The 144,179-nt window shown below is 41.7% G+C and overlaps 6 protein-coding genes, 1 long non-coding RNA gene and 1 pseudogene across 12 annotated transcripts; 7 read left to right on the top strand and 1 right to left on the bottom strand.

Moving 5' to 3' along the window:
- The first annotated feature begins 23,165 nt into the window (after positions 1-23,165).
- Positions 23,166-32,079, top strand: LOC127757911 (DNA-(apurinic or apyrimidinic site) endonuclease). The gene is made up of 9 exons (XM_052283503.1): positions 23,166-23,540; positions 24,576-24,668; positions 25,032-25,176; positions 26,079-26,277; positions 27,158-27,236; positions 28,139-28,200; positions 29,800-29,886; positions 30,388-30,491; positions 31,767-32,079. Exons 1-9 carry the CDS (start codon positions 23,250-23,252, stop codon positions 31,847-31,849), a joined length of 1,143 nt encoding a protein of 380 aa, XP_052139463.1. The 5' UTR covers positions 23,166-23,249; the 3' UTR covers positions 31,850-32,079.
- A 13,628-nt stretch (positions 32,080-45,707) lies between these two features.
- On the top strand, positions 45,708-57,087 carry LOC127757163 (lysine-specific demethylase JMJ705-like). Its single transcript, XM_052282604.1, has 7 exons — positions 45,708-46,741; positions 49,282-49,360; positions 49,459-49,526; positions 51,630-51,780; positions 52,025-52,716; positions 53,338-53,988; positions 54,380-57,087. The coding sequence occupies exons 1-7, from the start codon at positions 45,904-45,906 to the stop codon at positions 56,008-56,010; spliced, it is 4,110 nt and encodes a 1,369-aa protein (XP_052138564.1). The 5' UTR covers positions 45,708-45,903; the 3' UTR covers positions 56,011-57,087.
- A 758-nt stretch (positions 57,088-57,845) lies between these two features.
- LOC127757482 (DExH-box ATP-dependent RNA helicase DExH9) lies at positions 57,846-66,152 on the bottom strand. The gene is made up of 14 exons (XM_052282999.1): positions 65,657-66,152; positions 64,804-65,004; positions 64,505-64,723; positions 64,071-64,409; positions 63,856-63,960; positions 63,250-63,360; positions 61,600-61,850; positions 61,141-61,264; positions 60,574-60,850; positions 59,938-60,083; positions 59,697-59,846; positions 59,383-59,615; positions 58,778-59,042; positions 57,846-58,652 (listed from the first exon to the last, which is right to left on the bottom strand). The coding sequence occupies exons 1-14, from the start codon at positions 65,951-65,953 to the stop codon at positions 58,374-58,376; spliced, it is 2,997 nt and encodes a 998-aa protein (XP_052138959.1). The 5' UTR covers positions 65,954-66,152; the 3' UTR covers positions 57,846-58,373.
- A 27-nt stretch (positions 66,153-66,179) lies between these two features.
- Positions 66,180-70,209, top strand: LOC127757483 (uncharacterized). Its single transcript, XR_008013460.1, has 3 exons — positions 66,180-66,398; positions 69,222-69,281; positions 69,787-70,209. It is a non-coding gene; the product is annotated as an uncharacterized LOC127757483 (long non-coding RNA).
- Positions 70,210-80,272: 10,063 nt separating this feature from the next.
- Positions 80,273-88,082, top strand: LOC127757256 (zinc finger CCCH domain-containing protein 65). 4 transcript variants are annotated; one of them, XM_052282742.1, is made up of 10 exons: positions 80,274-80,788; positions 81,018-81,098; positions 81,694-81,753; positions 82,501-82,560; positions 82,790-82,834; positions 83,393-83,452; positions 85,219-85,344; positions 86,151-86,456; positions 87,058-87,327; positions 87,712-88,082. In XM_052282742.1, exons 1-10 carry the CDS (start codon positions 80,369-80,371, stop codon positions 87,865-87,867), a joined length of 1,584 nt encoding a protein of 527 aa, XP_052138702.1. In that variant the 5' UTR covers positions 80,274-80,368; the 3' UTR covers positions 87,868-88,082. The 4 variants fall into 4 exon arrangements, with proteins under 4 accessions (XP_052138703.1, XP_052138702.1, XP_052138701.1 ...); XM_052282741.1 differs by having other exon boundaries at positions 81,691-81,753; XM_052282743.1 differs by lacking the exon at positions 82,501-82,560 and having other exon boundaries at positions 80,273-80,788; positions 81,691-81,753.
- A 10,601-nt stretch (positions 88,083-98,683) lies between these two features.
- On the top strand, positions 98,684-106,749 carry LOC127757995 (cystinosin homolog). 3 transcript variants are annotated; one of them, XM_052283590.1, is made up of 9 exons: positions 98,684-99,084; positions 100,460-100,592; positions 102,507-102,596; positions 102,674-102,798; positions 102,932-102,974; positions 103,534-103,651; positions 103,739-103,788; positions 103,943-104,015; positions 106,476-106,749. In XM_052283590.1, the coding sequence occupies exons 1-9, from the start codon at positions 98,966-98,968 to the stop codon at positions 106,526-106,528; spliced, it is 804 nt and encodes a 267-aa protein (XP_052139550.1). In that variant the 5' UTR covers positions 98,684-98,965; the 3' UTR covers positions 106,529-106,749. The 3 variants fall into 3 exon arrangements, with proteins under 3 accessions (XP_052139550.1, XP_052139549.1, XP_052139548.1); XM_052283589.1 differs by having other exon boundaries at positions 106,473-106,749; XM_052283588.1 differs by lacking the exon at positions 106,476-106,749 and having other exon boundaries at positions 98,698-99,084; positions 103,943-104,348.
- Positions 106,750-118,713: 11,964 nt separating this feature from the next.
- On the top strand, positions 118,714-120,912 carry LOC127756255 (uncharacterized). Its single transcript, XM_052281645.1, has 6 exons — positions 118,714-119,109; positions 119,376-119,696; positions 119,793-120,008; positions 120,140-120,232; positions 120,311-120,391; positions 120,478-120,912. The coding sequence occupies exons 1-6, from the start codon at positions 118,714-118,716 to the stop codon at positions 120,910-120,912; spliced, it is 1,542 nt and encodes a 513-aa protein (XP_052137605.1).
- Positions 120,913-135,633: 14,721 nt separating this feature from the next.
- On the top strand, positions 135,634-138,910 carry LOC127756865 (uncharacterized; annotated as a pseudogene).
- Positions 138,911-144,179: the final 5,269 nt, after the last annotated feature.

Raw genomic sequence — 144,179 nt, 5'->3', positions numbered from 1 at the left:
TTACCACTTGACGCGCTGTGCAGCAGAAGAAGACACTGAGAAGTCAAAGGAACTCTCGCGAAGTAGCGCGCGTCGATGTAGAGGAAGTAATCGATCGCACTGGCTCGACCTTCTCCTCCTCGTGCGTTCTCCTCACCGTACTCCCACGCCGATCAGCACCGCAAATCAGCGGCGCCTCTACCAGTATCCACACATACAGGGACGGAACGCCACGCGCAGATGTGCTAGCACCCGCGCGCGGCTAGGGTTTTGCTCGGGGAGGGAAGTGACGGCTAGGGTTTCTCACGTGATGCAATGCCTCCGCCGGTCACACCCCTCATGAATATATAAGATCCATCACTCGGGCCTCCAAGGCCCGTAGGACTCCTATTCGGATCCCTATCCGAATTAAGCTCATATTGGATCTCTATCCAATCCCCTTATTCCGGCTCATTAAGCGTGCGACCCTATTGGTTCATATATACTCGGCTGTAACCCGAAAACTCCTTTACGGTCCACGCGTCAACAGCGACCCCTAGCAGAACGTATTGACCCACCAGGCATACATAAAGATCATATCGGCTGAACCTCTAGTGTATACTTGTATGAACCCCTTTGCCTCACGATATCGATTAAGCTCAAGGCTAGATATGTGCCATCCTCTAATAGCTCAATCATTCACTCGAACCTGTTGATAGATTATATAACTTGTGATTGACTCCTCAATACCCTTTGGCATGGCCATGCACTTCCATAATCTACAACATCGAGGGGCCCAGAGATATCTCTCTATAGGAGGGGCAAATCCCATCTTGATTATTCATATCCCACTACATGTTTCATAGCATACCCGAAAACTACTTTTATAACTACCCAATTACGGAGTAGCATTTAGTAGTACCTAAGTAAGCTACTACACATGTTGAGAACCATGATAATCTCAGGTCTAAGGATTCAACACCAACACTCAATGAGATCACTGATGACACAACACATATGGCTCTTGCAGTGTCTCATGTTGGGTCTATCCAACAACATGTTCACCAACATGTGTCCACATTATTAATTTGGTATCTCTATACCATGATCCATGAGACATGATCATCAATTAATATATGTGCTGATCATCTAAACATATTTGTTCCACATATGATATTTGATCAGGGATCCTTTAGAAATAGCAACACACAACATAAAGAGTCTCATGAAAGAATCACATATTCATTAACCAATAATGAGTTATCTATTTCAAAGAACAATGTCGGATAAATATGTAAACATAGTATGTGATACAATCATCTCTATGATTGCCTCTAGGGCATATCACTAACATATACTGCTGCCCCTGAATGGTCCACTTCACAAAATCAATTCCCTTCTTGGTGGTGACGAAGAAAGCGGTGGAGTAGAACTGACTAATAACTTCCTCATTCCAGGAATACTGCAAGGCCAATAGATCAGCCACGTGATTGTGCTCACACACCTTGCGCACCTCATTGAAAACCAAGTTGTTCTTTGAGGCTATGTACTGCCAGTCTAGCCACTTCATCTCTACCACTGGATGAGATCTTCCCATGATCACAGAGTTGTACCTATCAACCTGCACCAAGGTCCTGAATCTGTCATCCTGAGAGTCAGCAGTCATTGTACCAGGACTCACCATTCTATCCTTTGCACACCTTAGCAAATTCTTCAAATAGTTCACCCTTGGACGCTTAGGATCAGGATCAACAGCCCTCTTCTTGTAAAGTCTCAAGGGATTGCTCTCAGAACCAGGCTCATCCTCATTGCCACCATCGTCCGACTCAGATGCAACTGGAGAGAGAGAGCGGGGAGCATCACCAATGACAATGCTACCAGCCCTCCTAGAATGGATCGGAATCTAACTCCCACTGTAAAAATCTCCAACCTTTTCTTTTCCCAATATCCCCCTAGGACCACCAACCAGGGGGCTCAAGTCAGTGGGAACATCCTGTGACAACTTCTGTCTTTTCTCACGAGGCATACTGACCACTGCAACAAGAATCAACAAGGTTGGAGTGCAATGGTTAAGAGAAAAAATGGATGAATCAAAGATTGCAGGCTGGCTGGACAGAGACAGGAAGTTCCGGACCAAGAACACCGGAACTTCCGGCCTCCAAACAGGATGAACAGAGGTCCAATGAAAGGCCAGTACATGTGATAAAATCCTATAGATCGGCAATCTACAAGGTAGCAGGAACAATTCTATCCAAAAAGTTTTCTCCCTAGGTTCACATATTTAGATATCGGGGCAAAAACATGATGAACCAAAAGAGAAGATCCAAAGTGCTACCTTGTGAGAGGAAATCACAAATCGATCGTGGGATGAACCTCCTAGCCACTAATGTGGTTGATTCCACGGAGAGGAATCAAATTTCCACGGTTGGAAGTGGAAATCGCCGAGAGGAGCACTGTAGCGGCGGCTAGGGTTTGAGAATCGGGGAGGAGAAGAAGTGAGGAGAGAGATGACAGGCTCAGGCTCCCCTGGGTATTTATACCCCCGACCCCCGGAAGTTCCGGACTGGGGTGACCGGAACTTCCGGCCTGACAGAACAGAGGGCAGTCAGGCCCAAGTTCAAAGGAATAGATGAGAAAACAACGAATGGAACTAGAGAATTAAGGACATGCAGAGACTTATGATGCATATGACCAGCCAACAATCAACATTTCATAACAATGGTTAAAATACATCATAAGAAAGGAATAAAAACCAAATTTTCGCAATAAAAACACACACAAAAATTTTCAGAAATTTTCACAAAAGAGTTTTTGGACAAGAGGGGAAATGTTTGAGCTTTATTCCTGGTATCAAGACCATCTTCTACACAAGAAGTGATATCAAGACACAAAAGCTCTTTTTTTTTAATTTACATTTTTGTGATATATGTTTGGCTATGAATTAGCCAACCACCCATCACCAAATGTTACGAGAGTCTAAGATATTGAGCACACTCCTAAGCTCGCAAAATCTTTTCTCATCTAAAGGGTTGGTGAAAATGTCGGCTAATTGGCTCTCGGTTCTTACGTGGGTAAGGCATATATCTCCTTTAGTTTCATGATCTCTCAAGAAGTGGTGGCGAATATCTATGTGCTTTGGTTCTTGAGAGTTGAATAGGATTGTTGGCTATTTTGATGGCACTCTCATTGTCACATAAGAGTGGAATCTTGGAGAAGTTGTAGCCAAAATCTTTTAGGGTTTGTTTCATCCAAAGGAGTTCGGCACTACAAGAACCGGCGGCAACATATTCGGCTTCGGTGGTGGATAATGCAATGGAATTTTGCTTCTTGGAGGACCAAGAAACAAGGGACCGCCCAAGGAATTGACAAGTCCCGGTTGTGCTTTTTCTATCAACCTTACACCCGGCATAATCCGAATCGGAATAGCCCAAAAGCTCAAAGTCACAACCCTTAGGATACCACAAGCCAAGATTAGGAGTATGAACTAAATATCTTAGAATTCTCTTGACGGCAATCAAAAGGCACTCCTTAGGCTCCGCTTGAAAACGGGCACACATGCAAACACTAAGCATGATGTCAGGACGAGATGCACATAAGTAAAGCAAAGATCCAATTATGGAGCGATATACCTTTTGGTCCACACATTTACCATTATCGTCGAGGTCTAGGTAGCCATTAGTAGGCATGGGTGTCTTGATAGGTTTGGCATCCTCCATCCGAAACTTCTTGAGTATGTCTTTCACGTACTTGGTTTGAGAGATGAAGGTGCCCTCTTGTGCTTGCTTCACTTGTAGCCCGAGGAAGAAGGTCAACTCGCCCATCATAGACATCTCGAACCTTTTAGTCATCATACTACTAAATTCTTCACAAAAAGGGGCATTAGTAGAACCAAATATTATGTCATCGACATAAATTTGGCATATAAATAAATCAATCTTAAATTTTTTTAGTGAAGAGAGTAGTATCCGCCTTTCCAATTTCAAAACCATTTTTAAAAAGAAAATCTCGGAGACATTCATACCAAGCTCTAGGAGCTTGTTTGAGCCCGTAGAGCGCCTTGTGGAGCTTGTACACATGATTTGGCAACCTTGGATCCTCAAACCCTGGTGGTTGCTCCACATAGACCAACTCCGAGATAGGTCCATTGAGAAAGGCACTCTTGACATCCATTTGGAATAACCTGAAATCATGGTGAGCGGCATAGGCTAAAAGAATTCTAATTGACTCAAGGCGAGCGACAGGTGCGAAGGTTTCACCAAAATCGAGACCCTCGACTTGGGTGAACCCTTGCGCAACTAACCGGGCTTTGTTCCTTACAACCACCCCATGTTCATCTTGCTTGTTGCGAAAGATCCACTTGGTGCCGATGACATTTTGCTTGGGTCTCTCCACCAGAGTCCAAACTTGGTTGCGAGTGAAGTTATTCAACTCCTCTTGCATAGCCATCACCCAATCCGGATCACCAAGCGCATCTTCCACCCTGGTTGGTTCCAAAGAAGAGACAAACGAGAAGTGTTGACAAAAACTTGCGACACGAGAGCGAGTAGTTACCCCTTTTCTTATGTCACCAAGTATGTTGTCGACGGGATGATATCTTTGGACAGTGTGATGTATCCTCGGATGGTGCACTGGGGGGACCTGAGCCTGATCAGTATGCTCTAAAGTGCCCGCAGCATCGATCCCATCCACTTGTGCCGTTGGCACATCTTCACTGCCACTGGTCCGGAGGTTCCGGACTGGGGAACCCAGAACGTCCGGGCCTGGAGATGTCCGGAGGTTCCGGTCAATAGGACCCGGAACTTCTGGCTCAGCAGACACAGCACTTGTAGGGCTATTGGATGTCGATGACGGAGGTTGATCCCTATCTTCTTGGTCATCCTGCGTCTCGACTGGTCGTATCTCTCGAATAGCCTTAGCACCTATAGCTTGACTTGGATCCACATTTCCTACAACATGTACAACAACTTGCTCTTCTTGGGAGCCATTAGATTCATCAAATGTCACATCCCTAGTGACTTCAACAATACCGGAGGTTTTGTTGAAGACACGATAGGCATGTGCATTTGATTCATAGCCAAGTAAGAATCCCTCATCCACCTTAGGTGAGAACTTAGATGAGCGAGGCCTCTTACTCAAAATAAAGCATTTGCTCCCAGAGACACGAAAATATGAAACATTAGGCTTCTTACTACTCAAGAGCTCATATGAAGTTTTCTTTAGGATCTTGTGGAGGTACAAGCGGTTAATGGCATGATATGCGGTACTCACGGCCTCTGCCCAAAAGACATCCAAAGTCTTGTACTCATCAAGCATTGCCCTTGCGGCTTCAATGAGGGTTCGGTTCTTCCTTTCAACAATGCCATTTTGGGGAGGATCATAGGGGGCGGAGAACTCGTGCTTGATTCCTTCTTCATCAAGAAATTCCTCCACTTGAGTGTTCTTGAATTCTCCTACATTGTCACTTTGCACCCTCTTGATAGTGAGATCATAGAGGTTTTGGGCTTGCTTTTGCGAAACGCTTGAAGACATCTTGAGCTTTGCTTTTGTCATGGAGAAAGTACACCCAAGTGAAGCGAGAAAAATCATCAACAATGACAAAACCATACTTGTTACCTCCAATACTTATGTAGACCACGGGCCCAAATAAGTCCATATGAAGAAGCTCGAATGGTCTTGTTGTAGTCATGATGTTTTTGATAGGATGCGGACTCCCAACTTGCTTCCCGGCTTGGCAAGCACTACACACACGATCCTTCTCAAAAGAAACATTAGATAGACCAAGAATGTGTTCCCCTTTTAGAAGAATGTGCTAGCCTACGGTACCATAGCCAACCCATAGAGGATTTAGCAATCAAGCATGCCTCCGGATTCACTCTATCCACGTCGAAATCAACGAGATAGAGATCACCCTTTAACACACCCTTGAATGCTATGGATGAGTCATCTCGCCTAAAAACAGTCACATCCACATCGGTAAACAAGCAATTAAATCCTAACTTACACAATTGAGATACGGATAATAAATTGTAGCTTAATGAATTGACAAGGAGGACATTAGATAGAGATTGACTCTTGGAAATGGCAATCTTACCGAGACCCATTACCTTTCCCTTACCATCATCTCCAATGACAATATTTTCACGACTTCCACCCTCCTGATCAAGACTTGTAAACATACTCCTCTCTCCCGTTATATGATTGGTGCAGCCACTGTCCACAACCCAACTTGAGCCAGCGGAGGAGTATGCCTACAAAAAGAAATCAAGCTTGGGATTTAGGAACCCAAACTTAGACAAGCCTTAGGCACCCACACACAAGTGCGATATTCATCATCGTAATTTCCATTAAAGTAAGCAACCACCTTGCCCCCTGAATTTTTGGAAATTACATATGAATCATAGTAAAGACCCTATGGCCGGAACTTCCTGGTATTATTCCTGGAACTTCCGGTCAGCCCCTTCGGCTTATCAGAAGCCCGGAACTTCCTGTCAAAATGTCCGGAACTTCCTGTCTTACAGGGCAGGAACTTCCGGTCATTTTGTTCGGAACTTCCGGGTGTCTGACCAGTGAAGGGACGAGTCTCCTCACTTGCTTGTGGAGCTTTACCTTCTCTCACAAATACCAATCATTCTTTCCCATTTACCATCACACGCTTAGACATAGGACTTCCACCCGAAAACCCGAGCCCGTGTCCATCCTTGTTAGGATGAGCGGTGATGGTCTTGTAAAGGGCATCTTTTGAATGGTACGTCTTCATGCATCCATATTTCACCAATGTGCCCAACCTCTCATTCTCTTTCTTAAGAGCTTGCATAGCATCAACATTAGTAGCATAAGAGTTCAAATCAATATTGTAACACCTAGCACAACCATTGCTAGTAGATGGGTTGGAAGAATTAGAAACCACATTTGGTTCAGAGGTGCTATTCCAAAGAGTGTCAAATTGAACTTCAAGATCTTTATGACTTTTATCTAAATTAACAAATTTCTCTTGAAGAGTTTCATTGACATCTCTAAGCCTAGCTAGAGAACCATTAGCCAAATTAAGCTCATTAGCTAGTTGTTCATTTTTAGCACATTCTTTAGCTAAGCTCTCCTCTAAGGCAAGGTTTCTTTTCTTCTCAAAAATAAGCAATTCTTCTTGCCTTTCGAGTAATTATTATTTACTATCCAAAGCTCTCATTAACTTAGCCAAATGTTGCATAGCGGGTTTGCTAAAGCTCTTAAGCACATCATCTAATTCATTATCACTTTCCTCCACTAGAATCAACATCAAGAGAGGTGTGAGAGGGCTTTTGAGTCATCACCTTGCGGCCTTGGGCCATGAAACATGAGTAGTGGTAGGAGTTGTCATCGTCATCACTCAAGTTGTTGAAGAGACACTCCTTGCTTGAAGAGGATGGCTTGAAGGCGACGGTAGCAACACCACCTTCTCCTTCAACCTTGTCTTTTGGCTTGGGCTTGGGCTTGGGCTTGACCTTGGGATCTTCTACATTTCCGGAGTACCACACCTCCGCCATGTGTGCCTCCGCCACATGCCGGCTTCTTCTTGCCTCCCTTAGCCTTAGCTTCATTTGACTTGGGACAATCGGCAATGAAGTGGCCATATTCGCCACAATTGAAGCAAGCTCTCTTTGATTGCCTCTTTCCCTTGTCCTCATCCTTTCTCCCTTTGCCATAGCCACTCTTGCGAAGAAAGTGTTTGAATCTCTTGACAATAAAAGCCATCTCTTCATCTTTACTTTCTTCACAACTTGACTCTTCTTCTTGTTTTGCCTTCAAAGCCACTTCTAGATTTTTGATCATGGCGGCATTCTTCACCATTTGCCTCACTTCACGAGATTCCTCTTCTTGCATCTCATGAGACACAATTCTTCCAAGAATGTCACTTGGGGTGAGCCTCTTGAAGTCTTTCCTTTCCCATATCATTAATACAAGAGTGGGATTTCTTGGACCAAAAGCACGGAGAAGTCTCTTGACCACAAAGTGATTTGTCATGTCCTCACTCCCAAGTCCTTTGATCTTGTTGACAAGGATCATCATCCTATCATACATCTCTTGAGGTGTCTCCTTGTCATCCATTACAAATCTTCCAAGCCATCCTTCCAACAATTCAATCCTGGCTTCACGAATGGCGGGTGATCCCTCAAGAGCCAATCGCAAAGTATTTCATATCTACTTGGCCTCCTCAAGTCCATCAACCTTGTTGAACTCCTCTGGACTCAAGGTGGAGAGAATTGCACTGGAAGCTTGAGCATTGCGGTGGATGAGTTGCTCTTGCTCCGAGGTGAGCTCCATGTCATCATGGGGTACATCAATACCTATACAAAAAACTTTCCAAATACTTGGATGCAAAGAGATTAGATGCAACTTCATCTTGTGCTTCCAAGCGGCGTAATGTGTCCCATCAAATTGAGGAGCACGCCCGGAAGGCATGGAGACAAAATTGTTAGGAGGAACATTAAGTTTGCTGTAATCAAAGTGAATAGTAGCTCCTTTGGGTCCAGTATCCTTGGTGCTAGAAGCGTCTCCCTTTTCATCCAACCCTTTGACTCCCTCTACATGCGACATCGTGGATCACTCCAAGCGGTGAAGCATGAATCAAGAGCACCTTGCTCTAATACCAATTGAACGCGCTAATGAAGCCTAGAGGGGGGGTGAATAGGCTGTCCCTGAAAACTTAAAAACAAATCGCAACGGTAAAATTCAAACAGACCCGGAACTTCCTAGTAAGGAACACCGGAACTTCCAGTCTGCCAGGCCAGGTACTTCCGGTGTTCTGGGACAGGAACTTCCGGGTAACAGAACAAAGGATGAAATTCAAATTTCGAAACAGGAGACTAAGCCAATCTTCACAAGATGATGCACAGGTATTCTAAGCAGAGGATAGATCACAGAAACATCCACATAAACATCACAGAAAGAGACAAGAGCGATTTTTTCCCAAAGTTCGGATCTTGCGATCCTACTCTCCGTTGAGGAGCTCCAAAGAGCTGGGTCTCGATAAACCCCTTGCCTCACTTGTGCAAAAACCCCAGAGGAAATCCACAGCCTTCAACCCCAAACACCCCTAGGCAAATTTCTAGAATTGAGTGACCACCAAGATCCAACTCAACCTACTTCTAGAAATCCGCCACAAGTGTGGGTTGCTCTACTTGGAAAGCCTCTAGAATCTCAGCACAAGAACTTTACTAACTTACCTCGTTCCGTTTCGGAGGAGAGGAGATCCTTCACAAACTTACCTAGGACATCCACAATATGCAACGGATTCTCGCGGGAGACACCTAACCGTCTAGGAGATCATCTCCAAGAGTAATAAGCACCGAGATGACAGCCCACGAGATATTCCAAGTGCTCACCCAAGATCCTAATCTTCACACATCTCTAAATCTTCCTCTCTCCCTCTCAATCTCTCCTTCTCATAAGACTTAGGCTCTAGATTGAGTGGAGAAGGCAAAAAACACTTGGGAGAGGCTAGCAACAGCTCTAGGTTCGAAAAGTGAAAGAGGTATGGCCAAAGAACGAGCTGGAAACGAGCTGGTTATGCATAACGGCTAGGTGACGTCATCTAGCCGTTACTCACAATTTTGAACTAGAAACTAGGCAGGAAGTTCCGGACCTGTAAGACAGGAACTTTCGGACTACACTTAGGAAAATCTTTTCACAAGACCGGAACTTCCGGACCTAGAAGGTAGGAAGTTCCGGACTTGCACTTTTGGACAGATGGAGTATTTGCAAAAATGACTCCTAGGGAAACTTGACACTTGGTTCACACTAAGAGCACTTGACATATCTCAGAGCATCACCTGGAACCCCTCTTAATAGTACGGTTTTTCCTAAAAACTCGATTGCAATAAATAAACTATCCTATGCACTTCTCGAGTTCTGGTCCGCTTCGATTTTATACTTTTGGGGGGTCTCCAAGCATCCATCTTCCACACCTTGGACTAATACACCTGAAACTTACTCAATGAACTCATTAGTCCCTTAACCACATTTGTCATTAATCACCAAAATCCACTAGGGGGATTAATGCACTTTCACTTGTCTCAGTGATATCTTGTGTAATAGACCTTAGGAAATTTTGTAGTCGGCGAAGAAACGCTAGCTCTTTATTTAACTCGTCTTAATAATCTTTGTGCCGATTAATATGACTCCATGTTTGCTAAAAAATTGTGCAACTTTTGCATATATATGTCCCCCTAATTTTACAATGACGAAGACATTGCTAAAATTATTAGTTGAACTAAGGGCGATATAACAATATCGGCCATTGTATATCGGCACACCATAACCGATTAAAATTAAAATAACTAAGGGCGATATGACAATATCGGCCATTGTATATTGGCAAACCACAACCGATTACAATTAAAACTAACTAAGGGCGATATAACAATATTGGCCATTGTACATCGGCAAACCACAACCGATTACAATTAAAAACAACTAAGGGCAATATAACAATATCGGCCATCTCAAGGCGATGTGAATACATTGGTTATCATGTATCGGCAAAACAAGCCGATCATGCATTAACCCAAACACTTGGATAATATTTTTTCAAATATTCTCCATTGAGTGCTCGTCCATAAACTTCTCCATCCAGTCCTTGTAGCATATAGGCTCCTTTAGACACAACTTTATAGATTTGAAAATGGTTCTTCCCAATTCGGCGACCACTTGCCGAATTTGTTATCCCAAGTCTCAATCGGCAAAATCAACTTCCATACAAGTTCACCTTCCGAAAAAGTCTTGGGCACCACCTTCCTTATCCTTGGTAACCTTTGCAAGAGCTCTTAATCTTGATTGAACCAAGTCTTCCCTTTCATCGGCCATGAGATTATAATACTCATCGGCTGCCAAATCATTTTGCAACTCCGTTCTTCTTGAGCCGATTCTAACTTTCCATGGTAAAACAGCCTCATATCCATAAACCAGCTTATAAGGAGGAACCTGGATTGAACCATGACAAGCCATCCGATAGGACCACAATGCATCGCCCAATCGAGTATGCCACTGCCGAGGATAATCAGAAATCTTTCTCTTAATCAATTTGATCAAACTCTTGTTAGATGCCTCGGCTTGCCCATTAGCTTGTGCATAATATGGTGAAGAATTCAACAATTTGATACCCATGCTATCGGCAAACTGAACAAACTCATCGGACACGAAGATCGAACCTTGATCGGTTGTAATGGTTTGAAGAATGCCAAATCGATAAATTATATGCTCTTTAACAAATTGTATAGCATCCCCAGAATCAACTTTCTTCAAAGGAATCGCTTCTACCCACTTGGTGAAATAATCAGTTGCCACCAATATAAACTTATGCCCTTTGCTCGATGGTGGATTAATCATACCGATCATATCAATTCCCCAACCTCTAAATGGCCATGGTTTAATGATAGCATTCATAGCCGATGCCGGTGCCCTTTGAATCGCTCCAAATTTTTGACAATCTTGACATCCCTTGTAATATTTGAAACAATCCTCCAGCATTGTCGGCCAAAAATACCCTGCACGTCGAAGCAACCACTTCATCTTATGAGCCGATTGATAGGTGCCACAAATTCCTTCATGAACCTCACCGATCGCAACCTTTGCCTGATCGGCACTCAAACACTTAAGCAATACCCCATCAATCGTCCGATAATAGAGCACATCGTCCAACAAAGTATACTTCAACACTTTATATCGCAATTTCCGAGAAGCCGATTGAGATGGATTCTGTAAATATTGATGTACATCATATCTCCAATCATCAGCTGTTAATGCGGCAACCTCAACCTTAACATCTTTGATCATCGGCTTATATCCCGACACTCCTTGGGCCAAATCATTAGCTTCAATATTCTGCTCTCGAGATACATGCTTCAAAGTCACCAACCGAAACTCCTTCATCAGCTCTTGGCACTTCTCATTATAAACCATTAATGTATCATTTTTGCACTCATACTCTCCTGCCAATTGACTGATCACTGGCAAAGAATCTCCCATAATCTCAATAGCATCGGCTTTCAACTTCCTTGAGTAATTGCAACCCTTTGAGAACTGCCTCATACTCAGCCTGATTGTTAGTTGCATAAGGTTTAATAGTATAAGCAAACTCAAAACTTGCCCCCCAGGAGAAATTATAACCAAGCCAATACCACAACCATGAGTGCATACTGATCCATCAAAGTACAAAGTTCATGGCACAATCTATACCGAGCCGATTGAATCATCACGATGATCAACGATAAAATCGGCTATAGCTTGCCCCTTAACTGCCTTCGGTGACTCATACCGAAGATCAAATTCCGTTAAGGAAAATATCCACTTTCCAACCCTTCCCTTCAGAATTGGAGCCGATAACATGTACTTAACAACATCGGCTTTGCATATAACAGTGCATTCGTTGGACAATAGATAATGCCTTAACCTTGTACAAGAAAAATATAAGCACAAGCACAACTTCTCCACAGGGGAATATCTTGTTTCTGCATCCAAGAGACGACGACTTAGATAGAATACAACTCTTTCTTTCCCTTCAAGCTCCTGAATCAAGACTGAGCCGATTGACTTCTCACCAGCCGATAGATATAACTTAAAAGGTATCCCCTTTTGTGGAGGAATCAAAACTGGAGCAGAACTAAGATATTCCTTAATACTATCCAAAGCCTTCTGTTGCTCTGCCCCCCAAGTAAACTTTTGATCGGCTTTCAATCTTAACAATGGTGTAAAAGGCTCTAACCTTCCAGACAAATTAGAAATAAACCTTCTAACAAAATTTATCTTGCCGATCATCTCTTGCAGTTCTGTCTTGTTCTCTGGAGGCTGAATTTTCTTGATCGCATTAACACTTCTTTGAGTTACCTCAATCCCCCTTTCATGAACAAGAAATCCCAAAAACTGGCCAGCCGATACACCGAAAGCACACTTTGTCGGGTTCATCTTCAGGCCGTATTTCCTAGTTCTCTCAAAAACCTTCCTTAAATCGGCTATGTGGTCCTCTATCTCTTTAGACTTAACAACCACATCATCAATGTAGACTTCAACCAACCAGCCGATCAAATCATGATATATATAATTCATGGCTCTTTGATATGTAGCTCCAGCACTTTTCAAGCCAAAAGTCATTACAACCCACTCAAACAAGCCGATTGCACTAGAACACCTAAAAGCTGTCTTATGTACATCTTCTTCAGCCATGAAAATCTGATTGTATCCTGCATTTCCATCCATGAAACTCAATATCTTATGCCCTGAAGCAGCATCAACCAGCTGATCGACTACTGGCATTGGATACTCATCCTTTGGGATAGCTTTGTTTAAATCCTTTGGGATAAACGTTTAATCTCGGCCTTGACAGGTTCGAGCATATTGGCTTTGCATCTTCTTGGAGGTTGTTGATGCGGTCTAACCCCTGGTTTGATAGGTAGCCGATGTTCAACAATCGATCAGCTGAGTCTTGGCATCTCATAATACTCCCAAGCAAAGCAATCTCTGAATTCCTTTAAGAGCTCTATCAACTTGGTTCTAAATTCTGGAGATAAGTTCTTACTGATAAATGTCGGCCTTGGTCGATCACCTGGACCAATATCAATTTCTTCCAAATCGTCGGCCGACGTGAAACCCTATCCTTGCTTGTCATCGAGAACATCTAATGTGTCCTTGGTGTAGACGTTTGAACAATCCACGACGCCCTCAAAATAATAACTTGGGCTCTCCATCTTCAATTGGCTGTATATCACAATCGGACACTTTTAGAAAATCTCCATCCCAAACTTTTCCAGATAAGCAATCGAGACCATCCATCTCCCAAAGAGCTAAATCGGCACTGCCAACGTTGACTGACCTGTCGGCTGGCATGATTTCAATCTTGTCGCCTCGCCACTGAATCAAGCATTGATGCATGGTTGAAGGAATACAACAATTGGCATGAATCCAATCCCTTCCAAGCAACAAGCTATAGGAATCCTTCCCATCGATGACAAAAAATGTTGTAGGGATAGTCTTGCTGCCGACTGTCAGCTCTACATTCAAAACTCCTTTGGTTTCTGATGGATTGCCACCAAAGTCTTTGAGCATCATGTTTGTCTTGATGAGATCATCAGTATTTCTTCCTAGCTTCCTAAATGTAGCACAAGGCATCAAATTCACTGTAGCCCCACCATCGACCATCACCTTAGACATCGGCTTCCCATTGACATAGCCGTTTACATAAAGTGGCTTAAGATGCCGATTCTCTGTCCCTTTCGGCTTCTCAAAGACTGCTTGTTCTGGTGATAAAACCAACTTAGCCGATGCTTCCTCGATTTCATCAACATCGACTTGCCTGGCTCCAAATTCTGTGGGTAGTGTGAAAACCATGTTAACTGATGCAGTCACAACACTTTTCCCTTTAGCCAATCTCTTTGCTTCATCGGCTGTGGCTTCATCGACTGTAGAAACTTGATTCTTAACGCGCCACTCCTGCTTCGGCTTCGTTTTCTTTAGTCGATGGTTGATTTCTTGCTCAACCTCCTGAAAGCGTTCCCTGTTCCTCAACCTTTGAACCCTAATCTTCTGATTCTTTGTAAAAATACCAGAAGGACACCATTGAGTCTTCCTGTCTTCATTGTCCTCTTGGTCACGATCTTGGTTTACTGGGCCCAATGTTTGATGGACAAGAACCCTTGCTTGCCTTAGCCGATTGCCTCTATTATACAATCGGCTTGAACTTTCTGCAACATTGCTACACCCAGGACAATCTTCAATAGATGGCAACCTCATACCTTCATTCCAGCAACACCTAAAGAACTCACAACCCCAATGAGGATCGAAACCGCCATCATTTTCTTCATAATGCCCCTCCTGCCACTTGTCATATTTCTTCTGATACTTATTAATAATCTTAGCCGAATTCACCTGAAAACCTCTTGCTCTTCCTCCATCGGCTGTTCGGCCAGCTGTGTGCACCATATTGACAGGAAAAGGATTGCCATCAACCTTCATCGGCCTCTTGAAGTCATCAAACTTGATTTTACCTCCCTCAATAGCCGCCTGGATCTGCTGTCTGAAGACTTTACAATCATTGGTAGAATGAGACCCAGAATTATGCCACTTGCAGTACCTCCTCTTGCCTAACTCCTCAGCCGATGGGATTGTATGACCGGCAGGAAGTTGAATCTATTTTTCCCGAAGTAACAAATCGAAGATATTATCAACTTTGGTGATGTCAAAGTCATACCTCTCTTCTTTTCCATAACTCTTCACCCATTGGCATGGTATAACCTTCTTGCTTCTAACCCATTCGGCTGCAGCTATTTCAGAATCATCATCATTATCATCATCATCCGATCCATATATGTAAGGACAAACATGATTAACCTTTTTAAAGCTCTTCCTGGCCTCTGCAAACCTTTGTTCATGTAAGGTTACCTTCTGTGCAAGGTGAAACAAACTATCAAAGTCCTGGGACGAGAACTTCTCCCTGATCGGAGCTATTATACCCTGAAAAGCCAAATCAGCTAACTGGGCATCAGTCAAGCTCAAGCTGTAGCACTTATTCCTCATCTCTCTAAATCTTTGAATGTAGTCTTGTACAGGCTCATCATGTCTTTGCTTATCGCTGTTAAATCCGACAGTTTCATCTCATGAACCCCACTATAAAAATAGCTATGAAAATGCTTCTCCAAATCGGCCCAACTGTTAATTGATCCACATGGCAAAGAAGAAAACCAAGTAAAAGCTGATCCAGACAAAGACAATGGAAACAACCTAACCCTCAAGGCATCCACAGCCGATGCTTCACCACACTGAGCTAAAAATCGGCTAACGTGTTCGTAGGTTGAAACACTGTCTTGCCCTGAGAATTTTGAGAAATCCGGAACCTTGAATCGGTTAGGTAATGGAACCCTCTCAAACCACTCAGGGTATAGATGCCGATACAGGTTTCCAGCATCCTTTGGCTTGAGCCCAAACTGCTCTCTCATCACATCTGCAATCATATCGGCCCATGGTCTTTGCTGAGGCACCCCTGTGCTTGTTGTGGCACGGGCTCGAATTGATTGTATTGAGGAGCGAACTGAGGCTGAGCTTGCTGATATTGAACTTGTGGCGATGGAGGCTGATATTTTTGGTTGAAGTTTTTGGCAGGGGTTAGTTTCGAAATAAGTTTTTGAAAAGGGTCAATTTGTCAAAAAAGGGCAAATTTAACATGTCAATCAAGCATATAAAATGTAAAGCTAAATTAGGTAAGATCGGCTAAAACTCCGATACTACCCTAATCGGCAACCAAAGATAGGCTAGAGATTGAGATTCTAATCACGACTCATAAGATCAAACTCAACTGATGCAGCTATAAGTATGAGAAGAAGGACAATATCTAGACAATCAAGCCGTTGGATGTGTCATATAGTGGTGGATATCCTATATAATCTAAGTCAACATCGGTATTTAACCTAATCGGCTGCCTTCTTCAGACAGATGTTAGCCGACTGTAGGTTAGGTAGCGATATTGCCAGAGATTATGTAAGATATATGATAACTCGACGAATTACATAGACAAGATTAGAGTGTCATAAAGATGGAAGCACTAATCCCGAGAACGCAAGCCGCCATAACAAGTTTTACCTCTTGTTAAAAATCGAAACCGATGCAGCTCAACCCGAAAGCAAGAACTCGTCGAAACAAAACGAAAGTAAAAAGGGTGACGATGCGCCGAGATTGTATTGAACGTGTGTTAGTTTGATTACATGGGGCTCGCGTCTATTTATACCTGAGAATTACAAAATATGTCCATATCGGACATGACTCTTATCTCTAACAAACTCTAAGATACCATAAGTCTTTGCGGCAGACTTTTGCCTAAACATATCTCTAAGGAAATTACATAAAAAATCCTAATTAATAGATACAATTGCCTTCTCAGGACTCTATCCATGCGTGGCAATCATCATGAAGCACTTCAACCTAACCCGACAACATATTGCGTGTCGTATTGTCATATTCAGCACAATCGGCTAATCCTTTCCAACTCGAACTCTGCCGAACTTAATCATAGCCGATTCGGACTTCAGCCGATCCTTACTCTGTTTCCGAGATAATCTCTATCTCGAACTCCGTCTCGATTCTTCCTTCACATCCGATCCTTGGATTACCAAATTTGATCGTTAACACTTGTTTGGTTTTATTAGTTTTATTTGCTTTTGGTTTTGTTACTCTGGTTTGCTTTTGTGTCAACCTTATAATAATTAGTTGTAACTCGTTGAGCAAACACTACTGCAAAAAAACTCATAAGGATCGGCTTTATAGGTGCCGGTTCCTTTAAAACCGACACCTATAGGCCTTTTCCTACCTTCACACGCTGAAAAAAAAATAAGAACCGGCACCTTTAATAACGAGCCGAACCGATGAACCGAACGCCACGCCTTCTTATCTACTCCCACCCACGTCTTGCCCTTATCTACTCCCACGCTCTCTCGCTCTTGCGTCTCTCCCTCCCCTCTCTGTAGCGGCAGCTGCCCGGCGGTGGCAGCGGGCTCGCGAGGATGACGGCTGCCCGGTGGTGGCGGCGGCGGCGGCTGCCGTGCCCTCCCTCCGCCAGATCTGGCGGGAGGGGAGGCGGCGGTCTCCCGCGGCCAGTGGCTGCCCAATGGAGGCGGCAGCGGCCGTGCCCTCCCCTTACGTGCGAGTTGTCCACCACCGCCATCCCGGTGACGCTCAAGAGGAAGAAGGAGGCGACCCAAGGGCCCCGTCGCAACATCATCCTCAATACCATTGTGGTTCGAGTGTGTTCTTTTTATCCCGTTCTTGTTCTCTTTGTTTAATTTCTCTCAAGTTCTCTTGTTCATATGTGTACTGAGAACATGGGGATTTGGATCGGATGAGCATTATAATTAAATGGATGTAGGAATTGTTGTTGTTATTGATGTGTTCTTTGGATTTTGATTTTGGATGTGGGGATATTGTTCTGGATCTGAGGATGTGGAGGGGATCATGGTTTGATTCTGGATATGGGGATATTGTTCTGGATGTGGAGACCTTCGGCTCGATTCGAGCTGGAGTTTTTTTTTTTGGCTCATGCAGACAAAATGATGTTGTTTCTATTTTACCATTAGTTGCCGGTACCAGCAATAGGTGTCGGATGGGAAACCGGCACCTATTTCCAGTTCCAACTGGCATCAATAGAGCTTTCTGTACTAGTGAAAGGCTGTAATATTTCATTCCATTATTAAAAAAAATTTGGATAAGATCGATTACTCTACAAAATTTCCCAATCTATGATATCAGCAGCTTTTATCGACGTTATTAGAAGTACACGCTGCGCTGAAACAAAGGTTTAGCAGTATGGTTAAAAGTAAGTTAGCTATTTCGTTTCTCTTCGGTTTGATTTAAAAGAGAACCATATAAGCATAGTAAAAGAATTTGAAATTATATTGTTGAAGTTTTTTTTTTCTTAAAAATATACGAGATTCGAACAGATTTACACGAATAGACCGTCATCGCAGTTTGGCAGTGCAAAATCAATATACCATCATCGCAGGTTGGCAGTGCGAAATCGCAACAAAATCACGAGACCAGAGTGCGATAGCAATGACAGCAAGTTGGTAATTAACAATCTTAAATTCTTAATAAGTGATTAATTAATTGCTAATAATGCTACTTAAATAAATAATAGTTAATTAATTAATTCTTAATGATGCCGATTGATCCATTAATCTCGCGAACTCAGGCGGCCTCGCATACTTACCGTGCGAGGTCACACAGTCTCATACCCTCGTCGTGCGAGACCGTGGTATCGTGTACCCATCGCACGACACCGCATGATCTCGCGCTTTTGTTAATTAAAAAAAAACACACGCTGATATGAGAGATTTGCTTTACTCTAGTGCAGGTCCAAAGCTTGCCTTCAGGGTTTAGGGCATGTCAGTTGGTTTGATGACTTTGATCCTACAACCAACAAGAAATAAAGATAGTTAAATCCATGAACGATAGTTGATCGGTCGTAGAGCCGATGACATATCGTCTATGACCTAGCCGATACAATGTTAGTCGGATTGGCTATAAAGTATATGATAGAGAAAGTAAATAAAGATAAAGAGTTAAATCCATAAACGATAGCCAATCAGTCATAGAGCCGATGACATATCGTCTGTGACCTAGCCGATGCAATGTTAGTCGAATTGGCTGTAAAGTATATGATAAAGAAAGTAAATAAAGATAGAGAGTTAAATCCATAAATGATAGCCGATCAATCGTAGAGCCAATGACATATCATCTGTGACCTAGCCGATGCAATGTTAGTCGGATTGGCTGTAAGGTATATGATAAAGAAAGTAACTAAACTTACTCTATCAGCTGGAGAAATCAGCACTATATAATCTATGAATCAATATAACTTTAAACGAAGTGATTGGAATAGATCGGACAGCCGTCAAGATAGTATAAATCATTTATATCTAAAGTTATATCAAGCTATAAATTATACAAGCTCATGTCGTAGCCGATAGGCAAAATTAGAAGTATATCGGCTATAGCTCCGATATAACTCTATACTAGGATATCACTTTGAAGTAAATATGTTAAATAAGTATCAATCTAACGTTAGATTAACCTAACTAGATCGATGACAAACTTAATATATTTAAATCTATTGAGAGCCTAATATAAAGGGCAGATATAACTTGTTAAGTAAAACAAAACAGATATATCATGTAAGATCGGCTGAAACTCCGATACTATCTCTATTAGCAATCATGAAGCAAGCTAAATATTAGGTTTCTAGATACGACTTAGTTGATCAAACTTAACTGATGCAGCACTAAGTATAAAGAGAAACAAATGATTTAGGTAAACAAGCCAATGAAAGCCTCTTCAAGATAGTAGATACATTGCATTATCTAAGCCGACGAACTAATCTAGTCAATGTCGATAGAACCCTAAGCAGACATCGGCCGATAAGGACTAGATTATAATATGAACTTCGATTAGTCAATGTATATGATAGCTCGACGAATTACATAAACAAGATTATAATGTCATAAAGATGTAACCACTAATCCTGAGAACGCAAGCCCCCATAACAAGCTTTACCTCTTGTCGGAAATCGAAGCTGATGCAGCCCAACTCGAAAGCAAGAACTCGTCGAAATAAAATAATAGAAAGGTTTGGCGATGCGCCGGAAGTGTATTGAAATGGTGTTAATTATTTACAAGGTGTCGGGTACATATTTATACCCAAAATATATAATATGTCCATATTGGACACGACTCAAACTTCTATTATAGCTCTAACAGACGAACAAGTCACTTAGGCACCCTCTTACCAAAGATATCTATAAGGAAACTACTAAAATATCCTAATTAATAGATACAATTGCCTTTCTTCGAACATAATCCTGGCCTGGCAATACTCCTGCAGCCCTTCAATCGAATCCAACAATGACTTTGTAACCCATCTTGTCGATATCGGATGTATCGGCTATCCCTATCCAACAAGGTGTCAGCCGATACGGTCTCCAGCCGATGCATACTATGTTTTCAACTGCCACCACAATCTCCTCCAAATCTGCTTCGGCTTTACCTCCAAATCCGATCCATGCATTACCAAATTTGGTCATTAACACATGCCCCCCAAGTCCGTTATATTATTTAATGTTGCGGATTTGATCAATTTTTATCTCCATGAAAATCTAGTGTTTCTCCGCCACTGGCTGTTAACCGCGCACTTTTAAATAGTAACCACCGCTTAAAATTTTCACGCCGTCCACTTCCGTTTTCACCGCCTAAGAAAAATCACTTTCCCCATCTCTCCGGCGATTCCCACGTTCTCCAGCGACCGCACAGGCGCTCTCAGCGGCGATTCCCAATCCAACTTCAATGGCATCCTCCCCGAGCTCATCAAGCCCGCCAACTGCTGAGTTTCCAGAGGTAAGCCCCATCGGCTCAAACTCTTTTCAATTCTTGCGTCTTCTTGCAATTCGATCTCCCTTTTTTGCAATCTGTAGCATTTAGCGCACTAGGTAGCAGTCCCAAGTATGAAAGAATCAAATCACTTTTTCCTGGGCCCAATTGGAGATACAGATCCCACTGTATTCATCAACTCAGAAACAAATAGAATCCCTTTTAGGCAGACCAATCCAAACCTAGCCCATTTGTCTACGACCTTTAGATCATGGCCATCCCAAGCCGATAAATGGGTTGAGTGGTATAAGAGAGTAGCTACAAGCAAGCAGAGTCACTGGGAAGAAATAGGAATATCTCAATGGCTTTCTCTATCTCTAACCGATAAGAAGAAAGACGAACCAATGTTATCAGCTACAGCCTATTTCTGGTTAGACACCTTAAACACTTTCTTGTTCAACCATGGACCGATGACTCCCACGCTCTTGGATATAATCATGATCACAGGTCTAGACATCACTACATCGGCCAACCCCATCAATTTGAAGACCAAGTGCACTCACCGATTCAACACCAAGAATGTTGGTGGCTGGTCAGGATTTGTTTCTATAAACATAGGTGAAAGGACCTTGATGTCGCCTAGAGGGGGTGAATAGGCGTTTCTAAAAATTATCGCAACTTTATAGCGTATTAAAATGATGAGAACTTCCGGTTCAAATCAGAATTTCCGGTATAGGATTGGAAGTTTCGGTCTCAACCAAAAGGTTCGGCGGATAACGGAATAAAACACTAGCTATGAACTTGTAGCTCAAACAAACAAAATGTATATGAATCAAAAGGTGACAAACAAGGTATCTAAGCAAGATATAAGGTCATCAACTATATTAATTAAGCATGTAAGTAGATCGGGTAAAAACAAGCTCAATCACAATATGAGAGATGGCAAGAACGAGCAAACCAGGCCGCCTGGAGATAGAGATGGCAATGGGTGCATACCCATTGGGTTCCCTTGCCCCATACCCACACCCATGATGTCAAAATATTCCCACTTAAATACCCACACCCGTCGCGGGTACAAAATCGTCCCCATACCCACACCCATGCGGGTAACGGGTATCCAACGGGTACCCATACCCATATAATTGACTTGTAGCATTTATAGTTTTGTACTCTAATTAGCCATATTAGAGTTGTAAACCATTAATATTTTCTCTAGCAACAATGCTATTAATATTAGTGTTCAAATGCGAGTAAAAAAATTATACAACCACATTACATAATCAAGAAATCAAATAATAATTTCATATAACTAGTCTAGAACAATGCTTAAGATATGAAAGGAGTTTTATGTTATGATTTAGTAGTCGTTGAGACTTATATGGCTCATAGTTTTAGGCTCAATCAACAGGGTTTTTTTTACCCACGGGTTGGTGGGTATGAGTGGGTAAAGAACAGACCCATACCCACGTACCCAATGGGTAAGAGTTTTCGTCCGTTAATAGACCCATGGGTATAAGAGTTAGAACACGTTTAGCTCCTAATGGAGTAAAAACCCGTCGGGTCTCGGGTTATGGGTCCCCATTGCCATCTCTACCTGGAACACCCTTGGCATCGACCTCCCACCGCCGTTGCCGCCTCTTGTGGATGAGCTCTCCGGCCGTGGGCCATCACCCCAGCGGCGAGGTCCTGAGGAAGATAGGAGAGAGGTGGTGAAGAGAGGAGCGAGAGGTGAAAATCCACTTGCACGTGGGCCCCACATGTGTTTTATGCCCTGTTTGGCACAGCTCCAGCTCCAGCTCTAGCTCAGCTAAACAGTTTTAGCTCCACCTAAAATAGGAGTGGAACTAGGTGGATCTCTCTCACAAAGGACCTGTTTGGTAGGGCTCCAACTCCTAACTGCTAGCTCCAAACTCTAGCTCCAGTGGGAGCTAGCTCCTATTGGAGCTGGAGGTACCTCTGAAAGTGTTTGCCTGGTCTACTCAGCTCCAAAAATCCCGAAATAGATGATATAGTAGAGATGGACAATGAACTAGAGAGATGAAGCTGAGTTTAGGCAACTCCACAACTCCACTCCAGACCCAACTAGCTCTACCAAACATGCTCTTAATTTATCTTTACCGATAAGAATGCCACATCATCCAAAACAGCCATCCATACTGTTAAGGAACTCACTTGAACAGTTTTGCAAGGATGGAGGGCGAAGATTTCTGGGATTACGGTTTAGGGAAGCTAATTAAACTAAACGTAAAGATGAGGGAAGTTCAGTGAACTTATTTCCTTTTGAAAAAAGAAAAAGAAAGCCCAAGAACTTGACGAGGTTGGACAGACTCGGCCCATTACGTGAGCTTTTCACTACGCCGGCGCAGCCCCGCACGCAGAAGGACGCGACGCGAGGAGCGGCCGCCGCCGGCAGCTGTTGCGATGAAGCGCTTCTTCCAGCCCGTGCCCAAGGATGGCTCCCCGGCGAAGAAGAGGCCCGCCGCCTCCGCCTCCTCCGACTCCGACTCCCTCGGCGGCGACGCTCCCGCCCTTTCCCCTGCCGCGGCCGCCTGCGCCATCGGGGAGGGGGATTCTCCTCCCGCTCCCCGTGAGGAGGAGCCGCGGAGGTTCGTGACGTGGAATGCCAACAGCCTGCTCCTCCGGATGAAGAGCGACTGGCCGGCCTTCTGCCAGTTCGTCTCCCGCGTCGACCCCGACGTCATCTGCGTCCAGGTGAGCGGCGCGGGGGCGAGGGTTTTCGGTTTTGGGTGCGATCTTTTGCCTCTTCTTTTTATCCGGCTTTTGCTCCCTCTAGGGTTTAATCTGCAGTGCTGTGCGGATGTGGGGATATGGGAGTGGGTTTTAGGCGATTGTGCAGCAATGTGGCATATGCCAGATTTGCGGTCGCTCACGGGCGTTTCGTCGAGCACGTTGGGAGCGTACGTTTTCGTTATTCACCCATGGGAGATTAAACAAGGGAGGTGCGATCCTAATAGAGATTGAGGTTTTTCCTCGCAGGGTTCTGTCCTTCCAGATGTTCACAGAGCTTGCATTGCGTTGTATTCACATGCAATTTGAAGATAGTTGTGTCGTTGCTTGCGAGTGGAGTTGCTAGGAACTCGTTGTCAGTGTTCATAGCGCAGTTTTTTTTTTTTTGTTAGCCACTTGTGATGCTAGCACAAGTACTGCATCTAGGCAAGGACTGTGACAAACTGTAGACCATATGGTATGTGAATTGTGAAGTGTTCTTTCAAGTTAAATCTTCAATTCATGATATGGGAAAACTCGTGATATATTGAATGATTGAGCTTTTCTTTGGTACCACTATGCCCACTGTATAAGGTGTTACCCAAACAAAATTGAGGTTCACATACTATTCTACTGTTTCATGGGAACCAGTTCGGCAGTTCCTCTTCTTTAATCACACTGCCTCTTCTTTAGTCACATTGCAACTTATTTCTCTTATGCTTGTGATCCCAATATATCCTATAGTTCTATTGGATTTATATTAGGCACATCCTTTTGGAATCTAACTCAGGGGCTTGACGCTCAAGTACATAGGACATGAGGACGTCTTTTTGTCTTTCCAAACCTCATAATGTTTCATTCTTTGTCCTTATAATGTTCAGTTGCCTGCTTATTCTTTTGTATCCAGCTGGTCACAACTATTTTGCTTTTGTCTGATTTTTTTATCAGTACTTACAACTTCATTTTAATTATACATGTCATAAATGTCTTACTAGGATAGTATCTAAACTTCTTTGTTAGGAAGTGCGGATGCCAGCAGCTGGTTCCAAAGGGGCACCAAAAAATCCTGGTCAACTGAAAGATGACACAAGCTCATCACGAGATGAAAAGCAGGTAATACAAGCATTAAAAGATTAATGAAATTTTCTGTGACTTTTATGCAGAAGTTAATATTAGATTTGTCGTGCTTTTCATCATACTAGGCAGATCAAGATCAAATTAAGAATTCTAAACTTGATTCGTATCTTCATGCGATGCTATCTTTTCCAAGATTGACCCCTGTAAAACTAGAAGATTTGATATATGTGTAATGAATGTAGTACACTTCGCAAGCAACCAAGTTTCTATGTATACTGACTGATATTTTCAAGAATGGCAAGCTACAGTCTTTTTTTTGGTCCCTTCATGACTGTTTAGTATATTGCATTTGTTGTGCTCCAAGAAATTGTTCTAAGATCACATCTCGATGCCATGCAGGTAGTGCTGCGTGCTTTGTCGAGTCCACCTTTTAAAGACTATCGTGTCTGGTGGTCTCTTTCAGACTCCAAATATGCAGGCACAGCTATGATTATAAAGAAGAAGTTTGAACCAAAGAAAGTGTCATTCAACTTGGATAGAACATGTATGTTCAGAGTTGCATGCATGACTTCATATTTTCCTTTCATAGGCAATCTCCCGTTATCGATGTGTTTTGTAGTGTCCATGTGCTTTGCTCTGGTGTGAATAACTCAATACAAGATCTACTTTAATATGCACACCATGGTGACCATATCAGTCTCATTCTAACGTTAGTGTGTCTCTCTTCATCTACCCTACAAATCATATGGCACATAAGATTTCACCAACAAGCATAGATGGAAACGATTTCTCTTGACTAATATAGAGTTGCCCAAGATGATGAATTATTTACTTACCGTGGTGGCTTTTATTCCTGATTAGCTTAAGTGTTGTGACGCTTGAGAATGTTTTTCTTTTGTTGATAACCACATCAGCTGCTAGATTGTTCTAGAACTTCTGAGTTGTTCTTCCTGATATGTTGGATATTTGTGTACATACTCTCAGTATAATTTATATTATTATGTTCCTATATACTCCCTCCGCTTCATATTATAAGTCGCTTTGATTTTTTTCCTAGTCAAACTTCTTTATGTTTGACCATGTTTATAGAAAAATTTAGCAACATCTACAACATGAAATTAGTTTCATCAAATATTACATTGAATATATTTTGATAATATGTTTGTTTTGTGTTGAAAATATTGCTATATTTTTTTATAAAGTTGGTTAAACTTAAAAATGTTTGACTAGAAAATAAGTCAAAAATGAAGGAGGTAGTATTGTTTTAGTATGGCTGCTCCCAACTACTGTTCAGGGAAGAAAATGCCCATCAAAACTTTAATGAAAAAGAAAGTTCCAGGTCAACAAACTTGTTGCACTGCAACTTTGAATTAACATTTGGTTTCATCATTACTTTCTCGCATATTGCTACTCTTTCTTAGGAATCCACTTTTGTATTGTTTTCAGCTTCCAAGCATGAACCAGATGGGCGTGTTATTATTGCAGAATTCGAATCGTTCCTCTTGCTGAACACTTATGCTCCAAACAATGGATGGAAAGAAGAGGAAAATTCATTTCAAAGAAGACGGAAATGGGATAAAAGAATGTTGGAGTTTGTTCAACAGGTAGACAAACCCTTAATCTGGTGTGGAGACTTGAATGTCAGGTAATTAATAATATTATTTATACCAGGTAGTACTAGTTACTGATTATCTTGTTTTCCTTGGACATATAGCTACATCTTCATACTATTTTTTAGATTTGATTCAGGCATACTGTAACAGAAAACCGATACATGACAAAATCTTTACACTTTTGACAAAAAAGCTAGTAGGCAACAGAACCGATAACAGTTTTTCTTTTCTTTTCTGTCAAGGCTGATTTGAGCATATTATATCCATAAAATACATATAATGAGCTGTGATATGTACTTTTGTATTCTGAAGCTTGAATCAGTGCAGGACGAATAGTTCATATTATATTCTTCTTTTATTTACAAATTGCAATTATGTTACCCTGCAGTCCTGCACTCCTGTCTGCTATCATGATTTCAAGATTAGTTGAACAAGAGCAAACTTAGTGGCATGGAATATATTTTTATATTTTCCAATGCAACCACAGGATAGTCCTGACATGTTGTGATTTCAGTGCAACATGTTAGAAATTCCAATGCAACCACAGGAAATATAATTATTTTATTGAAGTCTAGTATATTTAGCTCACATCATCTATAAAATAGTTAAAATGTCTCGTAAAATCCACTGGTCCGACAATGTGTGAAAACTATGGATTTACTTTTCATTAGGTTTACCAAAATTCCATGTTTAGGAGATGGACTTCAGGTAATTGTTGATATAGAATTTTTTTGGAACTGGTCATGTACTGAAATTTCCATTAGATCTCAAAGTGAGTAAGCTGTCAAATTTTATATGGACTTGCTAAGGAACTCATATTTGCTACACCATGAATAGTAATAATCCACTACTTGACACCTTCCATAAACCAGCCTTAGCTCTAATACTTTGCTTGTATTTGAAATATTTCAGTCATGAAGAAATCGATGTTAGCCATCCTGATTTTTTTAGCAGTGCTAAACTCAATGGATACATCCCTCCAAATAAAGAGGTAACATTACTCTACTGATTCAAGTCTTCTATTTACAAGTGACTAGGAGTGATTTATTACTTTTCATGGCTTTTTACAACTCAGGAACTGTATGTAGTCACCACATTGAAATGATCCTTAAACAGTTTGTGCTTTTCATTTCTAGTTGCATGTTAGGGTTGTTCCTTAATGTAATTGTCCCATCTCGTAAACTGTGCATTTAGTTGACTAAAAAAGATAGTGTCAGCCTGCGTTAGCTGTTATATCCTATTAGCACATCCCTACTATTCCTAAGAACATTGGGTGCACTCCCATTATTGAAAACCTGTAAATCGTTCTTTTTCTTTTCTAGCACTTCATTCTCCAACTCAGAGGCAGACTTTCTTTTATTAGTGGTTGTTTTGGTTCTACTAGGACTTCAGGGGGTCAGAATGGGAATACTCGAGCAGCGGGTTAAGATGACCAGTGGCATTCAATTAAGTTGAGAAAACCCCTGAACACGCTGCGCGACCAGGCATGCTTAACCTCACGAGAGGAGCACACGTCTGCCAGTGCCAGCAAGTGGGGCTGGAGCCACTTCAACCAATTCAATATTGGGAAGGGCTGGGAATATGCAAATTTCAGCTACAAGAACATCAATGCATGTGAAGGAATCCGTTTCTGTCCTCTCTATCAATGCCACAATATTATAGTAGTATGTTTTACTTGAATCATCACTGTTCTAAAAAGGTCGCTGCCTAGCCTACCTAGGCAACCATTAGAATACTGATATGCCTAGGCTCTTGAGAATGTGATATATATTTAAATGTGCCTTTCACGTGCTATTGTACCAGCTGGCATACTGCCTGTTACAAAATAGAAGTCCTATTGGATCACTATTGAGCCTTTTGATGCAATTAAATCTCTTGCATCCTACTCTGCAGGATTGTGGACAGCCAGGATTCACCCTGTCAGAGAGGCGGCGCTTCGGCAATATATTGTCCCAGTACGTGAAAGCTGATACATTTCTACATTGGCAACTTTTCTTATACTATCTTTTGAAACTTGATGTCAAAAACATATTAGCACTACATGAATTGATTTCATTTTTATAACGTTTTAGACCATAAAAGATGATATGTTCTGATCCAACCCATCTTGTTAAAATGGATTTAAATCTGTAATGTAGTTTACAGTGCACTGGCAACCATTATGGATTTGAGTCAAAAATATATAATATATTGGCTACTAGCTAGTAGTCATCACAGATATGGTTCATGCTCTCATTGAATATGTCTCACACTCACCTTGAGCTAACTTTAGAGAATCTTCAGTGATAGTTTTATTCACATCCTCATCCTACCTAAGCCATCCCTTAAGATCTGGCTATCAGAGAGGCTTATTGCAGCGTTGGCAGCTCTGCATTATGGCCTCATGGGCTCACACTTACATGTATGCTCAACCTGCCGATGGGGTCACAATGTTGCACATACTGTGACTTCAGAACATGTGATAATTTTTATGAGATGGGATTATGGGAAGGTTGAAGTTCATTGATGTTTGGGGGCCAGGGACCTGCTATAGGCCTTGACAATTGTGGACTACTCGAATTATCAAGCCACGCTGAGCTATTCAAGCTCAGAGCTTGTTATGCTGTACAAACCTTGGCTGGCCATGCTCAAATCAAGCATGGAGCGATGCAAGTTTGAATTGCTCATAAGCCTTGAGACTTTTTTTACTACTGCCTGCATGGGTAGAGGTCATCTATGCCAGTATGCCTGTTCTGTTTACAGATCATATCCCCAATATGCCTTTGCAGTTTACAGATCATGTATCATTTGGCCCACTGACTAAATTACTGGTGGGTATGGGTAGGAACATGCCAACCTCTTATTATTTCGCCATGTGTAACTGGGTAATCAAGCAAGATTGTCACCCTCAAGTTATAATCTTTTGAAAAAAAAATATCTTCAGCTCTTACCTTAGATTTATTCTTGTCCTCTAACTCCAAAACCATGTAAAAGTTGCCCTAAACGTTCAGAAAGTAAACTGGACAGGACTTGTTTGGGGTATATGATTAACATTCATTATCTCTCCCTTTAACAAACGTGCTCACCACACCTTGGTTAAGGAATGAGTTTTCAACTGATTTTGGAGTTGACAACTTTTTTCCTATCCTTATTTAAGCTGAAAACCACTAGGAACCAGTTCAGGCAGCATAATGTGAACCCTTTTCTAACAATATTCTGTGAACTTAATATGAAGCAAATAAAGCCTCACATGGCATATGGTTCCTTCGACATGGAGGAAAGAAAATAAGTTATGGAAAATTCAAGCCATGTTCGCAGTGATGCCCCCAGTGGATCATGTCACCAGCAGCTTACAGTAAGAAGCTATGTGTGACTTGATCAAGGAATTAGTTGCATGTATAACATACGGCCATAATGGCAAATATCTTCTTCCGTATCTTTGTGCACATGACAGGTATGTCATGCACCAAGGAAGCAATGCTTGGATCTAGGATCCCCTTAGTTCATTGCAACAAGACATACTTCTAGGCTTGAAATTTTTTAATACCTCATGGAGTAATTATTTGAATTTACAGAGGAAAGCTGGTAGATGCTTACAGATATCTGCACAAAGAGAAGGACATGGATTGTGGCTTTTCTTGGTCTGGACATCCAATTGGCAAGTAAGAAAGATTTCAATTATTATGCTAGTCTTCATTTGTTTCGTAGATTTTATTGCTGCATTATCAAAGCATGTCCATATCTGACATTGATATGTCATCTTATTACATTCCTTCATTGGTATGCATTTTACCAAAGGTTATCTTGAACAAATATTCTTTATCTGAACAGTTTGAGTTTACAATTTATCAATTCAAATGGGCTTACAGGCTTAAAGATAATCCTGTATGTTTGGCAGATATATAAATGTTCTTCTAGAAAGTTTAGCTTGCACTATGACCTGAACTGTGAAAATTATCTAAAAGTTATCCTACTTCCAGTTAAAATTGTGTCAGCTGATTCTCTTTTTTTTTTCTCTGGTAATCTAAACTTGATCCTTACACAAGATGATAAATATGATCTTCGTTAAATCTTTTCTAGTTAATATCTTAGCTAATGAGCTAACTTTTGATTCATTACAACTGGAATCCCATGAAGACTAACTGATTTAAAAATGCCTACAGGTACCGAGGGAAGAGAATGCGAATTGACTATTTCCTTGTTTCAGAAAAACTGAAGGACCAAATAGTTTCATGTGACATTCATGGTCGTGGAATAGAGCTAGAAGGTATGGGGTTAAAACATTGCTTATCATGCTTTCCATTGTGATACGCAAGTATATAAAAGCATCATTTTTACATTTGGCCCTTTTAAAAAACTTTGTTCAAATAGACCAGAATGAAATTTGTTCTAAGAATAAACCCAAGTGTTGATCCATGGATAGGGCAAAAAGGGTCTGAATAGTGGGAGGCAACACAGCTCTCACACTACTATCTCTATGTTCTTAACATACTGATACTGTATCTCTTAGTACTTCCTAAGTATTTCGTAAGTAACTCCTAATCTCCTATCCTAGGAAACTAGTGATTTAGTGAGAGCTGTTATACTCTGCCATCATAACTCCAAGGCACAGCATGTTGCCACATCACTTGGCACCATCTGAGCTGCCGCATTAGACAACCATGGAGGGGACTTACTAGCATGTCACAGCTCAGTGCCATGTAGTGTGGTGTCATGCTCTCAAACATGGTAATAAAGGTTGAGGTACATTGTTAATGTGGTGCATAAATTTTGTTTACTCCAAATCATTTTGAAAATCTTGTTCCTGAAATAGATTGGCGCATATGTTATATTATCCCATCAGCTTGCTTAACTTCAGCTGGTTGCAACTAATATTATGCATTTTGTTTCTTTTTTTGAGGAACATAACTTGTCGAGCCTGATTAGCTAAAATGTTGTTTTACTGTATTAGACATCGAACTGCAAATACATGCTGGACTATTACTACAATACAAATTGCATGTTGTCGGAACTTGTGACCCATGTTGTGACTTGTGAGCACACTACACTGGTTTTTTGGAATTTAAAGTGCAAATGGAATACAACAAGGTACCTCAACCCCATGAAAATTAGTTACATGAACCCAGGTGAACAGGACAGAGCTGGTTGTCGCAGTAGTGGTAGTAATTGCACCTTGCGCTTTGATGCTAGTTCTGGGGGTAGAGTAGACCTTTTCTGTAATTTTGTGTTGGTGAGTTCCATGTTGTAGGCAAATAGACTGTAGGAGATATGGCAGACAATAGAAAAAATCTGCAAGTTTAGAAGCTCCCTTTGGAATCCTCTTTTGCTCTTGGTTCAGTGATAAACATTTGACCTGTAACTGAAATTTTATGCATGCCTGCCAGTAATAAACACCAGCACCTTGAAGCTATTACATGGTAACTTCCATGATCTTCTCTACAAGCAATGAATCGAACAAATTTCCTTGTTTCCCCCTAGTAAATGGTAATGCCAATATGCTGTTCAATGTCATGGTACAATTCATTGACGTCCATTTTTGCAGGATTTTATGGAAGTGATCACTGCCCCGTTTCACTTGAGCTCTCGGAAGAAGTAGAAGCACCAAAACCCAAGTCCTCCAACTAATTTCTATATTTCGCACTTAACCAGACATGGTGGAGATTTTAGATTAGCTGAAGCATATCTGCTTGTATCTCTTGAGTCATTATCCATTATTCAAATATTGTCTCAGTCTAGCAGTATTTCTGATGATGAATTGGATGATCTAGCTAGGATCCTGATTGTAATTATAATTAGTATGTTACTATGGTCTGCAATGTTATCTTTAGATCCTATAAGATCAAAAACTTCTACCATTTGTTCCGTTGTTTTTAATCCGAAGAAAAACAATATATGCAAGCTAATTCTGGTCCGCAGGTAGACCGCGTTTGAGAACATGTGGAGTTAACCTTTGTAAACTACTAACTACTCCAGTAATAAAGTTGCGTGCATAACCTACATGATAATAGCATCTGTAGATTTTTGTCTAGTATGATTCTCCCGGGAAAACTGCAGAAATTACAAAATGACATCCCGGTGCATTACATTTGTGCCTAGGTTCCATGTTCGTCTGACACAATGGAAGCTACGGCTCTGGTTGTTTAGGTATGCTGTAGAAAAAATAAAGAAACAATTAAAAATAATTTATAAAATAAAAACTTTATATTTGTGATATCAGCAGTTTAAAGGTCAATTTTAGAAAATAAAGTACGATGAAATTCTTTAAGGGCCCATTTGAAATATAGAATTGAAAAAATACATTAATAGGAAAAACAAATAGGATAGGAATTCACATGGAAAATAGAGGATTGTCCTCTCAAAAAACAATAGAGGATTGTAAAACCATAGGAAATGTATAGGAATATGTGTTTGAATGGGGTATAGGAAAAACACATGAATATTTACTTAAGAACTTAGGCCCACTTTCCATTTCTAATAAATATACTGCAGATAAAACAAATTATATCCATTCATTGCTTGTTCTTCTGCAGTGAAGAAAGAGATTAGGAGCTTGATTGCTGCGATCCTACGCAAAGCAAGTGAAAAATGAGCTCAGACTCCTGTGTTTCTTCCATAGAATCAGCAACTAATGAATATTTCCTTCAGTTTTCCTATGACCAATTCCTACAAATCAAAGGCTGCTACAGTAAATGAATCCATAGGAACTCATATCCACCGTTTTTCCTTTGTTTCAAAGGAGCCCTAAATCATTTTAGGGCACCTTTGAATCGTAGGAATAAAAAAACGGAAGAATAGAAAAAACATAGGATTCTGACAGGAATATAAACGTAAAATAGATTATTGTAAAACACAGGAAAAACATAGGAATGACCGTTTGATTGGACCACATGAAAAACACAGGAATCGGATGAAAGAGATAGACTCAAAGGATTTTTTTTTTCCAAGAGGTTGGACCTCTTGCTAAATTTCCTCCAAAACCTATATGCTATGAGCCATTCCATAGGAATTTTGTAGGATTTAGAAAATTTCAATCCTTTGAATTAAAGGGCTACATAGGAAAATTTCCTATAGGATTTCAATCCTATAAAATTCAATTCCTTTGATTCAAAAGGGCCCTTAAGATTTATATTTTCGTTGTGGTTGATAAGGAATGTATTTTGTATTTGTAGCGGTGTATGTTTTACGGTTATCAGTGGCCCTTATCCCCTCTCCACTAAAAAAGGCAAAATTTGCTACAGGACATCCAAAAAAGTATAATTAGTTGTGGGACACCGCAAGAATGCGTATCTACTGTAAAAAACTGGTAAGTAGTTGTAGTACACTCGAGGCATTATTTTATTATATCCCAAAGAAATAGAGAGAGAAAAAGCTCGGGAAGTACAAATCTGCCCCTTTCTTCACCACCACACACCTCGCTCTCCCCACCATCGCTTCCTGTTCTTGCTTGCTCCCTGGAGTACCTGCTTGCTCCCGTGCCCAGGACAAAAGCAAAAGGGGAAGGCCGATGGACCCAAGCCCCACTGCGCCACCAGAGCGAGGAATGTAGGATCGAAACACAAGAACTAAACCAACCAGTGGGGGGTAAATGGTTGGTATACCCAAAAACTCAAACTTTTTTGTGGAATAAAAAGTTACCCTCAAATTCGACGGAGATCGGTCTGACCGAGATTGATCTGCCGGTCTGACCGAGTTGATACCGTCGGTCTGACCGGAGTTGATCGCCCAGTCCGACCGCCTGAAGATTGCCTCTGCCTCCTGTCACCATTGCCGGTCTGACCGCAGGTATGCCGCCGGTCTGACCGTTGCCTTGCTGCCGGTCTGACCGCTGGTGTGTCGCCGGTTAAACCGCCAAACCCTAACAAACACAAATCGAAGAATTCTCAAAGTAGATGACAACTTTATTACTTCTCTATGTGTTTACAAAGTGCAACAACACCACTCCTTACGAAAATCTCGACTAAACTCGAAACCCTAACTAAACTATCAACTCAATGCTCTTAAAAGCGATACCGGGAAGCCTCACGCTCCCTCACTATTTATACATGAGGTAGGCAGCCTAAAGCCACAAACCAAACTCATACTAGAAGTCCTAATCCACATAGGAAACATTCCCGTACAAGAAACAAACTTTATAAACTCCAATCATACCAAATTTGGACTCCTTACAAATTCAACTCCGCATCCCATCGCACACAATACCTCCATTGTATGACATATGGAATCTTCACCAACCACGTGCATTGAACTCTAGCCTAAGTATCCCGCATGATATCTGACCGTCACGGACATCGTCTTATCCCCAAGCCGACTCCCGATCCATCGCCGGCAATACTCTCCCGAGGCATCAAGTCACCTACACATGAATCAAACAAAGAAATCATATTCCAAGACCAAGCTATCCCCAACTTGACTCATTGTTAGCAAACAATAGTATTACATACATATAGTATCCATCTCGAAGCCATAAACATGAAACAATCACGGATATCCAAACAAACAACCCGAAACCGAAACTGACACTGAGTCGGCTGGTCAGACCGCGAGCTGGCCGGTCTAACCGCTCAATCACCGCCGGTCTGACTGGCACACACAGCCCGGTCTGATCGGACCAAATCACAGACAACAGTTCTTGTAGATCACCCGTAAAATCCAATCATCTCCAAAACCACTTCAAAAATAAATTCCAAATATCAAAACTAATAATCTCCAATGTCAATTGTTCATCACAGAATAACAATCAAAAACACTTTGATTTTACAAGGAGATGACCGACGCCACCCTTGCTAGGAGCAACATGGATTAAGGGTAAGGAGGAAACATCCCAACGCTCACCGACGTCGCCGGCATGACAAGCTTGCGACCGCTGTTGGATTTTCTTGTGCCATGTCGAGCTGCTTCCGAACTGTCGCCTCCGAGACCTCGCTGTCGCTATCGGATCTGCTTGCACCGCCCCTAGATCTGTAGTCGATGTTACCAGCGCTGCCGCTCACTTCATCGCCGACCCTCGCTCCGCCACTGCTGCTGCTGCTCGCACCCTCGTCGGCGCTGTTTTTTCCATGGTTGACACGGCTGCCGCCGCTGCTTGACGAACTCTACCGCCACCGCCGTTGTTCCTCCTCCGCTGATGGGTGGCCAACCACCATGAGAAAGAAGATAGGAACATAGAAAGAGATATGTGAGACTGACGAGTGGGCCCATGGGCAAACCTGTCTAAAACAAATGTTTCTCTCTCCATTTCCTTCGAAAATAATAAAATAGTGCGGTGGATGTCCAGCAACTAATTACCACTTTTTTATGATGCCCTCTTGCAAAAACATGTTCTTACGGTGTCTCCCAGCTAATTACGTGTTTTTTTATGTCCTGTAGCAAATTTTGCCAAAAAAAAAACTACTCTCATCTCTACTACTACATCCATCCCAAAATATAAAAAACTAGAATCGAATGAGATATTTCCTAATACTACTAATTTGGATAGGTAGCAGATTCATATTACTTGTAAATGTTCTATCCGATCGACTCTATGTTCTTATATTTTGACTCATTCGATCGTATGTTCTTATATTTTATATTTTATGATAGAGTAGTAACTTAATTAAAATCTAAAAGTGGAGATTCATTCTCCTTCCATCCCCTTCTTCCACTAAACGTGCACGCTTAGCGTACCTATATGTAACCACAGGATTTGATTATTTATTCCTCAATAACACTTATAGCACATCCCTATTTACTTAATCACTCTAATAAGCTATCATTTATTTAGTTAGGTCTGATCACTCCCTCCGTAAAAAAAAAAAAAAGCCAATCTAGTAGATAATGTGTTAGCTTCTTCTTCTTCTTTTTTCGGAGGGAGTAGGACGTTACTAGCCCATAGAAAAATCCCATTCGATCTAGGTAAGGGGAGCTGTGTAAAATTAAAAACGAAAACAGTACAGGTGGCTTCTCCGGCATAGTTTACTCCTTAAACTCGCCTATACCTGCAACTGGCACTTGTGTGACAAGTAGACAATTCTTGTGGTGGCCCATCCTTCAATGCTCGGTTCTGCAGAGTCCAGATAAGCTGCATCTCATATACTAAAGTGGTATTTGAAAATATTGTTTAGATTGGAAGTATATAATTATACACATTATTATCTCCATTTGTAGACCCCTTTTATTATAGAAAAAACGTAAAAAAAATTGAAGGATTTAATCCCGTACTAAAAATTCCTACACTTGAATCAAGGGAAATTTTGCTACAGGACACTGCTATTGTGTGGTTTAGCTCTAAAACACCGCAAAAACCGACTTTTAGGGGAAAACACTCCATAATCGTGGTATTTTGCCAGTGAACACCGCACCGACTAAAATATAATTTCCGTGCTGACGAGGCGCTAGTGGGCCTGATTTTTTACACGGTGTGACCGAAATGCCCATGGGACCTCATCCCCTCCCTACTCTACTGCGCTGCGTTGCGGCGCACGCCAGCGTCATGTTGCAGGCTCGCCGCGGCCGTTGTTGTTCGAGCTGAGGGCACGCTGCAGGTGCTGACGGGGGCGCTGCCGTGCCGGCGAGCTCTCGTGGCTACTTTGTGCGCGCGGTGACGATAGCGACGGAAGAGGCAGCGAAGAAGATGACGTCCGCATTCATCGCCAAGCCATCGCCATCCCCATCTCTTCTGTGTTCCCTATTCTTCTCATCATGCCAAACAATTATTCTTTTGATACCATCTCATTTCATCCACTGCAGCAATGGGAATGCCGCCATGCAATTGTCGGCTCTGGAGCACGCACCGAGCACTGCCGCCATGATGTCGTCATCGTTCCGGCCACTGTGAACCACACTAGACCGAGCCACCGAGCCATCGTGACCACCACAACCTTCTCTCGAAGACCCCCCAAGAATCCCCAAGAATCATGCATCGAGGTGGGAGATCAACATCGTCTTCCTCACCTCCAGCCACCGCTTCCCCTTTCCGATTCCGATTCCGCCCCATTCCTTGGGCATGAAGCTTCCTAGTAGCTCAACTAATCTTGTGTGCACGCTTCCTTGGTAGAGCGTGGGCCACTTCTCGCTATCGACAACATCCTGTCATTTCCGCCGATGCCAGAGCCATTCCTCCCATCGCCACTACTGTCCAGTCTTCGCCAACCCGCGCATGATGTCGGGTAAGTATCCAAGCACCATCTAGGCACATATGCATGCACGGGTTTGCACTAAAACGAGCTAGAGCTCGACATGCACTAGCATGCCAAAGCTCACCGCCGCTTGTGCTACCGTCGACATTAATTCCGGTCACCAAGGTGCACGAGACCATCATCATTAGCTTCGCAATCCTCCACTCTACAAATCCTCTTTTGGCCACACCTCACGAAACCCCGCCATACACCGCCGGCGGTCGGCGACCGGCACCGGCGACAAGCTCACCGACCTCCATTGCCTCTGCTCCTCCTCGTGCTAAGTCACTGCCATGTGGGCCCAAGGGCATATTTGACATTTCACATGATTTCTCTCTCCTCTTCAACCGGAAATTATTATTTTAGTAGGCGCGGTATCCACTAGCAAAATACAACGATTATGGAGTGTTTTCCCCTAAATGTTAGTTTGTGTGGTGTCATAGGGCTAAAACCACACAATATCGGTGTCCTATAGCAAAATTTCCCTTGAATCAAATATCATTTCCTTTGAAATATCTATGTCATGGGCAATTCTATAAAGATTTTGGAAAGTGGTTAGTAAGAGCTCCAATCTTATTTTGACTCTATCTCTCTCATCCTACTCTTACATTTCACTTACGGTCTACTTAAACAATCATTTATGTATTTTTTTCTATATATTACATATGGAAAAGTACGAATTACCCCCTGAAGTATTAGGTCAGTACGAATTGCCCCCTCCAAACCTAAAAACCAGCCATATTTCACCCTCAACTATCGATACCGGATGACCCTCCCCCCTCCTCCTGAGCAGCTTTACAAGCGGTTTTGGCCTACGTGGTAGTCCAGTCATCAATTCTTTTCTTTTTAAATCAGCGGGCCCCACATGTTAGTCTCTCACCCTCTCTTTTACCCTCACCTCTCTATCTCTCTCCAAAATCCTCTCTTCTCCCTTCCTCACCTTGACGGGGCAGCGAAGCTCGGGGCGGGAGGAGGGGCGCCCACAGCCGGCAGCGTGCGGCTCGTCGAGGCAACAGAGGGGACGCCCGCAGCCGCTTCTCTCTGTCCCCGGGACCTCCATGGCCTTCAATGCAGGGAAGTTGCAAAAGCTTGTGCTCGATGAGGCGGCCGCCGGCATGGATCTCCTCTTCTAGGGCAAGCTCTACCGCGACAACGGAGCCGGCGCCAGTGACCATGGGGGAACCCTCCTCAAGTTCCTCCGCTCCCATACCCGCTTCACTGTTGTGCTGCTATCGTCGTCGGTTGCCCGGCGGCCTCTCCACCACCTCCCATCTCCTTGCCTCTCTGCCAGATCCAGAGGATACAGTGGATGCCCTCCATGAGCTAGCAGAGGGCACCTCTCCACCGCCTCAAGCCAACCTCACCGCTGCCTCGCTGTCTCCGATACCCTCCTCAGACTGGCCCTCACCGTCGGTGCTATGTCCGGGGCTCTGTCTTCCTCTCACCAATAGAGAAGCAGAGAAGGGAGAGAAGGAGAGAGAGAAAAACCAACGCTGACAAGCGGGTCCACTGGTTTTATTTGTTTTTGCTGACTGTATCACCCCGTGTATGCCATGTAGGCTGAAAACCACTTTGGTTTTTGTTAGGGGGATAATTCATCCAGATTCAAGGGTTTGGGGTGTCAAATGTCTGGTATTGTAGTTCAGGGAGGTAATTCGATCGACCTCAATAGTTCAAGGGGGTAATTCGTACTTTTTTCTTTACAATTACTTCATCCGTTTCATATTATAAGACTTTCTAGCATTGCCTACATTCAAATATATGTTAATTAATCTAGACATATATGTGTGCTTAGATTCATTAACATCTATATGAATGTGGGCAATACTAGAAAGTTTTATAACCTAAAACGGAGGTAGTATCTATTTTATACATGTACTCCTGTCAAAATAACGGGGATTTTCTATTTTTCTGCTTTTTCAATTGTGTGTTTCAAAGGAGCCATTATGTTGCCTAAACTCGAAGTTTTGCTATTGACAAAAGATTGATCCTATAAGTTCTCATCAGTGAGCTTGTTTTGTACAAAATGCCATCGCAGTTACGTAAGTGTTTTCCTTCCATTTTTACCATCATCGTTAGCTTTTCGTCAAATATGTTGGGATACGTGTAGGCTACGATAGCATAAATCAAAATTTTCTATCGCGTAAACCAGGAACCATGCAAGTATTAGATCATAGATCGTTACCACTCAACGCGCTGCGCAGCGGAAGAAGATGCTGAGAAGTCGAAGGAACTCTCGCGAAGTAGCGCGCGTCGATGTAGAGGAAGTAATCGATCGCACCGGCTCGACCTTCTCCTCCTCGTGCGTTCTCCTCGCCGTACTCCCACGCCGATCAGCACCACAAACCAGCGGCGCCTCTACCGGTATCCACACGTACAGGGATGGAACACCACGCGCAGATGTGCTAGCACCCGCGCACGGCTAGGGTTTTGCTCGGGGAGGGAAGTGACGGCTAGGGTTTCTCACGTGATGCAATGCCTCTGCCGGTCACACCCCTCACGAATATATAGGATCCATCACTCGGGCCTCCAAGGCCCGTAGGACTCCTATTCAGATCCCTATCTGAATTAAGCTCATATTGGATCTATATCCAATTCCCTTATTCTGGCCCATTAAGCGTGCGACCCTGTAGGTTCATATATACTCGGCTATAACCCGAAAACTCCTTTTCGGTCCACGCGTCAACAGCGGCCCCTAGCAGAACGTATTGACCCACCGGGCATACATAAAGATCATATCGGCTAAACCTCTAGTGTATACTTGTATGAACCCCTTTGCCTCACGATATCGATTAAGCTCAAGGCTAGATATGTGCCATCCTCTAATAGCTCAATCATTCACTCGAACCTGTTGATAGATCATATAACTTGTGATTGACTCCTCAATCACCTTTGGCATGGCCATGCACTTCCATAATCTACAACATCGAGGGGCCCAGAGATATCTCTCCATAGGAGGGGCAAATCCCATCTTGATTATTCATATCCCACTACATGTTTCATAGCATACCCGAAAACTACTTTTATAACTACCCAATTACGGAGTAGCGTTTAGCAGTCCCTAAGTAAGCTACTATACATGTTGAGAACCATGATAATCTCAGGTCTAAGGATTCAACACCAACACTCAATGAGATCACTGATGACACAACACATATGGCTCTTGCAGTGTCTCATGTTGGGTCTATCCAACAACATGTTCACCAACATGTGTCCACATTATTAATTTGGTATCTCTATACCATAATCCATGAGACATGATCATCAATTAATACATGTGCTAATCATCTAAACATATTTGTTCAACATATGATATTTGATCAGGGATCCTTTAGAAATAGTAACAAACAACATAAAGAGTCTCATGAAAGAATCACATATTCATTAACAAAATAGGAGTTATCTATTTCAAGGAACAATATCGGATAAATATGTAAATATAGTATGTGATACAATCATCTCTATGATTGCCTCTAGGGCATATCACTAACAAAATACACTACGTTACCAGCTTACCACGTCAAAAAAGGTCCATAGTACCCTTAGAAGTGTATGGCCAAAGCTATGGTTTCTCAAAGAAAAAAATCTCATATGGGATTCGTACTCAACACAATCCAACTTTACATGTTTGGTATATATCTTTTTTATGATATATGTATTTATCGTTTAAACTATTTTGAAAATGTTAATTATTGATTTCATGTCACGTACTTTGACTTTTCATGTACATTGCATGCACTTTGACTTTTCATGTACATTGCATGCATGAATTAGGCAACAAATAAGATCATATCTCAATATTCCCAGTTTTATATGTTTCCTCCCAATAGTTCGACTACAATAAATATAAAAATATCATTCCATTCTCCTCAGAAATTACACTAAGAGAATAAATAACAGTGGTAACCTATCATTGCCCTATCTAAGAGAATTCTGTAAAATTAAAGTGTGGTTGATTATTAATTTGTAATGAACAATTGGCATGTAAGATAATTGGTTTTGATATTTGCAGATAATAGACGAAGTGATTTTAGGGTCAATCAGACTAGGGTTTGTGTACCGGTCAGACCTGACAAATATTATGAATTGTTTTCAGATGATGAACATGTGTTTCGGTTGTTTGGAGTCGGTCAAACCGGGCACATGGCCGTTGGTCAGACCGGAGTGGAGCGAGCGGTCAGACCGGCCAGCTCGACGGTCTGACCAAACCGACTTTGTGCCGGTTTCGGTTTCAAGTTGTTTATTTGGATATCCGTGATTAATTCATGTTTATGGCTTCTAGATGGATACTATACGTGTGTAATACTGTTGTGTGCTAATGTTGATTCAAGTTGGAGAGAACATGTGCTCGGATATGGTTTCTTTATTGGTTCATGTGTAGGTGTGTCGGGGTTAGGGATAAGGCATACCCTCCATCCTTGGAATCATGAGATATACGGATACGGTATATCCACAAATATATGGAAAGTAACCGTATAAAATAAAGAAATAGTATTTGCAAAAGTGGAAATAACATAGTCCTACTCAGAGAAGATTAGTATACCATCTAGTCGTACGGGGTCCGTTGTCTCCGAGTTCTACATGGAAACTAAGGTGATCCACGGTATAAACACTAAGCCCCTGAGGTGTACATGGCATCGAATCTTAGTGCAAGACATCTGCCACCACAAACGCAATCCGGAGAACTTGAAGCCTACTCGCCAATAGATCTCGTCGACCTCCCCTCAACGAGGATCTCGGAGTTTAGTTGTTCTCTATTGTACTCTGTGGTTTCTTCCATAATCCCCCGTATAAACTGGATTAGGGCTATTACCTTATGAGGGGTCTGAACCAGTAGTATAATCCTTGTCTTCTTATGTGCTTGGTGTCGTATCGTGTAGATTCTCATACCAATGTACCTCAATACCCTTCGAATACAGTCAGCGGGTATCCCCCGTCAACAAGGTGAGTCTTGATGCCTGATGAGAGTGTTGTCGGTGATGGATCAGGAGTCAACTTGGGAGAAGATGACATCCGAACGATCAAGGTATCATGCGCGTAGTTGGTGAAGATTTCATATGGCATACGACGGAGATGTTGTGTGCGTATGGATGCGGAGTCGAATTTGGAAGAAGTCCAAATTTGGTATGATTGGAGTTTGTAAAGTTTGTTTCTTGTACGGGAAGATTTCCTAGGGGATTAAGACTTCTTGTACAAGTTGGTTCGTGGCTTTAGGCTGTCTACCTCAGGTATAAATAGAGCCTTCCAGCTTCGATTTTGTAAGAGTTGAGTCTAGAGAAAAGTTAGGGTTTTGAGTTTAGTCGAGATTTTTGTGAGGAGTGTTGTTGTTGCACTTTGTAAATATAAATAGAAGTAATAAACTTTCAAGGCCTCTTTGGTAGAGCTCTAACTAGGGATGGCAATTTTACCCACGGGTCTGGGTATCCGCGGATACGCTACCCGATAGGCACGGGCATGGGTATAAATTTTTGTCCATGGGCACGCCCGCCCGGAACCCGAAAGTTTAGTGGGCAAGAACTGGGTAGCAAATTTTACCCGTGGATAATCCATGCCCGACCCGATATAAGTATTAATACTGATTCTTGGGCCATCTCTTTATTTTCATTCAACTTCATATTGGCCCATTTGGCCCATTACATATATACAACCAACTAACAACCAAACCCTAACCTAATATCCCCATTCCCAGATCCCCTTCAACTTCAAGGCAACGGCGGCTGGCGGCTGGGCGGCGGCTCCGGGCAGCGGCGACTCAAGACGACGACGGTGGCTCTAAGGGCGATGGCGGCGACTCAAGACGACGGCGGCGGCGGCTCTGAGGGCGATGGCGGCTGCTCAAGGCGACGGCGGCGGCTTGGAGGACTCCACGTCGTCACACGGAGGCCGCCGTCGAGCTCTGCCTCCTCGCTTCCTCGTCGTCGTCCTCCTCCTCCTCCACCATCGCTCCGCCTCCTTGCTTCCTCTACTTCATGGGCGACGTGGGCGGTGGCCAGCGGCGTGGCAGCACGAACTGAGGCTAGTGGCGCGGCGGCGGCCAACGACGCGGCTGCACATGGGCGGCGGCCGGCGGCGCGGCGGTGATTGGCGACGCAGCGGCGCAAGCCCAGAGGATACGCATTGGGCATGCCCGTGCCCGACGGGCATGGGCACGGGCATGGGATTTTGCCCGATAGGCTTTGCGGACGTGGGTCGGGCATGGGCACGTGGGTCTCGGGCCGGGCATGGTTTCGCTCTGCCCGTGCCCGACCCGACCCATTGCCATCCCTAGCTCCAACTCCTAAATTTAGCTTAGAGTTGGGTTTGGAGTAGAGTTGTGGAGCAGCCTAAACCCAGCTTCTCCTCTCTAGTTCATTTTGTGACAGTGCTCCACCAGCTCCGCTCCCATTTTAGGTGGAGTTGAAATTGTTTGGTTCGACTCCAGCTCCAGGAGAGGTGGAGCTGGAGCTGGAGTTGTGCCAAACAGGCCCTGAATTTATTTTGAGAGATCTTAAATTTTGTTTGCTCGGATTCGGTGATCCAGCTGACAGGACATTGGCGGTTAGACCGATGACATTGGCCCGGTCAAACCGACGGGACACTGGCGGTTAGACTAACAGCATCGGCCCAGTCAAACCGACGGGTTTATGACGGTCAGACCGGCGGCAGCGATAGGCGTTAGCAGGGCAATGCACAATCAGATCGAGCTTCACTACCGGTCAAATCGGAGGTCTTCGAGCCGTCAGACCGGTGCATCTACTCCGCTCAGACCAATCTATATCGAATTCGAGGGCAACTTTTAATTCCGCTAAAAGTTTTGGTTTTTGGGTACTACAACCATTCACCCCCCTCTGGTTGGTTTAGTTCTTGTTGTACGATCCTACAAATTCTACATAGTGGAGATAGTCGCACGTAATGACAGATCATGGCCATATTATGGTAAGAAGGGGTTCCGTTCTAGTGCCCGAAAATAATATTGCAAAGCCAGTGTGTAAGGCCTATGTTATAGAGTATATAACTTTGATCGTAGGGATCAATTTCTAGTCGCATAGCTTCATAATAATTCTGCAAAGCTTCATAATAATTCTGCAAAGCTTTCGTATAATTTCCTTCGGATTGAGACAACACTATTATGGTCGTTCATTCTATTTAATAAAAATCTCCGCTCCAAAACTATACTCCCTCCGTACTCGTAAAGGAAGTCGTTTAAGATAATGTTTAAGTCAAACCTTGAGAGTATAAATCATGAATAACTCTCAAGTTGTTGGGTTTGAAAATGTAAAAATTATAAAATGCTTTCGTAAAAGTATACATATATCAATTTTCAATAATATTTTTATATAAATAAGAAGTCAAAGTTGTGTTTTAGAGACCGTATCATTGTCCAAAACGACTTTTTTTACGAGTATGGAGGGTGTACATGAGGTTTTCACCTCATACGGTTCCTCATAGTAATAATGTAAAAATAGAATTAATTCCATATCATTAGTAGATCGTGCCGTTTAAAAATGATGAGGCATGTTATTTGGAGTATACCAATTGTCAATGTTAGAAATGAAAACGGATATCGAGTATATGTGCAATTAATGCATAGTGTCCATGCTGACGTTTGACTAGAAAGAGATGCTTTCTCTCATCATCAATGATGGAGCCTGCTTTGTTTTCTTAATTTGTCATGATCTTTCATCCACAAATATCTTTTGAAATTTGAAGTATCGTTTAAAAGCATTTGCTTTTGATCAAGGAAAATAATAGTGAATTTAATAACTGTATACTTAAAAAAGCGGTTACTTTATCTCTATATAATAGCTCTAACTCCTCCAATCTCCTAGCCAAAGTAATCCATAGAATTCTCTCTAATCCCGATTATATTTTCTCTATAATTTTTCTTTAGATCTGTATAACAATTACATTATTATTTTTAGTTTGTGTGATCTCCATATTAGCCTTCTTACTACCCAACCCTCACTCTAATTATAATACCATTATTTGGCACCGAACTTTACCAAATCAAAGTATTGAAGAGATCTCTTATTCATCGTCATCACTGTCACGAGTTCATGATCGCCATCGATCTCCTGTCCCAGAGTATCTCATATCTGAAAAAATACTTATCTATATTATTATTTCCCTAATTTCGGGCTGAAAAATCTTTCCAAAAACAAGAAGAGCAAACCCCATCACAAAATCCGATCTCCGCCAGTTTCCCCAAATTTTGTTCGAATATATAGTTTCCAAAGGGGCAAATAACGGATTCCATTTCTTGATTTCTACTACTACCACCGTTCGCATGGAAAGAAAATAAATAAACAAATAGAAAAAAACCCCAAAGAAAATCCCCATCACCTCGTCTTCCCCACCATTTCTCTCTCCTCTCTCCTCTCACTACCCCCAAAGCAGCAGCAAGCGGCATCAGCAGCGAGCACCCAAGCTAAGCCAGCAGCAGCAGCAGCAGCAGCAGCCAAGCCAATTCCCCCAAATCGCCTCCTCCCAAATGCGACTCCTCCTCCTCCCCTGACGAAACCCTCCCCCTCCGCCTCCGCCTCCGCCATGTCGCTGCAGCCGCCGGCGGTGGAGCCGCCGGAGTGGCTGCGGACGCTGCCCGTGGCGCCGGAGTACCACCCGACGCTGGCGGAGTTCGCCGACCCCATCGCCTACATCCTCAGGATCGAGCCGGAGGCGTCCCGCTACGGCATCTGCAAGATCGTGCCCCCGCTCCCGCGGCCCCCCGAGGACGACACGTTCCGCCGCCTCCAGGACGCCTTCGCCGCCGCGGCCTCCTCCAATGGCGCCGGTGGCGACCCCTCCCCGACCTTCCCCACGCGGCTCCAGCAGGTCGGCCTCTCCGCCAGGAACCGCCGCGCCGCCAGCCGCCGGGTGTGGGAGAGCGGGGAGCGCTACACCCTGGAGGCGTTCCGCGCCAAGGCGGCCGAGTTTGAGCCCCCGAGGCACGCCGCGCCGCCCAGGAACCCCACCCACCTCCAGCTCGAGGCCCTCTTCTGGGCCGCCTGCGCCTCCAGGCCCTTCAGCGTCGAGTACGGCAACGACATGCCCGGCTCCGCCTTCGCCTCCCCCGACGAGCTCCCCGACGCCGCCAATGCCACCGACGTCGGGGAGACGGAGTGGAACATGCGGGTGGCGCCCCGCGCCCGGGGGTCGCTGCTCCGCGCCATGGCCCGCGACGTGGCGGGCGTCACCACGCCGATGCTGTACGTGGCCATGCTCTACAGCTGGTTCGCCTGGCACGTGGAGGACCACGAGCTCCACAGCCTCAACTTCCTCCACTTCGGCAAGGCCAAGACCTGGTACGGCGTCCCCCGCGACGCCATGCTCGCCTTCGAGGAGACGGTGCGCGTCCACGGCTACGCCGACGACCTCAACGCCATCAGTGAGTTGTCCTCAGTCTCCTCCTCCTGCTGCTTTTACTGTTCTTCAGTTTTCTTGCCTGATGAAAGAAAAGGTCGCATGGGTCACCACCCCTTTTCCTTTTGACTGCCAAGAGTCAAAACCTTTTCGTCAGAGAATCTTCACACGCCATTGCTAAATTTTTACCGAAATGGGAATTTCTTTTTTTCCTGAAAATATTATGGTGGTTAGTGTGTCGACTACTACTCCAGTCTCCAGGTGAGCCATTATGTAACTGCAATAGCTTGTAAATTAAGTAGAAATTGTTGTCCTTTAGAGAAACTATATATGAGCATCATTACCAAGCCGTTTTAGTTACTGAAGCTGTGGACCTAAATATTAAGCCCTCTGCTAGTGTGACTGGTCTTACTTCTTAGGCAAACAGGAATCAAAGAAATGGCTGATGGTTGCAATTCAGCGAATACAGTAGTCATTATGTTTATGTGATCTGCCACCTGGTTGATTTGCTCATCCACAAACACTAAGAAACAAATTTATGGAGCTATGGAAATGTTGCACCAATCTGGTTTAACAAAGTATCTGATGCATTGGCCTATTATTAAACCCTTAGAAATTGTAATGATAGGGGATTTCCTTGAAAAGAGAGTATTATAGTGTATTTGTAAGATTCAGATTTGGCTTGACAACCGATTCTACTAGGATTGGACTCCAAGGACATGCAGACATGCAAATTAGAATTTAGAATTACATGTAAAGGGTCTCTACCCAGAGTCATAATGTACATCCTGTTTGGATCCTCCACGTTCAGTTTTAAGATGAAGATGTCTATCAGATTCTGCTACATTTTTGTTTACTTCATTTAATGAGCAAGATTAAGGATGACCTCAACAAGAACGTTGCAACTAAATCCTCCATGATCATGCATATCAAATTTCCTCCACATGTCCTCATCTGTATGTCCCCAAATGTCCCAAAGATATTTGTAACAGATCACTAATATCTTCTATTAGTCATTGTTGTCCTCATCAGTATGTTATCATGTTGCCATGCCACATCAGTCAATCGGGAGCTACTCTCACCATATCTGTTGGTATACTACTCTAGCGTGCCAGCTGTGCTCCTCTTCTGCCTAGTTTCTGTGATATATCCCTTGCCAGTTGCAGTGACTTGGAAAATCATTTTTGGTTGATTTACTTGTGTTTGATTATGTAGACATGAATGTACTACCACAATTTGTTTACTTGAGATTTTAATTTATAATTTCTGTTTTACGATCCTTGTAAAAATTTTAATTTACTACCACCTTGTAAGAACCATCAAAATATATCCAATTCTCAAGGTCTTAGGACACCCTAAAAGACCTTAAAGCAACACTCGTACAAGTACCAGATGAGAGTAGTGCGAAAAATATAGGGGCATGGAAGCAATTGTTGTAGGCTTATACTTTAGGAGATCCTTATGAAAGATAACTCTGCACTCAATGCAATAGTAGGCATAATCAAGGTTGCAACAAAGACCTAGCACAATGTCCGGTGAGACCTTGGGTCTGTATGGATGGAACATTTCTTTTATTGTGAACGAGAATTTAGTTATCTTTTCATATAGTGACAGATATTCCAAACCTCTGATCTGACGCTATTTGTATTACTTCCAATTCTGCATTGGATGAACGAATGCTTTATTTGTTGTCAGGAGGTAATGTTCTTTCTTTTCACCATGGTATGGTTGTGATATGTCATATGTGTTTATGCTAATAAAAAGGAGATGGAGATGATGATGCGGTGATTTCTTAATCATGATACATTGCGGTGCCAAGCAGTGAAGGTAGTCCATTGATAAGATCTTCCATGAGAGGGAGAGTGCAACAGTGCATATTTTTTTAGGTTGATTATAAATTCTAACCTCAGTAAATGAATGGTTAGATTCAGTTGCCCACCTTGTTTGTTTGTTTGTTTGTTTCGGTAACTCTTTAATTACTGTAAAAGTTTCTCTCAATTTCAGATTTCATTTGATACTAAATCCTGGATGGGTCAAATGAATCCAGTAACAGCTTACCAATGTAAAAGATTTGGAACCTTGAGCAGATCACAGTTCATTATTAGATCATGAGTAGGAGAGAGACACTCTAAAGCTTGGGTTACTTTATATGATTCTTGAATCTGGATAAACCTTTACTCGGTTATAAGTTAATGAAGTGGAGAGGAAAATACTTTATTAATAAGTTATGACTTTTTGAAGTTTTCCTAAGTTGAACAAGCTTACGTGGTTTTTCCAACTTGGTGTTAACCACATAGGGTGTGTTTAGTTCACGTTAAAATTGGAAGTTTGGTTGAAATTGGAACGATGTGATGGAAAAGTTGGAAGTTTATGTGTGTAGGAAAGTTTTGATGTGATGGAAAAGTTGGAAGTTTGAAGAAAAACTTTGGATCTAAACTCGGCCATGGTTATAGATGTGGTTGTCTAGAGAAATTTCATTGACAAGATGTAATGTTGAATACTCAAGTAAGAATTGCCTCTGATGATCAATGCGCTAATGGATTACTTATATCCTATGACTTGCAGTGGCCTTTCAAACGTTAAATGAGAAGACAACTGTCTTATCTCCTGAGGTGCTTCTTTCTGCTGGTGTTCCCTGCTGCAGGTATACCCACATTCATAATGCCCTTGTTTGGGATATTTACTCTATGACATTATTTTGAGTATCAAGTATAATGATTAAGAGATACTTCTCCAAAGCAGATTGGTTCAAAAAGCGGGAGAATTTGTTATCACATTCCCTGGAGCTTATCATTCAGGCTTTAGCCATGGTAGGTCATCATGCCCATATCATAGAATGTGTAGTGGAACATATTATCTCCCTTGGAGAAGTTATCTGTTTGGTCCTATATGTATTGCATTGTTCACATCTTCGACTTACTATTCTACAGTGAAGGCTACAAATTTGGCTAACTCAAGAAATGGAACTCCATCCTTGTTTTGTAGAGAGCTAGCTACTTTCATTTGGTGCCCTTATGGTTTTATTTAGATCTGTTCACAACTAAAATGCCAGCGTAATACCATATAGTGCCAATCAAATATATTTTATAAGGCAGCTATATTTATTTTAAAGTGCTTTAATACATATGGAGTAGTCATATTGTTCTGCACACTTAGTGGAAGATACTGTTTTCAATTTCAAATAATTAAAATTTAAAAGCACTCAAATTATCATTTAGATACGTCCCTCTTAATTCCCTGTTTAAATCAAAACTTACCAACAGACCATCATGAATTGTGTGATCACATGTTTTGTTGCCTGGATAGATAACCATGCAGTGTTACTAGCTGTTGATGGCATTTCATATGCCCTAGATGCACAATATCTCCTTTGGCTATGGATCCAACTATCCAAGGTTTCTGTAATGAGATGCTCAAATTTGGTCTGTTTTTGTAAACCATGCAATCAGAATGTCACCCTTGCACAAAAAAGGAAAACACAACCATGCATACTACTCCCTCCGTCCCAGAATATAAGAAGTTTTAGGGTTGGACACAGTTATTAAGAAAGTAGGTAGAAGTGAGTGGTGGAGGGTTGTGATTGGATGAGTAGTGGAGGTAGGTGGGAAAAATGAATGGTGGAGGGTTATGATTGGTTGGGGAGAGAATGTTGGTGGAGAAGTTGTTATGTTTTGGGACAAATCCTGAGGGCTAAAAGTTGTTATATTTTGGGACGGAAGGAGTAGTTGATATGAGAGAACACGGAAATTAGGTTAGGTTTCATCATTTCAATGCTATAACACTGTTGGTTTTCTAACATTACCACCTTTGTTATGTACTCCCTTAGTTTTGCAATATGTCATTTCAGAATGGTTAATTGGTTATCCACTGAATAAATCAAGAGTGAAGTTAGTCTATCCACACTTCACTTTGGGGAGATTAAGTGCCTGTGGCTTACCATACTTTACAACCTCGCATGTACAACAAGCCGCTAATCTAGGCACTTAAGATGAAAATTAACCACCTTTAAGGACACGCTGGTGTTTTGGAAACGGCTGGCCGTCAAGCCTACTAGTCAGCGCCTCGACTCAAGTAATATGCATAAAAACAGTTTTGCCAAAGAAACTAGTGCTTCAACCTAGCTATTGCATTGGAGATTGAGGTTGTTGCGAAAATGCTCTCTCTTTAAGCATCTGTGTAACCATCAAGCGGCTCCATATGCCCTTAGGGGGTATAATTATCATTTCCCATTAATTTTTCCTTGCGTGTAGTGCTTATTTGGATTGTGCGCAATTGGTTTGGACAGAGATGATAGTAACAATACTGGTGCCCTAAAAACTGAAAACTCATTAATCCCTGAATATGGAACTTCATTAATGAATATTCTTCATGAAAGAAAACATGTCTAGAGTTGCTCAATTGAACTCTACTGCCCTCGATGATCATTTTGTGGTCTTTAATCCTAAGGCCCGAACTTGATTGATTGAACTTGGTAAGATGAATTTCTATTATTTATGTAAGTTGATTGATCTCATAGAAGTTGCTTTTATTAAATTACAGACCTTTTGAGACTGAATTAGGCTTTTAAGCATTTTGGTCATTCAAACATCATATCCTGAACTGAACTCAAACCTGATTAGTTAACATGGTATGCACATTAAATAGAAAAATATGAAACCATTTATCTGCCTGCAAATCAAATTCAAAAGTCGCATCCCCAAATTGTTGAAAACAAATGCTGAATGATCAATGGATAGAGGTATTTGGTTCCATCTACTTGTTAGTTTCATGTATTCCAGCTACAAAATGGCTGTTCTATGTCTGAGAGTTTACCATTTTCTCTGTGTTCTTTGAACAGTTATGGTTACTGGTTCTTGTAAAGGATCTTGGTCCCTATGAATAAAACATGTTGTTTAACTTTTTCTCTTCTGCAGGATTTAATTGTGGGGAAGCATCAAATATTGCAACTCCCCATTGGTTACAAGTGGCTAAAGAAGCTGCAATCCGGAGGGCTTCAACTAATTGTGGTCCGATGGTGTCTCATTATCAGCTGCTTTATGAGCTAGCACTCTCATTGCGTCCAAGGTGTGCTGCAGTAAAATATGAGGCTAATCCTTACATTAAAATACTGGACGACATCACCTTTATATCTTTATTTTAAATACACTAAAATAACTAGATATCTTGTTTGGATTCAAATGATCCATGATGGAGGCCTTATAATATCTTTAATTAAACTGGATAGTGGTTGGTGTTGTTGTATGTATCTGTAATTTCCTCTAGGTATTGGAATAATGAAGCTGAATTTATTTTGAACATTCATTTACAGGGAGCCTAAGAATTTCTATTCTGTTCCAAGAAGCTCACGTTTAAGGGACAAGAATAAGAATGAAGGTGATATAATGGTCAAAGAAAATTTTGTTGGAAGTGTAACCGAAAACAACAATTTGCTTAGCGTCCTTCTGGATAAGAATTATTGTATAATTGTTCCAAACACTGATTTCTTTGTTCCATCCTTTCCTGTTGCACTGGAATCTGAAGCTACTGTTAAACAAAGGTTTACAGCTGGTCCCTGCAGTATTAGCCAGCAAGGAGCAGAAAATATGGCTGTTGATCATGTGGCTGTAGACAAGGTTACAGATATTCAGGACATGAGTGGATCCTTATATCCTTGTGAAACCAGTCTTGTGGGCTGTAGCAATAGAAAACTTTATGAAACAAAATATGGCCAACGGGATGCTGCTGCTTTGTGCTTATCTACTTCAGAGATTCAGAGCAGAGGAATTGATAAAGCAAGATCACATCCAGCAGGCGGGATCTTAGATCAAGGACGGTTGCCATGTGTACAGTGTGGAATACTAAGCTTTGCATGTGTAGCCATCATTCAACCTAGAGAAGCAGCAGTACAGTTTATCATGTCTAAAGAGTGCATCTCATCGAGTGCAAAACAAGGAGGAATTGGTGCATCTGATGATACCTCAAACTGGATAGATCAGAGTCATGAGATTAGTCCTCCACCAGGTTAGTAATAACAATCACTGTTACCTGATCGTTCCATGGTAGCCACTTGTCATTTCTTGGCACTGATCTAGCTGTGGTATTGTTTCATGATCTGGATAAAATGTCCTAATCGTAGTCCTCTTCACTTTTTGTCCAACTGGAGTTTGAAATCATCCTGGTATTTTTTGTTGCCATCATGTTAATCGAAATGTTTTCATTTATCATCCATAGTCATTAAATTTGTTGTGTGAAAGTACCAAGGAATGTTGTTGGACCTTATTTGAAAGTGATTTTTTACATAGATAATAAATTGACCTAATGTAGCTTAATATCGTTTGATTTTGTATACTATTTGCAGCATAAACATTGTAGAACATATTCTCTTTCCTATTTTCTGAGGGTTATTCTTCAGTTGTCATACTATTTTTCCCTAGGACAGTCAAGACTCAATTACTATATATTTATATATTTTGCTTCAAATCACATGCCTCTACTGAACAAACAGAATCAATGCAACCATTGTAATATTCCAATACTCAAGTCCTGAAAATAAGTAAAGTGAAGGACTTCCTTTTATAATGAAGTCTGGTTTCTTTCTTCAGACTTTGGAAGTTACATTGTTGGTTTTATCTCTATCAACAGGTCCAGCATCTGGAACAGATGATAATGTAAAGCATACCGTAAGTTTGGCCCATGTCTCTGATCGGTGTAGAGAACTATATGCCAGCAATACAGATGGATGCACCTCTGCTCTTGGGCTTCTAGCTTCTGCATATGACTCATCAGACTCTGATGATGAAACAACTGAGGATGTTTTGAAACATAGCAAGAAAAATGATTCAGTAAACCAAAGCATGGATACTCAAATCTTGGAAACATCAGCTAGCTGTTCCAGTACAGTTCGGTGTCAAAAGACAAATTCACACTCGCATGAAGAGGAATGTGAGGCAAGAGCCACATCATTGATGAAACCTGTAAGCCATAATAGTAGGCCCATTAGTCAGTCTAACAGGGATACAGATATCGACCAGTTTATAGAATTGGGAAAGTCAGGAACACAGTGTTCAGGTTATCTTGATTTGGTTGATGATCTAACTACATCAGTTTTAAAATCCTCTTCAGATACTTGTGTAAGTGCAGCTAAAGCCTCAATGGATCCAGATGTTCTGACCATGCTCAGGTACAATAAAGACTCTTGCAGAATGCATGTGTTTTGTCTTGAACATGCTTTGGAAACATGGACACAGCTTCAACAAATCGGTGGTGCTAATATTATGCTTTTGTGCCATCCAGGTATTTACCCTGTTTCCTAATTTCTGCAGAGTTCCTAGCCGTTTCCTGAATTATTTATCCTTCTTTGTGTCCTCTTCATATCTTGGATTTGAGCAACAATTCAAAACTTTAATATTTGCATAACCGACTGATTTGTTGTTGGTGATTATGGCATGTTTTTGAGACGTGTTATTTACATCAAGTTGTTTTGTTTGGATTTTTCCAAAACAAAGAAAAAAAAACATGTGTTTACAACTACATGATCAGTGAGCTAATGAGAATGACTTTTAGGGTTTCAAAATTTTTTGTGCATTTATATCTATTTTCTTTTAATTAACAGATTAGCTGTTTTAATTGTTCTTGTAAAATGAAAATGATTGTTTTTCATTGGTAATTTATAATGTGTTTGCAGAATACCCTAGAGCAGAGTCAGCAGCAAAAGTCATAGCAGAAGAACTTGGTATCAAGCATGATTGGAAAGATATCACTTTCAAAGAAGCAACTGAAGAGGACGTTAAAAAGATTCGGTTGGCTTTACAGGATGAAGATGCTGAACCCACAGGCAGTGACTGGGCAGTCAAAATGGGTATCAACATATATTACAGTGCCAAACAGAGCAAATCACCACTTTACAGCAAGCAGATACCATACAATTCCATCATTTATAAGGCATTTGGCCAAGAAAACCCAGACAGTTTGACAGATTATGGATGTCAAAAGTCAGGCTCAACAAAGAAAAAGGTGGCTGGGTGGTGGTGTGGGAAAGTTTGGATGTCAAATCAAGTTCATCCACTTCTAGCTCGTGAGCGTGAAGAACAGAACAGTAGTGTAGTGTACGGCAAAGCAATGTTCACTACTATTTCCCATGGCAAAGTACAAGATGAAGCGTCAACAAGATGCAATACAAGCAACCGAACCCCATCAAAAAGAACATCAAGAAGAAAAAAGGGGGTATCTGCTGAGAAATCTAAACCAAAAAACAAGAGATCCACTGCTTCTGATGAAGTTAGTATGCATTGCAGTGGCCTTGGGATGAACTCTGGAGTTATCCATGACCAAACTGAAAACTCTGATGATTATGACAAACATGGCAATGGAGATGAAATTGAGGAAGGAACAAATCCTCAGAAATATCAACAACGTAAATTGCAAAACGTGACCAGGAAATCAAGTTCTAAGAAGCGGAAGGATGAGAAAAGAACAGATAGTTTTCATGAACTATATGACGAGGATAATGGTGTGGATTATTGGCTTAACATGGGTAGTGGACATGATGCCACACTAGGTAACTCTCAACAACAAAGTCCTGATCCAGTGAAAGTGAAATCTGGAGGCAAATTGCAAGGTAAGAGAAAATCTAGCAAGTACAAGTCCAATGATGATTTGTTGAATGAAGAAAATAAGTTACAAAAGATGAACAAAAAATCAAGCTCTAAGAAGCAAAAGAATGATAAGATAAATAGACAACTTCAAGAAGATCAAACCGAAGATGACCATATGGACCACTTAGTTGACGTAGCGGTTGCAGATGAAGTCACACTAGACAATGAGGATAAAATTACAGAAGACAAAATTGATGACGTGAAAGTGAAATCTAGAGGAAAATCGCAAAATGGTAAGAGAAAAGGCAGCAAACATCAGGCTAGCGATGGTTTGCGCACTGGAAATAAAGTGGCCAAATTTCCGTGCGATATAGAAGGATGTGACATGAGCTTCAGTACCCAGCAGGACTTGTTATTGCACAAGCGTGACATTTGTCCTGTCAAAGGATGCAAGAAGAAGTTCTTCTGCCACAAGTACTTGCTTCAGCACCGGAAGGTGCATATAGATGAAAGGCCACTTAAGTGTACATGGAAGGGGTGTAAGAAGGCATTCAAGTGGCCATGGGCAAGGACGGAGCACATGAGAGTCCATACGGGGGTAAGACCTTACGAGTGCCAGGAACCTGGCTGTGGTCAGACATTCCGATTCGTTTCAGATTTCAGCCGCCACAAGAGAAAGACTGGCCATTCCTCTGATAAGAGAAGAAAGAACAGTACATAACTTCTAACCGCTGTGCGCAAAGTACAGGTTTCTTCTCTGACGATGATCTGAAGAGGGATGCTAATTGAATAATTGCATCAGATTCCATTTATTGTGGGATTAGCCCACATTAGGAGTCTAATTCATTTCATTGTTTGCCGGCTCTGCATAACAGCCAATTTTTCAATTGCTTTAGGTCCAACTGACCTTTTGTTGACTAGGATTTACTCCCAAGTCAATTGTATCAACCGGTCTTCTGTTCATCCTGAAAAATCGGGAATTTCTCCTGTCACCATGGCTTTTAAAGAAGCATGTTAATCTGTTGTTAGCTGTTCCTTAATTTTTCTTTTTTCTAAAATAAACTGTCAGCATGTTGTAGTTATTTGTTCCTTAATTTTGTGCACGTTTTGGTTCTGCAAAATGTTTTCAGCTAGTTTAAATTTATTGGTTTGTTCTCAAAACTTATGATGCCTCGTTGAATTCTGGTTACGGAATGTTCTTGCTTTGGATTTCTTTTCGCTGAATTCAGTTTCTTTCATCCTCTCTGCTGCCAACATATTTGATAAATCTGACAAAGTGAGAATGCAAGAACTGTATTTGTAGTAGTAGTAACTATCAGAGCAAAGAATAATGGTAAGTTTCTTGGATGAAGAAATGTTACCCAAAACTCTTCAGGAGTAAATCGAATGGTAAGTTTTTAGGAAGGCAAATACGAGGTTGTCTGTGACCTGCATTCTTCAGTTTTTGTGAATTTTTTTTTTCAATGTTCATTATTTTTTGAACTTCTAAAATTAGTTTTAGAAGCAAAATTGAAAAGTTTGTTTTAAAATGAAACTTTTGGCCACACCACTTCAAAGATAGTGTCATTGTGCGTTGTATGGCAATGTTGTCTTGCCCTCTGAAAATAAAGTTTGAGACGGACAGACGGTTTTCTTGAATTATATTTAAAAACTCTAGAAAATGAATAATATTTGTTTTGTTATGTTTCCATTGTACTCTTGCCTACTTACAAAGCCAAAAGGTTCAAATTTTCCGATTAATATCTCTATGCCGGTCCAATGCTAAACTAGATAACCGTGCACTGTGCCAAGCCGCCAATTGCCCATCCCCATCGACCGATTCGTTCAATGGCTAGTGTCAGCATCACCACTGCCGATAAAATTTGACTTGTCTAGTTTATTTTAACTTTGTATTGCATTCTTCCCTAAATAGTTAGATTATTACATATATGAAAATTCCTGACTGACCAAGAATCTTTTTCATAGAAATAATATCATCTCCAACCATTTTCATACCTAGACGAAACGTTTCTTATAATTGGGGCATTTCTTAAAAAATGGCATATAAGTCACGGACAATTAGTATACAATAAGAATTCTTTGTCAACTTAATATTTATCATATAATAAAGTAATTCTATCGTCATCTCTACAACTGCTTTAAAAGCACAGTCGTTCTCCTTCTATCCCTTCCCGTTGCATGAACGAGGTCATCTTTTAAGCAACCATTGTCAAATCCAGTGCTTTATCCTGAATCCACTCATCCAACATATCCCCAATCATATGGGCTTTGACCTACCACCAAGCTACTAAATAGAATATAGTGGGTTGGTAGCGGAAGGCGGATCAAGAATGCTATTTTGGACGCTAAATTCCAATAGTAGAATAAAAAAATAACCAATAATAACATAAAATTTCACTTAAAATTTAGAATTTAGACTACATAATTAATTACCATACATTTCATTACATAAATGAAATAACATATAAATATATAAGATAAAGAAGACACGATTGCTAAGGTATTATATTCATATCTGAAGAATATCATTTAGGAATTATATAGTGGTCTAATAAAATCAATAGCAAGTTGCTATAGTAGTTGCAAAGCGCTATAGTGGACTGCTATAGCGGTCGCTAAGTTCCAACATGCTATCTTCGATCCGCTACCGCTATAGGGGCCTATACTAACGCTATTTATTAGCTTGCCTGCCACCTGTTGCATAGTACAGAGATGTTACTTCAAATAATAGCAATATCGAGTTTCCATCTTCAGCCATAGAACACCGGCCATGTGCCAGCCACATCACACCAACCCATGATAGATTGAGGGTGAACATAGCGTCAAATTACACAATTTACCTCAAACCCAGCTTTTCAAATGATAAACAAGGTTTCAATACATCTGTAATTTGTACACATGAAAAAATGGGTACATATCTGGATTCCTTTGGAAAATTCCAATTAATTTAGTTAGCTCCTACTGGGGTAGTAACAACAAAATTTCTCTGCCAAGGACCTGCTCCCGTTTGACAGTAAATCAGGCAGCTCAACAGAAACAGCGACTTTGATAGCCTTCACATGCTCAGGAGACCATCAAGCTATGTTACAGGTATAAAGATGCTGCAAACACTATATCCCTCTTGATCTTACTGACAGCCTCCTCAAGTTTTGCTTCCAATTGGGTTTCACCGATGGACTTCGATGCCAGAATTAGCTGTTGCAGGACCTCCTCAAGCCTCCTGATAGCCCTGATCAAGCTGCCCTCAAATACTTGGGTCATCTCCATGATTTGATAGAATTTGGATCCTTTGGCCCATGAATACACCGCTTCCATTATATCAGGCCGGAAAGAGTTCACAAAACTCTCCACGTCAATTTGGATCTGTCATCGGCAAGACGAGAACATTTTGTTTCAGCATTAAGATACAATTCTGAAGCAAGTCCACCTAGCTTTATAACAATTATATCTACAAACAATCCATATGATGGCTTAGTTATATCAATTACCTTGCATTCAAGCTGAAGGTTAGCAACCCTTCTAGCTGTCTCCTGCAACTGGAAGAACAGCAAGTCGAGCTCCTCCCTTGGCTTTGGGGCATCCTGAAGCTTTTCCTGCCAAACAAAGCAAGAAAGCAGCGCTACCATCTGTTCTACTGTAGCATCCTTCAGAGTGCCGCTAAACATAAGCTCTGTCAATGTTAGCTCATCAGCAGAACTTATCTCGCATGCTACTTTGCCCTTCACTTCCACAACATCCTCACTTGTAATATATCTGTCACAAAGTTGATCCTCTGATAAGAATTTATATTTATTTACAAAAGAATGGATACAATTTGACATGCAACTAACATAGGACATGCCAATTGGGATAGATAGTGTATGTTGTTTCTAATTTGATAGAATAATCCACTGGTTATGTAATTATGCTATGTGTTTGTCAGTTTTTATCTGGTGCCCTGGTAAAGTTGTTTTTCAGCAAGCAAAATTTATACGACAAACATGATCTATCTTGTGGATGGCAATCCTTAGAAATGTAGATTAGACAGTCATTGTGAATTCCAAATCAGCATATTATCAGAATATAAGTGTCAAAGGATGCATCGAAGCATTACCCCAGTCTACGAAGAACCCGTTTTCGGGCCTTGAGCTCATCTTTGAAGGCTAAAGCAGTTGAAGACCGCATTGTTTTTTTAATGGCCTTTATTTTGGCTGATAATTCTTGTTTAGCATGCAACACTTTTAGCTTTTGTTTAATATGTGGAGAATTGTGGACATCGTGCTTCTCAAATAAACTTTCAAGAGCTTCTATTCTTCTGGAAGCTTTCCGGAAAGAGCTTGATTGTACCTGAAAAGAAAAACAAACAAGCTGTTAAAACCACATATATAGAGGTAACCTGAGAGTGATATGCATGATTTTTTTTCTTACTTTCATATCCTCTTCTGGATCCAATAAAGGGATCCCATCTTTAGCAAACCTGGAAATAACTTCATCAACTTTCCTCAATGTGTTTTCTCGAGCTTCTACAGGCAAAAGATCCTTTGGTATGTGCATCCGAATGCTGCTTAGTCCATCAATCTGTGAATTAGACAGAAAACGGAACACTTTGCATTGTTATAAATGTTTAGAACATAAAAAGTTCACCAGTCAAATAGGAAAAGGAAATAACCTGAGAAAGTGGCAAGGAAATGACAACCGGTTCTCCACGGTCTTTCAGAGGAATAATCTTCATTGTCTTCTTTCCACTTTTGTCCTTACTTACAGAACATCTTGTGAGAACATCAACTGTGTAATCAGAATCCTCAGGCCTCCTATCTGAATTTTTTTATAAAAAAGGAAATCAGAACTCAGGAGTAAGGAGAGACACAAGAGCTATAAGATGCCCCTGTCATGTGTTCTCAACCAGACAGTGCTGGAGTTAAACATAATGAGACTCATGAAATGCAATTTGCTGAAAAAAAAGGATCCTAACTTTTATGACTGCAAAAAAAATCCAGGACAGACTATCAAATATCAATCTACCACAATTAACCAAAGCTCATTTAGATTAAGTGCAAGACCATAGAAAAAATAAATGTGGTCATACAAATTTCAACTTTGAAGCGGCGACTCGTCAGCAAGCATATCTTGTGCTGGAACCTAAACTCAGTTCCAAAACCACCTTAAACTGTCTAATTACAAGACTTGTAGGTTATATAATGGAATTGCATTGCCAAACAACTCAGGGGGATACAACTTCAACAAAAGAGAAAAAGACTACAAAACAGTATGGCTGGATCAGATTTTCCATTTAAGTTTTATGTACCTTCACTATGGGTTTTCACCTTTTCGAAGTTTATTGTAACTCCCCAAGTGATGTTTTCATCAATAGAGAAGGTGGATTGCTCATCAGTACTGTACTGAACGCGAGCAAGCCTTCCTGGTTGCAAGAAAGGTAGAACATATTTAGGAGAATGAACAATATCGCGGACATCCTTCTTTAGATTTTTGTACTGCTGCAAGAGATCATAATAACTCTTTAGGTTCTCTTCCTCCTCAATAATCATGGAATTTCTCTCTAGTTCCAGCTCCTTGACTTGCTTCTGCACAAAATTCAAATAGAGTAATACGTAAGTGCAAATATAATGCTTCAATAACAGAGTTTTTATGCTAGTGGAATTGCTATTAATTGTGATACTAGGGCACCAATGTACTGGGTGCACTAATCAGTTTACTGGCATTTTTTTTCTGAGGGAAAAATCAATTTTGGTATGTAATTATTAATTAGAACTGCTCACTTTCCTGGATACTAAACAGGTAGATTGTTTTGTAATTTGCTCATGGAATCCTCATGCCCAAAAAGCATAAATATAAATTGACAATGTCAACAAACCTCAAGATCAGGGAGAGCTCGATCAGCTTGAAATTGGTAAAATGAGTGCCGAAGAAGCTTTTCAGGATCACCATCTTCACAGCGTATTTGATTTAACAACATATTGTAGCTCAAATGAAAGGCACTGATCAAGAGGAGGATAATCACATGAGAAGTTGAGAACCATGCAAAACAGGAAAAAAAAATAATTGCACGCTCTAAACTATAAGAAGCATAACAGTTCAAAAGAAAGATATGCCAAAACTAACTTAAGCAATAGTATGATAGCTCAAGGTTTCTTGATACAAGGACCTGAATAGCATGCACAGAAACACGGGCTACTTAATTAAAAGGATTGGTAAAGCATAACCATTGTTAATTTAGTAATAGATCAGATAGTTTCAGTCCAATGCCCAGGTTTTCTCATTTATTCATCCAGGCTAAAATGCTAAGTATAAGCAGTGAATCCATGACAGTTACCTGTTCAAACTATCAGCACTTCCTTTCAGCATCATTTTGGCAGTTGAAGGTTCCATTTTCTCATCTACCATCAATATACAGATACCACGCTGATCAATACCTCGGCGACCAGCACGGCCACTCATTTGGATGTATTCTCCACTTGACAACCATCTGAATCGATCACCGTCAAATTTTCGCACATTGGTAAACACAACAGTCTTTGCAGGCATGTTCAAACCAATACTGAATGTTTCTGTGGCAAACAAACACTACAACACAAGGTTTCAATCTCAGAAAGAAGCTAAAAGTTACAACAAAAAGGTATATCTTAAATAGATAAGGCATACAAGTATGCTAAGCTCCAGATAATAAAATTAATATTATGTTAGCGTTTTATCATCAAGGTAAATACAATGAATGGCATGGATCACAAAAGCAGAAAATAGATACCATTTTCATTTCAAATAAAACGAGCAGTTGAAATTATAATTTCATCACAATATAAAAAAGGGTTAATTAGATCCATGCCATTAAAAATATGCTGGTTTGGAATGGAAATATACCACTAGTATTCAAGTATTTGGAACCATGCCATTATAATTTTACACATATTTGATACATGCCACTATTTACCACTTGGATGCATTTACAAAAAAGTTTGCACAAAATTGCCCTTCTTCTTTCTACCTCCCCTTCTTCTCCCTTATTCCTGTTCGACGGCAACTATGGAGCAGCAGCGTGGTGGCAAGCAGCGGCAGCAGCAGCAGTGGTGGAGCAGCAGCGCAGCGGCAGAGCGAGCGGCCCGGCGGCAAGCGGCGGCACCGGTGCAGCGACGAGGGGCGGCAGCGGCGGCAGCAGCGGCAGCAGCAGCGGCGGCGCGGCGGCGGAGCGAGCGGCCCGGTGGCAAGCGGCGAGCGGCGGCGGAGGCAGCAGCAGCGAGCGGCGGCGCGGCGGCAGCAGCGAGCGGCGGCTCGGCGTCAGCAGCGGCGTGGCGGCAGCACCGAGCAGTGTCGTGGCGACAGCAGCAAGCGGCGGCGCGGCGCGGCGGCGAGTGGCAGCAGCAGCGGTGGCGGAGCAAGAAGCAACGTGGAGAGAGAGAGGTAGAAGAGAGAGAATAGAGAGAAGAGAGAGGTAGAAGATGAGGGTATTTTCGTCCAATACATCCAAAATACGTATCTTAGTGGCACCACTGAAATTACAAACAAGTAGCAGTGGCATCGTTACAAATACACAAATAGTAATGGTATATTTCAAAACCAGTAAAATTTTAATGGCATAGATCTAATTAACCCATAAAAGAAAAGGACTTCACAAAATTTAGATATCTTTTTCTATTCAAACCCTACAGTGCAATCGAGTGCGGAAAACAGGTGCACTTCGCTGTTTGCAAAGGCAAATAGAAGTGCTTAATCTATGAAACTACAGTAGCCACAGCTATCAGAATAATTCTTAGGTGAGCAATCAATCACCCTTTAAGGTCATCCAGAATCATCTTGAGTAAAAGTGTAAAATATGAATCAAAACATTTGCTTCTAACTATCATTGTTCCATAGATGAGCAGTCAGTCAATATGCTAATTGAACTGTTGATACACTTTCAGCAATAAGACTAGGAAATAACAGCAACTGAAGAAGTCATAGGAAACATAAAATAATATAATATGCTAACCTTGATAAGGCCCTCTTGGAAGAGTATCTCAATCACTTCCTTCAAAATGGGCAAAAGACCAGAATGATGTACACCAATGCCACGTTTCAATAAGGGAAGCATATTTGAAACCTGTGAATACCCCATGGCTCAATTATCCCAATCGCTCAGTTATCAAAGGAATTAAATGAAAGATAAAATACAAGCACTGGTTGAAGGTATGGACCAATTAATGGTCCCCGCACTAGTGGGTAATTAGTCTGTTGATGCTGGTATAGCACGGTATCAGTGTATCTTGTGCCGTGGTACTGGTACAACTTTACTAATTACTATGTCGATAGCAGTCTTCCACCAACACATATGTGCTTTAAAGTAAAAACTTTGAAGAAACAGGAAACTTTGTTGGGAAAAAGAAGAGGCCCAGAAAACCTAATGTATGGGTATAAATGAAAGATGACTGATGTATCATTTGATTGTTTGAAAAATAGTTTCCGCAAGACTACATATACAAATGAAGTGCATAATAGCTACAGGCAATACATATCCTGTGTGCTAGTAGCTTGAGTTCAAACATCCTGTCTTTTTGAAAACCTATCTGAATCAACTTAGCCATATAAAACAACTTACCTGGGGAAGCTTTTTATCATCATCTGAAAGCAAATCCATAGCACTCCAAAAAATTGTTTCAATGTTTGCCTTCTCATCATCATCATTCAAGTCCATCTTAGCCATCTATAGCATACAAGAAGGGCAGTAAAAAAGAAAGAAACTAAATCGGCCTGTTTGTCAAATCAATAAAATCTTATGTTCTCTAAATCACAGTAATTTACGGAAGAACATACCTGCATAGCAAGAAATTCACACTCCCTTTTGCTAAAGCTAAAAAGTATGACTGGGTCATATTGACGCTGAATTATCATCTTCACCATCTTGAATATGTCGCTGTCCTCACTAGGTTTTCCTGTCAAGAGACCTTTCTGCCACTTCCCATTTTCCCTCTTTTTGTCGTTCTCACTAGCAGGGACAAGCGCATTCAAAGCTTTCTGAAAACTATCCTCTCTGAACTTGCTCTTCTCATCAACTACCAGATATAAACCATCACCTCCAGAAGGAAATACATAGTGTTGGAGAGGTGTAGGCCGGTAGTCAGTGTATACTATATGACAAGGTTGCTTATGTACCTGAGAAATAAAGCACTCTCTTATGGTCAAAGAACATAGATCAAATGCTGATAAATGCTTGATCAAATGTGTTCTAGGGAAGCATGGAAACAAACCTTAGCCACCCAGTCAGCAAACTCCTTGGCATTAGGCACGGTAGCTGAGAGGAACACAAATCGTGAGTTCTTAGGAGCCATCACTATACTCTCCTCCCACACCACTCCTCTCTCTCTATCACGCATGTAGTGTACTTCATCAAATATAATCCAAGCTACTTCCCTCATGACTTCTGATCCTTTATACTGCATGCTACGCCAAATTTCTGTGGTCATGACCTGCATTTTCAGAGCAAGATTAAGTAACAAAACATTTAACATAGATGGGATGATTTCAAAGAATCATAAGGATACCATACCAAACAAGATGCATTTGGCTCAATAGTAACATCCCCAGTCATGAGGCCAACATCAGAGAACTCTTCTTTGAATTCTCTGTACTTTTGGTTACTCAAAGCCTTGATTGGAGATGTATAGATGACACGTTGCTGATTACGCAAAGACATTGCTATTGCATACAATGCAACCACAGTCTTTCCAGCTGATGTGTGAGCCGAGACCTGGAAATTCCAATGAAAACAAAGTATAAAGGGGTCAATGCTGATTGAAAAACCATAGAATCAACTTAAGTGGCATGCCAGACTGATGAATAAATGGCCTGTTTGGTTTCACTAGTGGGGTGATGAACTCATCATTTGATACATGATGAGTTAGTTTGGATTGAGGAATGGAACAGGTTTGTCCAGCACCACCTCCACATGCTAAGCTATTGGATGAAGAATGCAGTCATTCCTCAGATTTTGTGGGATCATCGCATGATGGATCACTTGATCGTAGATGGTTTGATTCCTCGAACCAAACTTCCCAAAAGGCGCTAAACTTAACAGGCTGAGCTAAACTTGACAAACTTATGGAGTGATCTTTTGGTTGCATACGCACATTTTGCGACAAATGAACTCCCCAAAGGCCTAACGTAAAAATCAAATATTCATTTGAGCCTAAACAGAACAACTCATCATCAGACATGGCAGAATGTGAGGGATGAAGTATAGGACTAAGCGGTGTAGCTGCCAAAAATCGAGCATCATCATCTTCTACTTTAAGCGAAACAAACCAAAAGGAAAACACGAGAGGAGCCAATGGAAATCGAAGGTAAAATGCCAGAATAAATCGAAGGTAGAGGGGATTAAATTAGCTTGCAGGTTAATGTACCATGACGGATTCGCCGTTGTCGAGGCATCGGATGGCCTCGGCCTGGAAGGGGTCGAGCTGGAACGGGAAGGTCTTGGCAGGCCCAGCACCCTCGGCGCCGGCGCCGCCGTTGAGCAGGTGGGTGGCGGGGGCGGACGGGTCATAGCCTTCCGGGTAGGAGACGTCGTGCACGCAGGCGACGGGCTCGCCGGCGAGGGCGGGCGATTCAGCGAGTGCTTCCGAGCCCCGCGGGGCCTTGGGAGGAGGGGACGCGAGCTCGGCGGCCGCGGAATCGGCCTTACGCTTGAGGGTCGCCATGGCGCGCGGCGGCGGCGACGGCGACGGCGACGACGGCGGCGGCGGCGGCGGCTAGGGTTTAAGGAGTTGCGCGCGAAGGGAGAGGTTAGCGAGACCACGCGACGATGCCATTTTTCTCCCTTTTTTTCTTCTTTTTTTTTTTTGGCTTTCGACGAAAAATAGCACGGCCCACAGAGAAAAGGCCCATATCCACGATCCGGCCCGCGAAGCCCACAATCGAACCAAAAGCAATATAAGATTAGCCCAAGAATTGCAAACTCTAGAATCGGAATCGCCTCGCATCCGGCACTTGCTATGGCCGCCGCCGCCGGGACTCCGCCGCCGCCGCCGCACGCCCCGTCGGGCCCACTCGTCATACTCCGGTGACGCCGCGCGATGATCCCCCGCGACCACTCCTCCGGACCCGCGGAATTATCCCCCGATTGCTTTGACCCTGAAGCTCCAGGTAACCTAATCGATCTCGCGCTAAATTGCAACTTTTTTTCTCCAATTAAGGACATTGTCATCATGATGATCATACTCCTTCAATTCTTTTGTACTCCCTCCATCCAATATTAGGTTGAGTTTTTTTAAGACGGATAGAAAACGTCCCATCCAATATTAGTTTGAGTTTTTTTGGGACGGAGGGAGTAATTGTCACGATTATCAGGTAATATAGTCAATAATATGACATCTCTTTTAAGGACCTAATTTTTTTCTTTTAACACAAGACGAATGATCAATATTTAAATATCAGTAACGTTTGGTGACAAGTAATGGAGGGAGTACTCAATTTTGTTTGTGAGATATAAAACTAACAAAATTTCGACCAATTTTGTTTCCTGATTTGAAATTTGCTTCTTTTTTTAATATATCTCACAAAGTAAGTTGAGTTTGGATAATATTTTTTACATGATTTTGTACCATTATCTCATCTACGCAGGTGTGATTTTTTTTTTTTTGAATTTAGACAAATTTTTGTATCAATGTTTACATAAATTTTCATCTGGTTGGCTTCTAGCTACGTATTTATCATGAAACCTCATTATATGGCACTGACAGGTGGATCCGTGGCCATTGTATCTGACGGTTGAAGATATATTTATCCATTTAACCCCACACGCGCTATGTACTTTGCGCTCTCTCTCTCTCCTCTACATGACATTATCACTTTTTTTTTGTATTTACCGATAGATGATCCAGCCACCTGCTTCGCTCACGACGAGAAGGACCTTGAGTCGAATGAAACCGTTTGGGCACTGTACGAGCGGTGGTGCAGCTTCCATAGTGCGGAGCACGACCACGATGACATGGTCCGGTGGTTCGGATGTTTCAAGGACAGAGCGCGCAGAATTATCGAGTTCAACAAGTCTAGCAAACCTTATACGTGGGGGGTTGGGACCTGGGGGCTCAACATATTTGGTGATATGACCCCGGAGGAGCTCTTCGAATTTGGGAATAATTAACTATTTGCCACTTTTACAAGTGGTTCTAAAGGATTTGCCATTGAACCCACACGTCATAGACACATGAGGGCCCACATACATGTCATAGATAGCGAGTGGCAAATTCTTAATTGTTATATCTTAAAAGTGACAAATAGTTAAATGTCCCCCGAATTCAAGCGTCCACTGCTCCTGCAAAGGACTTACTAATTTACCAAGAAGCACTTCAGTGATGATATAATGTTATACTGATTGATCATCTGCTAGCTACTTTAGGTTCAGCCTGAGTAATCTCTACTATACTTAAAAAGAAGCCTAGTGGTGGTCTTGAATCCTTACCAGGCAGACCTGCGAAGTGTGAACCGTTCGATCTCCAAATCCAACGGCTCAGATCGAGTTACCCCTTGTTCGCACGCCCACCACATCCCCGTCGTTCGCACGCCCCTATTCCCCCATTTCTCTTCCCCTCGGCCACCTTTAACGCCGCACCCTAATCGCCACTCGCGCCGTCTCCCACCTCGTTGGTACCCTCCGGCGCCCCCAATCTCTGGTTCGTCAACCACCTCCGCGAGCGCTGCCCCCAATCTCCGGCTCGTCAACCACCTCCGTGCGCGCCGCGGGAACACCAACGACCACGCCGCCACCGATTCGGAGTCGCCTTGACGACATCTCATCAGATACTAACTGTTATCCAGTGAAAGTTATCCTTAGCAAAGGTATATTGTTACACACTTCTGCTTTCATATTTTTCGCTTTTCTCTGAGGAATATACTGGCGTTATATTGTCATTTCTATGCTTTTTGCATCAACATTGTATCCTACAACAAAATTTACTGTTTAGACTGCACTATATGAGATTCCTTTCAAATGTAGTTTGCACTCTGAATTACAGAATTCTGTTCAGTAAGCCAAACATAAAGTTCAAGATGATATTGTGTGTATAGCCATGTATTCTTAATACATAATCAGGACCAACATCAATGCCAAGCTCAGTTGTATTTCTACGTGATATCGCATTTCTTTAGCCTGCACCGAACATTTGTCAAGTCCTCTTTTGACAATCTGTGATGGATGGGTAAAACTGTAAATGTAGTTTACCTACTGTATGTTGAACCATTTGACTTATTTGGAATTTGGACATAGGAGTATCATGTCCATCACAGTATTAGATCCATATGGTTATTCTGGATGGTTATAGACCTACAGAATGATAGTATTGCAGATTTGCAGTGATGTGTCCACTGGATTTTTCGCTATTAGTTGGTTTTGTAATGTTTTGCAGCTTAGTACTGATTTTTCGCTATTAGTTGGTTTGTATTTGTAATGTTTTGCAGCTTAGTACTGATGTTAGCAGATTTCTGAGGTTCTGCTTTAGTTCAGATTTCCAATTGCAGTTTATCATTTTTTGTAATCATGTAGTTGCAGTCCAGTTTCCAGTGGGGTACTGAATTTCCACTTGAGTGGAGATCGTCTGAACTGAAAGCCAACATTTGAGCTCATTGTATTAGCCTATTACTGTATCAAATAAAACTTTGTTCTTTATCAAAGAAGCCTTACCAGATTGGTGGATCACCACCACCGACGGTAGGTAAGCTCCATCCCTTTTGTTCTATCCAAAATTCCACGAAGATCAGGTTATGGAATGAGATGAACTAATACATCTGGATTGGTGAGATCAGGGTGAATGGGGATGTTTTTTTTTTCAGTTTTGGGATGTTTCTCATTTAAGTGTGATGGTTATATTGAACTATAATGCAGGCAACACTGGCCCTTGATGTTTTTTTCTGAAACAAAAACTGTCAGATTATATCGATCAATCAGTATTAACTTTGGCAACATAATAGGCTCGCGGGGAAAGGAAACTCCCTCACGGATTCTTCAATTAGGAGGGACTGCATATTCAGGTACTGTATATTGTGCCTGTATGTTTTTATTACATTTTGCTAAAGGGATACTCATTAAATTGAAGTACATGATTGTGGGAGGAGAACATGTGAAATGCACATTGCTGCCTTTTTTTTATCAGATAACCGTTCATATGTAGGTTTCAGATATGCTTTGATGGTATCATATCCTTCTTATATACTTCATCTCATAAGGTTCCAACGTACACTTCTATACTTTAACAGAAAAGGTTTTTATAAAACTGCCATGCTGCTGCTTGAAATTAAAAAACTTGACAAAATATTTTGTATCATTTAACAGAAGAAACAAGAGATTTCCAATATACTCTCAACCTGCCTGCAAGTTATTTTCTATTATTTATCTTATTGGCAAATTACTCTGACAAACTCATTTTTAGATGTAGAATGGAAATTTTTGTACTTTTGGTCCTCTTATTTTAAATCATGTCAAACTTTCAAAAGTTTATGTTAAGTGGTGACTTGATGGGATTTTTTTTTTCTTCAGCCGCTCTCTGCTGCTTAGTGGATACTGGATTTGATTTATGCAATGATCACATCAGAGAGAAATATTATCTGATAGACAATCAAGAGGTTTTAGGTTTTCAGATAAAATTTAGATCATTGCTCAAAAAGAAAACAACATAGTGCTTGGTTACTATGCAGTCCCTTCTGTAGCAAAACTAGCAATACATCATGCCAAATAATCAACTTGGAATGCAATGTTGTGCCTTCTATAAGAGAGTTAAATAGTTTAGAAGAATATGGGTCAGAATTATTATTATTGATTTGCTTCTGTTGTTTGCTACTGTACCATCCTATTCTGTTAATGTACAGTAAATTGTGTAATTTTATGTAACAATTAAATCTGAATACTATTATAACAATGGTATCTTGAAAATTTTGTAGTATTGAAAACTACATTCTGAACATTAGTGCAAGTTCAGTTTTTAATTTTCTGTTTGAAGTTCAAGTTAAGAAATCCTCATTCTTGCTATGTATCTTACCTATTTCAGTACATGCACCAAGTTTTTTTTCTTCATTTTCTTCAGTACAGTCTACTATCTACTTTGCTGGTAGCTTTTGCATGTCATGATCCCCACATCATGATGTACAATTTTCAGTTTTAGATGCCAGTTTTGGTGTGAGGAACTAAATTGAAACCGAACAGTGATTTTCCAGAGTTGCGGTAAAGCTCTAAACAAGTTAGTTCTACAATGGATAACAATAGTGGTGGTTCCGCACCAACATTCTTTTCATAGACAACACACAACAGAGTTATAAAAAAAATTAGAAAGCAGTAAATTCTGAATTATGTTGCCATTTAGAACGGTAGATCTACCATTTTAGTATGCTTTCTATTTTAATATATTTTTCTTGGGTGATGACTTCAACATGCTAGCACCCTTTATTTTCATCCTAGTCACTGTGTGTATGCAATATGGATGTGTGTTGGCTGGTGGATGTGAAAGTGGTAGTGATGTGGCGGAGATAGGGGGAACTTTTGGTGCAAGTTGTTGTGCCCACGTAACTATGTGACGCATAGTGTGTGCATGCGTGCGACTGGAGGAGAAGGGTGGAAACCCATGAGCCAATCAGACACGGGGAGACCAGCACTGATAGGAGAAGTAGACCAATCGTTCTCTCGGTGCAGCACGGTGGAAGGAACACACAGTGAATGGTCCATGGAAACCGTGACATCTGGATGGATGGACATGGACTCTGAAGTCTGCCCATGCGAGCGGGCGGCATGCTATTCGGCAGAATGATTTTGGGATCCAGGGCCAATTGTTAGGGCGTTTAATTGCGTGAAGGAAGATTGGATCATTGTGCGTGGATTGATTTACGGGATGGAATTAATTGAAATAAAGGCTTACTAAGTTCTGTCATCACCAAATTACATGAAGCTGGTGAATTATTTACTCTAATCATCGTAACCCTACCAAATTTTAGTACTACCTTAGGCGCGAGCTGATTGTCTGAAGTGATAAGCAAAATAGAGTGTTGACATGGACTGAGAGGCTAACTAAATACATAGATAGTCACAATGGAATTAAACAACATAGTAGATCGAAAATTCTGAAAAAGAAGATTGAAAAAATCATTCGACTTACCAATTCATCAATTAGTATAAGCCGGATTTGTAGATCGCCGTAAAAATTCTCATGCAGATGCCCTGTCCAGACGACCCTCGCACAGACAATCCACCATTTCCAGTGTATGTGATCCATTTGTACCTCGTGGAACCGAACAATTCTGCATAGGGAACACAATATACACAACATGATAGCGTTGCATAATCCATCAACAGAAGAAACAATAGAATGAAGTAAGAGTGACCTCCATGGTTGCACGGCTACGCCATTCTCCATATTGTGTGCTAATCAGTAGTTTGCAATGCACCGGATCTGTAGCAACGGTTATCTTTTTTTTAAGTTCATTATCTAGGAAAAACAATAATATTGAAGGCAACCACCGGTAGCTAAGGCGGACGACGGCGACAACTGATTATTGTTTTTCCTAGATAATGAACTTTTTTTTAAAAGAAAAAAGATAATCGTTGCTACAATCCAATGCATTGCAAACTACTGATTAGCACACAATATGGAGAATGGCGTAGCCGTGCAACCATGGAGGTCACTCTTCCATCATTCTATTGTTTCTTTTGTTGATGGATTATGTGACGCTACCATGTTGTGTATATTGTCTTTCCCATGTAGAATTGTTCGGTTCCATGAGGTACAAATGGATCACATACATTGGAAATGGTGGATTGTCCGTGCGAAGGTTGTCTGGACAGGGCATCTGCATGAGAATTTTTACGGCGATCTACAAATCTGGCTTATACTAATTGATGAATTGCTAAGTCAAATGGTTTTTTCACTCTTTTTTTTAGAATTTTCGATCTACTATGTCAACACTTTATTTTGCTTATCACTTCGGACAATCAGCTCGCGCCTAAGGTAGTACTAAAATTTGGTAGGGTTACGATGATTAGAGTAAATAATTCACCAGCTTCATGTAATTTGGTGATGATAGAACTTAGTAAGCCTTTATTTCAATTAATCACATCCCGTAAATCAATCCACACGCAATGATTCATTCTTCCTTCACGCAATTAGACGCCCTAACCATTGGCCCTGGATCCCAAAATCAACGCATTTCCAGCAAATAGCATGCCGCCTGCTCGCATGGGCAGAGTACATGTCCATCCATCCAGATGTCGCGGTTTCTATGGACCATTCACTGTGTGTTCCTTCCACCATGGCGCACCGAGAGAACGGTTGGTCTCCCCGTGTCTGACTGCCTCATGGGTTTCCACCCTTTTCCTCCAGTGGCACGCATGAGCACACTATGAGTCACATAGTTATGTGGGCACAATAACTTACACCAAAAGTTCCCCCGTTCTCCGCCACATCACTACCACTTTCACATCCACCACCCAACGCACATCCATATTACATACACACAGTGGCAAATCTAGGATGAAAATAGAGGGTCCTAGCATGTTAAAGTCATCACAGAAGAAAAATATATTAAATAGAAAGCATACTAAAATGGTAGATCTATCATTCTAAATGGCAACATAATTCAGAATTTACTATTTTTTTATAATTCTGTTGTGTGTTGTCTATTAAAAAAATGTTACATTGTCCATGCCTAGTATTAGTAGCAGCAGCTAGTTCCAGGTGGCTAGCTGCTTCTTTCTTGCTCTACCTCATCTTTTCTCTTGAACCATTGCACGCTTGCCTGATGCTCTCCCGGGGGATCTGCTTGGCGAGCTAGGGCTCTAGACTCAACAAGCCCCAACGATGGATACGCTCCTGCATACACCTTCACGCGTTGTCTACTTTCCGTACCAAAAATAGAAGTTCAACGATTATGTTGTACAATAGGAGTTGAATTGCTATTATGCTGGGGTTAACCATAAAAGTAGGCAGTTCATGGTTTTACCCCTCAGTCCCTGACATGATCTTAATATCTCTCTCTAGGGTTTTCCTCACTTTCCTAATTCAAGTTCATGTTAGAAGAAAGGCACTATCTTATTTGTCAATAACATCGTAAAATATGGTTTTATGGTGGCATTTATCCGGTTTTATAAGTTGGGGATAAAAATAATTGGGTTTGTAACTTAGAATGAAAAATGGACTTTGATTAGGCCCATCTGAAACACGGGAATGGTAAAACAAAGAAATATGAAAACACATTATGTTGGTAGGAATTCATATGCAAAATAGAAGATTACGAAACACAAAAATAACCGTTTGAATGAACTGCCAAAAAAAGTCAGAATGGATGAGTGAGATAGACTCAAATAGAAATTTCCAAGAGATTGGAATTGACGGTGAAATGGCAACCAGGGGGCAAAACAATTACAGATAAAATAAATGGCATGCTTAAACCATCCTCAAAAATAAAAAGCTACACCCATATTGTGCGGCTAAGGGTCCCACCTTGGTGGGACCCAAGCCCACCTTCATCTACTTACGGGATAAGTATGTAACACAAGATCCGCCTCAGGCTCGGCCTTGTCCTGGGTCCCGGGCTCACTTTAGTCCTTGTAAGTCTTACGCTACTCATTTAGAGAAGCGTAGAGACATACGAGATCTACATCTTAAAGAGTAGACTAAGGTCTACCTTAGACCCGACCATGTCCTAGGTCCTGGGCTCACCTTAGTCCTCATAGGTCACATTTCCTGCAAGGAGTGGAGGGTGGAGACATATAATTAGAAGGTATAAACTAAGGTCTGCCTCGATCCAGGCCTCGTCTTGGGATCCAAGCACGCCTTAGTCCCTGTAGTTTCCGCATTATTCTGCAAAGAAGAGCGTCAAAACATACTAAATAACTACATTATCTATTCATCAAAGACATCTTCGAGAAGCTCGCCTAAGAATAGATGAACTATCATCACAAAAAGTGCACTTGCGCGACCTCATGGCTAGCTGGGGAAATGGGCGCGCTCCACGGGCTGTTGTGAAGCGGTCTTCTCCGCCATAAATGAAACAGGTTTATGGCGAGCCCCAGCCAGCCTGGAGTTGAAAGAACGTAGCCAAGACACTGAGTCATTAGCGCCGGTGAAGCCTTGGATGCATGTCGAACATGCCCTACACCACCTGATTTAGCCAAACGGGCAAAAGCGAGGCCATGGCGCTATTTCAGGCAGCCCGGGTTCCACCAGGGCCACCACTCGCCACGTGGTGGGATAGCTGGCGCGACCCAGCTATCCATAGAAGCCCGGGTACCCGGGGTAATGCATGTTTCAAATCTCAATAGGGTTTCTTGAAGACTGTGTTAGGGAACCAGCTGGCAACGACAAGATGGCTGATAAGACAAGACAAGGAGTAGATTTGTAATAATGTGAGCCCCTGATTATAAAAGGAACGGGGCAAGCTACGGATGGGGGGTTGGACTCTTTATATCGGTATACTTCACTTTGTAGCCCCAAAAGGCCTTCTTTGTACTCAACTAATCTAGGGAAGACAACGAAACTAACACAGGAGTAGGGTATTACACCTTCGGGTGGCCTGAACCTCTATAATTCCTGTCTTTTGCTTTGTGGGGAGCTTGAGCCCCGTAGATCCGATCTTGCTTTGATATCTTTCTACACTATTCACCACAAAACCCCTAGTCGAAACTTCACACCTGGGGAGGGGTCTCCACTCCCCGCTGTCCGAGGAATCGCTCCCTCAACAAGAGTTGTGGCTAATTTTCCTCCAAAACCAATATGCATTGATTCTCAAAACATAGGAACTTGAAAAACACAATATTAGAATGTCATCACCTCTTGAATCCTTAGGAATAAAAAAACATAGGAAAAGTACACATAAAACCGTTTGGATGGGGCACAGGAGAAACAAAAGATTTGGAAAAGAGACAAAGGAAATTTTTCAGAGGTTAGAGCTCATGCTAGAATTCTTCAAAATTCCCATGAAACATTGCATTCCATAGGACTTTCAAAGGATTTTGAGAGACATGACCCTTTGTTGCAAAGGAGCCCTCTGAGCCATTCCTAACGGATTTCATACGATTTGAGGGTCTTTAATCCTTTGTTTCAAAATGGCTAGGTAGGAAAATTTCTTGTTGAATTACAACCCTATATAATCCTTTGTTTCAAAGGGTTCCTTAAAAGCTACTTTGGAACGCAAGATTGAAAAAAAAAGGAAGAATAAAAAAACATAGGATTTTGACCAGTATTCAATTGCCAAATTGGGGATTACAAAACTGAGGAAAAACACAGTGAGCATTTGAATAGACTATAAGAAAATAGGAATCGGATGAGAGAGACTCAAATAAAATTTTCCAAGATGTTTGTGCTCTTACTAATTTTTCTCCAATATCTATATAGGATTATGTATCCCATAGATAATTTCAAGGGATAGGATAGGATTCAATTATTCATTTTAAAGGCCTTCATAGGAATTTTTTTCCGTAGGATTGAAATCATCCAAAGATTCGTATCTTTTTCCTACGAATCAAAAGGAACATAAGAAGAGGCAAACGTAGGCTTATGGCTCCTCTGGATTGTAGGTTGCATTGGAATTTTTCCTATTGAGGTAACTTGGATCATACGATTTTAAACATTCCTATACCCCAAGTCCATAAGATTTTAAACATGAGTTCCAACCTCTTGGTTTATTTCCTTTCAGAAAAACCAATGCAGCCTCTCTCTTTCTCTTTCTACTCTCTCTGTCATCTAAGTATAGCATATAAATCACAAAATCGCTGTATATTTCTTTTCTATAAGCCTTCTAAACAACTGTTTAGAAAATTCTGTTTTTTTTCCTTAGGTGCGTTCATTTTCAGCGGTTCACTATCGATTTTTGGTGGCACGTGAAATGAGACAAATCATTAGTCCATGATTAATCAAGTATTAATTATTATAAACTTGAAAGTGGAATTATTTAATTTTTTTAGAAAAGCTTTTTATATAGAAAATTTTTACACAACATTACTTTTTTTTTGCAGTTCGAAATGTATGCTAACGGAAAATAAGAAAGTTGTTGTTTAGAGTCGCCAAAAAGAACTCAGCCTTCAACGTGTATTTAGTGAATTACTACGGTAGATTATTTACTTAATTATATGGATAAAATAAATTTTTAAGAAAAAACTTAAAAAATGGCTTAAAAGGAGTAACAATGTAATAGAAGAAAGTTTTCGAATATAAAGCATATAGCAAATAATCCTTTTCAATAATCCAATGAATAATGATGCAAGAAGAATATAGCCTTTACTCCTCTAATTTCCGTCCACTCTTGTCTGCTCCAAAAGTCAAAAGGTAGTCAAATTCTCTGACTTTGTCTACGCTATGCTAAGCGGCCGTTTAGTTTCCAAAAATCTTTTCTCAAAAACATCACATCGAATCTTTAGACACATATATAAAGTATTAAATGTAGACTAAAAAAACCTAGTTGCACAGTTGAAGAGGAAATGATGAGACGAATCTTTTGAGCCTAATTAGTCCATGATTAGCTATAAGTGCTACAGTAATCCACATGTGCTAATGATGGATTAATTAGGCTCAAAAGATTCGTCTCGCGGTTTCCATGTTAGTTATGAAATTAGTTTTTTTTATTTGTGTACGAAAACTCCTTCCAGTATCTAGTCTAACGTCCGATATGACACCTAAAAATTTTTATTTCATAAAATAAACAGGCCTTTAAGGTACGTACATATCCATGCCCTGTGCCAATTTACCCATCCCCATCGATTCGTCTTATGGCTACAGTGTTAGCATGACCAGCAGCAGGGTTCCTGTTCGCTTGTGCTGTTTTGGATTTGACGAAGGGTTGTCGCCTTGTGCGCGATGAAGAATCATTAGCCTCGTGACGGTGGAAATAACGTGAGGCCGCAAATCAACCAGCCATATACGCTCCCTCTATTTTAAAGTACCAGGTGTATTAACTTTTTGACATAGTATCTGATTTGAGCTTTGGACCATTAATCTCTTTCGCAATACATCGTCAACGACCATAAAATCTACATCGTACGGAAGTTTTTTTCCCATAAAATTCTACTAATTATTAATCAATAAGTTACATCTATTATACACAGGTAGTGCTAGAGCCAGAAATTTATAAAGATTAGGGCTTAGCAAATATGTTGAGTTGTGATTCAAATTCATTTGCACTTAATAAAATCTAGCTTCTGCCTAGTGGAGCAAGGGCCCGTCGCCGATAGGCTTGGGGTTCCACCATATATATATATACCTCTTGTAAGCCGTCGTACAGCGTTGTAATCTCACCCCAGATATAGTGAAGATATTTTTGCTGGCCGGTGCCTGTGGATTTTTCTCTCCTGTTTTCGGAGGGTTTTTTACGTTAAATCTTATGTCTTCTATGATTGATCTATTGATTTTTATCGTTTGTTTGCCTATCGCTTTCTAACAAAATAAAGAGCAGGGCCCAACAAATGCAGTTTGTTGAATCTTTGAATTTTCGATAAACTCTGAAAGAATTTACAAGAGACTAGCTAAACAAGCCCAAGCTCTAATTTCTTAGGCTTGTCTCCGCCCCTGTGCGCATGAGGTCAGTATCGTCTGCCTGTGCGCATGTGCTATGTTAACCATTGTAGCTCAATCGACTGGGAGCTATCAGGCACTACCCATTGATCTATGTTGCTCATCATCTTAAAAATTATAACAGAATTGTGACTGAAGTAGTTCACATGGTTAGGTTTCTTACCCATCTAGGTTCTATTTTCCAACTTAGCATGGGTGTTTTTGTAGCATGGGTGTTTGTATTTAACTATTTATATGCACTCGTTGTTTCAGTGATAAATGCCATATCTATTTTGCGGTGATTTTGTTAATCTCATTATATATTGGTCTTAACCTCTCTAAGATGCTCATAGGGGTATTGTGTGTCACAAACATAAAGAATTATGTGGCTTAGGACCTGATTGAAACTTCATATTGGAGTAGCATATTAGCATCATGTAAAACATGATGTTTTAAGTACATGATTAATTAAGTACTAATTACTATAAATTTAAAAGATGAATTTATTTGATTTTTTTAAAAAAATCTATATTGATTTTTTCACAACACATACTGTTTAGCAGTTCAGAAAATGTGCCAACAACACAAGAAAGGTTATAGTTTAAAGTTGAAGTTTTGAACCTGGTCTTATTCTTAATATATCGATACTACTTACTTTAGAAAAACTGTGGTCGTTAAAATAAAATGAACTAGCCGTATTGACAGTATTTCAATAAGAAACAGTCCAAACTTCTAAAATGCACTGTTATTCTAAATTTGATATGTTGTGCCGCAAATTTCAAAAGTACAGACTAGGTTTCGGAACTTACAAAAATATTAATTGCAAAGTAAATCGTTCGTACAAATGGTATGCCATCCATGTTGGAAATATTCAGCCCACGGAAGTCTAAAATTCAACAATAAACTTTGATAAAGTTAAAAACCGAAGAGACGTCTATGACAATGTACCAATCGATAGTGATAGTGAGATGTTTATGAGAGACCTTCATAGGGATGAGCGCACACATGTTTTCTTTAGGAATAAACACTATTCACTCATTTGAAATAGAGAATTGTGGTATAGGAAAAGTATAACAAATTTTCCTTTGCCATAGATTCCGGAAAAACATATATCCATTGGAACCTCTTTATCGCTAAACCAAGGTAAATTAGTGCTTAAAACTTCAAGTACAACATAAGCATGTTTATTTAATTTAATGTGATTGCTTTGAAAGATTCCGTGTTTACCTAACTCCTTTGTTATGAACACCATATTTTATTTTTTTCTAGGTATTTTAATTCTTTGTTTTCACACATGCAACCCTATCATGGCCATGTTTAGATTCCAACTTTTTTCTTCAAACTTCCAACTTTTCCGTCATATCGAACTTTCCTACCCACATTAACTTCCAACTTTTCCATCGTATCGTTCTAATTTCTTCAAACTTCTAATTTTGGTGTGTAACTAAACACAACCCATATGCCCTGCTTCTATGTCTACTTTTTTATTTCTATCTGGCATTTCGTATAAAATGTTTGGAAAATAAAATCTGATAAAATTTATGTTGGCATAAAACCCCTCACTACAAATCGTTAGGAAATCAATTACGAGCATCACTAACAGTCCTCCTATATAGCATCACCAGCAGTCCTCCTATATTGTTCCCTTTTGAGGATTTTTATGTGAAAAATCGGATACAACATATTCCCTTACAGCCCTACACACGTTTTGGAGTTTAACATTAGACCATTTTAGTTTTTTTTATAAAATTTAGACTTTTCTTATAGAGTTAATTTTTTTACTTCTTATTTCCCGTTTAGAAAAAAAACAAATTTTGAGGAAAGATTATACGTAATCTTGCTGATGCTCTCACACCCCTTATAATCCCTATCCTTCCCAAACGGGCCCGTCGCCTAATCATCGCCCTCCAAAAGAATACCAAAATCAACGGATTTTCCACGGCCGCCCGCATGGATGGACAGTCTACGGAGTCCCCATGTCCATGTCCATCCATCCGCGATTTCCACGAACCTTCCGCGGTGGGGCTCCCTCGCTAGCCCCTCTCCCCACGGACGGACTCATGCGCGCGCCCCCGCCACCGCACCGCGCCGCACCGAGCGTTCGGTCGGTCGGTCGGTCCACGACGCGCCGGTCTCCCCGCGTCTGACCGCCCCGTGGGCCCCCTCCCCCTCCCTCCGGTCGCACGCGCGCGCGCACTGCGCGTCACATGCGCGCAACAACAGCCCGCGCCGAACAGTTTCACCCTGTCCTCGTCACGTCCCATTTTACATCCACCACCCTAACCCACATCTCTATTTACGAACACACCCTCATCCCTCACCAAAAGTAGAAGTTCGTGTGATTAGAGGATAATATAGGGGTTGAACTGAAATATTGCGCTGGGGGGGTAAAAAGTGGGTGGGTTTTACGGTTTTACCCTATCGGGCTTGGGGGGAGAGGGGGACCCACGGACGTGGGTCTCGCTTTCTCTCTCTAGGGTTTTTCCCCACTTTCGTTGCTTCGCTTCGCTTCTTCCCCCACCTGCTCTCGTCTCCATCACCATCCCTTCTCTCTCCTCTCTCTCTCCAGTCTCCACCTCCGAGGAGAGGCCAATGGCGGACGCCGACGCGAGGGTCCCGCCCAAATCGGACCCCGGCGCCACCCCGATCGGCTTGATCTCCCCCTCCTCCGCCGCCCCCGCCGCCGGGGAGGACGAGGTGGAGGTCGAGGTGGAGGTGGAGGAGCAGCTCGCCGGACTCGCCATCGCCGATCAGGGGGAGGAACTGCTGCTTCCCAAGCCCACCGGCTGGGAGGATGGCCCTGTTGTTGCTGGAGATGAGGTCTCCGGTGGTGAGAAGCTGCCGGGTGAAGTGGCGGCGGCGGTGGGGGTGGAGGGTGCTGCGGCGGATTCGAGGCCGCGGTTCCCGAGGCGACCCGGGGAGCCGGACTGCACCTACTACGTCAAGTTCGGGAGCTGCCGCTTTGGGATGAAGTGCAAGTTCAATCATCCGGCGAGGAAGAAGAAGAGTAGGGTGGGTGGATTGGTGTTGGAGCTAGTTGTTTAATTATTTTGCGCGATTTTAGGGGTTTTTTTTTAATTTTTTTATGAGGGCGTTTTGATCTGGTTTTGGTGATGGTGAGTTGGGGTTTGGTGGTTTGCGGATGGGTGAGACGGAGACGACTTTTGCAAGTGGGTTTTTTCTCATGTGTCCGTGACTTTGCGTTGTTTTTGTTTGTTTGTCTCTGCATGCGTGTGTACAGGTGAAAGGTAGTAACGGTGGTAGTGGCAGCGGCGGGAGCAACAGCAGCAGTAACAAAGCCTCCTCGCCTGATGATGAGCAGGTGATTAGCGCTTTTTATGCCTCGTGTTTTGCTTCAGCTATTCAGCGCATGCATGTCTGTCTTGATTTGGCACGTTGCTTGGGCTTGTTGTCTTTTCTATTGTATTATTATGTTGCAGCATGCAAATACACTTTTTTTTTGTCTTGAAAGCGGGTAAATGAAACTAATATGATGAATAATTGGAGTGCACGGAGCTTATGTTGCCATGTTGTTCATATAAGTTGTGTGATCTGAATGCAATTAGTTTTGATGCTATGGAGGTCTAATAAATTGCTAAATTTTCACATAAATTTCAGTCACCATATGTCGTGTTTTCGCGGCGGATATTCATGGTTCTACCATATCCATGCTGCTATAAACTAGATGTATGGCCTATTAAATGTTTAAAAGACAAACAAGTGTTAAACACTTAGCTTACACGGAGTTGATGGAAGTGGCCAATAAGGGTGGACAAAAATTAAAGAGTGGAAAACAAGGGAACGGCAAATTTGGATGGTGGATAAGATATTAAGTTAACACTTGATAGCAAATAACGATTTTTTTCTTCAGTAAAATTTAATTCGCCTTTCTGTTATTGAATTTAACTTTCCAGCAGGCTCCAAAAGAGGAATACGGAAGCTATGTTCCAGATATTTCACCCGAAGTTGATTCTTTGGTGCGTCATCTTTACTTTATTCTATAATTGAATGTGAAGGAGTAACGCCGAATTCATTGATGACTAAGCTAGTGTCTGTACTGTGTCCAAGTGATTGAAAAGCAGTTGAAAATGGTTTCAAAAGCTGTGTTGTAGTACACCACCTTGCACGTTGACACTTCGGCAATATTTTTAATATTGTACAAATCTGTGTCCACCATCATGAATTGACTAGTTTGGATGTAACTGCATAGGCATTGCACCAAAATGGTTGTCCTGAAAAGCACGGCATGCCATACTGGCATACCTAGGTGTCGCTAATTTCGGTGATGAATCAACCACCTTGAACTGTGAAGTTCAGATAGCTATTAGAAAAACTCGGCCCCAAGGGGAAAGACCTCCCCTGAGGTCTTTCAATTAAGAAGAGGCACCCAAAACTGGGGCTGAGAAAGGCCACAAAAGCTTGTCCCCCCTACACGATGAGTCGCTCCCTATGGATTGGGGCTTAACCCATGCTTTGAGGTCCCTACCCCACACGAGGGCACGCCTTCCATTTGGCGATTCTACCCATGTTTTTGGGGGAACCAACAAGTGACCTTTTCTTTTGTGCGAGACCAGGATTTGAACCCTGGTCAGTAGCTTTCCACTGGAAGGCATTACCACCATGCTACAAGCACGTTTGCAGAATTAACTATTAGATGCACAATTTATTTATTTATTTCCTTTTCTATAATAATTATCTAATGTTAATATCTTATTTTCTCGTAGGGATTTGCTGACAAGGGGAGTGCGTCTAACTTAGAAAACTTTAAGAAATATTCTTATGAGGTTAGCAACCAGAATTTCCTTTCAGCATATCAAGTAATTTATTTGAGATGTATCTATTAATGGTTGAGACTCAAGATACTTGCCTCTTAGTGAGGTGTGATTGTTATGGAGGTGATTTACATTTTACGCCATTCAACCTGTGAAAGCAATTCCAATTTTATACATGCATTCATAGCTAGAAATTGAAAGTATCACAATGTTTGATGTGTTCTGTTTTTCTTTGTTGCAGATTATCGATGTGAAGAAGGGAAGAGTGGAGCCAAAGGAACTTAAGGTTAGCTGTTGCTGCTGTGTGATTGGCATTATACAATATGAATGAACTCTTTTGAGTTGCTTGATAAATGTAGTTTGAATTTTCAAAATTGTCATCTCTTTTGTTGGTTGATTGTGGAGGATATTGAGAAATTAATTTGTTTGATGAAGTTAGATGAAATATATTAAAATGTTCGCAATTTTTATATTATTGAAGCCCCTTTGGCAGCACCTTGATGGTCAGCTGGTCATCCTTTTGTAAAATGTCCATTGTTTGTGTTAAATTTTTTTATCTGCCTTATAATGTTGTATTATGGGATTTTCTTTTTTCCCCATACCTTCATATCTATATATACTGGGTTTCTTGTAGCAAATTGCGTCCTTCATGCCTCCTGTAACTGAGTCTGAACTAACAAATTTATATATTTGCTGTACTTACATGATAACAAACCTCATTGTCATGCAAAATTCTGGTTTTATCTAGGATGTTATAACGTTTTGGTTGATCTGTATTTTGTATAAAGTCTTCATTTTATTATCTCCTGATTATACTACCTTCTTTTACTGTGAGGTACTGAAGGTTGCCAAAGAGAAAAGGAAGGAATTTATTTCAGAAGGTAGTTCCCAGGAGGAATGCAAGGTTTGTTAGTGATCTTTCACCCTATCGATAAGTCTTTGATCAATTTTGCTCTTAAAGCATAGGGGCCATGTAATATTAACAGCTGAAAATTCCTTGTACTGGATATTATGATGTACAGACTTTCAGTTCCTTGAAAATCCGTCCTAAATGTTCTGTAGATTTTATAAATCGAAGGTTTAGGGGTAAGGTGATTAGGCTTGTCTGAATAACCTGGCTGAGCATGTGGTTTATCTTATTGACAACTCCATCCGATTCCATAATTCTTCTTGTTTTGGACAACGACATGGTCTCCAAAACATATCTTTGATTATGAATTTTCTACTATAATATGTACAATAAATAAATATTTAACTTTTTAAGACTAATCTATACATGTTCTAATGCCTTCAAACTAAAATATTTTTAAAGCTATTGATAGTCAAAGTTCTGATAGTCTGACCTCAATCTTGTCCCAAACAAGAAGAATTATGAAACCAGAGGGGGTGCATTTTAGTAAAGTAATGAAGCTGCATTACTCTTTTTGGTTTTATACTTGGAGAAAATAATTTGGGATCAGTAAATCTGTTAATCTTCACAGCTTATTTGGGGGCATTAAACAACCCCATATACCATGCATTGTACATGTGCTTGTGGTCTGGAGCAGTCAACCAATGGAATGGATGGCTGAATCCTGTGCTTGGTCACTGGTGTCTCTGATAGCCTAACAACCTATGTGTTATCAAGGTGAGCTATTCAGCAGAGTAGAATAGCAGCACAGAGCGGAGATCAGAGCAACATGAGAGCCAAATTTTAAAGCAAAGCAAAGCAAACCAGCTAAGCAGAGGACGGCATGTAGGAGATCAGCATAGCAAATTATGAGGCAGATGAAGAGGCAGAGGAAGAGCACAACAGAGTCATAGCATGCAATGGAGGAATAGTGGAGAAGAGGCGGAGGAAGAGCTTACAAGAGTGTGAGCCAGAGGAAGTAGCAGAAGTGGAAGAACAACTGAGCTGGTCGCAAGGGTGAATGGGTGATTGTAGAAAGGCGCTTGCGGTGGCTAGTGTTCCTCTGCTCTGCATGTTTCTCAACTCCCTAAAATTTCACAATTGTTTTCTCTCTTCTATTCCCTGAAACCAACCATTCCAATTCCATGAACCAATAAATTGAAGGGGTTCTTACCCTTGGACCAATCATGGTGGTTCTGGTGCCCAGTTCATTTAGGTGCTAACTTAACTGGTGGGACTTAGGTGAAGGGACATTTTGTCTTCTTGTTGCCACCTGGATGCCATGGTGTGACTTAGATGATGCCTTGATAACATAGGTTGCTACACCAGAACATAAGTTTTAGGGCTTGTTTCGGGAGTTTCTGACAGCTGTAGCTTCTCCCAGAATCAAAAGCTCCCCCAAACAGTCCAACTTTTCATTTAGATTCTGCGAAGCTGTAGTTGTAGAATCCAGAAAATGAACTATAAGCCAGATTCTCACCAGCTGCTTCTCAGAATCTAAAGCTCCCCAAACAGGCCTTTGGTAACATGCCATGAACGTACAACAAATTATTTATATCAACTCTAGTGTTCTTTTACATATTCTTTAGTAAATTTCTTCATTGTATTGCTATATTTCTGTAAGTTAATTTTGTTTTGTCACCATAGTTGATCCTAGCATGCTACCATAGTTTTCTGTACACACTCGAGCACCCCATTGTAATCTAAGGCCGCCAATTTTGTAGATCTTTCATTACAAAGATATTCCTTGTCCCTTGAGTCTTTTTTTTAACCCTTTTCAGTATTATTCAACACCTGGAGGATGCAAATTTGGTAAAGCTTGTAAATACCTCCACCGTGATGGAAAAGAAGGGAAAACAGACGCTGAAAAGGTTGACCTGAACTTTCTCGGTCTTCCACTTCGTCCAGTAAGTCTTTCATTTGTTTGTCAAGCTTAAATACTCTAGTTGAGTTTATGGTTACCCTATCAGGCTATCTGTGGGCTTTATTTATGTATGTGTGATCCATACATTGTACTGGTGTTATGGGATGCCTCATGCAATCACATAAATCAATAACTAGGTTCAATCAGGGATAGAGCAACTACTGCTGATCTAATCATATGCCAGTGCACTGGACACTGATTGGGATTTCTATTGTTAGTTGTTTTAACCATTGCTATTTACTAAAACAATTCTCGATAATTAGAGTATTAGACATGTTCTAATATCTACAGGACACCTTGTCATTTTTATTCTGTATCCACCATTGAGTGTGACTGTGATCATGTAAACCTCTTCAGTTTGGGTATTATAAGTTCGTAAGTTGACAAGTAAACCTCAGAAACTAAAGTATGGTAGGCTTGGACAATTGTTTGGTTAATGGAATGAAACCTACTAGAAAGCTGTCAATATATCTATAAATTTATTAATTGTTATGTTTGCAAAAAGTAAGTTTTGTCAAATTGTAAATTTGATGAGAAAAGAGTACATGCTACTATAACTCTCCTTTTACTCCTGTAAACTGATCCATAGGTTTGCAAACTAAAATAATTACCACAGGACAAATATTGTACCTAAGATCTTTTCAGAGTTGTGCTGACTTGGTGCCAAACCAGAGTGATTTTCATGATTGCACTTAATTTTTACAGCAGTGTGCAATAAATATGTTCATGATATTACTAGTCATTTCTTAAATATTCCTTTTCTATACAATTGTGGTGTTAATCTTGCAGGGGGAAAAGGAGTGTCCCTACTACATGCGTACTGGGAGCTGCAAGTACGCCACTAACTGCAAGTTTCACCATCCTGATCCTTCTAATGTTGCTTCTAAAGATCCACAGTTGGAGCATGAGAATGGGGATGCTCCACAGCAAGATGTTCAAGGATCATCGTCTCAGCCAAATGCTTCAATTTGGCCCGATCAGAGAACAGTGAATGAGCATCATGTTCCGTTTATAGCTCCATCTCCATCGTACAGTGCAGGGATGCTTCCTCCTCAAGGAATGTATCCACCTCCTGAATGGAATGGGTATCATCAGGTAAATTAAAGATTCACCTATTGATGCCAAAATGTTCTCTCCGCTCCATCTCAGATGGACGGAGTAAATATTGCAAGTTGCTTTTCGTTGAAGTGAAAATTGAGCATATTGGCATGTTTTGCTGACTTCTTTCTGTCGACTTTCTTATAAGAACTAATTGAAATTTGTAAAATTGCATTAGAAATTGGCTATTATTACTTTTTCCAATATTAACTAGAAATTTCCTGGCTGAAATCAAGGAAGATAATACCCTCCATTCCTTTTTACTTGTAATTGTGGTCCTTAACGTATGTTTTTTGATTGTTACATAACTAAATCATATGTTGCAAAACAATATTGAAAATAGGATGTATGAGGTGCATTTGAATGCTTGATACAAATTTGTCAAATACATTTCCATGTCGAGTTACTTTTATGTATTGGAATGTGATCAGATTTTATATGTTGGCTGCCATTTCTCGGACAAGTACATAGGAATTATGTTTCTATTAGTCCAGTTCTCCAGTTTATCATTCAAATGTCTTCTTCGAGAAGGCACCTTTCTTTACAATTGATACATTATCTTGGGTAACAATTTCACGTGTAACTATTTCCTTTTCAGGTTCCGTTGAATCCATATTATCCTCCTGGAGTCCCTTTCCAACATTTTCCAGCTGCTCCTATAAATCATCCTATGTACAAGGCACCAGAAATACCTGGACATCAGCAGGTTCCTTCCGAGGAATACCCAGAGAGACCTGGCCAACCTGAATGTCAGCATTTTGTGAAGAGTGGTTTTTGCAAATTTAGGATGAAGTGCAAATATCACCACCCAAGGTCACCGGTGCCTCCAGCAGGAGCTCTTAGCCCTCTTGGCTTGCCTATAAAACCTGTATGTTCCTTCTTCCATTTATTTCCTCAATTTTAGGTGATATCATTCGTTTAGCTCTGTTGGGACTGTTTGTTACAGCTTCAACCCCAGGTTTGGTATCTCTAGTTCAAAAAATTCTTAAGTTGGGAGGTGGGGTTAGATTAAGATTATTAGAGCTAAGACATTTTGTACATATTTTAGACTAAAAGAATAGAGTTAACTCACTTTAGTTTAATCTATAAACTCTATTCCTGATGGTTGCAGCTGTTGTTAACTGACAACTCTATGCTAATAACTTATGATTTATTTTTGTTTACCTCTTCTGACCCCATCATTTGCAATCTAATCAGATAATGCTTGATCGCTATTTTTTTAATGTTTTATTTCTTGCAATATTTGTTGCAGGATCAGCCTGTGTGCACATACTATGGTCGCTATGGGGTCTGCAAATTTGGGCCAGCTTGCGCATACAATCACCCCTTCAATTTTAGCCCTGTACCTGCAGCGGGACCTCCTCTCCTCCCTGCTCAATACCCAACTCCAGGAAACTACACTCTCTGAAGCAGGCACGAGCGATTTTTCATCGTCGCCGTGATGCTTGTAATAACTTCACTTTGTAAGATAGCGTAGCTGAAAGCTGTACGTGGGTTCACTCACCGACAGTGGGAGAGATCTGGCTTGGAAAGTGGCAACGAAGTTGCATCAAGCTGGGTACATTGCCGCTGGAATTCATGAAATTAAACAAAACCTGTCAAAACTCTTTACATTGTACAGCATCGTCGCGTTTCGTATACAACTATGGCGTCGGGCTGAATCCCATATTGCAGTTTTACATGTTCCATGACATCCGGGTTTACCGTTCATGTCGTGGACTAAAGGGAGAGTTGACGGGCAGTTTGGTTTGATCCGTACGCCCCTTAGCCTTTTTTTTTTCCTCGGGCCGAGGAAAGGAATATGCTGGTCTACCACTATCTGTGTCTCTCTCATCAAATCAGGTATCAGAACTTGTCATCACATTGAAGTTATGTGATGATCACATGATCATCTTAGGGAATCTGTTAGTGCTGACTGCACTAATAAGTACGACAGGAGCATATGGTACTCCTAGCTACCAACATGTTAAACAGGGGACTGGCAGCCTAAAAAGCCCAAAGGAATGGCTGCCTCCATACTTCTTTTTTTCTTTGAGCGGCTACTGATTTTCAAGGGCGTTGATGGGTACGGACGCCCACTCCCTCAGTCTTGATTACTGTATGTAGGAATTTTTGTGATTTTTCACATGGCTTAGTTCATTTTCTCTAGAATTTTCTAAATACACTTCAGTCTTACTACAAAACCACGTGGTTTTATCATGGTTACCACGCACGGTAACCTTTTCAGTTTTTGAAACCACGGTATGTCTCGCGGTTACCGCGATAACCACCTTACCGTGGAGGTTCGGTAACTCCGCCGAAAATGATAAGGGGAACCATGTTTTAGCCTACAAATTCTAATTGTTAGGGTGGAAAGAATCGGGCTGAATTTTGCGGAAAAGCTAGTTAGCGCACGTGTTTTCCGGGAGAACTAGCCTAACTACCGTATTAGTTATAGACAATGACGGTAGTTAAGATAAAATTTTCTTTTTTGGGAGGTTTTTTACTAACAGATTGAAAATAAATCTATACATAAAAGAAACTTTCACGTAAAATTTAAAACTTTATATTGAAAAATAAAAACTATACATAAAATTTAAAACTACTCAAAATTTAAAAGTCTAAACTCATTTTTTAAAAATTTTCAACTCGAAATTTGAACTTTCAAGTTAAATTTGAAAACTTTTGACTAAAGATTTAAACTTTGAAGTCAAATTTTAAAAACTTTGAACTCAAACTCTGAAAATTTTTAACTTGAAATTTAAATTTGTAAGACAATTTTTGAAAAATTTCAACTCATATTTAAAAACTTTCGACTCGGATTTAAAAAATTTCGACTCAGATTTTAAAATTTTCAACTCGAGATTTGAAACTTCCAATTCAGATTTAAAATTTTTTAGGACAATATAAACTTTCAACTCAAGATTTGAAAACTTTCAACTCAAACATTTGAAAACAAGTGTGCTGAAGATAAAAGAACATAAAAAATGCGAAAAAAGAACGTTAAAAATTGGAGAAAATCGCCAAAAAAAGAAAGAGCGTAGGGAGGGGTGCCAGCTGGCGCGCGCGCCAGATAGTTATCCCCTGGATTTTGTATATTTGTTTGAGCTAAACGGAAAAATGAAATGAGTTGGGTTGTGCAAGGGTCATGGGTATGGCCCATTATAAACTTCTACTAAAGGAGCTCAAAACATAAGTTTATCAGAATATTTTGCATGATTAATTTAATTTCCACTAAAATTCTCCAAAATTCATTTTTCATTCCAATCCAAAGTAGCCCTTTTTTTTTTACTTGAGGTGATGTTCTCTGCTCTAATAATAACTAACGTGAGCACGGGTGACATCTCTTTGTACTATGGGTTGTTAATCATCGAAAGATCGAGCCACCCATGTTCATATAAGTAATTATATGCCATTCTCTCATTTGCCACATACATAGTTGGTTGATATGGCTAAAATACCACGGAGTTCCTTAATAATTTACTCCTTTTGTCACACCATACAATTAAATTCTAAAATTGCTCCTCTATTTTTCTTAGGCCCTCTCTCTTCTCCAAGTCCAATCCATGCTTGAGTGCAGGGGTGGAGCTAGAGCAAAATGGAGAGGAGTGTCACATGCTTGATCTTTAGACTATATTTAAGGTGATACGGGTGCCTAAGTTTATACTTAGGGGATGTATATAATGATTGGGACCCCTAAGTACTCTTGGCCCTTGGCGGCGACCCCTCTCGCACTCCCTCAGGAACGGCCTAACTATGTGTCAATTTTCTTTTCAAGGGAAGAACCATGTGTCATTTTGGCAATGAGAACCAATTGTGTGAAAAAGATGGAGGATGTCACACAACTGTGTGGCAAACGAGAAGTTCTCCCTAATTAATTTGGCCGCATGGTATGCAGTAATGTAGGAGATGGCGTGCCACAAAAAAGCATCCTACTTGACTACTTGTAGGCTGTAGCTTCTATTTCCATCACATTCTGTTGGCATAACCTTTAATTCTTCGCTACGACATTTGCTCTACGCATGTCGACGGGATGCTGGTCTAGATACTTGGGCAGTGGCACTTGTACACCTGGTTTCCTGGATCTACTTTGTTAGCCAATTCAGTCAGGTAGAGAGGTAGCCAGCTGTAGGGATGACAAAGCGTCTAGGAAGGCACAACAATGGAGATTATCGAGAGTTTTCTTTTTCCCGAGGAGGGCTGGAATCGATTCTCTTACATAATGTAACAAAACATATGTTTAGCTAGCGAGTCTGATATATATATATATATATATATATATATAGTAAATTTGTTTGGTGCTCCATGGTGCCCGGGCACCATTGTTGAAATTGAGTATATACCCAATTCAAATGAGTATGAAACTTTTTCAATTACTTAGGTATTAACATTAACTACTTTACTAACTAGTTCAAAGCAAGTTTGAACTGAATTTGAACTTGTTTTTGTTAGATTTTGATTCTAGGTATATAGCATCCATATATATAATTAGTTAGGTATGTAATCATGGATTGTGAAATAAAGTTAAATTTAAGTTGTTTTGTTGATAGGTATAGGTATGAATCGAATTATTATAACTAGGTATATACTCACAATTTAAAAATTTTGAAAAATTTGAGTGATTTTGTGCATTTGATACTATGGTGCCCGGGCACCATGGTGCCCCATATGAGTGTCCTATATATATATATATATATATATATATATATATATATATATATATATATATATATATATATATATATATATAATTGTTGCAAGTAATCTATATTTCATCTCCAAACATGTTTTTTCTTGAGAAAAATTCCTTCTATGGGACAAGAGATTTGCTCCGGTCCGTCAAAAGTACCTAGAGATACCGGTACCTCACGGTACCAAATCGTTTTCGATCGTTAGATGTTTATTTTGGTAAGGAGGGCTGGAATTCTCCCTATTCTAGTACCAAAACATTCGTCCAGCTAGTCTGACTTATAGAACTACACAAATACCTCATATTTCACATTCAAATATATCTTTTTTTTCTTGCAAAAAGTCATCTTTTAGACAAATCAGGGAGAAAAATGTTGTTCTCTCTCTGTTTTCTTTTGAGGAGGATTGGATTTGATCTCGCAAGTACGAAAATATCTGTCCAGTGAATGCACAGAATTGTTGCAAACACTCCATATTTCACATTCAAATATGGCATTTTTTAGACATAATAAATCATGGAACAGAATGTTGATCTTTTAAGTCCCACTCCGATGCTCTCTATTTTGTAGTAGAAAGTAATCCGAACCGTTGAACTCATTTGATCATAGGGTTGAGATCTATTTCTACTACCATCATACTCCCTCCGTATTTTAATGTATAACGCCGTTGACTTTTCGATCAACGTTTGACCATTCATTTTATTTAAAATTTTTGTGCAAATATAAAAATATTTATGTCATACTTAAAGAATATTTGATAATGAATCAAGTCACATTAAAATAAGAGATAATCCATAAAATACCATTGACAAGCGTTCAAGTCCTAGAAATGCCATCGACAAGTGTGAGTTCTAAGAAATGCCATCGTACAAACGATTTTGTCCCAAAAATGCCATCGCCGTTAGGGTTCCGTCCATTCCACGCCGTTAAGTTCTATAGGATGAACAGTGTATTTAACGGTGCGAAATGGACGAAACCCTAACGGCGATGGCATTTTTGGGACAAAATCGCTTGTACGATGGCATTTCTTGGAACTCACACTTGTCGATGGCATTTCTGGGACTTAGATGCTTGTCAATGGCATTTCATGGATTATCTCTTAAAATAAATGATAATTATGTAAATTTTTTTGAATAAGACGAATGGTCAAACGTTAAAAAAAAGTCAACAGCGTCATACATTAAAATATGGAGGTAGTACTTAATAGTAGTAGAAGCGTGGAGGGGTATTTTTGTCTAGGGAAAAAAATGTGTGGAGAGGTATAATCGTAATCGTTAAAGTGCCAAATATTTTCACCGCCACCGCAAATCGCTTCCCCGCCCCTGTAGCCCGTGCCCCTCCCTCGCCGCATCCGTCACCAACTCACCTCCCCGCCCTCGCCGCCTTTCTCACCGCCCTCGTATATATCTTTTTTACAAACATGATCGATTAATTTATCGGTTGCAATTAACACTGCAACTGATCAGATCTTTTTGGTTGGAAATAAAGGAGCAACGGACATTTGACTCTGTAATTTTCTCTGAAACTTGTCAAGATCCGAGGAGCTCGATGACTCGAACGTGGAGACCTTTCGGCATTTTCTGCCCATCAACGATGCCCTGGGCGCGAAGTCGAAGCCGGAGCTGGCCTTGTCGAGCACGGACTGGAGCGCGGGGCGGACCGAGGATATGGCGGCGGCGGCGGCGTCGCTAGACCCACACGAGACAAGGAAAGCGAGGCAAGAGGTCGATCGGCGCTTGACCTCCAGCCCCAGCCGGAGTCACGCTCTCCACCGTCGTTCGGTTTCGATGGATGAGGGAGCGAACGACGCTGACCATGGGACTCACAAGGAGAAAAAAAATTCTAAGTGTCAAATTTACCCCTAATTAATCTAAGTACTTTACTAATCTACCCTTAAAAATAAATGGTTCAGATTAGCTCTACTGGTTGTATAAGGGCATTCCCAACCTAATAACTAGGATGGTGTCCATAACATTAAATAAGTTGCCACCTAGGACAAAAAATGATGTGGCAAGTGAATAAATGAGGAAAGAGAAGGAAACCATGTCTTGCATGAGACATGGGTTCTACATAACATCCAAAACATCATGTGAGATAAGTAGCATTAAATTGAAGTATGGAATGGTGGTGTTTGCATTGGAAGAGTAGTGCTTAATACTAGTTTCTTGATGATGTGGAGTTTATGGAAACCATGTCTAGTGTTATGGGTTGGGATTGCCCTAATACTACCAGTAGAGAGCACCGGAGCATCGCCCTTTTTTAGGAGGGCTGGATTTGATCTCGTCAAGTGTCAAAATATTTGTCCATCGTGTCTTATGCATATAATTATCACAAATACTTCATATGCCACATCCAAATATGGCATATTTTAGCAAAAATCATGAAGAAAACCGTTGATTTTTCCCAAGACAAATATATCTGGATATATATGACATTTGGACTGAACGCCTGAACCAGTGAACATGGGACACCCTGCTCTGAACTGTTTCATTCATTTCAAGTTTTCAACGGATAACTACTTGTCTTATTTAGTGCTAAATCTTCTGCAGTGAATAGGCATAAAAGAGGAGAAGATATATGCCTACTCCACTATAAATTGATAGGTCCATATGCTACTGAAAGCGAGATACACATTCAATATGAGCATCGCAATCTGTCTTGACTATCTACGATACATGCTGGTCCTAGGCGGTACTCCAAGACTCCAGCTATTTTAAGACAGATTAAGCAAGAGGTTAATAAACTACCCCCTCCATCTCATTTTGATCATTCCCTAAGGTTTTTAAGGTCTTTCCAAAATGTTGATAATCTAACAAGTATCTATTCGTTTATTTGTGCAAAGAATAAATATGCATCTGTCGAGGCGTGATCCTCTCTAGCAAGAAGTCGTGAGACCCCCCTTTCGTGAGTTCGGCCGGGGGAGCGAGTGAGATCCGAGGTTTTGGTGAGCGATGCTGTGTGATCTTGAGGGAGTTCAATCCCCTAAAGACGATGGGACAAAAGGGGTTTATACAGGTTCGGGCCGCTAGGAAGCGTAATACCCTACTCCTGTGCTTGGTTGATTGAGTGTAGAACACAAGTGCTTGGGGTTGCGAGACCTAAGCGCCCGTTCGCTCGGAAGTCCCCCCCTCCACCACTAGGCCTGGACCTCCTTTTATACCTCAAGGGGTTACCACATGGTCCCAACAACCTAACCTAGCTCCGGTGGAGAAGTATTATAATCTTTGCATTAAATGCATGTCTTGTCACTTGACTTGGGAAGCCAAGCGCACGTCGTCTTGATGATGGGGCCTGTTAAATCTTGCCGCCTGACACGGGGGGTGCCCCTGTCAGTCACCATTTAATGGGTGAAGACTTCTGGGCTTCTATTACACCGGGAAACAGGAGCCTTGCTTTGACCAGAGCGGGAGGACCGACTCCGGCTGGGATAAGAGGATGAGAACCTCTCACCATCATTATTTGATGGGATATGTCGGGCTGCACGTCGCCTGACACACGCGATGGTGCGCCTGACATCCTGGGTCCCATCAGTCATTCGACCGGTCACAGACCGGTTGAGTGCACTGCACACCGCACTAAATGCGGCGTGGCGTGACCGCTCGGGTCACCATAAATACCGGTAGGTGGGCACCTGGAGGCGGACACCTAACCCACCGTACGTGGTGACCTAGAGAGGGAGTTGGGAGAGCCTGACCCCTAGTCACGGGAGGGGGCGGCCGCCGCCCGACCTCGGGCCCGATCCCCCCTCGGGAGGGAGCCACGTGGCGCCTGGGGCGGCCTTCTCCCTCTAGTCTCGGCCAGGGAGTGCCCGCCGCCCTACCTCGGGCCCGACCCCCCTCGGGGGAGGGCCACGTGGCATTGGAGGGCAGCCTCCTCCATCCAGTCTCTGGGAAGGAGTGGCTACCGCCCCACCTCGGGCCTGACTCCCCTCATGGGAGGGCCACGTGGCATTGGGGGGCAGCCTCCTCCGACTAGTCTTTGGGGAAGGAGTGGCCGCCACCCCACCTCGGGTCTGACTCCCTTCAGGGGAGGGCCACGTGGCATCGGGGGGTAGCCTCCTCCTTCTAAACCTGATACCCCCGGCCCATATCACCGACAGCATCATTGAATATGTTGCATGCAACCAACTAAGATTAATTTCTATCGGTGCAATATCATGCAATATTTAAAACATGAACAATCCATGAGACACGAAGCGATGTAGTGCATTAACAGATAAGGATTAATTTGAGAATGATGAATATTTTTGTTTCCTTAGTCTTGGTGTATTTTACTTAGGGAATGATTAAACTGGGATGGATGGCCGAAATTTTGACAATTCGACCCTTTGCAAAAGCTTATTCTAAGAATAGTTTGTACCAAAAACTTATTTCAAAAATAAGCCGTGACCTTAGCGCCATAGAGATTGGCGCTGAGATCCACCATCTCAGCGCCACTCATTTTGGCACTAACCTCCATCCGAGGTGGCATGTATTAGCCACATCATAAGTGGTCGGCGCCATACTCTTTGGCGCTAACTTTGACAGTAGCTAAAATTCAGAAAATGGTAGTTTCTATCATGTAGGTATCGTTGGTGTAGTGGTTATGTGCTAAAGATTCTGGGTTGTGGGTTCGATGTCAACAACATGCACATTTTTTTTACTTCCTCCTACTATTTGCTATAGCCTAATTTGCTACCAACATCATAAGTTTGGCTTATAAAAATCATTTTATTCTTGACTAGACAATATGAAAAGGATACATATTATAAAACTTTTTAGATATTTCTATTTATTATAGATTAATAAAATTATAATATATTCGCAACATTTAAAAATTATTTTGAACTTCAGAAAAATGTAAAAAGATGAAACAAGAAAAATGATACATATTATAAAACTTTTTAGATATTTCCATTTATTATAGATCAATAAAATTATAATATAGCCTAATTTATAAAAATTATTTTGAACTTCAGAAAAATGTAAAAAGATGAAACAAGCTAGATTAAATCACTTCCACCACTGAGCTACCGTAACCACATAGTTATAGTTATGAATGGGAGGTTCGCTTTTTTAACTAGTACAGTGGTGAGCGCCAATTAATATGGCGCTGACATATGATGATGATGTGGCTAGTTTGTGCCACCTCAGATGAGAGATTAGCGCCAAAATTAATGGCGCTGAGATGTTAGACCTCAGCACTAATTCCAATGGCGCTGAGGTCACGGCTCACTTTTGAAATAAGTTTTTAGCACAGACTATTCTTAGAATAAATTTTTATAAAGGGTTAAATTGTCAAAATTACGGGATGGAGGGAGTATGTACTATCCTTTCATACTGGATAGAGGACAAGGAGGAACTATTGATTGGATGGCTAAAACGAGACAAAAAGAATATAGTATTAAAAAGATTTAGTACACCCGCTCTAAAAATATACTCCCTCCGTTTCACAATGTAAAACTTTCTAGCATTGTCCACATATATATATATATATAGATTCATTAGCATCTATATGAAGGTGGACAATGCTAGAAAGTCTTACATTGTGAAGCGGAGGAAGTAGTATTTATGAGACAAATTCTTGGTTTAAACTACAGTTAGAGACGGGAGATTCAAAACTTAAGATCGATCACACATATACACATATATGTATTTTAACAATATTAATGTAAGCTAGCTTGTTGTAATCGACACCATTAAGTTGGTACAACAGTTTTGAAAATTTTGTTCAATGTAGTAGTACTCCGTTTACAGCCATATGACAGAGGAATTAGGGTTACATCATAGACAAGGCATGATTTCCACGTTTTAAGTACACCGTGCCGCGTAGAATGAAGAAAACAAAATTAGCTGAGAATCTGAAAACAAAGTTTTTTAGGAGTAAAGGGTAGGAGCTCTGCCAATTTCATAATAGGAGAAGTAGAAAACAAAGTTTTTTTTACAAACTATGGTTACAAGAGAAAACCATGGATTCCCTGAGAATCTGAAAAGCAGGATGGAAGGATTTCCGCATAAAAAAAAGTCATACTACCTTTTCTTGTTCAGATTATAAGAAGCTTTGAGTTTTCAATAAAATTATACATGAAACCATATATATGTTTTATATATGCGTCTAAATTTATATATATGTATGTTAATGAATATATAGATAAAAAATAGAAAGGCTAATATGGGGGGGGGGGGGGAAGTATTTTATATTCGTACCGACAACATATGAGACAGATGGCTACACCCGACGATATCCAAGCATAACATTAATTTCTTGGAATATCTCAATTGGTCAATCTACTTGCCAAGCTAGAAGCTATCTCAATTAGTGAACTTTTGATGTGTCATGCCCACTCTTGCTGATTTCTACACAACCTTAAAATTAATAAATACCACTACCATCATAGAGAACTTTTGGTGCGCCATGCGGCCATGCCTCGGCTGATCTAACGCAATGAATAGATACCAAACAAGGTGGAATCTATAGCATGCCATGTCCATTCTTGATGATGCAATACTTGATTCCATATGTAAATAAAAAAAATGCCAGATTTGTAGTCAGAAAATGATTATTTATCAATTTTGCTATCCGTCTGTCGAGTGATTTTTGTTATGGCTCTTTTGTTTTCTCAGCCGTTGGATAAGTTGCTATAAGATTCGTGCTGAATGGATGGGTCAGTGTGGATCTAATTTTGCTATAGATGTGCCATTCATATTTTTTTGGTTAGATATTATTCGTAGGGATATATCGAGTTTTGATCTAGAAAAAGTTGTATTATAAGTTACAACATAATTACACTATAGTTATAATGCAATTATACTATAATTACAATGTAACTTGTAGTAGATATAATATAATAATATATTAAATACATAGTGTAATATAAGTACTCTCCCCGTCCAAAAAAAAAGTTAACCTAGGATGAGATGTGACCCCTCCTAAAAGTCTAAAACAACGAATCTGAACAAAGGGTAGTCGAGATTCATTGTCCTAGGAGGGGATGTAGGTTGAGTTTTTTTTGGGACGGAGGGAGTACTTATATATACTTGAAGCTCTCAAGTGTTAAAAATATGATTAAAAAATTTGACTAATTTCATTAGGAGTGTTTTTACTTGAGATACTTTTTGTTTTTATTTAACTTTTATGAGTGTCGTATTATTCGCATGTTTTAATCATTTAATACTCCCTCCGTCCCAAAATATATCAACTTTTGGTTGGATGGGATATATTCTAGTACTATGAATCTGGATATATGTTAGAACTACTACATTTTAGGATGGAGGGAGTATAAGTTAGTATTACTACATGTTAATCATGGTTTAAAAATGAAGTGAACAATAGCTAGTCCAATCCTTGAAAAAACATGTGAGTTTTAACCAAAAGAAAAAAAAAACTGTGGAGTGATGCAAGCTAGTCCCCCTACGGTGCAACACATCGCCACGTCAGCGTATCTCAGGGCAATCCGCACGCCAGGACGGAATCCCGTTCCGTTACTAGTTATTACACCCCTCAACCTACGCCAGCCACCACGACCATCCATCCTCTGCTGCACTGGCACGAACGTCGCCGGGATCCCGACCCGGTTCGTCCCTCCCAAGCCCCAACCCGAGGAGCAAAGCCGGGGCATGGCAGAACCGTGAATAAGCCGCAACCTCTGTGGCGGTTTCCGACCAATCCCCTTCTTCTCCACCCAACCAGGTGAGAAATGCGATTGGGCGATGGCTTCGCTTTCCTCGCGCTATAAATTCCGCGGTCAACAATAAAGAATTGGAGCGGAGCAGCAAGTGGTGGGAGGGAGAATCCGGAATCCCAAAGCAACAGCAGCTAGGGTGAAGGGAGGGAGGGAGGGGGAGAGGGAGAGCCGCGGCGATGTCGTCGTGGAACTCGGTGGGGATGGAGGTGCTGTACCAGGTGCTCGGGTGGGTCGCCTTCTTCGCTTGGTCCTTCAGCTTCTACCCGCAGGTCTTCCTCAACTTCAAGCGCAAGAGGTGACGGATTTTTCTATCTCCCTTTTCCCCCCTCATCCTCTGATTTGCTCGTGGCTAGCCATTTCTTGGCTTATATTATTGCTGTGTTTGAATTCTGTGTTTATTTGTTGGTGTATGTATTATTTGAGGGAGATTACCCTCTTTAATTGCGTGCTTAGGTTAATCTGATTCATGAGATTTGTTCATCCATAGCCTTTGCAAGCTGCAACGGGCGACGAATCTTTGGATGTATGGGTGGAGCTGACCTCAATTTTGGGTAAAGAGTGTGGAGTCGTCCTTACTGAGCTGATTGCTCAACCAGTGGAAATTGTCAATTGTTGTCGGATGCCGCCATAATTTGATGGAGAATGCAAAATTTAGGAGGAGAACAAAGCAAAAGTTAAGAGTAGATTGAATGTTTTCGCAAACTCTGGCAGTAAGGAGTGCAGGACATGTGGCTCTTACAACTCCATCTGCTCATTTAATAAATTCCGCTTCTGTTCTACCGTCCACCATGACCGTGGTGTGTGGATTATTAAGAAGCACCATCTGCAGTGTAACTAAGATTAACACCAGAGTTTGTTCTTACAAATCTAGTAGATCCATTTCCTGCGCTTGGAATAGCCTGTAGTTATGATAAATGGGCAAAAACTAACCTTATAAGCTCATGCTTTCTTACCATCACAAGGTTTTCACTTGGGCATAATTAGTTCTTTAGGGAACATTCTTGTTGTCACTGAGTTTTCGCAATCAAATGTGATCTTCACGTGGGCGAATTATTTTGCACTTGTTCATTGGCCAATGGGGTGTTTTCTTTAAGTTCTTTGTCGGCATATCCGTACACTCCTTCTGTTCTGGAAAGCAACTAAAATATCCAAAGTATTTAACTCCTTCCATATGCTGCCTACTACGTCATGGAATCGTGTCGTTTTGTACATGCTTCAAGTCAAACTTTGCAAACTTTATGTATCAAGTTCTTTTAACTATTTAGATTGGATGAATGAAAATTATGTACACAGACTTGCCTCGAAAAGTACCTTTTATAATATTATAATTTTATCGAGTTTACTAAATATTTAGCAAGAGAAGTTAGTGGCCAAAGTCATATGTTTAAGATAGTGGCGATGTCCAAAATGGCATGTCTTCATGATCAGGAGTGCATTCATGAATAAACCTTCAGAGTTTGAACTAATCAGAGTTAAAACAGTAATATAACCTTCATAACAATCTATTTCCTTAATTGAGTTGGAAATTGCCACCTGTGTCAATCTGTTTTACACTGTACGGTGCTCTGGATGTCTGGTGGTTTGGGGACAGACGGTCTGTTAGATTAAGATATTTATTTTTTATATTCATGTTTCTTGTCACGTGGTTTAACTGGATTAATTGATTGCAGTGTGGTGGGTCTGAACTTTGATTTTCTGGTGTTGAACTTGACAAAGCACTCATCCTACCTCATATACAATGCTGCTCTATTCTTCAGCCCCTTCATCCAGAGACAGTATCATGAGACATATGGTGATAAAGAGGTTAGCCATATCGACCTTTAAAATATTTTTATCTTGTCTGGATATGAAATGGTACTATGTAAATTAAAATGTTCGTAGTGTAAATGATGGACAATATGAGCAAAGCTAGTTGTATCTAGTCAGATACCTGCTGTCCTGATTCCCAACTTCCATACTATCTCCATGTTGACAATGAGTGTACTGTAACGAGTGGTCTCTATTCTAGTTGTTTTGTTCCAGAACATCAGGAGCAAAATAGGACTGGTGCAGCTGAGTACATAGAACACATTCCATCATAACAGTAAATGAGAGATTAATGCTTGCATTTACACATAGATAATATATTAACAAATTAGTAATTTGGATGCCACAGCATGGGCATGGTGTTGGTACTATCCATTGGAAGGACTATTAGAATCGTGTAGCTAGCCTGACATCAGGGTCTATCAAGATTCTGGTTAGAACATGAAGCCCCATCTTTCATGTGCATCAAAGCGAACGTACTACCTTCCCTGAGTAATGGAATTCCTTCTTTACAAAAAATCGGTGTTATATGTGGCTAATATGCTGGAATGGCGTTTGCATGTGTGTATTTCATTGCAAAGTAGGGAGATTGTTTGTGATCATTTTGGTACATTATTTTCGTCATATTATTGAATGAAAACCTTTGCTGAGGTAAATAATTTTTCAACATTAGGTTTTGAAACTTCAGCGCGCTTCTTATTTTTTTCCTTCTGCATCATAACAAACTGGCATCCTAGTTAAAAAAAAAACTGGCAAAGTAGCTGGACAGGGCAGAATTTGTTTTGTATTATCTGGCATTTAAAACCATTTACAATTTGTATGATTGACCAATATGTTCTTCTCATTATCAATCCACACGTCTTTGCATTATTTTGTGGGATTCTAATGATGGCTCATTTCATGATTGCATTTGTTTTTTTATTTTAAGCTAATATTAGGATTGTGCAAGCACCATGCCTGTCACTAGTATTGCGTGTAAATTTGGTTGATATCCATGAGGACTAATATTTTAGCTGATGTACTGGTACCTTACTGTTTGGTATACCACTGAGGCACTGAACTCTTCCAAATCCTGTTGGCATTATGAGGATGCCTTTGATGTGAAAATTCATTTTTTGCTGTTTAAACACCATCAGTGAGGAGGTTTGTGATGATAGATTTGGTCTATTGTAAGAATATTAAGCCCTTGATTCTTGTTTGATGGACAAAAATGCTAATAATAACCTTGATTTTAGTGTAAATTCCCAGCCTGTTCACATGGATGCCTTTGATGTGAAAAGTCATTTTGTGATGTTTAAACACCATCCGAGCTGGGGTTTGTGGCTTTATGTCGGCAGATTTGGTCTATTATAAGATTATTAAGCCCTTTATTCTTGTTTTGGTGGACAAAAACTCTAATCATAAACCATGATTTTAGTGTAACTCCCAGCCTGTTCACGTGGATGGGCCAGAATTTTGGGCCACCTAAACAAGATCTAAAGAGTGATGTACATCAGCTCGGTAGTTGTCTTGTACATATAAAAAAAACAACATAGAGTCTGTATTCTACAACTATTTAAATATTTCTATCTTGTTTAGTAAAGTCTTACTACTGTTCCTGTCAAAAGAAATTTGGTGATTGCCTATGCCTCTTTTGGATCAATGCTTGAAATCTGGAACTGCGCTGACTTGTTATCAATTATCTTCTCTCGAGTGCCAAGGGTTGTTGTAATGTACATATAATTTTGATTCTTGTAGTTGCTCCAGTATTTGAGAGAAAAGAAAGCTGTACCCCAATGAATCGATATCCTTTGTTTTTGTTGTGTAATTGTAATGAGACCACCTTGGTGTCATTCTTCTTCATGTTTATTAGCTTTAAACTGTATTTGCTAAGCCTAAATCAAACATATTATTTTGTATCATTTGATGCAGATGATTCCTGTCGCGGCAAATGATGTTGCCTTTTCTGTACACGCGGTTGCCTTGACAGCTTTTACCCTTTTTCAAGTATTCATCTACGAGGTTAGTTAAACAGCTGTATGAACCACAGTTACTTATTTTCACTCTGTCAGTATCTGATACTTCAGTACAATATACAGCGAGGAAACCAGAAAATCTCCAAAGTCTGCATATCAATCACTGCTATTGTGTGGACAGCTGCTATTGTTTGCCTTATTGTAGCTTGGCCAAAAAGTAACTGGCTCTGGCTTATAGATGTGTTCAAGTAAGTTCTTTCTTCACTGTTCTACAAAATATCTCTCTAATCAAGCTCAGTTATGCTAATTGTTTGTTATTGACATGTATTGCTCCATTTTGCTCTAGTGGAACTGATTTCTTTCTCTTAATGTGTACTTTAGTTCAATACAGGTTGGGATGACAGCAATCAAATACATTCCTCAGGTAGTCATATGTTCTTGTTACTATATTTAGTCAGTTACATGGTTATCCTAATGGTGAAAAATGAATAGGGAACTAGCAAAATCCTTGATTTAGAGTATAATATGTGGTCAATTTTTTTTAGATAATGGAATAAAATATCCCGGCCTTTGCTCAAACGAGCTACAGCCAATTATTACATAGTTCACATAAAAGCAAACTCACACAATTAGTCCAGAACCACAGAATGAAAATTTTAAACAAGCACAAACTAATAGACACCAGCTATGTGGTCAATTAAAGGCAGGGTGAGTATATGTGTCTAGACCTGATAATAGAAGTTGAGCACAAGCTTATGTTGGCACAATATACACTTCAAGTTATGCTGATCTCTGTTGTCTTACCAGACAATTTCTAATGGCTTTGCTGTGTAGGATTTTACTCTAGTTTGAATGAAATAAAAAAAAAATGCCTATGCTTGCTTACTGTTGTATAACCTAATTTGATCCTACTGCATGTAGCCGCTAAAATGAAAAGTGTGCCGTTATTTGTTGCTAACAATTCTGTTTCCTGTTTATCTTAGGCCATCATGAACTTCAGGAGGAAGAGTACAATTGGTTGGAGTATTGGCAATATTTTACTTGATCTTACAGGAGGGGTGCTAAACTTTGGCCAGATGGGTGTGCAATCAATAGATCAACGTAAGCTGCATTGGTCCTTTGATCATAGTGTATGATATATATTAAGTATGTCAGATATTTTTACTGACTGAACATATTGTGTTGCAGACACGCTAGTGAACTTCTATGGAAATATTGGGAAAACCCTTCTTTCATTGGTGAGCAGGACTTGTTTTACTCTAATAATACTATCTTTACCACTTAAGGATTTCCAACTACAAGCCCTTCTCAATGTTAAATAATAATAATAAGAACAACTCTTAATGTTTGCTAAACTCGAGTAACTAAAATGACATGTCTTTGATATTGTAGGAAGTCGTTTTCTTCGACATCTTATTCATAATCCAACACTATGTGCTGTACCCTGTCAAACGAGATGAGAATGGTAAGGCTATCATTTCTGAAAGGGTAGCTCCTCTTATCAGGCCTTCAGACAAGCCTGAAGAAGATAGTGTGTGATATACCTATTGTATTTCACCTTTTTTATGGCCCAGATTACATTCGCTTCAGGGTATAGTCCCAACTATCCATTCATATGAAACAAATGCATTTTTCGTAAAACTAAATTTTGTACATATTTGTTTACGGATTAATGTAAAGATGTAGATACAATAGGCCTTTGATACTAGTCTTAAAACAATGTTTGTGATTATGTAAGTGTAAGTATACTTACAATATCTATCACGGATTTGTCATGAGTATGTTTTGTAGTTCGGTATTTACATTGTTGTTATTTTGGGTTATTTTCAGCATCAGTTTCAGGTTATTTACCCCTATTGTTAACTGTAGTTTGATTGTTTTTAACCCAGTTGTTCTCCTTTTCAGTTCCTTTTATATAATTCGCTGCGTTTTTTAATCAACAAAATGATTTGTGATCTTTGGAATATTTTGGCTGGCACTTTCACTCTATATGTTACCACTTGTTCTTAAAAAATATTTGGTATTCTGCAACCATCTTAGACAAAAATATTAGCCACCTAATTAAAAAACAGCCTTGCTAAACTGTCACGCCCAGGAACATCCCACTGCAGCTAACATCGCAATGTCACGCGGACAGTGTTATTTTTTTCTTCTAATATTGCTAATGTTTTAAAATAAGCCTTTCATTGTTTCTCTTTCGTTTTTTTGAGAGAAAATAAACCTTTCATATGTTACGCGGCTCATGTGTCCATGTCACTCCATGGTATTTTGTCGCCCTTTCTGGCGTGGCCGGTTTACTTAACAATGCGTTATGATAGATATATTGTCAAATTTTATCTTCAAAATTTCCTTGCGTCAAAATATTGGCTTCATACAATCCGGCATCAACGGAATGGATATATCAAGCGGATACACTATTAATATACTGTCCCTCCTTTCGCATCATGTGTTTTTAGAACAAAGGTGCACCAAAATATCTTGTAAATTTATCATTCAAAACACTTAGGCATTTCAGTGTTTGGGCTGGGATTTTCTCTGGCACAAAAATGAGATAGGCCATTATCAAAGTACTAATTATTATCGACTTAAAAAATGAATATATTTGATTTTTTAGAAAAATCTTATAGAAAATTTTTATACGAACAATTTAGGAAATGTGCTCACGTAGAGCGAGAAGCCATTAGAAAAACCTGCTTAGAGCAGGTACAAGCTATTGCCTGTTATGCTAATTTTTCATAGTGAGATGATGAGAGAGCAATTAAACAAGCGCTAGATATACGCGTGCTCCAAGGCAGCCTGATCAATCCAGCAGTGTCATGCACTACCAAGAGATAGGGTGAGATGAGAAGAAAAAATAGTAGTTTAAATAGAGTGCAGAGGTCATGTAATAGTTAGTCCTTCCACCGATAATATTAGTCGTTTGAAATAAAAGGAAGTTAGACTTTAAAATCTTCGACTATAAATAATTTCTAAAATATTTATCTTAGAAATATAAAGCCATATGTATAAATTAGTCTTAAAAAGTACTTCAATAAAATTATTTATTTGTTGATATTTCTATATAAATTATAATAGAAGTTGTCAAAGTTATTTTTTTTTAAGACCGAGTCCTTATCCATGTAACAAATATTATCAACTTGGAGGAAGCATTATACATACATTAACGTGGCATTTTGGAGTAAGCAGCCGACGACCTACTAGACTGGCTCTTAGAGCAAGTTAATAATAGTATAGCCAACTACTGACTCCAAATCATCTATGGCTGTGTTTAATTCATGCTAAAATTGGAAGTTTGGTTGAAATTGGAACGATGTGACGGAAAAGTTGGAAGTTTGTGTGTGTAGGAAAGTTTTGATGTGATGAAAAAATTAGAAGTTTGAAGAAAAACTTTGAAACTAAACACGGCCTATAGCCAATCTAATAGCTCATTCATACAATAGTTATCTATAAACCATTAATATATAGTTCCACCTCTTATACACACGTAACATATTGGAGTTCGTGTTACAGCTGGCTACAAATTCATTCCTTCTCTCTCTCTTCTCTTTCCTCCTCCACATGTGTTTACAGCTGACTTGTAATCTGCTATTGTACTCGCTCTTAGAACGCACAGCTGACAGCAAAATTCTACCGTACATTTTTGAGAAAATTTAGTAATTATTATTTTTTACAACGTCATGGTTGGGACCAATATTTTGTGAGAAATTAAACGGAAAACCCTTTTTTTTTTGCCGTGGTTTATTCTTGTTAAAAGAAACAATATGCTGATCGCTTTAAATACTACCAATGTATGTAGTACACAATTTTATTTGCTAAAAAAAAGTCAATTCCAAGTTAATGTTTTTCTATGAAGCAAACTGCAAAGTTAATCTCACTCAATTATTTTACATTGTTTGACTATGTCGTTTTTATTTTTTCGCAGCAGCCAATGGCTATCCAATTCTCCCCATCGAAGCAAAACACGTGGCGGCAGCATAAAACTTTAAGCTGGAGAAGATGGGCCCTGTTGCCATTAGGTGGGCCGAGAAAAGGGCCCAGACTATTTAGAAATGCTCCAAGCCCATCCAAAGAAGCGTAAAATCTCTTTGGCAAGAATTTGGCTTTGTACATCATCCAAGATGGATAACGAAGATCAGATGTATCGAGATGGAATTGTCCTAGTTTATTTTCATCAATGTAAGCAAAAATGTATCATGGAATATTTTTTAGTCAATTTAAGTATTCTTCTAGTCATAAATCTCCGTTGAAGCAAAAAAACGTGTATGGGTGAAGCGAGAATACTAATGCGCAAGCTGTCACGATCCTCTTACGTGTGCGGTCAGTGGGGTTTTCACGTTTGTCCCACACTCTTTTCTGTTTTTGTATGGTATTTTTTGCCGTCAGGTTTGGCCTAGTGTAAGGCACACCAAAAATTATACTGCCGAGTGTCACTTGTGACCATCACATGGTTTTAGCTGAGTGGGATCTATACACGCATAATAGCCACTCAAGCCTCAATATGCCTCATGATCCCAAGTAAACACCATTAAATATAATTTAAGTAGTGCCAAATATTGAGCAAAATAGATATTGCTGGGACTTAGCATGTTAATTAACTTTAGCATGAGATGTACCCGTCAAACCACACGAAAGAGGCGACCAGATGTGTTACAAATCCCAGAAGATTTGACTTAGTTTGTTAAGCTATACATCTAGTTTGTTCATCACATACTCATGTCTAGATAGTTCTATCTAGAATATACCAAAACGCTTTCATCAAAATAAATGGTATCCATAAAGAAGGAATACTAACACACGAATAATTTATAGTCTAAATTTAGAATTCATTTGGCCAAACAGCCTTATGATAGGTTCGCACGGAAATTTATCTACCCAATACCCATAAGCAATCCGAGTAGGGATAGACCCCTAATGAACCATCTTGAAGAGATCAACTAAACATGCAAAACAAATTAACCAATGATCCAAAAAAGATACAAGTGTCAGATTGGCATGGCAATACAATCCTACATACATGCAAGCTCTAAATATCAAACAAGAGCTATTTGTAGGTTAATATGCATAAAGCTAGGTTGTTTTACAATATTTCACAAACGGTAAATTTGTAAAGCATTTATAAAATAAATATGTAAAGTAAAGTACGATTGTCAGTATAAATAATTGTAGCAACATAATTATCATTTCTCATTAACATCATCAGTGTCGGTGATATGGACCCGGGGGTATCATGTTTAGAGCGAGGAGGTCGCCCCCAAACCCATGTGGCATCCCCTGAGGAGGGTGACGCCCGGGTGGAGCGGCGACCGTCCCCTCCCAGCTTAGGGTACGGAGGCTGCCCCCAGACCCACGTGGCCCTCCCTCGAGGGGAGTCAGGCCCGAGGTAGGGCGGCGGCCACTCCCTGGCCGAGACTCGATGGAGGAGGATGCTACGTGGCCCTCCCCCGAGGGGAGTCAGGCCCAAGGTAGAGTGGCGGCCACTCCTTCCCAGAGACTGGATGGAGGAGGCTGCCCCCCAATGCCACGTGGCCCTCCCCCGAGGGGGGAGTCAGGCCCAAGGTAGGGTGGCGGCCACTTTTTCCCACAGACTGGATGGAGGAGGCTGCCCCCCGATGCCACGTGGCCCTCCCCCGAGGGGAGTCAGGCCCGAGGTGGGGCGGCGGCCACTCCCTGGCCGAGACTAGAGGGAGAAGGCTGCCCCAGGCGCCACGTGGCCCTCCCCCGAGGGGGGATCGGGCCCGAGGTCGGGCGGCGGCCGCCCCCTCCCGTGACTAGGGGCTCCCCCGACCCCCTCTCTAGGTCACCATGTACGGTGGGTTAAGTGTCCGCCTCTAGGTGCCTACCTACCCGCATTTATGGCGGCCCGAGTAGTCGCGCCATGCGGCGTGCAATGCACTCAACCGGTCTGTGACTGGTCGAATGACCGATGGGACTGGGGTAGTGCGCCTGTGCGCTGCTCGTGTGTCAGGCGACGTGCAGCCTGACATGTCCCATCAAATAATGATGGTGAGAGGTTCTCATCCTCTTATCCCAGCTGGAGTCGGTCCTCCCGCTCTGGTCAAAGCCAGGCTCCCGTTTCCCGGTGTAATAGGAGCCCAGAAGTCCTCACCCATTAAATGGTGACTGATAGGGGCACCCCCCGTGTCAGGCGGCAAGATTTGACAGGCCTCATCATTAAGATGACGTGCGCTTGCTTCCCAAGTCAAGAGATAAGACATGCATTTAATGCAAAGATTGTAATCCTTCTCCACCGGAGCTAGGTTAGGTTGTTGGGCCCATGTGGTAACCCCTTGAGGTATAAAAGGAGGTCCAGGCCTAGTAGTGGAAAAAAGGGGGGGGGGGACTCCCAAGCGAACTGGCACTTGAGTTTCGCAACCCCAAGCACTGGTGTTCTACACTCAATCAATCAAGCACAGGAGTAGGGTATTACGCTTATCAGTGGTCCGAACCTGTATAAACCCCTTTTGTCTCTTCGTCTTTAGGGATGGAACCCCTTGAAGGTCACACAGCTTCGCTCACCAAACCCTCGAATCTCACCCGCTGCCCCCGACCGAACTCATAATGGGGGGCCTCACAGTCTCCTGATGGAGGAGTTTATTCTTCGACATCTGGCGCGCCAGGTAGGGGGCGCCTTCGTGATTTTTGAGGTTCTTTCGAGCGCCGGCGTGACGAGCGTGGCGGCGCCAATGCGGGGGAAGGCGCAGCCTCCTCAGGAGTGTCGCGCCGCCCCAGGCAGGGGGCTAGGCTCCCCACATTCTCATCAGAAAAGGCTAGCGGCCAGGTTTTTGTGGCGAGTCTTCGGAATGTCCGATGGCCCCCAAAGTTCCGGCCCAGCCTCACTGAGAGGTACCACGGTAGCGTCAACCCCTCCGAGTCCCTCCAGATCCATACGACGATCATAGAGGCGGCGTGGGGTGACGACCGGGTCAAGGCGAATTTCTTCCCCATGGCCCTCCAGGGCCAAGCGCGGGGATCGCTCATGAACCCTGCCACCTGCCTCAGTCTACTCTTGGGAGGGCTCTTGCAGTTGAGCTCCGGGTGCCGTCGAAGCCCGGGACCCCCTGTGCGGGCTCTTCCGTAGCGGCTAGCTTTGGTCCCACCGGCTGGCTATGGTGCCCGGCCCGGCTCAACTAATCGTCCTTTCAAGCTTCAAGTATTTTCAATTTTTCAATTCATCAGCTTAATACAGCTTGAAGTCTTATATTTATTTTCCCCCTGTTCTTTTCTCATGGCCTTGCGACGCTCACGTGTTGCGCATTTGTTTGCTCCCTCGGTGGTAAGAGCCCAACCTCTCTCCCATCTACATGAACATTTCCTCGCTAAGTGTGGGGGCTAAGTTTTCTAGCCCTATTCCAGCCTTAAGTTGAGCTCTGGGTGCCGTCGAAGCCCGGGACCACCTGTGCTGGCTCTTCCGTAGCGGCTAGCTTTGGTCCCGCCGGCTGGCTATGGTGCCCGGCCCGGCTCAACTGTAGACGGGAATCACTGGCTTTAGAGTTTTTCGGCTCTCACACTCATGCGAAAGTAGTCGTCCGTGTAGAAGGGAGAGATATTAGAAGGAGGCCACCGAAAGGAAAGAGCAAACAGAATGTGTAGCGTGGGGACATAGGCTCGTGGGAACCTTACCTCGTTTGCTAAGTGGTCACAGGCTTCCCAAAATGGTTCGGAACCCATGGTGGGGGGCCCTCTTCGAGCTAAAGGTTTGAAAGGTCGCGACATGCAAGAAAGGTTTGTGTTTGCCTCATTCATACAAGCAATTCTTTGCTATAAGTGTGGGGGCTACGATTCCTAGCTCTATCCTAGCCCTGCGTCGAGCTCTGGGTACCGTCGATGCCCGGGGCCCCCTGTGCTAGCTCTTCCGTAGCGGCTGGCTTTGACCCCGTCGGCTAGTTACGACGCTCAGCTTCGCTTGATCGCAGGCGAAGATTGCTGGCTATAGAAAGTTCAGTCCTCACACTTGCGCGAAGATAATCGTTTGCATAGAATTATTATTGCTTATATTTATCTCTCGCCCATCTCTTCCTCGCGGTCCCCCAGTACCTATGTGTCGCGCGCCGGCTTGCCTCCCTTGGTAACAAAAAGTTTGTATTCGCTTCATCCATTCAAACGATTCTTTGCTTAAAAGTGCGGGAGTTACGATTCCTAGCTCTATCCTAGCCCTGCGTCGAGCTCTGGGTACCGTCAACGCCTGGGCCCCCTGTGCTAGCTCTTCCGTAGCGGCTGGCTTTGGCCCCGCCGGCTGGCTACGGCACCCAGCTTAGCTTGATCGCGGGTGAAGATTGCTGGCTATAGAAAGTTCAGTCCTCACACTCACGAAAATAATCGTTTGAATAGATGAAGTAGAACATGAACAGAGGTTAACAAATGGCAGGGGCAAGCGAGGTACGCGGCGTAAGGTCATGGGCCCGAGAGAATCTAACAACGTTTGCTGAATATATATAGAAAATAAGTTCACAGCCTAAGGTACGGGCTAGCGAGTCGCCCTCAAGCTGGGGCGAAAAAGGCGCATGGGTCCTAGTGCCAGCAAAGAAGAAGAGGCCGGGCCCGCATATCATCAGACTAGGAGAGTGGCATTAACCCTGACCACCTGGGGAAGGTTTTGGTCAGGGCTAATGCCGGGGGCTACTGTCGGTGATATGGACCCGGGGGTATCATGTTTAGAGCGAGGAGGTCGCCCCCAAACCCATGTGGCATCCCCTGAGGAGGGTGACGCCCGGGTGGAGCGGCGACCGCCCCCAGACCCACGTGGCCCTCCCCCGAGGGGAGTCAGGCCCGAGGTAGGGCGGCGGCCACTCCCGGGCCGAGACTCGATGGAGGAGGCTGCCCCCTGATGCCACGTGGCCCTCCCCCGAGGGGAGTCAGGCTCAAGGTAGGGTGGCGGCCACTCCTTCCCAGAGACTGGATGGAGGAGACTGCCCCCCGATGCCACGTGGCCCTCCCCCGAGGGGGGAGTCAGGCCAAAGGTAGGGTGGTGGCCACTCCTTCCCAGAGATTGGATGGAGGAGGCTGCCCCCCGATGCCACGTGGCCCTCCCCCGAGGGGAGTCAGGCCCGAGATGGGGCGGCGGCCACTCCCTGGCCGAGACTAGAGGGAGAAGGCTGCCCCAGGCGCCACGTAGCCCTCCCCCGAGAGGGGATCGGACCCGAGGTCGGGCGGCGGCGGCCCCCTCCCATGACTAGGGGTCGGGCTCCCCTGACCCCCTCTCTAGGTCACCATGTACAGTGGGTTAAGTGTCCGTCTCCAGGTGCCCACCTACCCGCATTTATGGCGGCCCGAGTAGTCACGCCACGCCGCATTTAATGCGGCGTGCAGTGCACTCAACCGGTCTGTGACCGGTCGAATGACCGATGGGACTGGGGTAGTGCGCCTGTGTGCTGCTCGTGTGTCAGGCAACGTGCAGCCTGACATGTCCCATCAAATAATGATGGTGAGAGGTTCTCATCCTCTTATCCCAGCCGGAGTCGGTCCTCCCGCTCTGGTCAAAGCCAGGCTCCCGTTTCCCGGTGTAATAGGAGCCCAGAAGTCCTCACCCATTAAATGGTGACTGACAGGGGCACCCCCCGTGTCAGGCGGCAAGATTTGACAGGCCTCATCATCAAGATGACTTGCGCTTGCTTCCCAAGTCAAGAGACAAGACATGCATTGCATTTAATGCAAAGATTGTAATCCTTCTCCACCAGAGCTAGGTTAGGTTGTTGGGCCCATGTGGTAACCCCTTGAGGTATAAAATGAGGTCCAGGCCTAGTAGTGGAAAAAAGGGGGGGGGGGGGACTCCCAAGCGAACTGGCGCTTGAGTTTCGCAACCCCAAGCACTGGTGTTCTACACTCAATCAATCAAGCACAGGAGTAGGGTATTACGCTTATCAGTGGCCCGAACCTGTATAAACCCCTTTTATCTCATCGTCTTTGGGGATGGAACCCCTTGAAGGTCACACAGCTTCGCTCACCAAACTCTTGAATCTCACCCGCTGCCCCCGGCCGAACTCACAATGGGGGGCCTCACAGTCCCCTGATGGAGGAGTTCATTCTCCGACAATCAGAAATCATAAAACATCACACTTACACCTTCCACGTTAGCAAGTCATAATTATAATTAAAACCATCATCAAGTTCCTATTCTCAACCATATTTAAAAGCATTTTTAGAAAGATTAAAATTATACTCATGCTGCTCCCTCCGTACCGCCCTCCAAAAAAAAAACAACCTCACAACCTCATACTAGGATGCGATACATCCTAGTATGTTCAGATTCGTTGCACTAGGATGTGTCACATCCTAGTACAAGGTTAGCTTTTTTGGGACGGATGGAGTACTTCCCAAGTCACTTTTGGCCACGAGCACGGCTAACCGGTTAGTTTTATCTCTGCAGAGTTCGTACAAATCCACATGACTCTAGTTGGTTTGGTGCCGGCCTAACACCGCACACTCTACATATTAAGGGCAGGCTAGAGGTCACAACATAACCGTTACATTGTCTAGTGTCTAGCCCTGTATCAGCGACGACAAGTGTGACTCCACCCTGGGAATGACCCAGAGCCACTAGGTGGTGGGCCTATCCCTTAAACTTAACACCGTGGCGGCAAACACATATGTTTCCCCATGATGCACTAAACCATTGTATTGGACAAAGTAAGGCGCCCAAACTACTCTTAGCGAGCAAATAGGTAGCTCCTCTGAATAATCGCTAAGACTAATTCATACTACTCCAGCCTACCAATATGCAAGGCTAAATCGCTAAGACGAATGCTCCCCCTATCAGTGCACAACTACTACCATATGTACACCACTCGCCACTGTTGACGGCTGTTAAGTGCCAAATTAACGCCGTCAATACCTGCATAAAACCATAGATGTAAAACATCCAACATAGTGATAGGATTTATTTCTAACAATTTCCACGAGTGTTAGTGTATATTCGTATACAGGAGACAAACTACCTACATTGAGAAGAAATATATATGAAGGAGGAGGAGAATCAAACTCGTATCCAAACATATGGAGTTTTAGACCTAAAAACCCAATTAAACACCTCCAAATGGGTCAAACATTCATACCAATGGATTGAAGGGCCCAAAATGAGTGTCCAGGCTGAAAACCGGGGCCAACAGAGCCGGCAAGGGTTCGGCCGATCCTGACAGAGGCCGCTGGCCCAGGCCGAAGTTGCATCCGGTAGATTACGCTCTCCCAATGACAGTTATGACCGTTTCCGACGCTCCAACCGTCTTCCAAATGGACACTTGGCATGAGGAGAGTGAATATGCTCATTGGATGCCATGGAGGATCTCCACACTCCCAAGCAAGCTCCACACTATAAATACCCCTATCATCTCCCTCATTCACACACACCAAGGCATGAGTTGAATTACAAGAGGCTCTACTGTACTTTATTATATATTAGAATAGGGAGAGAGTAAGGTAGAAGAAATCGGAGAAATCCCGGAGTTATCGGCAATCTCCTCTTACTTTTGTATCTTGTTAATTACTCTGTTTTAATAGAAATATCATTCTGAGTAATTAAGATTCGCTTAGTGAGAATTACTTCTTGGTTAGTTCCTAATTAGCATACGTGATAATTGTTCTCTATAGTCCATTAATTTATAGTGATTGCTTTAGTGTTTGATCGGCACTAGAGTAGTTATTAATTACGTAGATGCGGTGTCTGGGTAATTAATTTTCGGTGGTTGCTACGTATTCCATAGTATGTTTGAGGTGGGTGTAGAGGTGGTGACAGCCCTCAAGAGCACTTAAGTCCTCCCTGTCTGGGTACGTAATAGAGTGATATCTGGGAATAGCGGGTTGTCAGTGCCTGAACTATTGCGTTAAGATTAAAGTTAAGCTTTCCCTAGACATTGTTTCTTATTAGGAAATCATCTGTGTCCTCTGCCCACATTAGCTTTGTGTCCTTGGATGAACCTGACGAGGAGTTGAACTCATACGTTCCCTGTGGAAATCGATACTCTAAAATACTTCTGGGTAAAGTGCTACATCGGTTTCTTCCATGCGTTTGCGGATTCTATCTGTGACGTTAAGAAATACCAATAGCCACCCAAGTCTAGAATCATGTTTTTCCTCCATTTTAGTTCACAAATAAATAGAGGCACTGTGGGGGAGTCCATCCGCCACATCCGGCGTTGCGGGTCTGACTTGCGGACATCCTAGCGCTTCAAGCCGTCCCCGCCCACCCACCAGCCATCCATCGCAGAGGTCCGGCGAGCCATCGGCCTCGACAACGACGACCCTTCGGTGTCCTCCCGCCGTGGGGAGAGGCAGTTCGTGTTCCGGCAGCCGAAGGACGATGGGGTGGGGGGGAGGGAGAGGGGTTGAGCTGCCTTGTCCACCACCACCGCCACAGCCGGATATAGAGAAGGAGAAGATGGGATGGAGAGAGGATGAGGAGGGGAGGAGGAGAAGGACAAGAGGAATGGCGGATGAAGAGGATTAGGTGAGAGAGAGAGAGAGAGAGAGAGAGAGAGAGAGAGAGAGAGAGAGAGAGAGAGGGCGATGGTGTGTGGTGAGACGAGCGGATAAGGTCGAGTTGGCTTGGCTTAGTTTTTGTGACGAATGCAGCCATCATGATCCTGTATACCAAAGGGGTATTGTCCAACAAACAGATATATTGCTCAACCCTTGAAGCTACCCATAGTTGTCATGTTGTGGCTTTAACCATGCACTCTCCCGGGACATCCAGGCCTTGTGCACTTCATGTCATACATCGCCCTATTTTGAAATCTTCACCCTAAAATCCCGCCTCTGTAGAAATGCCCACCTCTTCACCACATAATGTAGGTACCCTTTGTCATGAAACATCTGTCGAACTGCACCTGCTTACAACCATACCGCTAGTGGGCATCTAAACCATCGTTAATCCTCAGACGACTCATCGATATGGTCGTTCAATCATCAGGTACGTTCGTTTCCTTGTTTTTTAGTTCTACCTCTTCCGCTGTCGCCTCATTCTCCTCCATTACGTCAACAACCAAAGGTGAGTCCGACTCATCGTCATCCTATTCATTGGCCGGGCAATTACTATCAGGCACAACGAACTCTACCAGTGAAATAACCTCTTTCGGTGCTTTGCCTTGACCACTCGTACAAACACTAACTTCTTCCACGACCACAATAGGAGATTGTTCCACCTCCGTGCAGCTTGTCTCGCGGTTCCAAAAACATCTATTTTCTTCTGCACCAGTATTGCCAGACTATACCCTTTCTCCTTTACTTTAGCCACAAAATTTCTCCAACTCCCAGTAGATGCAAGCCCCTTACCGGCCACACATCTTTTATGATAAAAATTTTCAACAATGGATCTACCTTGAACATATTATGTAGCCACCCTAGCACGTTGTTCATAATAAACTGCCTTGGATTTGGTAAAAAAAAAACTGCCTTGGTGCATTCAAGCTAGTATCGACGAATGCATATACAGTCGAATCTACTCCACTGTCACAAAGTTGTATGGGAACATCGCCATAATACCACGAAAAGGCACATCACCTAACATCCTAAAATAACATGCCAAATTGTCTTACCATGTTACTACCCAATAAAGTCTTCTTAGTGATCACTATTTGAAAATTAATACATTGCTACTCACCTCACAAAATATGTACTAACTTCGAACTAATTTTAACATATAACTAATTTAATATATGTACTAACATTGAACAATGAGAAATGATGAACAAATTATACGTATTAACATTCAACAATGAGAAACGATTAACAAATAACAAGCATCATACTTTGGGATTAAAACTTCACAAGCCTCATACTTCGGGATTACAAATTCACATGCCTCATACTTAAGGATTAAAAGTTCATACCTTAACCACCGTCGCCTCCCCTTCCCTCCCGGCCATGATGGCTCTCCCGCGCGATGGCGACGGCAACGACGATGTGGTCTTGAGCTCCTTCGACGAAAATATGTGCACAATCGGCTCGGTGGGGAGGTGATATAAACGGGCCTGTTAACCTCCCATTGTTCAATAGGGTTGGTGAGGGGGGGGGGGAGGGGGCTGTCGTACTACGGTTGCCAGGCGATGGGGCCTGTTGAATGGCCGAAGTTCGACATGAACGCCCGCAGCTCGACATGTTCCAGTTGAACACGCCTCGTTTGATTGCCTGGCCTATCGATCCTTTGTCGTTCGATAGACCCTATTTTGGCGGATAAATCCGGATGCCAACTATTATTGTTATTTTCCATTAAAATAATAATATTTCTAAAAAAATCCATGTTTGGGCAACCAGACTAAACACACTATGCCCTCTAGCTAGCGATTACTCTTGGCTTGAGCACAATTAAAAAAAAGAAAGAAAAACAACGAGAATGGGCAGCGATACACGGATGAAAAAAGAAAAAGAGGGGAGCTTCTCCCGTAGAAATAAAAAGAGGAAATGTGTAAAAAAAGAGGAAAATGTTGGTTGCGTGGAGAACAAGGCAAGTGGGAGACATACACTATAGGGTGAGACATCATAGGCCTGGTTTAGTTCCCTAATTTTTTTTCCCAAAAACATCATATTGAATCTTTGGACATATACATGGAGCATTAAATATAGATTAAAAAAACTACTTGCACAGTTAGGGAGAACTTGCGAGACGAATCTTTTGAGCCTAATTAGTCCATGATTAGTCATAAGTGCTACAGTAACCTACATATGCTAATAACGGATTAATTAGCGTCAAAAGATTCGTCTCGCAGTTTTCAGGCGAGTTAATTATGAAATTAGTTTTTTCATTTGTGTTCGAAAACCCTTTCTGACATCCGATCAAACATCCGATGTGACACCTAAAATTCTTTTGTATGCACTATTATTCAATGGTTTTTGTGTGAGATTTGATCTGCTATAACATGAGTATAACATGAGTGTGACTTACAAATCTGGTTGACTGCACTAATTTGATTAGCACACAGTATTTCTAAGCTATAAAGAGGGGAAAATAACTGGGTTGAAGACACATGACTTCCACCTGCTTTTGCATCGAATACTTCCAATTGGAATTCGAGGGTATTTGCAGAAAGAAATTTGTGATGCACTATTATAGTTAGGTAGCTTTTTTCGTCAACTATACTCTAAGTCATTGAAGCTTGATGTGCTGGAAAAGTTAGAAGAACAAATAATATTTGTGTTGTGCAAATTGGAAATGATTTTTCCACCTGCATTTTTTGATATTGTGGTACACTTAGCAGTCCATTTACCACAACAAGCAAGACTTGGTGGACCTGTACAGTATAGATGGATGTTTTTTTATTGAAAGGTATGTGTTGATTAGGATCCTTCTCTTTGTTCTATAATTTTGTCATTGTACTGTAGTAAGTGTATATTATTGGTATGTAGGTTCCTTGGTACTTTGAAAGGCATGGTGAGCAATAGGGCACATCCAGAGGGTTCAATCACGGAAGCCTATATTATGAAGGAGTGCTCAACATTTTGCTCTATGTATCTCAATGGAATTGAGACAAGGTTCAATAGGGAAGAGAGAAACTATGATGGAGAGAGGCAATTCGCTGATCGCTACTCAATATTTTCATCTAGATTCCGTGCTTTTGGTCACAAGAATGACGTAATCCTAACACAAGATCAATATAATTCCCTGTGTTGGTACGTGCTCAATAATTGTGAAGAACTGCAAGGGTTCCTATAGTAAGTAAAATAAAATGATATTTCAGTAATAGTTACAAATAATTACATAGTTACTTGTACTAATATATCACATGTCGCAACAACATTTTAGTGAGCATGAGGACGTTTTAGAGGCACAAGGCGTGGGAAATATAGCAAATAGACAGCAACAAGAGTTTGCTACATGGCTGCGAAAAAGAGTAAGCTCACACTTGGCTTCACATAAACTATATGTCCATTGTTTGCATTAGCTAACATGCATTATTTTTGGCAATAAGGTTATAGATTTGCGCAAGGATGGTTCATCCCAAGTATCTGATTGTTTATATGCCCTTGCAATTGGACCACACAAAAAAGTACATAAATACTCTGGATGTATTATTGGTGGAGTTAGATTTTTAACAAAGGAGCGGGAGGAAGGTCGAAAAACACAAAACAGTGGAGTATGCGTTGAGGGTCCACATAAAGGGAAAATCATAACATACTATGGTACTCTCACAGACATATATATCTTGGATTATCCTAATGATCGGCAAGTTGCATTGTTTATGTGTGATTGGTACGATCTGGAGAGAAACAAACCAGTGATCATTGACAATGACTTTGTTAGTATTAATATAAGCAAAAGTTGGTACACAGATGACAATTATGTATTGGCTAGTCAAGTTAAGCAGGTCTTTTATGTACCTGATACTAAATTGAAGGGGAATTGGCAAGTAGTGCAAAAGGTTAACCATCGGCACCTATTTGATCCAGAGGTTTGGAGTGCTGGGAGTGAAAGTGCTTTAGACATCGGTGCTAATGAAGATATTGCCTTTCAAGAAGAAGAGGGTGGTGATATTGTTCTGGATGATACTTTTGAAGCTAATACATTGAGTCGCGATGATGTGATTCTAGAAATTGTTAGTGATCCAAAAGAGATAGCATCTTTAAAGGAGGGTCCTGTTTCTCGAAGTGAATGTGAAGAAGAAACTGAGAATTAGATTTCTTGTGATTCTATTATACATCAGTAAGTATGGAAGTAAATTAATGAATGTTTTCCTTCATATAACTTATGTTACATATTTTAATTATTGCTCTAGTTATATATGAACTAATAATGCTGTCAAAACTTCTTACTCTTATCAATTGTTTGTGCAGTTTGTTTGTTTTTATTTATTTATTTGTTACTCCATTACTTGATTATGCTCACTTATTTATTTATTGTTAGCTGCAGATGGCACCTGGACAGAAAGTTTGGCCTCCAAGAAACTCACAACCATCTAATTGCCCACAAACTCAGCATGTTTCTACTTCCAACTCCAAGAAAGTGCGTGGAAAGAATAAATCAAAAGGTCTGGAGCTCCTGATCAAAAAAGCTGGTCACCCACTGAACTTGAATATTTCAGTAGAGAGGAGGCCAATTGGAGAAAATCATGAACTACTTTCAAGGGAGATTGGGATTGTTACTAGGTACCATGCACCTATCAAACGCATTGGTTGGAACAATTTTAGTGAGGCTGACAAAGAACCTTTGTATGAGCTTCTGAAGGTGTATAATATTATCATTTTTGTTCCTTTATGTAATATCTTTGACTTCTCTGGAGTGATCTTGCAAATACTAACATCTGAATTCTATCTTTTGCAGATGAAATTCAACTTAGATCTATCTGAACCTCATGTTAAAGGCTGTCTGGAGCTACTATTTTCGTCAAGCTATAAAACATTTCGCCATAGATGCTATACTCATTATCTCAAGTCTGGTGGTGGGGACAGTGCTCGTAACAGTCCATATGAACCCCTTCGTGACAGACCTGGTGATTGGACTTGGCTTTGTGATCATTTCGAAACAGAAGAATTTCAGGTATATGATTCTTTGCATGCTTTATCTTATATCTGAATGCATGCCTCTTAACAACTAGCTAAATTTATTTCTTCTTCATATTAACTAAGGCATTTTCTATGTGTTCCTTTGGCTATTCTTGTCATATGCAGAAAAAATCAGTTATAGGGAAAGCTAATCGGATGAAACTGTCATATGTTCATAAAAAGGGAACCAAACCATTTGTGGCACTTCAGCATGAATTAGTAAGCTAAATTTCATCTATTTTCCTTATGATTTATTTTTTGTAAGCATCTGTTTAAGTAAATATTATGTCTTGGCAGAGTTGTGATCAAATCTCATTGTACAAGGAATGCTATTGTAGTGACAAAGGATGGGCGTCAAGAGATGCTAGACAGAACTATGTAAGTATCATTCTAACGAGTCATTTTCACTATAGTTAAGTGTCTTCTTGTGCTAACAAAAACTTTTGATTTTTTTCTGTATAAAGGAAACAATGTTACAGATGCAGCATGAAAATGAACAAGAAGGTGCAATCCAGCTGACAGAGCAACAAATTTGTGAGAAGGTGCTTGGGAAGGCATATGGATATATTAGAGGGAGAGGTCATGGTCCGAAACCTAATAGAAGAGCTTCATCAACTTCAGCAAACACCTATCAACAAATGGAAGAAGAATTGGCTTCTACAAAACAAACTGTGGCAGTTCAACAAAACCAGCTTGCAGTACAACAAAATCAGCTTGAATCTCAACAAAAGCAACTTGATTGGTTGCGCAGTGTCGTGTCCAAACTTGCTGGTATTCCACCTCCTGCTATGGATGATAATGATGCCTCAGGACCATCCCACACAACCACAACTTCAATTGATGGATCCGCTATGCAACATTTTCTTCTTCTAAAAGAAAAGCAGAACTTAGTGTTATAATACATAGAAATGCCAATTAACTTTTGTTAAATTTATTTGATAGGTTCACTGGTTTCGGATGGAATGTCAAGGAGATCATGATTTTGAAGATCTTTGATTAGGAGGTATTACTATTAGAAATTGATTGCCCAAACCATATGAAAACTTGAGCATGCATGTAGTACTGCTTCTATAAATTCATGTTTGAATTGAATCTCTAATGTATACGCTGGAATTCTATAAATTTTCCAATCGACTTTTTATGTCCTGTTTCTATTAAAACTCCACTGTAGTCATAGCACTGTTCTGAATTTTTTTCAATTAAATTTTAGCAATGTTTCCCATACTCCATGCACCTTAAAGTTGCAACTAAATTGAAACTTCGTTCCTATGAAATAAGTTCATCATTAACAATTTTAAAGAAGACAGGATTAGAGGATCGACCAGATCAACATAGTAGTGAATACGAACATTTTATATATGTGATCCAGTCCATGACATTTTCTAATTTCCCTGAGATTAGCTTTTTTTCAGGAACACCGCAATGTAATCTCCCAGGCTACTACATCATCTTGACAATACTCATCATGGTGTTTCAAAACAAGCATCAGGTTGCGATGCTCCAAGAGACTTGTATAAACTCAACCATAGTACTACAGAAATTTTGTTTACTTTGTGGTACAGTGATTCGTAGTTCTATTCAGATAGAAGTGATTCATATTTTTCTTCAAATAGATTACTCCTTTAGAAGTTGACTTTTGGGTATAATGATTTCCTTGTAAGACCGCACATCAGTTTTAATGTGTTACCGTGTCAAGTATGTACTCAAAGGTGAAGCTTGAGATGAGTTTATTGTAGCACTATTCTGCAGTTGATGCTATGGTAACCTAGTTGATTCATATATGAATTGCACATCAAATTGCCATAGTACTGTAGTTTCTATTAATTGCTCTGTCTGAATTGAATTATGCAGTGGGTGAACAAATCTTTAGTCACCAAAGTAATTAATGTTCTAGCTGGCAGGATGTATGTATTTACCAAGGAGGGTTGGACACAGCATACTTTTAGTTGCCAATTACTTGGTGGCAAATTATAAATAGTCACCAAGCAACCTTGGTTATTAGATATTTTTAGTTACCAAGTACCACTTGGTTCTAAAAAATATATAGTTACCAACATTTTGTTGGTGACTATTGCTTTTACATATTGTTACCAACTATGGTTGGTAAGTAATGATATTATCTTTAGCAACCGAGGAGATCACACGTTGGTTACAAAATAACATTTAGCAACCGGGTTGTAGCCACCAAGATGCGACCAAGGTTCATTGGTAGCGAAAACTCAATAGCAACTAGCTTGTAGCTTATTGTCACCAACCACCTTGGTAACTAATGGTCTGTTTTCTTGTAGTGTTATGAAATTAGTTTTTTCATTTGTGTTCGAAAACCCTTTCTGACATCCGGTTAAACATCCGATGTGACACCTAAATTTTTTTTTTCGCGAACCAAACAGAGTTAAGTTTGTCGAGCAAGTCATTTGACCGATATGTGGGGCGCTTAGTGTTGTGGGCCCCACATGGCCGTGAGTGAGGCTATAATACGAGTCGTGACTCGTGTGCTTAATACGACATGTGCGGCGATGGGGGGCCACTCGCCCGAACGGATCGCGCTGCGAGCAACCGTGGATGAAGATTCTACGGTCCAGATGATCTCGATCGATTAGTTTGGGGGTCCATAGAAAGGTTCGCAAATTAAGCAAACAAATTTCTTTTGCTAGCCGATCCAACTGCATGCCATATGCATGCTTCGCAATAACAATTAATTAAAATAAATAAGGTCATTTTGTACACTGCCTTGTCTTAATTTCTCATCACTTGATTTTCACATGCATACTTTCAAAACTGATAAATGGTATTTTTTAGAAGTTATAGAAAAATGTAGTTTAAATCACACGATAATCTGCTGTTCCGTTTTACGTGTTACTTCCTCCGTTTTATAATGTAAAACTTTCTAGCATTGCCTACATACATATGTCTAGATTCATTAATATCTAAATGAATATGGGCAATGCTAGAAAGTTTTACATTGTGAAACGGAGGAAGTAGAACTTAGGTGTATTCTCGACCCTTTCTAAAGAAACTCAGCCTAAGTACTCCAATTAAGATACTTATTTGTTTTGAGATATATATAATTTATTAGGAAAATGCTACACACACGACTACGGCGTCCGACTGTCGTACGACCACGGCGTAAGCGACGTGATCTATTCGAGCTCCGGTGTGATTCTCCATCTCGTTGGGCCTTCCAAAAGCCCAAGTCGAAGCTAAGCAACTAAATAAACGTTTGCTTTGCATATCTTGTGAAACAGTGATCAAACTTGGTTGTATTCTTGTGAACTAAATAGAACATTTGCATGTTTTATTTTTATTTAAGATTTAGAAACTATGCTTGTGGTTTTGGACATCACTGCATTTATATTTTGTTTAATACAACCTGTTATAGCCATAAAAATAGAACTTGAAACTGTGGTATATACTCTCTCCGTTTTATATTATAAGTTAAACTACTTTGATATTGATCAAAGTTAAACTACTTTAAATTTAACTAAGTTTATAGATAAATATAGTAATATTTGTAATATCTTGGAGTGAAAATATTACTATTTTTTTTATGAACTTGGTCAAACTTCAAACAATTTAACTTTGATCAAAGTCAAAACTTTTTGTAACCTGAAACGGAGGAGTATATTATGAGGGTTAAAAAAAAACTTGTATGGAAAATGGGCATCTGCAGCTGTGAAAACATTACAAGAGAATGTTAGAGATCGAAGTTAGCAGGCAGTGATTCAGATCGACCAAAATTCCGGCAGAAATGTCGTATAGCCATGTCCGTCATCTTAATGCTGTCTTCCTGAGTTTGGGCTTAGAGTCTAGACTTGTATATGCGCTTGCATGGCATTAGACCGATTCATATATAGAGTCGTCTCACGCCGTCACGTTGTTTATTGTCGCCGTTTCAATCGTATGATAGTCGGATGATTTGTGTCGGACTTATAGCAGGGTTGAATTTATTATGCTGTGTTTGAATGTTTAATTTTGAACGGAGGAAGGAAGGATGATTACGCACGCTGTCTATACTACTACTGGTAGCAGCGCGCTGTGTATTGCATTAATTAAATTGCTAGCTGTAGCTAGTAATCTCCTCTCCACCCACGCCCAGACCCAGCGCTACACTATTACGAGAGAGTTTCTTAGCATCAATCAATCGAGAGGCGAGAGATGATCTATTAGAATCGAAAGAGGAGGCGCCGCACCACGCACACCACCATTTACAGATTCTTCCACTCGATCCTCTCGTCTCCGCGCCTCTCCATCTCCTCGTCTCGATCGCCTCCGCCGCCCGCACCTCGATCGATCGCGCGCCGCGCGCGCGCGTCATGGCCACCGACGGAGATCCTCCACCGCCACCGCCGTCGCCGTCGCCGTCGCCACCGCCACCGCCACCGCCACCGCCGCCGGAGCGGATGGTAGCAGCAGAACGGTACGCGCACACGATCGATCGAATCCCTCCCCGTTCCCGTCCAATTAATCCAGTAGCGTTGCTACTTTGCTTTAAGCCCCAGCGAGCGTGCGAGCGTGCGTGCGTGCTGCTTGTTGGATTTGATTTGGACTTTTGATTTCTCGTTCGCCGACTCGCTTCGTGGATCTCTTACTGCGCCGCGATTTTGCTTGCTGGATCGCACACATCTATCTCTGCTTACTAGTGTGCTGCTTAATTTGTTTTAATTCATGAGTTAAGCGTTCGATCGTTCGATCGGTACCTGTGTTTGGTGTTAATTAAAACTCCATCGATCGTTGTGATTTGCTTGCATTGTTCGTTAATCTCCGATGGATGGATACGATTCCTACCCGTCTGCACGTACACGTACACGTACCGACGTACGCGTCCCCTCAATCGATCACTACCTTTTGCAAGCGAAATTAGTGCTTCGTTGGATAGTGTTTTATTTTGCTAATTAACTACCGTTAGTCCGATTGATCGATATGATCATTGCCTGGGTTTCATTTAATGTTTCACTTTCTCTCTCCTTTAATTTGCTTGCGCTTCCGTTGAATCTGTGATGTGGAATCCATCGATACGATAGCGCATTCGTGCTAGCTTGAGCTAATTAGTTGGATGATGTTTTATTTGCTCCATGATCTAGCTGCTATACCTTAGTTAATTGCAGTCTATTTGCGGCCACGCTGGTATATACGTACGTGTTGATTGCTTGTACTGTTCGTTCGTTCGAGTTCGTGTGCTGTATACATGCATGCTCCATCGACGATCGATCATCTATCGATCAACCTGTTCTATATATGTGTCTGTTAACTACCCCCAAGAACAAGAACAGAGGAGAATCGTCCAAACAGAACAACGATACACACACAGATAGATTTCACCAACCCGACAGGGTTGATGCCACCGCCGCCTTCGCCGCCTAGTTCATCCTCAACTCATCCAAATGAATACAGAGTTAGTTTTAAGATGCTCTCTCTCTCACACGCAACTATCGACAGCCTGGACATGGTGCTCATATGGCCCATTCCGGCCCACTCACTCTAGGATTACATACTCGGTGCCTAACAGGTCTTCCTTCCTTAGTCTGCTTAACCTCCTTGGTCTTGACAGTGTTCTGTAGCTCATCCGGTACAGCTGTGTTGCTGACAACCCCCTCTCCTTGAGAAGTGGCTTGACCCCACTCATTAGGAAAACGCTGACACAACTCAACTTGATCATCCCAAGTTTCCTGTCCTGCAACATCTCCATACCACCGAATTAAAACTTGAGCTTTCACAGAGTTACCTTTCCTGATCTGACGAGAAGCCAAGACAGTCACTGGAACTTTAAGGTCAGAACATGCAAGCAAACACGGTTGAACAGAATGCCTGAACCCAACAGCATGCTTAAGCTGTGAAACATGAAAAACAGGGTGAATGGAGCTCTCTGCAGGAAGAGACAACTTATAAGCCACCTTGCCCACTCGATGTAAAACTTGAAAAGGACCAAAATAATGGAATGATAGTTTATGATTTGCTCTTTTCCCCACAGAGGACTGAATATAAGGTTGCAATTTCAAGTAGACCCAATCTCCATCAGAAAATTCTCTGAAACTGCACTTTTTATCTGCATACAGCTTCATTTGTTGCTGGGCACGATTCAGGTGTTGTTTCAGTAACTGAGTCATCACCTTACGTTCATTTAACCACTCATGCAAATCAGGTACTGAGCAGGCATCATCCCTTATACCAAAATGACCAGGAGGATAGCCATAGAGAGCTTCAAATGGAGACTGAAGAATGGCAGAATGGTAAGAAGTGTTAAACCAAAATTCTGCTAAATACAACCAAGAACTCCATTTATGAGGAACAGCATGAACAAAACATCGCAGATATATTTCCAAACATTGGTTCACACGCTCAGTTTGTCCGTCTGTCTGGGGGTGATAAGCAGTGCTTAGTTGCAATTGTGTGCCGGTTCTCAAAAACAACTGCTCCCAAAAGTGCCTAGTAAAAATCTTGTCGCGGTCTGAAATGATGAACTTAGGTAACCCATGTAACTTGTAAACATTGACCATAAAAGATTGAGCCACATCAATAGCAGAAAAAGGATGGGACAATGGAAGGAAATAAGAGTACTTGGAAAACTTGTCAACCACCACTAAAATACAATTGAATTGACCAGACTTAGGCAAACCTTCAATAAAGTCCATGGTGATAATCTGCCATGCACCATCAGGGACAGGAAGGGGCTGAAGAAGACCAGGGTATTTAGAGCGATCTGGTTTGGCCTGCATGCAAATACCACATGTCTTGACAGCAGTATGAATCTGTTTCTTCATCTTGGGCCAAGCAAAAAGAGACTTGATTTTACTATAAGTAACAGGAAAACCAGAGTGCCCCCCCAAAGGACTACTGTGCAACGCAGAGATAATCTTATCCTGCACAGATGGATTGTTATCTATCCAGACTCTGCCTTTAAAGCGAAGGACACCATTACACAAAGAGAAATTGGGCCAAGACTCAGCATTAAGAGTCAAGTCAGTCAAAAGTTGAGCAGAAAAGGCATCTTGAAGATAACCATCAGAAACCTCCTGAAGCCATACAGGACTGCAACTGGAAACCACATGTAGTTCAGATAACTCTTCAGGATATTTCCTAGAAAGTGCATCAGCTGCAGCATTACTGGATCCCTTCCTATAGCAAATCTTAAACTGAAGGCCCAACAACTTAGTAAAAGCTTTGTGTTGCCAAAGGGTGTGCAACCTTTGTTCATTCAAGTGCATTAAACTATGGTGATCAGTTAAAATGACAAACTCTTGCTGCTGCAGGTAAGATCTCCAATGGTCCACAGCTAATAAAATAGCCAAATACTCCTTTTCATAGGTGAAAAGACCCTTAGTTTTAACCCCCAAGGCCTTACTAAGAAATGCAATCGGATGACCACGCTGAGATAAACAGCACCAATACCTTCATCACTAGCATCAGTCTCAACAGTGAAAGGCAAAGAAAAATCAGGAAGAGATAACACAGGAGCAGATACCAAAGCTTGCTTAAGAGCCTTGAAAGCCTGATCAGCCTCCACAGACCAGACAAAAGGAACATCCTTCTTTAACAGGTTGGTCAAAGGCCTGCAAAGGATCCCAAATTGCTTGACAAACTTCCTATAATAACCTGCCAAACCCAAAAATCCCCTGAGCTTTTTGACAAATTTTGGAACTGCCCAATTAACCACTTCCTCAATCTTAGCAGGATCAGTAGTGACTCTTTGATCACTGATAATATGACCTAAATATGACAATTGATGTTGAGCAAAAGAACATTTAGACAATTTAACTTTCCACTGATGCTCAGTCAACAACTGCAGAACTTGTCGAAGATGGTGGACATGAGAAACTAAATCAGGGCTGTATAGAAGTATATCATCAAAAAACACAAGAGCAAACTTCCTTAACACAGGAGCCAAAGTATCATTCATGGCGCCTTGAAATGTTGCAGGAGCTCCAGTAAGGCCAAAAGACATAACACGATATTCATAATGTCCAGAGTGAGTTTGAAAAGCAGTTTTGTGCTCCTCACCCTCCACCAATCTGATCTAGTGATAACCAGCCCTAAGGTCCAGCTTGGAAAAAACTTTGGATCCAGACAATTCATCCAATAGTTCATCTATAACAGGCATAGGAAATTTACCCTTCACAGTGATGGAGTTCAACTGTCTATAATCAATGCACAAGCGCCAGGTACCATCCTTCTTCTTAACTAACAATGCTGGGGAAGAAAATGCACTATTGCTGGGTTGAATGACCCCTGACAACAACATTTCCTTAACCTGCTTCTCTATTTCATCTTTCTGTGCAGGGTTATGACGATAAGGTCTGAGGAAGATAGGTTTAGCATGTGATTTCAGTGGAATGGAATGGTCACAAGCTCTCTTAGGTGGCAGGCCTTGAGGATCATCAAATAGGGCAGAAAATTCAGTAAGAAGAGATTGAATTTCAGGAGGAATGTGACCTAACTTGGCAGTGGAAACTTCCTGAAGATGAAGAACATGCATGATGGATCCCAACTTAAACATGCCTTGCAATTGATCACCACTGATACAAGAACAATTAGTAGTTTGAGAATAAATTCCCTTAATGGTCACCAAGGAATCTGCTCTGGCGAATTCCATGCACTTAGTAGCCCAATCAATGTTCATAGATCCCAAAGTGACTAACCAATCCATCCCTAATATAATATCATAGCAACCCAAAGGCAACACCTTAAAGTCAGTTTTAAAAATTTGACCCTGAGTCCACCAGTCACAACCAGGAATATACTGAGAGCATGATATCACACCACCATCAGCAACTTTAACTGAAACAACATGCTGTAAACATTGGATACCCTGAAGTTTTTGTGCCACAGTAATATCAATGAAGGAATGAGAACTACCAGAATCGACTAACATGAGTAATTCATACCCCTGTACCCAGCCATTTAACCGAAAAGAAGTCAAGGATTCAGTACCAGTAACAGCCTGATAAGAAATAGCCATCAAAACTGGTTCAGCAGGTTCAGATACAGTATCGACGGACTCATGGTTTAACTGATCGTCCTGCAACGCAGCTAAGAGTTCCTGAACAACATGTAACTGAACCGAGGAGCCACACTTATGCTCTCTGCTCCAACACTCACCACACGTGAAACAAAGGCCTTTAGCACGCCTGTAGGATTTCAAGGCAGAAAACTTATCAGAGCGAGACTGCGAGAATTCAGACTGTTTCCTATCCTCCAACACAGAACCTTGAGGATGGTTGGACACAGGAGAAACAGGTGCAGGTTGGCGAGCAAAATTTTTAGACAACAAAATCGGCTCAGGTTTCCTGTACACAGCAGGGTGACTTCCTTCTAGTATTTCCTCTTGCAAAAAAGCCAACGAACACGCTGTATCCACATCTTGAGGTTTCTGCATCAAAACTCCAGATCTAATGTCTTTCCTCAGTCCTTCCACGAACTTGGTAACAAAATAATTCAGAGACAAAGAACTATCATAAGCCAACAACTGATGCATAATACCATCGAATTTCTCCACATAATCAGAAACTGAAGAATCCTGAACAATGTGAAACCACTGCCGAATCAAGACCTCCTGCATATCCTTAGTGAAACGAAGACAAACTTAATCAGAGAACTCTTGCCAAGTAACCCCGACCAGTTTGGAACGCACCGATTGTAACCAAAAAGCAGCGTTGCCAGTAAAATTCAGTCAAGCCACACGCACCCAATTCTTAGGATGAACACCATAAATCTCAAAGTACTCCTCGCAATTACTCTTCCAGAGCTGAGGACTATCACCATTGAATTGCGGACAAGACATAGGTGGAACATTACCCCCAATTCCCGAAGCACCCAAAAGAGCAGAGGCAAACGCAGACTGTTCCAGAGCAGAGGGGAGCGAAGTAAATTGGGGCGGAGTTTGCATACCATCGAGCGAACCCGGAGAAGAAGGGGAAGGACGAGGTGGCTGCTGCACCAAGGACTGGAGTTTGTCGACTTGATCTTGGAGTCCCACCACCGAAACATGCAAATCATCCACGCGCTTCTCCACCACCGGCATTCGGGATTCCACCGCCACCTTGAGAGCCAAAAACTCAGATCGGCTCTTCTCTTCCGACAGCTCCCGACACTTCTCGCTCTCCTCCCGTTTCTTCTCCACCTCCTCCATCTTCCTCAACAAGAAATCGAGCTTACTTTCCTGATCCATGATCTTGGCCGCTTGCTTGGTCACGTAGCGAGGCTTGTCGTAGCACGCCGTGATTGACGAACTCGCTCAAGATCTCGCCGACCTAGTTGAGGGAGCCGAAGCTTTTGCGGAATATAGTTGCCGAAGCAACAAATTCCCACCTCACCCAGGAATTACAGCAAAATCAAGAGGAGGAAAAAATTTCGGCAAGGCTCTGATACCAATTTGTTAACTACCCCCAAGAACAGAGGAAGAATCGCCCAAACAGAACAACGATACACACACACAGATGGATTTCACCAACCCGACAGGGTTGATGCCGCCGCCGCCTTCGCCGCCTAGTTCATCCTCAACTCATCCAAATGAATACAGAGTTAGTTTTAAGATGCTCTCTCTCTTACACGCAACTATCGACAGCCTGGACATGGTGCTCATATGGCCCATTCCGGCCCACTCACTCTAGGATTACATACTCGGTGCCTAACATGTCTTCCTTCCTTAGTCTGCTTAACCTCCTTGGTCTTGACAGTGTTCTGTAGCTCATCCAGTACAGCTGTGTTGCTGACAGTGTCTAGCTAGTTGCATCAATCCTTACTGTGCACGTACGGGGTTAAATTAAACTAACTACACTTCTGGTCTGAATTGAATTTGCAAACTCATCAATTAATCCTTATATGGATGTGGCTGGTCATTTTTAGTTTTATATACATATTGTTCCGTTAGCTTCATATGTACTGATCGAGTGCCGGATCATGTATATTACTTGTGTTCCATGCGTGCTTATTTCAGCATTTGTTAGAGTCCGATGTGCAGATATATTACTTGGATGTGATTAAGGGCTTGTTGACTTCATTACAAAAAATAACTTGCCAAATTTTAATAATATAAGATGGGATGGGGGTTTGACACACCTTATCAAATTTTGGGAGGAGCTTTGAGAGAAAAAAGTTCTAGAATTACAAAAGAATTGGTAGGCTTGTGTTGGTAAAGATATGTTTGGGCTTGTTTACTTTGTTGCCACTTTTAATCCTATTTTTATAATTTTAGAATTATAAATTTTTTTTATAATTTTAGAAGCTTTCACTCTTATAAATTCTATCAATGATAAGGCTTTAAATTAAACATAATAATCAACGCTATCAAAATTTAGTAATGTCAAAATATGTCAAAATTTGGTAGGGCTAAAAGTGGCTATGAAGTGAACAAGTCCTTTAGTTCGTTGCCATATCAAATTTTGGTACCAAATTAAATTTGAAAATGTTGAAAATTGTAAGAAAGTGAATAAACCCTAAATTAGTTTGCATACCGATTATTGTATTATTAGTACTACCACTGTCATGTAGTTCATATTGCATAGAGGATTATTAATTAGGTACTACTACTAAGCTATTTTTTAGAACTGTACTATTAACCTAGCTAGTATATGTTCATACATATATACCTTGATTGATTGATGGGTACTACTGCATCATATAATCTGGATGCTTGAATATAATGCCAGTTATATACATTAGGATGCACCAAACTAGTTAGAGCTCCTGGTTAACAATATCCCATCTTAATTCCGGCCTCTAATCTGCATGGGTACATGATTGTATTTGACTATTTGTAGGCCTTTGTCGGCCTTCAGGACAAAGGAGAAAGAGGCATACGATGGAGAGAATGAAGAGCTCCAGCAAATCAGAATGTAAGTATGATAGAGTCTTTCTGTAGTTAATTAGCTGAACATGCATCTTAGGAATCGATCAGATATGTATATTTGCTTTTCAACGGTAATATATATGTACATGTACTGCATGCGAGCGCCCATGCGCATATATCATCCTAGAACTTTGATAAAACTCTAGTTAAGTAGTAGTCCATATAGTTTCAAATTAAGTCGTTGCTTCTTCGGCTGTGTTTAGTTCCACGCCAAAATTAAAAGTTTGACTAAAATTGGAAGTGTGAAGAAAAAAGTTGGAAGTTTATATGTGTAGGAAAGTTTTGATGTGATAGAAAAGTTGAAAGTTTGAAAAAAAAGTTGGGAACTAAACCAGGCCTTCATCTCCCATGCACAAGCATTTAGTTACCTTCTCCATGCATGATGCGTCATACCAGTATTATATATATCGTACAGTACTCTGTTCTTCAAGTTCAAGTGCATATGCCACTGAAATAGTGAAATATATATAATGCTCTACTCTACTTGCAGGATGGCGTCAGAACCCAAAAAGCAACCTGAGCTCGTTGATGGTCCTGGAGGAGATATACAGGTAGTGCAAGACCCCGTATGGCAACAAGAGGAGTTTGAAGAAGCCTTTGCACTTGCAGAGCACGAACAAGCCAATGCAGAGCAAGCCCATGTACTTGCAGAACAGCACAACCCAGTTGTAGAGCAACAAGATGATGCACTTGCAAAACAAAACAACAACCCAGTAGTAGAGCAACAAGGTGACGCACTTGCAGAACAAAACAACAACCCAGTCGTGGAGCAACAAGAACAAAACAACAACCCAGTCGTAGAGCAACAAGATGATGATCAGGCAAGGTGAGCGCATGAATACCATGCACGCCTATTTCACATAGTATTAATTTGCTATTCTAGTTAGCTGGATCCTGGATTCATGCATGAATAGTACTACAGCATTAGTTGCAGCCATGAATGTTTCATTATCAAGATTAACTTTAATTAACTGATCGATATCGATCAATGCACTAACTAATTGGATTGGTTGCTACATGCATATGCCTGCCGCAGACTGAGTCTGGAGACTTTGATCGGAGAGAATCGTTGGGAGGAAGCACTACGGCGGTTGGAGCGCATGGTCCGTGATGGCGAAGCTAACAATGGCCCAGTGCCTACCGCGCCCTCCCACGACATTTACAGGGCACACCCCGAGCTTGTCCTGCTGCTGAGGGGAGAAGAGTACCTTAGGATCAAGAGGTTACCCAATGCTGCTGCTGATGCAACGCGCTTCTACCATAAACACATCCAGAACCTGTACCGTTCAGGAACAACTGGAAGCTCCTTTGTTGACACTGGTGTTCTCAAGGATATCCAGGATTGGGAGAACGGAAGCAGGGCCACCCCATCGTAAGTGCTTAATTCGATCGATTGACATATGTAGTTATAGTATATCACCTAATATATGTACTAGTACTTAATTAGCTGCCAATTTGAACTCATTCTTCAGTCGTTAATAATCTTCCCTATGTAATATCCCTAATTCCATTGCATGCGTGCTGACTTCATCTGTACTGCTGCTGCCTGCAGGGGACATCAAAGTGAAATCCATATGCAGGAAACCCGCCAGGCTGTCAATGACTACTTAAAGCTCTACTTTCCTGCCTACAGGTATATAATTAAGCTTGCATTGAATTAACTAGCAATTAAGCATGCACGCACGGATCAATTGATTAATTAGTTAGTGTTATCTCTGATATACAGGATATATCCATGTATAGTAAGTACAGTACTAAGTACTATTGAATTTGCTTAAGGAGAATATTGTAATTACCCGAGGAAACATCGCTCATGTACCTTTCTCTCTTCGATTCAACGTAAATAGTTGTGCAAAATTCTAAAATGAAAATAGCAACATAGACTATAATAACATCTACAGGCTCACCAAAAATCATATTAAAATTCGATCTACATATTGAGAACGAAATACTATTCATATGTTGAGCTTATTCTTTTTTTTTATTTTCTCAATGTGTGACTTTAGCTTTGACTTGATTTTTCAATGAAATAATTTACGTATGTTGTATTAGCGTCGTAAATTTATTTTATAATTTTTAATAATTAATGGAATAATTAAGTCAAAAAAATAATTATTGGAATAACATCTGATTAAACGAAGACACGTCCCCTCGAAAATTTAAAAACTTTCTCAATTTGCAGGCCACAGATTTTGCGAGTTAATGGTCGGTCACTCAGTAGGGCCGGGGAGCTCGGGGAGAAGATTCAAAACAATTGCCGCTGCTTAGCATGCCACAAGAGATTCAATTCATGGTCCGTGAGCAACCTCAAGAATCACATACAAGGATTGCGTCAAGAAAAGGATGGAAAACAATGCCCGGCATTTAACAACTACATCCTGGATAGACTAAAAGAGCTTTTGGCCTTGGATAATAAGGCTAAGAAAAAACCACCAAAAGATCAAGAAAGGGCGCGGCAGCCTACTCATGGTCGTCGCGACGACGGCGGCGGCGACGGAGCAGCACCAGCTGCTGCTGCTGGTCTGTCTGCAGCTAGCTAGCTGTGGCGTGAATTATTCCGGCCCGTCCCCCCTGATGATCGTGCACATATCTCTCTCGACAGATAGTTTCAAACTGATGCATGCCCACACACATTTGCCAGTTGCCTGCCTAGGTCGGCTGCCTCTCCCCAAGTCGTACATATTCAGAGTCTCAGAGATCGACCAAAAGGGTCGTCGTTGTGACTAATTCTCTTGTTTAGGACCTGAGGATTACGTACATTTGCATATATGTACTAGTACGTCTAGTCAGTATATACAGTGCCGGAGTACTCCACTACATAGTGACATATTCACTGGTGGAGAAACCATCTTTCGTCGGTCGGCCGAATTCCACAATAATTCCGGATACAATAAAAACCGGGGCTAAAGATGATCTTTAGTCCCGGTTGGTGTTACCAACCGGGACTGAAGATCAAATATACCCGTTACCCTTTTTAACCGGGACTAGAGATCATCTTTAGTCTCGGTTCAAATGCTGTCAGGGCCTGTCAGGCCCCCCGGGATCTTTAGTCCCGGTTGGTAACACCAACCGGGACTAAAGATCGTAACTTTAGCCCCGGTTGGTAACACCAACCGGGACTATAGATCTCGGGGATCTTTAGCCCCGGTTGGTAACACCAATCGGGACTAACGTCTCACCCCTATATATATGTCTTCTTCCTCCTCCAGCTGTCCGAGCAAGCTTCAAAATTTCTTCAAAAAAGAGGGGAGGTCATGCCAAAATTTCTAGTGAATTATTTTGGTGATTACATACAAATCGGACGTGCCTAAAAGGTTTGCAACTTCATCCTCCAATGTTTTTTTTGTCATATTACATTTGCAGCTATGTTTTGCACACTTTTTTGTCTCCAAAATTTAGTTGTAAGTTGATGAGGGAGAAAATTTGTGTGGGGAAGAAAGAATATATAGAAATTTAGTTGATTTGCTAAAGAAGGTTTTATAAAATAGTTGAGAAGGAAAACTATAGTGAAAGTTAATCTTGAATACTAGAAAACAAACTAAAATGAAAATTAAAAGAAGTAAAACACATTGAAATTAGTTTAAAACTTTAGAAATAGTAAATAAGAATTATTTGGTGTAATATTTTACGATTTTTGTATGAATAAAGATATGTCATTATTGTATGACTGTTGAAACAGTTTGTAATTATCTTATAATTATTGTATGACTGTCATTATTGTAAGAATAATTATTTTTGTACGATTTTTTTTCGACTCATGTAGATGGATCGGCAATGGATGTACGCTAACCGGCGGTCCAAAGAGTTTATTGACGGCGTGCACTATTTTTTGAGAGTGGCCGAAGCTAACAGGCAAAGGGGTTTTATTTGTTGTCCATGCAATAAGTGTAAGAATCAGAAGGAGTATTCTGCATCCAGGACTATTCATTTCCACTTGTTTGAGTCGGGGTTCATGCCAAGCTATAACTATTGGACATCCCACGAAGAGCAAGGTGTTGAAATGGAAGAAGATGAAGTGGAAGACGACAATATTCCGGACTATACTCAGTACGTTAGATTTGAAGGAAATCAAACGGGCGAGGAGGAAAGGGATGCTGATGGTAACGACGTTGCGGATGATCTTGGTCAGATGTTGCAGGACGCCAAGGAAGACTGCGAAAGTGAAAAGGGGGCCCATAAATTGGACAAGATGTTAGAGGACCATATAACTTCGTTGTACCCAGGTTGCGAGCAGGGGCACAAAAAGTTGGATACCACTCTGGAGTTCTTGCAATGGAAGGCAAAAAATGGGGTTAGTGACAAGGCATTTGGCGATTTATTGAAACTCGTCAAGAACATTCTTCCGGAGGGAAACAAATTGCCCGAGACAACATACGAGGCTAAGAAGATAGTCTGCCCGCTAGGACTGGAAGTTCAGAAGATTCACGCATGTCCGAATGATTGTAGCCTATATCGCGGTGAGGAGTATGAGAACCTAGAAGCATGCCCTGTTTGCAAAGCACTACGATACAAGATTAGACGAGACGATCCAGGAGAAGTTGACGGGCAGCTAACAAAGAAGAGAATTCCTGCTAAGGTGATGTGGTATTTCCCTATAATACCACGGCTAAGGCGTTTGTTCAGGAACAAGGGGAATGCTAGAATGATGCGATGGCACGCTGAAGAGCGTCAACAGGACGGGATGCTGAGACACCCCGCCGATGGTTCGCAGTGGCGAAACATCGACAGAAAATTTAAAGAATTTGGAAAGGACGCACGAAACATACGGTTTGGTTTGAGTACGGATGGCATGAATCCTTTTGGAGAGATGAGCAGCGGCCATAGCACTTGGCCCGTTACGATGTGTATCTACAACCTCCCCCCTGGCTATGCATGAAGAGGAAGTACATAATGATGCCGATTATTATTCAAGGCCCCAAGCAACCTGGTAACGACATCGATGTGTACCTAAGACCACTAGTTGAAGATCTTAAGCTGTTGTGGAAGAAGGAAGGTGTCCCCGTGTGGGACGAGGACAAACAGGAGGAGTTTAACATACGGGCGCTGCTGTTCGTAACCATCAACGATTGGCCTGCACTTAGCAACCTATCCGGACAGTCCAACAAGGGGTACAAGGCTTTCACTCACTGTATGGATGAAACAGAAAGTACGTATCTTAAGCACTGTAGGAAGGTTGTATACATGGGTCATCGTCGATTCCTTGCAGCAAACCACCCGGTATGGAAGAAAGGCAAGCACTTCGAACATAAGGCTGACCACCGTATGAAGCTTAAACATCGCAGCGGGAAAACAGTGTTTGCTATGGTTAAAGATCTTAAAGTAGTGTTCGGAAAGGGGCCTGGAAGCCAGCCTATAGAGAGCGAAGATGGTCACGCGGCGATGTGGAAAAAGAACTCTATATTTTAGGAGTTACCCTATTGGGAATTCTTGGACGTACGCCACGCAATCGACGTGATGCACCTCACTAAGAACCTTTGCGTAAACCTTCTTGGCTTCCTAGGTGTATACGGAAAGTCGAAAGATACACTGGAATCACGTAATGATCTGAAGCATATGAAACAACGCGGCGACCTTCACCCGGAACCAAAGGAGAAAGGAAGCCATTACTTGAGTCCAGCCAGCTACACTCTTAGCAAGGCAGAGAAGGAAAGTATGTTCAAATGCTTGGAGAGCATAAAGGTACCGTTTGGATACTCCACGAATATCAAGCGAATAATAAGCACGAAGGAGAAGAAGTTCACAAACCTAAAGTCTCATGACTGTCACGTGTTGATGACACAACTGCTACCAGTTGTAATAAGGGGTATCCTCCCAGACAATGTCTGGGCAACAATAACAAAGCTATGTGCATTCATGAACGCAATTTCGCAGAAGGTCATCGATCCGGATAGATTAGAAGCCCTTCAGAATGATGTGGTGCAATGTCTCGTCAGTTTTGAGTTGATATTTCCACCTTCATTTTTCAATATAATGACGCATCTGCTTTGTCACCTTGTGAAAGAGATCAGTATTCTCGGGCCTGTGTACCTACACAACATGTTTCCTTTCGAGAGGTACATGGGCGTTCTGAAGAAGTATGTTCGTAACCGTGCTCGTCTAGAGGCAAGCATCGCCAAGGGTTATGGAACAGAGGAGGTCATCGAATTTTGCGTAGAATTTATTGAAGACCTTCGCCCAATCGGGGTACCTGAATCACGCCATGAAGGGAGACTACGGGGAAAGGGAACTCTCGGAAGGAAAGCAATAATGACGGTAGACAACAATTTATTCCGTAAAGCCCATTTCACGGTTCTGCAACAATCTTCATTGGTAGCTCCTTACATCGAGGAGCACTTGGCTCTAGTTCGCGCCAGGAACATCGGTAAGTCCGATGCATGGATTACACGGCATCACATTGATACTTTCCTGTCATGGGTAACGAGTCGATCAACCAACAACTTGCCTTCCTAGCGAGGGGACTGTCTGGGTCGATCGCGACATTCCAGGGATATGAGATCAATGGGTACACATTCTACACGAGAGCCCAAGACATGAAGAGCACGAACCAAAACAGCGCTGTTCGTGTCGATGCCATGGGACACGATGGAACAACTGGCACGTATTACGGTGCCATCGAGGACATATGGGAACTTGACTATGGTCCTCTCAAGGTCCCTCTGTTCCGGTGCCAATGGGTTAGGTTGACTGGTGGAGGCGTAATGTTTGATGACAGTGGGATGACAACGGTTGACCTTAACAAGGTTGGATACTCGGACAAACCTTTTGTCCTTGCCAATGATGTAACGCAAGTCTTTTTCGTGAAGGACATGTCTAGCAAAGGAAAGAAGGGCAGAGGGCCTTACGAGCCTAAGCGTCACGTGGTTCTCCCAGGCAAAAGAAAAATCGTCGGAGTTGAGGACAAGACTGACGAGGATTACGATCAGTTGGATGGGCAACCCCCTTTCACGGTGACGATTGACCCTAGCATCCTCCTATCAAATGAAGACATCCCTTATTCACGTAGCGATCACAAGGAGGGAACAATAGTGAGGAGAAAGTACGTGCGGTCAACCGTCACCGCCGATGTATTGCCGTAATTATTGTGTACACGATGTAAACTATTTTGGATGTATTGATTATCCATATAAATCAATTGATGTATGGCATATGTTAATTACGCACGATTATTAGATGTTTTAACAAGTTTAAATCATGTATATGCTAGTTATATGCGATACTTACAATTTTTAAAAGTTTTAAATCACGCAGGTGGCAATTTCATATGTTAATTAGAGTTTTTAACATTTAATTTACTATCATTCATATGCTAATTATAATTGACTAGAGAATTTTTAAAAGTTTCAAATCATGCATGTGGCATTTACATATGTTAATTAGAGTTTTTCACAATTTAATTTACTATCATTCATATGCTAATTATATATGACTATTCGAATTTTTAAAATTTTTAAATCATGCATGTGGCATTTACATATGTTAATTAGAGTTTTTAACAATTAATTTAATATAATTCCTATGCTAAGTATATATGATGATTACAATTTTTATTAATTTTAAATCATGTCGTATGTATATACATATGTTAATTAGAGTTTTTACCAATTTAATAATATCATTCATATGCTAAGTATATATGATTATTAGAATTTTTATTAATTTTAAATCATATATTTGCTTATTACGTTTTATCCACTTAATTTATTACAGACAACAATAATTTTTCGAAGTAATTGTCATTAATCTTTGTACTTTAAATAATTGTAATGCATTATCTTCTATTTTAGAAACACATATGTAATGGAAAGTAATATTCAGTGCGCTAACCGGGTTTAAAAAGAATTTGGAAATAGCGGGAAAAGATCTTTATCATCAACCGGGACTAAAGATCTAGGGGTATATATATTCCCGATGCGCGCCCTCGACTTCTCCACCAACACTTAGAAGTTTTTGCCCGATCGATCTCTCTCGGCTTCTCCTTCGCCGCCACTGCCTAGGGCATCCCCGCGCCGACGCCGCCGCCGTATCTCGCCGTCGTCTCGCGCTCGTCGTCGTCGCTGCAGCATCTCTGGGGTGAGAGCCGCCGCCGCCTCCCTCTCTCGATCTCTCTCTCCGATCTTGATCTGCCTCTCTCCCTCTCGGTTGCCGCTGGCCGTCGAGTTTCAGACGCCGACGCCGACCTCGTCACGACACGACGCCGCGCCACAACGATGCCGCGCCACGAGACGCCACGACGCCGCCGCGGCACGGCACCGGCGCCGCGCCGCCCCGCCGCCGCTCCGCTGCCACCACACCGCCGTCCCATTGCCGCCACACCGAGAACGTGAACGAGCGAACGAACGTGAACGAGAACAAGGTGAATGAACGTGAACGAGAACGAGCGAACGAACGTGAACGAGCCAACGAACGTGAATGAGAACGAGCGAACGAACGTGAACAAGAACAAGGTGAATGAACGTGAACGAGAACGAGCGAACGAACGTGAACGAGCCAACGAACGTGAATGAGAACGAGCGAACGAACGTGAACGATAACATGAACGAACGTGAACGTGAAATGCAATTATAGGTAGGTGAATGAATGTGAACGAACAAACGTAGGTGAATGAAACGTGACCTTAACGAGAACGCGAACGTGAACGATATCGTGAACGAAACGTGAACATCAAATGCAATATATGTTACTTCGTGTTTATCCTAATACATCTTTTTGTATCTTGCAGAAAAGACGTTGTCGGAGTCGTCCCTCAAGCCAGAGTGGTAGAGCTAGCCCTCGAAAGAATTCGCGCAGGGAAGTGACGTAATTATATATATATGATTGTTATATTTGTAATGCAATTAAGATTATTAGATTTGCAATTAGACTTAGCTTCTAAGATTGTGTAGGGTTCTAATATACGACAGTTACACTTAGCATACATGACTATTTTGGTCTTAGCATATAAGATTATTGGAGTTTTAATATAAGATTATTATATTTGTAATTAGACTTAGTATATAATTATTGACTAGCTAGGGTCCTATAATATTCGTCACCTAGACTTAGCATATATCATCACTATTTGAGTTTTAGTATAAGATTATTAGATTTGCAATTAGACTTAGCTTCTAAGATTGTGTAGGGTTCTAATATACGACAGTTACACTTAGCATACATGACTATTTTGGTCTTAGCATATAAGATTATTGGAGTTTTAATATAAGATTATTATATTTGTAATTAGACTTAGTATATAATTATTGACTAGCTAGGGTCCTATAATATACGTCACCTAGACTTAGCATATATCACCACTATTTGAGTTTTAGTATAAGATTATTAGATTTGCAATTAGACTTAGCTTCTAAGATTGTGTAGGGTTCTAATATACGACAGTTACACTTAGCATACATGACTATTTTAGTCTTAGCATATAAGATTATTTGAGTTTTAATATAAGATTATTATATTTGTAATTAGACTTAGTATATAATTATTGACTAGCTAGGGTCCTATAATATACGTCACCTAGACTTAGCATATATAATCACTATTTGAGTTTTAGTATAATATACGACAGTTACACTTAGCATACATGACCGTTCGTTTAGTCTTAGCATATAAGATTATTTGAGTTTTAATATAAGATTGTTAAAACATAAATGTCTCATGACTTAGCAGATGTTTTCTGTATGAACAGATGGCTGATCGCGATGAGGAATAGATATTGTACGATACAATCGCGAAGGGAAGCAGCCAGTACTGGAACGAAGAAGAGGGGAACGAGGATCCAGACCAGTATTTGAACGAGGAAGGGAACATGGAGAGGGATGCGGAGGGGAACCAGGAGGGGCACGTGGAAAGGGATGTGGAGGGGAACCAGGAGGAGGAGGCTAGTGGAAGTCAACCCTCCGTTGGACAGAAGAGGGCACGCGGGCAACGAGGTGCCGCGAAGAAGCTTGAGTGTCGGCACATCATAACGGAAGTGGAAGAAGATGGACGACCTAGTGCTCCGGCAAAAGCCGCCAAGAACTATGTACGTCACAGCGGTTGGGTTGTGCGGGATAACGTGCCTGTCAGTACGGTGTATTGGCGAAGAACAAGGGCACGCGGAGATCATGAGAGCTTTGTCCCAGATTCGGAGAAAGAGATGCTGTGGACCACAATGCTCGAGACATTCACCCTTCCCGCTAGTACAGAGGACAAAGTGAAAAGGTGGACTCTGAAGAAAATGGCAGAACAGTTTCAGAGCTTCAAGGGAGATCTATACCAGAAATATATCCTGAAGGGCCAGACACCGAACTTCGACACATTCCCAAAGCTAAGGGATCACTGGAACGAGTTCGTTGCATATAAGACAGGTGAACAAGGGCAGGCGATGATGGAAAGAAACAAAGAAAATGCCGCCAAGAAGAAGTACCATCACCACTTGGGGTCAGGCGGCTATAGCATCGCGATGCCGAAGTGGGAGGAGATGGAGGCTAGCTTGCTTGAGAGGGGTATCGAACCGGCCACCGCTAATTGGCCGGAACGATCGAAGTTCTGGTACTATGCTCAGGGTGGAACGCTCAACCCAGCTGATGGCTCACTGGTCTTCGGCGATCAGATACGAGAGGCTGCGCGTCGACTAACAAACGCAGTGGAAGCCTCTTCTCAGGGCACGTTCCGACTGGCCAGAGAGAGGGACGAGCTGTCACTCGCTCTGCAGACTCCAGAGCATCCAGGACGAACACGAGGGAAAGGGGTGATTCCTTGGAAATTGGGTTCAAGGAGGACATCCACACGTACAGGAGTCGGATGAGGCGCAAGAGAGATACCGAGGCGAAGATTGCAGATCTAGAGTTCATGGTATCGAGCTACGAGCGCAACATGCAAGAGGAGGTGGCAAGGAAGGTTGATGAACGCATGGCCGCACATCGGTCCCATGATCTCCAGCCGACCATTCCTCCTGCAATGGTGAGCCCGTCAGGAAACCGTAGCAGCTGCGCCTCAACGGGGCAGGTAGGATCACAGAGCATGGACGCCATGCAAACCCAGGACGAATCCACCTGCCCCGTTGATGACATCACTCAGCGGACACCATGTGAGCTGCATATTCCTTTCAAGAACTTATCAATAAAGGTAAGCTCGTAGTTTATATATTTTAGATTTGGCCATTCCGCTAGTTGCTGCTTATATATGTTGATTACTAATAAATAACCTCTCACCACATGAAGGTGGCGTCGGGCATGGCCATCCCTACGGACCCTTCAGGTACTTACCACTGCAGGTCGATTCCAGCAGGATACTCCAAGGTCGAAGTTGAGTTGGTCGAAGGCGCGTACGAGGACCTCAAGCTGGATTACCCTGAAGGAGACGGTGAGACACATCTACGAGACACAAGCCATGCCATTATTCTATGGCGCAGGCGGTACATCATCCTCCCTGGGCGACAAGCGGCGTCTCGTGCACCATCTCCTCCGGCTCCGCCATCTCCTCCTCAGGATCCTGCACCGTCTCCTCCTCAGGATCCTGCACCGTCTCCTCCTTATGCTCCAGCACCGTCTCCACCTCAGGCTCCTGCACCGACTCCTCCTCAGGCTCCTGCACCGACTCCTCCTCGGTCTCCTACACCGACTCCTCCGCAAGCTCCTCTTCTGGCACCTTCAAAGTCAAGGGCCCCCCAAGCTCCACCGCCTGCCCACAGAAGGGCAACGAAGAAGGCGAAAATTGACGCCGCCAAGAACAAGGACCCGGGGTACGATTGCACGCAAGAGGAGCTTGACGCTTACGTGGCATCAGAAGTCAAGAGACAATTCAAGCCTCGAAGTCCAGAAAAGAAGATTCCTATAGACCCGAGTGTCATGAACTTCTTCAGGGGTATGTCTGCACCTGCCAAGGAGGCCATTAAGCTATCGGACTATGAGCGAACGCTGAAGAAAGCATCTTCTGGAAAGTCCAAACTAGTCCCTCAGCTTGGAGAGCAACCAAACCAGGAGATCGAGCCGTTGGTGACCGGTAAAGAAATGACGATAGAAGAATTTATTACTGACACCGGTCTAACTACGGATCAATTGCTAGGAGTCGCACCAATTGAAAAGGCGGAAGTGAAATACATGTACGAACTCGGTAAACCGCTTGTCAAGCCTGAGCTGCTGCAGTCCCTACCCACACAAATGTACAAGTTCCATCAGCTGTACATGGAGATGAGCGCCACCGGTAGAGAGATGATCGGAGCGAGGATCAGGGGCACGGACTTCTTGCAAGGAGATGACATTCTCTGGATCAATTTCAAGGGAATCTACGAACTATACCAGCTGGACGCCCTCGACGTCTCTATTATGAGTTGCTGGATTTTGTAAGTATATC

This window comes from Oryza glaberrima, chromosome 12, assembly GCF_000147395.1.
Source record: "Oryza glaberrima chromosome 12, OglaRS2, whole genome shotgun sequence".
Classification (NCBI taxonomy): Eukaryota; Viridiplantae; Streptophyta; class Magnoliopsida; order Poales; family Poaceae; genus Oryza; species Oryza glaberrima.
Note: the sequence above shows the minus strand (reverse complement) of the source record. Positions and strands in the feature narration are given on the sequence as shown.

Excerpts from the sequence above, each read along its gene's own strand:
- LOC127757256 (XM_052282741.1), top strand. The coding sequence starts at position 80,369 with ATGGCGGACGCCGACGCGAGGGTCCCGCCCAAATCGGACCCCGGCGCC. Across the intron at positions 80,789-81,017 it reads CGAGGAAGAAGAAGAGTAGG|GTGAAAGGTAGTAACGGTGG; the intron begins GTGGGTGGATTG and ends GCGTGTGTACAG. Across the intron at positions 82,561-82,789 it reads TTAAGAAATATTCTTATGAG|ATTATCGATGTGAAGAAGGG; the intron begins GTTAGCAACCAG and ends TCTTTGTTGCAG.
- LOC127757482 (XM_052282999.1), bottom strand. The coding sequence starts at position 65,953 with ATGGCGACCCTCAAGCGTAAGGCCGATTCCGCGGCCGCCGAGCTCGCG. Across the intron at positions 64,410-64,504 it reads TTGCTGACTGGGTGGCTAAG|GTACATAAGCAACCTTGTCA; the intron begins GTTTGTTTCCAT and ends TTTATTTCTCAG. Across the intron at positions 61,265-61,599 it reads AGTGCTGATAGTTTGAACAG|TGCCTTTCATTTGAGCTACA; the intron begins GTAACTGTCATG and ends CCTCTTGATCAG.
- LOC127757163 (XM_052282604.1), top strand. The coding sequence starts at position 45,904 with ATGTCGCTGCAGCCGCCGGCGGTGGAGCCGCCGGAGTGGCTGCGGACG. Across the intron at positions 49,527-51,629 it reads TCATTCAGGCTTTAGCCATG|GATTTAATTGTGGGGAAGCA; the intron begins GTAGGTCATCAT and ends TCTCTTCTGCAG. Across the intron at positions 52,717-53,337 it reads TGAGATTAGTCCTCCACCAG|GTCCAGCATCTGGAACAGAT; the intron begins GTTAGTAATAAC and ends CTCTATCAACAG.
- LOC127756255 (XM_052281645.1), top strand. The coding sequence starts at position 118,714 with ATGTGTGATTGGTACGATCTGGAGAGAAACAAACCAGTGATCATTGAC. Across the intron at positions 119,697-119,792 it reads CTTTGTATGAGCTTCTGAAG|ATGAAATTCAACTTAGATCT; the intron begins GTGTATAATATT and ends TATCTTTTGCAG. Across the intron at positions 120,392-120,477 it reads GAGATGCTAGACAGAACTAT|GAAACAATGTTACAGATGCA; the intron begins GTAAGTATCATT and ends TTCTGTATAAAG.
- LOC127757911 (XM_052283503.1), top strand. The coding sequence starts at position 23,250 with ATGAAGCGCTTCTTCCAGCCCGTGCCCAAGGATGGCTCCCCGGCGAAG. Across the intron at positions 25,177-26,078 it reads ATTCAACTTGGATAGAACAT|CTTCCAAGCATGAACCAGAT; the intron begins GTATGTTCAGAG and ends TATTGTTTTCAG. Across the intron at positions 29,887-30,387 it reads TCTGGACATCCAATTGGCAA|GTACCGAGGGAAGAGAATGC; the intron begins GTAAGAAAGATT and ends AAATGCCTACAG.
- LOC127757995 (XM_052283588.1), top strand. The coding sequence starts at position 98,966 with ATGTCGTCGTGGAACTCGGTGGGGATGGAGGTGCTGTACCAGGTGCTC. Across the intron at positions 100,593-102,506 it reads AGACATATGGTGATAAAGAG|ATGATTCCTGTCGCGGCAAA; the intron begins GTTAGCCATATC and ends CATTTGATGCAG. Across the intron at positions 102,799-102,931 it reads TGGCTTATAGATGTGTTCAA|TTCAATACAGGTTGGGATGA; the intron begins GTAAGTTCTTTC and ends TGTGTACTTTAG.